General features: G+C 32.3%; 5 protein-coding genes across 5 annotated transcripts in view; 2 read left to right on the top strand and 3 right to left on the bottom strand.

Annotated features, from left to right (window-relative positions):
- Positions 1-1,452: 1,452 nt before the first annotated feature.
- LOC133192676 (ankyrin repeat domain-containing protein 33B-like) lies at positions 1,453-32,791 on the top strand. The gene is made up of 5 exons (XM_061328668.1): positions 1,453-1,662; positions 26,417-26,623; positions 29,690-29,819; positions 31,132-31,272; positions 31,935-32,791. The coding sequence occupies exons 2-5, from the start codon at positions 26,489-26,491 to the stop codon at positions 32,408-32,410; spliced, it is 882 nt and encodes a 293-aa protein (XP_061184652.1). The 5' UTR covers positions 1,453-1,662; positions 26,417-26,488; the 3' UTR covers positions 32,411-32,791.
- Positions 32,792-36,311: 3,520 nt separating this feature from the next.
- Positions 36,312-39,326, bottom strand: LOC133192090 (uncharacterized). Its single transcript, XM_061327939.1, has 5 exons — positions 39,221-39,326; positions 38,977-39,098; positions 38,257-38,378; positions 37,990-38,059; positions 36,312-37,715 (listed from the first exon to the last, which is right to left on the bottom strand). The coding sequence occupies exons 2-5, from the start codon at positions 39,064-39,066 to the stop codon at positions 37,689-37,691; spliced, it is 309 nt and encodes a 102-aa protein (XP_061183923.1). The 5' UTR covers positions 39,067-39,098; positions 39,221-39,326; the 3' UTR covers positions 36,312-37,688.
- Positions 39,327-43,009: 3,683 nt separating this feature from the next.
- LOC133192923 (uncharacterized) lies at positions 43,010-71,032 on the bottom strand. The gene is made up of 19 exons (XM_061328929.1): positions 70,954-71,032; positions 63,111-63,307; positions 59,642-59,731; positions 59,369-59,501; positions 57,534-57,648; positions 57,184-57,277; positions 56,811-56,888; positions 56,425-56,576; positions 56,275-56,312; positions 55,919-56,024; positions 55,612-55,776; positions 55,331-55,478; positions 55,128-55,244; positions 54,633-54,837; positions 49,362-49,660; positions 49,126-49,273; positions 47,011-47,129; positions 44,331-44,481; positions 43,010-44,262 (listed from the first exon to the last, which is right to left on the bottom strand). The coding sequence occupies exons 1-19, from the start codon at positions 71,030-71,032 to the stop codon at positions 43,010-43,012; spliced, it is 3,687 nt and encodes a 1,228-aa protein (XP_061184913.1).
- Positions 71,033-72,432: 1,400 nt separating this feature from the next.
- LOC133192922 (glutamate decarboxylase 1-like) lies at positions 72,433-83,703 on the bottom strand. The gene is made up of 14 exons (XM_061328928.1): positions 83,513-83,703; positions 81,164-81,394; positions 80,342-80,432; positions 79,697-79,806; positions 78,290-78,405; positions 76,580-76,659; positions 75,834-76,005; positions 75,670-75,734; positions 74,212-74,290; positions 73,734-73,883; positions 73,223-73,272; positions 73,044-73,098; positions 72,820-72,912; positions 72,433-72,651 (listed from the first exon to the last, which is right to left on the bottom strand). Exons 1-14 carry the CDS (start codon positions 83,685-83,687, stop codon positions 72,433-72,435), a joined length of 1,686 nt encoding a protein of 561 aa, XP_061184912.1. The 5' UTR covers positions 83,688-83,703.
- Positions 83,704-100,757: 17,054 nt separating this feature from the next.
- Positions 100,758-104,852, top strand: part of LOC133192087 (malignant fibrous histiocytoma-amplified sequence 1 homolog) — a 20,509-nt gene continuing 16,414 nt past the window's right edge. Inside the window, exons 1-2 of the mRNA XM_061327937.1 lie at positions 100,758-100,830; positions 101,600-104,471. Coding sequence (XP_061183921.1) covers positions 100,812-100,830; positions 101,600-104,471 — 2,891 coding nt within the window. The 5' untranslated portion in view covers positions 100,758-100,811. The remainder of the gene's footprint in view (positions 100,831-101,599; positions 104,472-104,852) is intronic.

The raw sequence follows: 104,852 nt of genomic DNA, 5'->3' as shown, positions 1-104,852 counted from the left end.
TTGGTTGAATCCATTCTCTAAGATTAAGGTTGATGGACAAGGGGATAATTAGATGATCATGTCTGGGCCATAACTTTAGAAACCTTGCAATAAATTCAAACCTGTTGCTGTTTATGATCTAAAGGTAATGCTTTTTTAAACTTGATGTCCCGGAGTGAGTTATCTTTTCAATTTTTTTTTTTACATGTAAAAGGCTGGCGATCATCTGACATTCACTAAAAAATTATTTTAGTATTTTTTTTTTGTAGAACCCACTGTAAATATTTCCTAGAAGAATAATTCATTATACATGTAAAATAAACAAATAAAAAAAATCTGATGAAGTTGGGGTGTATATTAGCGGTAGGGGAGGCCGTGTCATTTTCACAAGCATCTATGGATAGTCAATATATATAAATGTTATGTAACGATGAAAATGCTTGTTACACACACCCACACCACACACACTTTTCTATATATGACAAGGTTTGAGGAGGCTAATATGACCTAGCTCTTTTGAATGAATTAATGAAAAACAATTACTTTTTATCATTATTGATAGAACAAGCTTCAAAATAAGATTATCAAATTAAATAGGTAAAAAAAAAATAGTTTTAGATTTTAGGTTTTCATAATTTTCCATAAATGCTGAACAGCACGTACTTATCTTTACTAAATTAACAAACAAATCTGACATCAGATTGATGTACTGAATTACTGAGTAAATAACTGTATTAGTTTTGACATGGACATTACCGAAGGTTTTAAAGTTTCATATATTTTTAATTAATATTAATGCTAGTTTTGAAATACAGCTATCATCTTATTTTTAATTACATACTAATATATAATGCTCTTTTTCAGTACTGACTGTTGGACTGTCAGATGGACTGATATCTGTGAGTAAGGAAAAGGATTTTCAAATGTGTACAAATAAGGTATTTTCAATAAAACCAAGTAGACAGTTTCAGTCTGGGGCCTGAACCTTGAACTCTAGGGTCGTGGTTTACATTTTTGTGGTAGAGGGCTCATTGCCTCAGTACCAAGAGAGCCAGAACTTTATATCAATTACTAATTTCTGTTCCCCTTTACTATATACCAGTTCTCATCAGCAGATTTAAATACAACCAACGAAAAGACGTACGAAAAGGGGCAGCAATAGGTCACCTGAGTGACTTGATATGGACTTAAAAACAACATCCATTTTAAATCTTTTAGCAATTTGTACTAAATACTGTGGGAAACAATTTTTAAGGTTCTCAATTTCTTCTTGCGACATTCTTATAGTGTTCGTGAACTGTGAGACAGTAGATTAAAATCCACTGCGCTACAATATATATCCTCAAATAATCAATACCGACAACCCTTTATTACCCACTAATCATAGCTAAAACAATTAGCTAATATCTCAACACGAACCAGCTCCATAACGTTTACGTTCCATCCAGAAGCTGACTCCTGGCTATAACATTTCCGTATTGGATGCTCCCTGTGGAGACTCCCAGAAATGGCGGAAAGTGGATAGCTGTTGGGCAGACGTTAGTACACAATTAACTCTGATTACAGCGGATAACAGAGACAAGACTAAGATACTTAATGTACACTAGTGCGTATTGTTGTAGAGAGCGGGGATGTTGACTTGTTGTTAGTTTGTGCCTTGGAGCTCTTTACCATGAAGAATTGGTGAGTACGTCAAAGTTTTTATTAAAGTAATTTTGTTTTGAATTGTTAATATATCATGATAGTTTAATTTACTGTTCTTGCGTGTATCGTTACTCTAGAATTGAGAAACATGCCAAATTTACACTTTTTTCTACAAAATGTTTTAGTAAAAAATTATAATTATGCTGCTCTATTATGAAACATGGCAGCTCGGAATGAATTCTTTTATTAGTCTGGGGAAATACACAACCAGATGACGTGAGATTATAAAGATTACCTTATTTAAAATCTTTGCGTATATGAAAAATTTCTTGTTTTGGTTTTATTGAGCAGGTTTCCTGTTTACAAGGCCTAATCAGGATTATTCGTTAAACTCATATTCACATAAAGTTTTTTTTTCATTTAAAATCTAATGTAGGGCTCTTTTTAAAAGCACATTTAAGTATAATCAATAGCAATATTTCTTAATAAGACTAGGATTTTGGAACAGGCAATTGTTGTTTTAGGTCCAAAAAATGGATATCATAGCCCTTGAAAGATCGTATAAGTTCCCCAAAGGGTTTACATCTACTACTTCTATTAACAGATTTTGCAACCAATATGAAATATTCATCATGTTTTGTAAATGCAATGTATTTTCAATATATTTTTATCATTTTGTACTAGCAATACTTTGTTCAGTGAATGCACCCGGGGGAATCTGTTGTTTGTCTTTATTCATGTTCGAAATCTCTTTCAAAATTAAGATTCTGGTGCAAATAAACCTTTACGTATACAGTTACTTCCAAAAACTATTGCAATCATACTGACTTTCGTAATTTACATCCAGAGTTGATTTCATATGAAAAATTACAGGTAGTATCTGTACACTCTCCAAATGACTTTGTATCATTGAATTAAGGAGGGATTCAAATGTTCAAATTATATTTGCCTAAATGTATCAAATATTCAGAAATTTGCCAGACGTATACGTCATTCCGAATTTCCTCTGTTCTTTATACACGTTAGTCTAATTGAGATGTTAGGAATTTGAAAAAAACAATTCTTTTTATCATTCTCGCAAATGTATACCTTGACATAGAAAAGGGAAACTGAATTTAAGATCTAGTAAGCATCACATGATTTGCAACAGTAATTGAAGGAAAGATGATAATGACCTTGACCAGGCCCAAAGACCATAAACTGAGGGAAAAAAACTTAAGTCAAAATGTTGATTTATAATATTTTTAGTTTTAATTTAACATATTTGCTAAAAGTATGCAATTTTGTATAACATTAAAATGCAATTATATGGCGAAAATTTTGTTTCATTATCAAAATTATTTCAAAAGTCATATTGGTTTGAAATATTGACTTAAGTCTGTTCTCGGTTTATGCTCTTGGGGCCTGACCTTGATGCTAAAATCAAACGGCCAAATTTAATCTACCGGTAATAGATACTACGTCTTAATATTATATTGGCTCCTCAAATCCATGAAAATGTGAATAAATTTTAAATACAATAAACATGCAAAGAATCCCTCCTTAAAAGAATCATTCACTTTAAAGATTTGCACTTTTATGTAAGGAATGCGAGCGAGATCAAAGATTTCCTCCATACTTTTATGCAACATAAAATCATATTGAGAAATATTTTCAGGAAATTCAGATTTTATGGATGAATGGGTACCATGGCAACGCGTCTCAAAGTTTGAAAATGCAAATATTTGGACAATTTCGAAATTTTCCTGCAAATTTTTGTGAAAATGTTGATTTAAGACCATTGCTAAAACATGAGGTTTAAAACTTGAAGTTCATGTTTCATATTTACCAAAAACTTCATGGGGAATGTAGCCAATTACTTGTTACTTAGGGAGGGGGTCCACATTTCCACATTTTTCATTGAATGTTCAGATTTTTGCAGCATTTATTATTGATAGTAATTAGTCTATATACAAATTACAGAAAGTCTTTTTAAATTGAAATGATTGTAATAATATCGTTGTTATGGAAATAGAACCATAAAAAGAATAGAAACAAGTAATTTGTTTTGCCTTGTCTTATATAGTGGATAACATCAACTTATGAATCATGATTCATTGAAAATTGTTGTTTCAAAAAGCGAAGTGTCTGTGTAAAAATCTCAGTTTAGAGCGTTGCTATGGAAATAAGATGAAAATGTCTATTAATGTTGGTATGATAACATTTCTTTATTTGGATATTTACCTTTCTAGGAAAAATCTCTATACTTTTTTAAATGGTAATTTATAAAATCAATAAACTAGCTATCCATTCAATCTAGTAATAAGACTCAATCTAAATGCAAGAAGGAATTACAAGATACAAAGAAATACTGAAATTTATTTCATTCTTACCACAAATACTGGTTAGTAACCAAGGAAACCATGTTGTGTTCTTAAATTCAATCAAGTATTGAATTTTTATGATAAAATCTGATAATTGGGCATCATTTCTGAACATTTTAAATAAAAGTCATTGCTGAAAATGGCATGTAAATTTGCAGTTTCTAATAGCAAAATCTGCATGAATCTTGTGAATCATTGAAATATTATCTTTATGACATGAATGCTTATTAGAAAAAATAAAGAACTTTTTCAAACATCCCTTTTCAGTGACACAACTTAATGTAAGTTTAATCATAAAAAATAAGTAGATTCTGATGATCTTTTTGTTTTTTAGAATTTGATAGATAATTTGTACATTTTAATGTAAAATTCCTTGCTTAAAGCCCGGTTACCATGGCAACAGAATACATATAAGCAAATTGCTTATGTGTTGATACATGCACCTCTTCAGGATTGTAAGATGTTTTGTTACTATATGAATAGAATGAGACAAAAAAAAAATTAAATAAGATAGGCCTATTATATCTTAAACAATAAGACACTTCATTCCTACACCTGTGTATGTGGTCATTTACATTCTTTGTTCCCGCGTGAAGCCATATTAAGGAATCAAAATAGATAAATTTTTCTTTTTTTTCAACGATTCCATAGATACTGTAACCAAATTAACATTTAATTTTTGAAGGAGGTAGAAGGCTACATTTGTATGAATTTCATGAAAATCTGTTTATGTGTGTCAGAAAGTTACTGAGAATGGCTCTTGAAATGTGTTGGTCCTTCATCTTGTTCTATTTGTAAAGAAACAGTTAAGATTGTTTGACGGCCTTAGGCCATCATTAAAAATATCTTTGTTTCCCCTAACCCGACCCTAAAATTTCAAGTTGAGTAGGTAGGTAGGTAATTTTTTTTTATGACAGCAGTTTTGAAAATACATTCTGAAAATTGAATAATATATCTATAAATAAGAAAGAACAAAAGAAACCGATTTTAAACCTAATACATGTATCATACAAATGAAATTTAAAAGCAACATGTATGGTAAATTAATTCACAAATATTATTCATTTGAACTTGTGAAATATCTCGGGCCAGCGTAAATTTATTGAAATTGAATTTTTACAAAGAAAAAAAACGTTGGCCCATGCAGTGTCACAGTATACATGTAGATGTTGGCACGATAAAGATCCCTTACTGATGCTTTATGATCAAGGGCCATACGTGCCGAGAAAAAGTCTAAATTAGGAGCCCTCCACCAGGCAGGTGTTCAATTGTCGACCCAGCGATTTTTAAAGGTATTTTAAAGCAAGAAGCAACCTATTTTCAATGGCCCAACTAAAGGAAAGAAAAATACACTGGACGTCTCAGGAAGCCGTACCATAAGCCAACTTTAAAAATTTTAACACTATTTGAAAAGAGAGTACCTGTATAGACAATATTTAATTCAACCAAACCATATCTAAAATGATTAAAGTTATATCTAATGTTATAGTTACGAAGTTTACCCCATAAATAAAAGGAATGAAGAAACGACATCCGAATTATATTTATCAAGAAATAATTATACAAAGATATATTTACAAATCCCATGGTCCTATATAGTAAAAATAGAATCATACATGAAGTGTTTTTTAGATCGAAACGAATGAAATGCAGTGAAATTTATTGATATGCATACACAAAGTGGGCCCCTCATCTGCATGCTCATGAGGCAGGCTTTGTCATGCTTACTACGTACGTTAATTTTAGAAGACACATTTGTAAATGCCATGTTAACACTCCTTAGTCATGGTATATTTAATTCACAAAATGTTTCAAGAGTGTAGGACTCTAATAAGTTAAAGACTGCGATTGATACATCGCCGTTGTTTTATAACACTAAATAACCCTCTGTGGTAACATGTTGTGGGCGCCAAATGAGAGTAAAACAAAAGCCGCCATTCTGATAAAAAACGAATTTTGATGAAATTGTATTTTATAAAGTTGATAAACAATAAAAAATAAATATTTGAATAATCTTATTAAAAAAACTTTTCAGTCGGCACGATTTAAGTGGGTCGGTCGCGTTAGGGGAAACAAACCTATTTTTTATTTTGGCTTATTCAACAGAGAGATACCTGACGCTTCTTACCTGGTATCGTATTTAAAAGTATAACTTATTATACTATTCATTATACCTCTACTGATTTTTCACAATACAAATTACTTTATTCCTATAACTATCTGTTCCACAAAAAAGCAGATGGTCGAGGACAAGCATTAAATACTCTTTTTACTCGATACAGGTATTCTCTTCTGCACTGAGCTGCGATGGATTTCTATTCTATATACATTTGATAAATTTGATACCTTAGAATATACTCAATTTAATGTATATGCTTTTATTCCGTCTGTACTACATGTATCAGTGTTTGTCCGGATTATTATGCTGCAATGTAGCCCTTATTTGTGCTAAAAATATTTACAATTACATGTAACAGATATTTTTGAAATTCAGATCTCAGGCTTTTAAACAGTTGGGCTGCATATCAGTAACTGCACTCCACTGGATTTCATTTATATAATATAATTAATTTAAATAATTTATATAATTTTATATCCTACATTAAAGTTATTTTAAAGTTTTTATTATATCCACGAAAATATGTACAGTTGTATAAAAAAAAAAAAAAGGAAAAAAAAGAAAAACAAAACAACGACAAAAAACAAAACAAAACATTGTATATCCAAGCATGCGGTATGTTGTGCACGGGGTGTGTGCTTTCGAAGCGATAAAAGGCAGTTTGTGCAATTCCTCTGATATTTTGATCATAAACCCAATGTATGTCAATCTTAAAAAATTGCTCTGATCTTCGGAAATGTGTTGAGGTATTTGATTAAACTAGAAAATGTACAATGAATTCATAGGTATCCATATGCTTCTAGAATAATGCTTTCTTCCGTATGCATATGCTTTCCGGCCAAATGTATCCATAAATTGAGAAATTGGACATATAAAACGTATCTCGACCCCATTTTTATCGTTTCGAAAGCATACACCCCGTGCACAACATAGTGCACATGTTGGGATATACACGGTGATAAAAGTACAAGAAAAAGGGAATTAAGACTAGACATTACCAGTTCATTGAAAAGTAAAGAAAATATCAAAATAACATGATGTATCGACAATATCATGCTACGTACTTAATGTCTATAAAAGGGTTCTCCTATATCTACATACTAGGTGCATTGACTAGAACTTAGATGATGTAAGAGAAACGAATTACTACATGCATGTAGCCTGAAGTCATCGATTAGAACGAAAATCGATGACTGAAACCAATCCAGGCCCTAAAGCTTTCTCCTGTTACCATGAAGTCATTCTTTAACTTTGTATCTTTATGATAAAAAATATTTAAGGACTTTTGTGAGATTTTGGATTATATGTTTTAATCCACTGCACATTTCTTCATGTATATATTATTCCTCCCCCCCCCCCAAATGTTATTATATTCGTAATAGCAGAAGTTTAAAATGTACGTAAAAACGTCACAGCTAGGTGGTACATGCATATAAGTATCACCTCGTGTGCATACTGAAATGTAAATGTTAATACTGTGATGTAATTCGATTTACGTAAAACGTACTGCTAAAACAAGTGTATGCATGATTGACATTAAAATAAAAAATTCTACATAAATTGATAGGTCATTTCTTGTGTGCCACAAATACGTTATGTACATGATACAAGGGTATATGTATTTTTTCTCGTACTTCGGGTACCAGTTGACAAAAGCGATAATTGAATAATTTTTTACTTAGTGCACTTAGTGCCATTACCGTTCGAGTGAATTCCGCAAGTTATTATCTTAAACTATTACATAGCTAGTATAGAGTAAGTTTAACGACTGAATTGAAATGTGAACTTTAATATTATGTTTTATAATTATACTAATAAGTACTTCCTGCAAAATATTCAATTACATCTGATTAATAAACGATTGATGTTATGAAGCAAAAAAAATTACTTGTTGTCCACGAGTAATAGAATAAAAATTGTGAAATAAGAAAAAAAAATAAAGTGTTTCACAGTTTTAAGTATTGCGTCATCTGAGCACTGGAAACGAATTGCGATTGATTAAAAACCGTTCGTATCTAGTGCTACGCTAGGGTATGAACAGATGTTTTGAACAATGAATGCAGAAAAAAATGTCGCAATTCTTGAATCACTCCCTGTAGTCAACAATGACTGTATTGAAAAAAAGGAACTGGACTTCCAAATCCTCTGCAAAAATGTTAAAATACGACGTCACCCTCGATTCTTCTTGTTGACAATATGGAAGCTTTATTGTGATAGAGTACGTAGACACTTCCATCGTGTATTAATATCATTATGTACCTTCTAGGAGACAAATTCTCGCTTAATGGACAGAATATTTGAAACGAGTCTCTTCTAAAGGAGATTCTCCATACTGAGCTGTCAAATAAACAGCCAAAGAAGGTTAGCTGTTCTGACACTAAAACAGAATTATGAGATGGTAATGAAAAAAAAAAAATCCATCAAGTGCATCAAATATATGCTCAACTTATCTGTAGATGGCAGACCAGGGCTCCTTATGACATTCTTGTTTTACGTTAAAATGAAAAAATTTGGAGGTGGGGGAGAATGTGGAAGCTGTTGTATTTCGGGGTTCCGTGTTTGAATTAATACTACAATACCGAGTTAAAGGTTGCATAAAAAACAGTCCAAGCAGTTTGATGAGTGTTGACAATAAAAAGAAAAGAGAAAATATAGAACCCCAGTAAGTACATGTATATAAAGGGTACATGTATTAAGTGCAACATTCTCTATTTGTCATTCCAGTCAAAAATCTTCCAAGAAAATAAATAAATAAATGAAATGTAAAAAATTGAATAAAATGCTATCTTTAAAGATGCAGATCCAGGGCTTCTTCTCCACTGACAAATGTCGAAGCGAGGGGGAGGATGCCGGAATGCGTCTCCCCACCTTTGGATGAAAAGGGAGATCTGTCCTTAAAAACATTTTGGGGTAAAAAAAACGTAAAGAAATAAATGAGACGTATATATATTCATGAGGCGTAAAATACGACTGCTTCTCATCTCACGACAATCTGGATGTTAATTTAAAAAAAAATGTGCCTGCACTAATTTCAAATTTGTTTAATCTTCATACCAAAACAGTAAAATCGTAGTACGGAAGCCCTGGAGGGACGTTAATTGACTTACTTCTTATGACTTATTTGTTATAACTTATTTGTTGTAACTTATTTGTTACTACTTTTTTGTTGCTGGTTATAACTAAGTGTAACGTAGCTATGGAGAACGTGTGACTTGGCTTACTTGTATTATTAAAGTAATATGTTTAGTCCTAACTCTGGTTTTTGATTGATTAATTGTGGTTCAACGTCCAATACTGTTGTGGCCACTAAATTCTTATCCGTTTATATCTTGCAACTTTGTTGTTACAATTCAATTTTTATTTGTTAATTATTATTTGTTATTTCTTGTTTTTAATAGTTATTTTTTAATTCTCATTTGTAACTTCCAGTTTGCATATTGATCGAACACATGAACATATTAAACTATTATATTATTTAATAAATTCAAAGGCAAAATATTACTTTCTTCTTTTCTGAAACTAAACGTAGTCTCCATCTTTCTCGCCACGTTTTGGGTTAAGTAAATGTGTGATAACAAATTTAGAATAACAAGAATTAACAATTAAGTCATAAGAACTAAGTCAAAACACCTAAGAAGTAAGTCAGTGTCCCTCCAGGGCTTCCGTAGAAATACAATATTTTTTTATTTGGAAAAAAAAACTTAAACAAAAAAACAGAACAAAAAAATCGGAAAAAAAGTTTTTTGTGATTTTCTTGTTTGATGCCCGAAAAAAAAAAACCCAAGTACATGTACTTACATATTCCTTTATTTCATCATTTCCGAACAAACTAACTAAAGGTATATATCTATCTGACTTTGAAGTGCTCTGTATTATGCAGTCCGTGTAGCCAACGCTGAGAAAAAGAGTGCCTCACATACTAGAAACCTACTGGGCGAACATAGTCTATCACAGAACATGTTCATTTTGCAGAGTTTTATACGTTACACTTGAATTTTCTAATTTTGTATGTGCTGTATACGCAGACAGACTGGAAAAATTGATGAGATTTACACATTGTCAAATTGTGAACCAACCAAGGAAATGGGGGAGATTATGAAGAAAAAAAAAGAGACGAAATCAAAGCCCATCAAACTTAGTGAGGAAGGGTAAGAACTGAAATTCCAGAAGTTGCAAGTGATCTTGGGAAAAATTGCATGGGAAAGGAATGCTCTTGGATGATATTGATAAATATGTCATCAAAATTTTGAGGTTGGACCAAAACTTAAATCCAATCCGGAAGCTGCATGAATAATCAAAATGTAAAAACATTATCGCTTTCAGGTTTCTCAAGAGGGGATATCCATCCATCTAATCTAAAACGAGGTCACAGCACTAATATTTAAAAGGAATCAGGTTATTAAAATTTAATAATGAGATAAATGAGGCGTCAAAATTTCATATTTTAAAAAAATCATAAAGAAATACGTCATTCAGTTGGCGACAGAACTTCATTTCTATTTTGAATTCTGTCGAAGATTATGCAAGATGTTGGGCTAAGTATGAAAGGGAAGACCTGAACACTTTTTCAGAATGGATTATGCGTTTTAGAAATATATTCATGGCTCATTATTAGAACTGTATTTTAGAAGTTGGTTTTAATTCTACGTCTGGAAATCCAATTTATACTCACAAATGACTTTTAAGGATGTTTAATACTTTAGACATTCCAGTTAACTAAGTTCGATCTACCTTTCTTAAACTGGATTCCTAAACTTTATAAAAATCCTTAAAATGCTCTGCCAATCCCCTGTATTTACTCCTTACAAAAATATTAACTGCTGTAAGGAGTATTGTGCTACTATATTCTAGAATTGGTGTAAATCAGATGAATATTCTCAAAATCTCAAAAGAACCTTTAGAAAATTTCAACTCACCCATATTCTAAACTCAATAACATTAAATCGTACGACTTTTCCACACTTTATACTACCATTCCTCGCGACAAATTAAAAAAAAAACTAGGCTTTTCATGCCAAAGACAACTCCTTCTTCAATAAAAATGGAACTTCTAAATGAAAAGAAGAAAACAATTGTTAACACTTGCCTTCATCTCGACATTCAGATATATCGACAACGTTTTGTCAATCAACAACAGTTAATTCCATTCATATGTCTACTCGCTATATCCAAGTGAACTTGAAATAAAAGACATCACAGAGTCTGTCACATCTGTTTCATATTTAGATGTTTTACTGACTATATACGACAAGAGCGAACTAACAACTAAATTGTATGGCAAACGAGATGTCTTCAATTTCCATCGTTAACTTTCCTTATTTTTGTAGTAATATTCAGTTATCACCTGCATATTGTGTATACGTCTCCCAACTTATTCGATACTGAGGAGCATGCTCCGATTACGATCAATTTTTAAACCGAGGCAGTCTACTGACAGATAGGTTAATGTTACAGGGATATCAACAATCTTGCTTAAAGTCATTTCGTAAATTCTATGGTCGTTACAATGACCTTTTAACAAATATAACCCATCACTGGGTCGTATTTTGGCTAATAAGTTTCAAACAAATTTTTATAGGTCTTTGCCTTTATACTAAATTTGACTACGGATTGTTCCATCTACCTGATAAATACATAGGGCTCACGGCAGATGTGACTGGTCAACAGGGAATGCTTACTCCTCTTACGCACCTGATCTTACTTCTAGCATTCCTAGGGTCCGTGTTTTATGCCCTGTTCACACATTTGTATTGCTTGTAAACTTTTTTTTTTTTTAGATCGATCACTGTTATCTTCATCTTTTCATTAAATAACAGATCGAGAGCAACAGATTCGATATGTCAGGATTTATAATGATTTATTAATAGACACACTGTGAGCAATATCAGTTCTTGCAAATGATTTAACATTTTGTTTTGATAAAGATATTTGATCTCTGTCGAACGTTAGATTACATTTGCAGGGAAACATGTTGTTATCATATACCCACCATGGGTCCTCGCCTCTATAACATACACCTATAAGTGATAATATTGAGAAACACTATTGTTCACTGTGAGGTCAGACTAAGTTTTGTTTTGAATCTATTTACACGATGAAGAATTCCTCAGACAGTTCTATCTGATTTTTGTACAAACTCCTATTATTTACGCTGAAGTATCTCATTAGTTGATGCCTGCGTTCTTATTGGCGGGTTTTGTTTGATTACGTATTATTAGAGTGGTGGACGATTCCCATATTTCTCCATAAGCAAGAATCAATGCATTATCGTGGGCGGATGAGGAAATAGCAATGGTGCTGTATTTATGCATTTTCTACGGAGGTTTGCACGACTTTTTTTTTTTTGTAAGTGAGACATTTTCTTGGTATCAAAGGGTGCTATCTGCCATCATTCACCATTGGAGTGTTTTATTACGTTATTGGTGTATTTGACATAATTATTTGTACTCACACTTTAAATGATAAACCATCTCTACAAATTTCATCGACAGCAGTCCGAAAAAGCATAAACTACGGTTCGTATCGGGCAAATCAAACTTGTTCCTACTAAATAATGGCTGCTGTGGAAAACGATTCACGCATTTCTTTTTTTTTTCGCATATGGGGATTTCAGGCTATTATTTGATATAAATGGAAAATTATTACAAATAATTCAAGAGAAACATCTGTCGCGAGTTTTTCATATGTCAGCTTTTTATTACTTTTTGAACTATTTAGTAGAAAAGGAAGTATTGACGATGACAAATAGGTTAAATTCTCTCTCTCTCTTTCTCTCTTTATGTCAAAATAAAATGGGTTGATATGTAGGGGATATCTTATAAATGCTTTTAAGATTAAATAGATATACAATTTTACATGCACTCCAAGTTCTATTGATGAAGACCTAGAAATTGAGAGGAAATTCAATTAATGGTATTGTAAATAACAATACATCATATTCATACACCTCCCAGACAATTTTTTTGTATTCTTCACGCTTCTCCAAGATCAATCACGCGTAAATAACACACAATTAGAACTTTGATGCTGTCACAAGGGTATTAAATTGATATTTTTCGTTGATCAATAGACAGCAAGTTCTACTTCATGAGATGACTTGATTATGGACTAGGTGTTCTAGATTCCAGAAATAGTCCCAAAGGGAGCCATTAATATGCCGATGTCTATTTGATTGAAATGACTGAATATTTTTTTCCTTTCCTATTGTCATATCAACAGACTTCTTTGGGAAAACTGCCAGAGAAACTAGCATATAACTCCCTTTAAAACCGGTGCCATTTAGCAAATCTTCCAGAGTAGTAACCCCCCCTCCTCCCCCTACCCACCCCCGCAACGGAAAATTTACTACATTAGTAAACCTTTCCCCATAGAAGAAGATTAACTATATTGGAAAACTCGGTTAAAAAGAACTCGCTTATAAGAAAATCTCGGTTATTTTTTAAATATATATATATCCTTAAATGGCTAAATATTCATATAAGTAAAAAACTAAAAATACATATTGGGATCCAGTTAACAGTCTACCAAGCCGCTATCTTTAGACTCCTCACGAATTATTGACAGCAATAAAAAAAGACACTTTAGAAGTACTATGCTTTAACATATGGAGAAGTTGTTTAAATGAGATATGGATGCAAACAAAAAATGATAATAATAAAAAAAATTATTTAAAAAATCTTAGAGAACTTGTACCAAATATGAAATCACTAAAAGTTTCTCAAATCCGCCAAATCAAAACATCCGACTTGTCCACACTTTATGCAACCATTCCTCATGATAAATTATAAAAGAGACTTTCTGATGATAAAGATAACTGATTACAGTGTATTCCATTAAAATGGCACTCCGAAATATGTACATCTTTTGATTTACGTCCTGAAAATCATTTTGTTAAAACATTCAAGTTCTTCACTTCGCACATGTATTCTAAAAAAATATGCTTGAAATTCTTATTAATAATGTCTAAAAAGATTTGAGGACAATTTGGAGTCCGGGTCAAAATGGACAAGATCAAATTAGAGGAAAAAAAATCTAAATTGGTAGCTTGGAGGGAGGTAAGAAAAAACCCTAATTTTTTTTTTTTTGTCCGACATTGATAATTACACTAAATGTGCATGTTGTACACGGGTTTTTATATTATTGGTAATTGAAATGTTTCTTCTTATGAATAAGCAAGAGAATTATGTTATTTACATTGTAAAAATACTAGTATTTGAGAATCAAATTGTAAATCAACATTCATCACATTTAGTTATGATGAAAAAGTGAATTTAGCTTTTTTGTAAGACAAACTACTTCCATAAGTTTTGCATATTAAACCAAAAGGAAATGGCAATGCATTACTTTACTTAAGTAATGTGTATGTAATGCATTACTTTAAGATTTTTAAAATGCCCAAATACTAGAAGTAATGGTAATGCAATGTAAGGCATTACTTTACAATGTAAATCGCCCAAGCATCTCTCTCTCCCCATCTCTCTCTCAGACCCGATAGCTAGATCTGACTTGTAGCAGTCAGAGGAGACTTCAAGAACAATGCCGAAATCAAATCTATTAAATCAAAGCCGTCGACAAAAAGATATAAAACTAGATACGATCTCGTTGCGAGCAACGAGAGGTCTTCCGTCCGATTCTAAAAAAAAAAAAAACAACGTAAAATCGAGCTGAAAAAAGTAAAAAAATAATTGGACACAAGGGGGATTGAACTCAAGTCGCCAGCATGAAAATCCAACGCGCTAAATACTACGCTATTGGGACAACTGCTCTAAATCTACTTGTATATACTTCTGCAATAGTGCATCTGTCTTAGAATTAAGAAAGGCGGGTCACCATTCACAATTTGGCGCCAAACGCCACGAGTTAATCTTCGCGCCTTTTCTTTGGAATGTTCTATTAAAAAGGTGTAAAAGCTTGAATGAAATTAATAAAAGAACGTTCCAATTAGTTACTCTTTCATGAAAGGGTTGGAATGCTTCGCCAAAAAACAAACATCGCTTTACGACGGTCAAGGAATCAGACACCATTTATGTTCAATAACTTGCATCAGATCTTTGAGAAAAAAAATGTTTATATAAACTTCATTAAGCGATCTTTTAAAATACGGTTTTCTTACCTTTGTCTTTTCTATTAGTTTAATATGATACAAGTGTGCATGGAAAACAGAGGTCACGTTTTACACTAACTACGACGTGACAATCCATGTATTCTTTAACTTTACTTATAACTATGATTTAAGATCTGTTTTTCCGTGGTGCAAAACAAAAGGTAGTAGGTATACTATCTTATTTCATTTACACATTTAGTCTTTTCTTTTTCTACTTTGAGAACCAGCCCAAAACCAATTTTAGTTTGACTTAGAAATGCAACGTAAATACTACGTGACAATCAAAGCATCCATTTACATTTCATTTATCGTTATGTAACTTTCGTTCAAGCAAACGCTCAGCTGCCTCTTTAACCCCCTACTCGCGAAATGTCGGAGTTGATTGAGACAGCCGCCATTTTGGACCCGCTTCAGATTTTCAAATGTTAATATCTCGAGTTTAGATTTATCAATATTAAAAAAAATTAAATAGTAAGCATTATAAGAAAGGTCTCTATTAACATTCCAAAAAGAAATGAAAAATTTTAGAAAACAAAAAAGTTAGAAAATTCGACTTTTTAAATTCGCATATAGTAACGACAGGAAGTCCTGACAACGAACGAAAGGTCGCGTCCTGGATAGTACTTATCACGATCTATAATCCCTGAAAGTTTCACGTTGATATCTGTTACCGTTCTTGAGATTATCCGTGGACAAAATGTTATTTTAATTTCAGAAAATGGTTCGTAACTTGGCACCGGAAGCGAATTTCCAAAAAATCTCTCGGATAAAATAACTTCAGATAACAACACATTGTTTCCTTAAATTTCATGAAAATCCACCCAGTAGTCTCCGAGAAATCGCGTGCACAAAATTAAGTGGGCGGAAAAATAATAATAATAAGAAACAGTAGAATCACTATAAGGTCTTCCGTGAAGACGGAAGACCTTAACTACAGGGTACATAGTCATGATTTGCAAAGCGAAGAGCTAAACCCAAACTTTTTTATGCCTTCCTTTTATTGCCATTAAAAAGAATATTTCATAATAATTATAGTACCTTATTGATGGATATGTAATTGTCTGTTATTTTTTTAATTAGCAGTTTATCAAAACTATAATACATCTTTGAATGATTGATGTTCCTCATTTTAAAACTGAAAATGAGAAAATGTTTAGGTTGAAAATCAGTTCATCCACGACAGAATTATTGAAAAAAAGACAAATGACAAACAATAGATCGATCTTGATTAAGCACTGAGCTATTTTATCTAAACTTTTATTGTGGGCTTAAGAGGCAAGTTAATTGAAACTGGTTTTGCAGGATTTCACGACGATTTAGGAAGTCTGCAATTACGATGCGGTACTTTCTGCCAAGGCCTCTGGCTTTCTAAAGAAATACATACACCGAGACTTAGAATTTCCCAGCTGCGACGGCGTGATTATAGTATTGCCTTAAACTTCCTAACTAAAGAAGGAAATTGAAAAATCTATCGATATTGTGCCAGCAGCATTAAAAGCACGATTAATTATCATCAATCTAAAAAAGCATTTTCTCCGACAGAGTTACAGAAAATCGCATTGGGGCTCTTGCCGATCAAATCTTCTTATTTCCTAGGAAAAGCTGCTGAATTGATAGAAGTGTACAAGTAACATATTTGAGGAAGGGGAAAACACTAAGGCGAACTTTAAGAAAATTATTAACCTTGAGAAAAGTAAATCAGTAAAAAAAATATTTTGAAAATAAATCTTGACAAATTGTTTCACTGAAACTCAAATCTAAGCATCTTTCCTTTTTGGTTAATTAATTAATTATATTTATTGTTCCGGGACTTACGGCCCAAGGATCATGAAACAGACTTAAACTTAACATACCTATTGACTATAAAATAAAAGAAAATTTTTAATTAACTGCGCTCTGATCATGCAATTATAAAAATTGTATTTATTAAGGACTGTGAATTCTTCACCATTTTATGCTCGGTATTTTATTTCCAGAACATTTAGATGCAAAATGTTTACTGAAAATGGTGATATTGTACATGCAAAGAGGGTTTAGATGAATATCGTATGTCTTTTTGTGTTCTTATGATTTTCTACGTAAAGAAACATCTATTTAAAAACAAAGAAGAAAAAAACCCCCAAATTATTCGGTATTGATTATTCACGAGAACCATAATAGAATAATATCATTAATAACTCTTCAATAAAGTGCATTGTTTAATAATTTATTTTGCTGAGATGAACAGAGGATGAAACATTTTCTAGTTAGTACCTTCGTAATGACCATAAATTCATGGCATAAAAAAGGAAGCGTTTATACTTTATAGTAAAGAAGTTATGTTTAATCTCCGCAGTAAATTGAAACAAGACAAACAAAATAAGATTAGACAGAGTGGGCGTATAACCAAAGATATTCCTGTAAATAAGTAAATTAAATGGGAAATACACTGTACCATTAGAAATATTTTCTGTTTAGCAGCATTGAATTAATAAATACAGGAAAAGAAATAAGCAATTATTCGTTTTGTCAAGGAATAGTAATCTGTCATAATAGCTTGTCCCTGCATCAGTTCTGCTTGCAAAAACGCAAAAGTTTTATGAGATAGTGACACTTTCAATAGGTCCCTGGAAAGAGTGCCGGAAAGTGGATTTCCGAAAAAAAATATACATTTCCCTTGAGAGAAGCTGTGCATGATCAATTAAGAAACTATCACATCAATTCACAATCAACTAGCTTACTCCAAGGAGAAACATGGGAATAGCTACAAATCTGATGTTCTTTTTAAAGGTCTGTAATATTTCATTGTTGCGAAATACAAAAGTCAGTAATGATATTTTATGAGACAGATATTCTTCTCTCTGTCTCTGTTTCTCTTTTTTTAAGGGGTGGGGCAGGTGTATAAAAACCTTTTGTAATGTGTACACTGCAAGAATTCCATACCATCGAAACCAACTTATTTTAACTTGCCTTGATGATCGAGCGGTCTAGTACTCTGTTCCTGTACTGTTATAATACTGCACTGTGCAGATAAAGAACTCAGTAATGGACTATTAATTATTGGGTTTGAACAATTAACAATTTTAAGTAAAGTACTAGTCATGGTACTCTTAATGTATAAATATGAGTGAACACTTTTTTGCCCCGTGGCACTGTGAATTTGGCATATACTTGTCTATTTTCGGTTGTATCTTCATACCGTGATACTTTTGGTCTTTTTCAGCAAGTGATTTAATTTGGTATTTTTCATGCTCGTGCATCGACAACTTAATTCTTAAAAGCTTTGTAAATCCATTTATTTGATTGATTTTGATGAATTTAACATGACTATTTAGGAGAAAAAATACCTAGTTTTCTCCCCCTTAAAGTTTCTTCTAAACAGGAGAATCGTTCATATTAAATATATATTCAATTACCTAAATTCACAAACTTTTCACGATTCTTGCTTGTGTTGAGGAAATTTACAAGCCTTTTTTAATAATACTATGTATATAATAATGGACGATTGTATATAATGAGTAAGTTTTATCTATTTATGGGGATTTCAGAAGAGTCATGTATGATTATAAAAACTTCAGCATGTCCATTATTTTGTAGCTTGATTGTGATTGAGGATAAGGAGTCCAATATCATTTCTAGCATGTTATTAATCAGCAAATTGTTTTATCTTGTTTTATACTAAACCTGACTACGGAATGTTCCGTCTACACAATCAATACAAAGGGTTCACGGCGGGTGTGACCAGTCAACGGGGGATGCTTACTCCTCCTACATATAGGCACCTCTGGAATTTCCGGGGGTTGGTGATTTATGCCTTGTTTACAGATTTGTACCGTTTGGAGATTTGTTTGAGGTCAATCACTGTTCGTTATCTTCACTTTTTTCATTTAGTTTATGCTTTATATGACTTTATATGACTTTATATGACTTTTTAAAGGGAACATTTTATGGAACTTAAATGATTGAATTTGGAGCACAATTTTGTACCTAGGTTTTATATGTCAGAATCTATGAAATTATGAAAATGCTGTTGAGTATAACAGTTAATTAAATTCATCAAATAAAGACTCGAATAGAATTAATTTTCATAGTGCTCTATGCTCTGCTATCGAAAGAAAATGGATTAGAAGCTTAAGGTCAGACGACACGTTCCTCAAAAATATATAACTTTTCCCAAGAATTTGTCATTGAAGTATTGCTACTTAAACAAGTTTCCACACCAAAAATTGAGGTACCTTACCAGGCATTTGGGCAAGATACCAGAGAGTGAGATTTCCTATATAATCCACATAGGTAATCTTTTGAATTATCAATGTTACAATTTCTGGTGTACTTATTTTTAAAACATATTGAAAACAATTAAGAAATCACAAGAGAATGACAATTATGAATAATTTTTTATATAATACCAAGGTATACAAAACATATAATTGAGTAACGTGTCGTCTGACCTTAAACAGTGCTATGAGTTTGGTACTTCCAGCAAGCAATTACATGCGCATATATATATATATATATATATATATATATATATATATATATATATATATATATATATATATATATATATATATATATATATATAATGTATCAAATTCAATGTCTCCATGATAATGTAACTTGAAAATACATGTATGATATAGATATTCACTTTAAAAAAATCTAGAATAAAAAAAATTCATGAATGTCACTAGGTATTTATACTTAGTTCTCAGATGCGGTACCATATATACATGTATTATAAATATCATATATTAGACATTCCCATCTTTTATCAAACAAAAATAGATTCATTGACTTCAGGATGCATATTCTAGATCTTTTACATTTACAAAAAAAAAAAAACTCAACGCAAAATAGTTTATTGTTCAAGAAAAAGCTAATGCTAAAATTTGATTGCAAGTGTAAGTATCTGCCTCTGGAAAAATTAACGAGAAAATGAGTTCTCCGTAAACAAACTTCTTCACAACGCAATACTTTTAATATTTTGACAGGAAAATTAAATGCTATTCATTTGAATATGAATTTATTTCACTCGAGACGGAATAAAAAAAATATTTTCAATCGAAAAATATTTTACAATTCCTACTCTTGTGAGAACAATATTTTTTGAATTTTCAATCTATTTTTACAAGAGCTAATGCGCAAAACAGCAAAATACATGTATCGTACTTTTTTTCCATTTGTCGACTTCGATTATTGTCGACAAAGCAGGGATGTCTTAATCTTTAAACATATTCATGTCTTTCAATTTGATTGAATTTGAAGAGGACATATCTGACTTTAAAATTGTAAATTGTAAAATTTGAAAAAAGGAGAACATCACATCATCAACAAAAAATGTTGTATCTAGAACAGTTTCTTCTGTACTGGAGCTTTGTTCATATTGAATTTATGATCATTCAGTCACCTTCAATAACGATTAACCATGCTTCTTTATGTTAAGGAAATCAACGTTTTAAAAAACATAATATATGTGATAATGAATTGTAAACGATGAGTCAGCTTCAGTTTACATGTCATGTTAATGGGAATTTCATAAAAGTTAGCTGTATTTATAGAAATATCAACATGTTTCATGATCTTGCTGAAATGCATTAGATTGTAGCAAATCTACAGGCATAATCTAGGAAAAAACTAGTGAATGTTTTTATTTCTCGTTATTAAACTTTTTTAATTGAATTTGAAATTTTGAAATTTTGTAATTTTTATACTTTTGACAGATTTTTTTAAAGAAACATTTTAAGTTACACATATAATTGACTTGGAAGCAGGATTTTGTACTAACCTTTTAAATTTGTATATATTTAAAGTTCTGAAAATGAAATGCATATAAATAACTGCTAAATAATTCATTATATAAAGATTCGTCTGGAATTTATTTCGAGAGTAAGTTAAGGTTAAACTCTGTCTATTAATAAAGAAAATGAATTTAAAAAAAATTCTTGAACAGTGCAATGTATTTGTTACTTTCATTAAACGATTTCATGTGCTATAACATCTTATTTTCTCCATGATACAGTGATTTGAAATTTTGAAAATGCAAGTAAAAGAGTTGTACTCGAAAACCTAGAATGAATAAATGCTTGAATGACATTACCTAATTCTGAAATCCCATCTTTTGCAAAAATCGATTCATTTGACTGCAGGATGCATGTAACGTGTCAGGGAGGTTTGTACCCGGTTGATTCCAGGATATGGAGGTTGGGATGTATTTAACAAATAAATAATTTCCCTCTGTTAAATGATTGAATAAAATAATAATTATAGTTTTCCTTTCTAAAATGATTTGACTGTATAGTTATTAGTCTGCAAATATATACAAATATGACCCTATTTAGAGGAAAATCACACTTGGTTGGTCTTATATAAATTAAGAGATGAATTTAATTTTTGAGAATTCATGAGGGCATGAACTACGACGCTTCACGCCGGCATATTTCATGAAGCGCGTTAGCGCTTCATGATAAATATGCAGGCGTGAAGCGTTGTTGTTCATGTACCTCATGAATTCTCAAAAATTAAATTCATATCTTATATTTACATTATTTTTCTGATGACTTGCCACATATTTTTGTCATTTAGCGATCATTTTTGAAAAAAAAGTTCGCAGTATTTTTTGACTTCAGTCACATCACAATGGAAATATTCTTACTCATCCCACGGTTGTTCATGAGAACATGAACTTTTTATAATTTGCAAAGAATCAAAGGAAAAATATTTGGAAATGTAGATATATATGAATTAATACCTCGAGATAAAAGCATGACTTATATAGGTACTTATATAATTTCTATCATAGAAGCAAGCCCTAGCCTATTAAAGATGGTGGAACTTTAGAAGCATTAGTTAGTGTTAACGCCGTATTTGGGGGGGGGGGGTCAGTGAACTGTTACCCTCCCCCTTCTCTCTCTCTCTCTCGCTCTCTTTCTCTCTCTCTCTCTCTCTCTCTCTATATATATATATATTCTGTAGGTCACATAATTAACAATAGTTTCTAGATCACAATTTTCTAGCTAACTGAATCTCAGATTCATTTTTCGCTTTCTAGATCACTGTTACTGTGAGTTTGTTGTATAAGTGGGAAACACAAGAAAATCTTTACATGCATATTATTTCACATTTTTCATACAAATTCAATGCACGGTAGTTAATTTTTCATGGAGAAAGCTAAAACAACGTATATTTAACGGGGAAAATGAGTTCTCGGGAATAAAAACCATCTGCGCCGCGGAATATTGGTTTGAATTTCAATAAAGAGGCAGGTAATTGGACAGTTGAAAAGCTGAAGAACATATAGTAAACAGAAAATTTAATGTTTTGTTGTTGGATGTAAATTTAGTTCACTCGCGATGAAGGATGTTTAAATTTTCTTTGTGCTTCGCACTCTTGAAACATAAAAAACTATATCCTATTTGTTAAGTAAATTTTCAAATTACAAAACAATGAATAAACTCTATTTATCATGAAAAGATGAAATTTTTCTTTCATATTCTTCCATGCATGGATTACATATACAGTTTTATTATTATATGTCTGTCCTTTCTCCATGCAGTGTGGCAACGCACTTTGAAAAAATAAACGCACTTTGAAAAAATTTTTCAAAGTGCGTTAAAATTGGGACAAAATCAACGAATTTGAAAAAATTTTTCAAAGTGCGTTAAATTTTGGACAGAATTAACGCACTTTGAAATTTTTTTTTCAAAGTGCGTTAAGAGTGTACATCAACATTTTTTACCATGGAGACACTTAACGCACTTTGAAAAAATACGTATAAAACAATAATTCTGGACTTAGATTTTAATAATAGACAGCATTTGTCATATTTCTTCCGAAAAACTGATGAATTGATCTACCCTCATCGAGAACGAGGAGAAGACTGGTAGAAAATCCCTCAGCCCAACTCTCTATCTTTCCTACACAAATATATGTATTTACATAACTGGTATGACATTGATATTATTTCTCACAATAAATCTGAGTTAACGTAAAATAGATGAAAAATTGAGATTAGTTTTCCTGAAAAAAAAATTACGCACCCTATTATATAATAGAAGAGAGCCGCATAACCTTTATTCAAAATGTATCCACAATGATTCCTCAGAAAAAATGCATTTACATGGTAATTAAAACATGCTATTTGACATGTCTAGCGTTTTTATGATATCAAATTACAGATTTAGAAGAAATCTGACTGCATAACTTTTTGAGAAATAGTTATTAGTGAACGAGGTAAAAATTTCAGTCGAGTGAGTAATGTGGCTAAGTGCTATTTTCTTACTATCAAATAAATGAGAACCATTGTTTCATATACATGTAATTATGTTCACAATAGATAGACAGATGAATATGATAGAAAAATAGATGAGAGGGAGAGAAGGAGAGAGCGAATCACTTATCGACACCTACATCTACCGAACTTATTAGAACTGGATAAAATTTAAAAAAGAAAAGAAAAAAGGAAACGAACTGTGCTATTAAACAGCCATTTCTCCATTATTTGTAAGACCCATTTCCCCTTTATAACAGTTACGAGAACCTTTGGAAACAAGACAACTCCTTAAAATCTTTAAAACGTCTATATCTCAGATCCTGATGTCATCACCGAAAAGTTATCCAACCAGGTTCAAATAATTATTTATCATTTCTAAAATTTGCAAGAATATTGACCGAGCCATGCACATTTTTTTTCAAAGTGCGTTAATATGGTCGATATTAATGCACTTTGAAAAGAAATATATTTTCAAAGTGCGTTAACGTGGTCCCAAAATTAACGCATTTTGAAAATTTTTTTCAAAGTGCGTAATTTTTCAAAGTGCGTTGTAACAATGCAGTTTTAAAATATTTATTTATGTATATGTTATACCCGTACATGTATGTACCTATGACGATTTAATAAAAATGTTTCTACTTTATGTTCCTCTTGTACCATGTTGTATGGTTTGAGTGAAATAAACTGAACTGGAGGAAGAAAAACAGTTGTCTCCTTGTTCCTGAACAGTTTCTTCTGAACAGGAGAATTGTGTCAATTACCTTTCATTACTCATTCTTCTTTGTGTTTAGGAAATTGACAAGCTTTTTCATAAATACTATATGTGGTAACTAAGAATTGTAAACAGTGAGTCAGCTTCAAATACCCGGCATTTTATAAGTTACCCGTGTTTACATAAAAGTCAAAATGTTTTTGAAATCCATCAGGCTGTACATAGCTTGGTTATAATTTAGGAATATAGGTGTATATGAATGATATTATTTCTTTTTAAGCAAATTGTTTTCGGTTATACTTTGGACAGAATTAAGGAAAATATAAAAACATTTTAGCAATGCAAATGATTGAATCGGACGCACAGTTTCAGACTTATCTTTTACAACCAAAAATGTAATAGATAGTTTGTTGAAAATTGTGGTTCGTTATGAGAACTTTTCATTAAATTCATTACATATAAAGATTCGTTTACAATTTATTTTCAGAGTGCGTATAGTTTAAAACTAGATATCGATGAGAAATCAATGCAAGATAGTTATACGCTTATAACACAAAAATTTAGAGTCATCAAATCATGAATGTAATTTAATTCTCAAATGTTGTTCCGTTTATAAAATATCATACATAATTTTTTCCAATCTTTTACCAAAATCGATTCATTAACTGCAGGAAGCATAAACTTTCACATTGTTCATACAAACTCAAAGCACAATTGTTAATTTTTCATGAGGAAAGCTAGCAGAAAGTACGATTGCAGTGATAGCACTTTGCACTTAACTATTTTAATGCATATTTCATCGAGAAAATGAGTTCTCGTTCATGAAAACTACAGTACTATGTTATGCATAGATCCATTTGAGTCTATCTCTATCTATAACAGTTATTTCTTATTTCCAATATTAGTGAAGGAAACTAATAGTTATATGTTTGAAAATCGATTTTTTTAAGACGAGGAGTGGTTATTATATGTTTGGTTTTCCTTTTCACGGTCATAAACTGAGGCGTTTTAGTTGGATATATTTTACCTCTAAAGAAAACAATTAAAAGAAAGAAATGAAGAAAGGAACACCCTTTGTAAACTCTCCTCCAAATTGATAAATAAAAACAAACACATTAACATTGCCATAAATCAAATCGGTTTGCAAGAAAAAGTTTAAGAGATCAGTTAAATAGTCAAGAAAAATTAATTAATAATAAAAAATAACATAATAAAATTACACAACAATAATTATCATGATAATAAATAATCACAACAAAATAACAAAACAAAATCACACAAACAAAGGCTCCCTGTTTGCAGGGAAAAAAGTTATATTCCATTGTTCTTTTAGTGATATTCATAATGGTTAATAATCGCTGATTTTATTTAACAAAAGAAACTGTTGAAGTGACCTTCTGTTTTTCTAGTTACTGATCGAATGCTCTTTTGGTATTAATGTTAAGTGAAGTGGTTGATTAAATTTGAAACGGAGCCATTGAAATGTATATTCAGGATTGGTATTTTACTTAATGTTAGTCGATAATTTTTAAAGAGCTGTATGAAGTGACATAAAAATTGGAAAATGACGTCATTTTTTCCCTCTTTAGTTGACCATTTCAATTCCATTGCATTAATTTTATTTGAATAAGATCAATAATTGAAAGGTGATCATATACCTAAATGTTCCTGTTTTTCTCGGTGAATGGCAAACACAAAACTTTAACATTTCATGAACTGCTTCGCTTCAGATGAATTGTCAGTAACAGAACACGAGCTGTCTCGCTCCACTTTGGCGAAGAATCCATAAAAATCCCTCTGGCTACCCTTGTTTTTCCATTATTATATTTTACTGGATATGTTATAAACCACAGGCACGCTCACTTTCAGTGATATGTAAGCTGATACTGCCTGTCTAATGAGAGGTGGGATTTTCAATCATGGTCTTGTGCGGCTAATTGGTTATCTTTTATTTGTGCTCACGTAATTTATAAGATACTATACATCGTACAAATCTCCTGGAATTTATCATTGTAGACTTGCGATGGATTATTGTTTGTCATATTCTGCGGGGACTCCCTAATTGAAATTTATTTCAGAAATTTATAGATGACTAAGACATCAGTAAAATGATATTAATTTTCAGATTATTTGGGAAAAAATTATGAGAAATGTTCACTTCCGTTATCATTGAATATGGTAAATATTTTTAGAATTAAAACTGTTCTCAGAAATCACACATTGTGACTTTTTTTCCCTTTTTCAGGTTAATTCTCAATGAAAAAAAGAGCTTGCATGAGTGGATGACGATAAACACCGAAAAGATGATGTCATAATAATGTTTTCGGACGAATTCTATGACGAATACACACTTTTGGAGGCATGTTTGGAATATGATTTTGAAGCAGTGCAAAATATACTGGACGATAGCCCAACAGATGAAGAATTAAACGAGAGAGATAAAAGTGGTAAGGTACGTTAAATTTTTTTTTCATCATAATAAATCTAAGTGTGATTTCTTAATTTACAAGTATCAAAAACGACCTCAAGATTGGCGGAGACAACTAAGGTATGGAAAGAACAGCTTTCCTTATAACAATAATTGGAAACAGAATGTCAAAATGTTGGGTGATCATCCTTTCCTAGCAAGGTGTTACTTTAACAAATCGATTTTTGCTAATGTAGATATTAATGATTTGTGTAAGTGTTTGGGGTCGTAAACATAGCCATTCATACATATAGTAAGATATTTTATTATAAGGTGCGATTTCAGAAGAAACATTTTATTATAGTTAATTTGTCGAAATGGTCAAATTAGTTGGATTTCATCAATATACAACGATTCCAATATGATATCACTTTAAGATAAGACCCACAGATTTAATCTGGTAATTAGTTGAATAAGATATGTACGACAGCATGGTAATAAATAGCTACCAGACATTGTTACCTGACACTAAGAGTGGGCATCAACAATACAACTAGAAATTAATTAGTCAACACTGACCACCATATATTACAGGTGTCTTTTCGGTTACATTTCCAGGTTGGAATAATTAAGTGATATTAAGCCAGACAAGCTGCGTCAATACTTCGTTTAAAGCATTTATGATAAAGATCATTTTCAAAGTTGTTTCTTCAAGTCTTTTTTTTTTTGGATGGGGAGTGGGTTGAGAATAGGAGTGATGAGGTGAAAGAAAATTAATATCCCTTCATTTTGAGGTTGGGGTATATTGGACTCCTCATTTCAGTCCTTCAATGTATTGGAATTCGTTCGTTTATTCTTTAACACAAGTTTGCTGGACCAGTGAATGAATACTGCCTTGATCAACTACAATAGCATAGTCTGTAACTTATAATTAAAAGTAGATGAGGGGGTGGGTGCTCAGTAAATGAGTGTCCTAGTTTGGTGACAAAATCTCTGACGAAGAAAAAAAAATAAAAGATTACTAGATAATCCTAAATCACAAAACTATTTTACTACATTCAACATTCTATATTAACAAACAGTGGGGATGGGGTCACAGTTGGGGACTTGTTGCTTAGTAGCGAAGATTGATTGATTGTATGTCGAGAATTTTCCACTCATACATGTATAGAGATGTCACCATATACCGGTGAAGGGCTTCAAATTTAGACCTTTACTCGGCACTCAGGGCCATTGAGCAGTGACGGTTTTTTATCATGCCAACGCCTACCGTGACAAGGGACCTCGGTTTTTAAGGTCTCATCCGAAAGACCCGCAACTTTCACTTTAAAGTGCCGAGCGCTTGGCGAAGGAACAGTTGCTACCTATTTTTATCGACTTAGGTCAGTCGCGACCATGATTCGAACACACGACCTTCCGATCACGGAGCGAGCGCTCTTCCGATTGAGCTACTGTGACGGTGTTAGTAGCGAAGAAGTCTAGCAAATTGAAAAGAGGACATTTCATACAAATATCCAAAACTTTCAGGATGTTTTACCATTCCGACCAAAAGATTGGGAGGGGTACAATAATACCCTCTCATCTTTCAAATGTAACATAATACACCTATTAAAACTAACATTATTCATGACACAATAACATTAAGTGTAAAAAAAAAATACATAAATAAAATAACAGACGTGAGGGTTTTATCATTTGTATTTTCTATGAATGAATGTGCAGAGATTAATTTTTATCACATTTTCAATAGTGAAATACTGTGATTTATTTATTGAATAAAAGTGATATTCTGTCATAGTGTGAAAAGATATCAAAGTGATATTGTCACAGTGTGAAAAGATATCAAATTTAGTAAAAAATAATTTCTTGCCTGTCACAAGATACGGTAACTAAACCATCTTGATAGAGACTAAAACTGCCAATTTCTTCCAATTATGTTGCTAAAATTCATGTGAACAATGCTTTCAATCTCATAATTGCTAAGCTATGACGTCTCAATTGCTCACCTCTGACCTCACAGCCTATGACACTGTGTTTAGAAAAGACAGAGGCAAAGGGAAATCAATGAAAATGTAATAAACAGTAAATTCGATTTTTAAGCCCCCGTATCGAAGATTCGGGGGTATATAGTTTTTTTCCCTGTCCGTCCGTCTGTCTGTCTGTTTGTCCGCAAAAACTTTAACCTTGCCCATAACTTTTGATTGGTTGGAGTTATGGCTTTCATATTTCACATGTGTATTCCTTGTGGCAAGACCTTTCTTTGGGTACCACCATATTTGACCTTTTGACCTTGGAGTTTGACCCAGTTTTGCAAAATTTACTGAACCTTAACCTTGGCCATAACTTTTGAACAATTGGTGCTAGGGCTTTCATACTTCACAGGTGTAATCCTTATGACAATATCTTCCTTTGGATACCAATAATTTTGACCCTTTGACCTTGACCTTGGAGTTTGACCTACTATTGGAAAACTTTAACCTTGGCCATAACTTTTGAACGGTTGGTGGTAGGGCTTTCATACTTCACATAATAATGTAAACCTTGTGACAAGACCTTCCTTTGAATACCAACAATTGTAATCCATTGACCTTGACTTTGGAGTTTGACCTACCTTTTGAAAAACTTTAACCTTGGTCATAACTTTTGAATGATTGGTGCTTCGGCTTTTATATTTAACCTGCCGGGTGTATTTCTTGGCCTTTCCTTAGCACCATTAATTTTGACCATTTGACCTTGCCCTTGATGTTTGACATACTTTTGAAAAAACTTTATCCTCTTCCATATCTATTCAATGGTTGCTGCTAGGGCTTTCATATTTCACAGGTATATTCCTCGAGACAAAATCTTACTTTGGGTACCAACATATTTGATTTGCATTTTAGAAAGGTTAACCTTTGCTATAAGTTGCCATACGGGGGCATCAGTGTTGCACAAACACATCTTGTTTTAGTTGGATATAGAAATTATTTTCACTCGTAGGAAAGGATTTTTTTATATTAAATTACTCGTGAAAATATCAAAAAATCCTGTCACACTCGTGAAATAACTTCCATATCCAACTACAATACATTGAATATCCTCTATTTATTTTCAATGACATATGTATTGCAGACGGCTCTTTGCCATGCATGTGCATCCGGAATGCTACCGATTGTGCAGCTCCTCTCCGAAGTCCCGGAAGTGGATGTCAATTTAAGTGATAAGGAGGGAAATTCGCCGCTTATATTCGCTGCACAAGCAGGTATTACTGGCAGAACTGACAGTTGTTTTAGTGAAGACTGCAAACTTTGAATTTATAAAACTGAAGATGGTTTGTATAATTCCATGTATAATTTTTCGTGACAGTAATTTAAATATAAATGTTGAACAATCCTATACATGTTTATATCAATTTTGTTTGTATTCTATGCCCCCGTAACCTTGGCCATAACTTTTGATTAGTTGCAGCTATGGCTATCATACTTCACGTATGTATTCCTTGTAACAAGACCTTTCTTTGGGTACCAACATATTTGAACTCTTGACCTTGGAGTTTGGCCCACTTTTGCATAATTTTACCAAACTTTAACCTTGGCCCATAACTTTTGAATGGTTAAAGCTAGGGCTTTCATACTTCACAGATGTATTTCTTGTGATAAGTTCTTTCCTTGGATACAAATATTTTTGACTTCTTGACCTTGACCTTTGAGTTTGATCCACTTTACAAAAACTTTAACCTTAGCCATAACTTTTGAACGGTTGGTACTAGGGCTTTCATATTTCACATGAGTATACCACGTGACAAGACCTTCTTTTGGGTACTTACAATTTTGACCATTTGACCTTGACTTTGAGTTTGAATTACTTTTGAAAAACTTCAGCCTTCCATAACTTCTGAACAGTTGTTACTAGGGCTTTCATATTTCACATATATATTTCTTGTGACAAGACCTTCACTTTGGTACCAACAATTTTGACCCTTTTGACCTTGGAGTTTGACCTCCTTTTGAAAAACTTTAACTTTGGTCATAACTTTTGACCAGTTGGTGCTAAGGCTTTCATATTTCATAGGTGTATTCCTTGTGACAAGTCCTTCCTTTGGGTACCAACAATTTTGACCTTGACCTTGGAGTTTGACCTACTTTTGAAAAACTTAAACCTTGGCCATAGCTTTTGAACGTTTGGTACTATGGCTTTCCGTTTTCACATATGTATTAGTTGAGAAAAGACCTTTCCTTGGGTACCGACAATTTTGACCCTTTGACCTTGACCTTTGAGTCTCATTTACTTTTGAAAAACTTTAACCTTGACCATAGATTTTAAACAGTTGGTGCTAGGGCTTTCATATTTCACACGTGTTTTCCTTATAAATGACAAGACCATTCATTGTGTACCAACAATTTTGATTTGTTTATTGACCCTGGGAGTTTGACTTGCATTTGAGAAACTGTAACCTTTGCCATAAGCTGCCATACGGGGACATCAGTGTTTTACAAACATATCTTGTTTTTCCTTAGCATATACTAGTAGTTTAAAGTTACTTCTAACTACAAGTGTGGATAAAACATTTATAGGTTATCGAGAGATTGTCAGGGTGCTGCTCCATGAATTCAGGAAAATTAGAGTGGACCATAAGAACAAAGCTGGGTTCACAGCACTGATGAAAGCAGCATTACAAGGAAGGACATCTTGTGCTAAGCTGCTACTTTATGCAGGTAAAATGCTTATTAAGGCTTACTATTGTTGATTAATTTCTTACATTGTATTCGTAAGATCGGGTTCTGTTGACCATCTTTGAAAAAGCCTCTTTTTGGTTAAACCTATAGATTGTATATTAATTTTTCATAAAAGATTTTTTTTTAGAAAATGAAAATCTCACAAGAAAGTGAGTGTAAATGTATGTAACCGATCGAGCAGCAATCTGAGTTTTCTAAACTTATTTTGTATTCAAAGAAGGCATTGATCCAAAATAACAAACATAATTCTAGTATATAATCAAATAGAAGTTACATATCCATAAAATGTAGAGGTGTCGATCAAATAGAATTCACCAAAAACGTATTACTGCTCTGACTAACAAAGAGGGTAAAGCAGGGTAGATAGTGAAAGTCTATTATTGAATCACGAAATACAAAATAACCAATGAAATCAAAGAACCAATGAGATTTTACTCAACCACCTTAATCCAGGTGCGGAAAAGAATTTGGATAATCAAATTTTTGAAGAATTTTATTCCACGAAAAGATTGATTGTAATTGATAAAAGGATAAATTGATTGATTTGATTTTACAATAAAAATAATAATCTTTCATATAGCTTTCATCTTTGATTTATTTTTTATCCACTTGAAAATAAACGTGGAGTTCTTTTCATTTAGGGGCTAATCCAAAACTTAGAGACAACGGGAGACAGCTTTGCGCAGAGGAATGGGCTCGATTTACGGGCAGACATGAATGTGCAGACGAAATAGCAAAGTTTACTAAGACCAAAAGATTCTTATTTAACAGGTCCAGCAAAAAAGTGTATTCTAGATCAAGCAGTGTCCCGGATTTAACTGCTACAGACGATAAAGTCAAGGAATACACAGGTCCTACTCGACAAAAGTCCAAGTCATTCCGTAAAAAAATCAAAAGAATGATTCACGGGTCTTCAAATAATAATACTAACCCTAGCTATAGCAATCATTTGACACAGGAAAGCAATCCATTCGCCATTGTTGCGAGGTGTGTGTCAACACCAGCTCTCTCTAGTGCCCTGCCAGGCGGGGATACAATTTTGAAAAGACCCAGAAGTATAGACAATATCCCACGAGTGGAAGTGACGTCACCGGTAGCAACAAAAACAGCATGGTGACTCGTTGCAATTGAGGACCGCAGCTTTTGTTTACTGCAGATTTTGAAATTAATCTTATGAATTTGATGTCCATGTGATTGCATTAGAAACGTCTCTTTCTGCAGGCCTACGTTCCCTCTAACCCACCCTGCTGCCAAAGACTGAATGATTCACCTTCCCTTAAAATTCAAATAATACGGGAATATTGTGCGTCACTTTACCACAGTTCTGACATTTATGAAAAGAATTTTAAAAGTCAGAGAAGAACTTAAGAGTTACCCAGACGGTGCGAAGACTTACGAAAACTTGGCTACGTACTGACAACACTAGTAAAATATTAACTTGCTAATTTTTAACATTCAATTTCATACCTCTTCTTCTCGAAAAACATTCAATAACAATTAGTAGGGGTAAATTTAAGGTATAAAATATAAAATTTTGGTGTTTAAACCATCTTTTACTTTTGTTACTACTGTAAGTGGTGGAACGAACGTCAACTTTTTAAACCTACAATATTGATATAGCATAACCCTATTTTTTTATCCAATAAACTGTTGAATATTTTTTAACTAAGTGGCTTATTTAAGATTTAAGATTTTATTTCTTGCCCCGTTTTCTTTCTCTCTCTCTTTTTTTTTAAAAACCAATCAGCAATTAATTTATTTTCTATTGAGTGGCCCTCTTTTTTGTCCGGCGTTGTCCATCGTTCGTAAACTTGAAACCATTTTCACTTTCACATAAACCGCTATATCAATTTTAACCAATTTTTGTATGTAGCATTAATGGGTAAAGGGGAACATAAATATGTTAAATAATATAAATTTCATCATATCTGCTTCCCCGGGGAGCCGACGGATGGGGCCAAAAACCATCAAAATAAATTCAATCTCCTTTACTTCTTGACGTCAATCAGTTGAACTGTTGGCAAGAATGTAATAAGCATTGAGCCCTCTACCAACATTGTGAAAATCATGGCCGCAGGGTCAAAAGTTCTGGAGTTAGGGTAGGTCTATATTGATCATAAGGTGAAAATGCATACATGAAAACTCTTTAAAAAAGCTTCTTCTCTCCCCCTGTATATTTAGCAGTCAAACTAAGTGCATGGGTATTATAATATTTAGCAAGGGCATCATTGACTTCCAAAATTGTGAAATCCATGGCTCCAGAGTCAGGGGCTCTGGTGTTATGGCAGGGATCTCTTGATTATATAGTGAAAATGCCATTTAATCTGTGAGAACCTTTATTTTCTGCTCCTGGGTAGGTAGCAGACAAACTAAGTGCATGGTTATGATGAGCAAGGGTACCTCCTCTAAAATTGTGAAATTCATAGCCCCCAGATCAGGGGTTCTGTATTAAAGTGGAGTCTATTGATTATATGGTGAATATTCTTTAAAAATCTTTATTCTCTGACCATGGATATATAGCAAAGAAACTAAGTGCATTGCCATGATGAGCAAGGTTGTCTCTTCCAAAATTATAAAATTCATGACCTCTGGGTCAGGCCACTTCTGGTGTGAGGATGTAGCTCTATTGAATATGCATGTACAGTGAAAATAAATTGTTTGAAAATCTTTATTTTCTGACAATGGATATTTAGCAAAGAAACTAAGTGCAAAGTTATGAGGAGGAAGGGTGCCTCTTCCAAAATTTTAAAAATCATGACACCTGGGTGGGGTCAGTTCTAGTGTTGGATATACATGTTTAGATTGATTGTTGTTTAACGTCCCTCTTGAGAAATTTTCACTCATATGGAGACTGCACCACTTACCAGTGGAGAGCTGCAAATTTTGACCTATACTTGGCACTGAGGGCCATTGAGCAGTGAGGGATCTTTTTCGTGCCAGCACCTACTGCGACACGGGACCTCGGTTTATAGCCTCTCATATGAAGGACCAATCTCCACTTCCCACAGTGGGATTCGGACCCGTGATGTAAATGAAAAACCATTAATTAGCCCTTTAGAAATCTTCTCGTCTACTCCAGGGTAAGAAGCAGATGATTTAAGTGAAGGTTATTATGAGTAGGGTTCCTCTTCCAAAATTGTAAAATTCATGGTCCCTGAGTCAGGGGGTTCAGGTGTTACATGTAGGACAGTGCTCTCTAGATTATAAAGTGCTGGGCAGGGCTCTATTGATCTTGTAGGGAAAGTAGTACTCTACATTGAGAGAAGTTGTTCCCCTTTAATTCACCCATCATAATAAATTAGTGTAATAATTAATTGATTTGTCATTCAAATAAAAGAATTAATTGAGAATTTTTCATGTATGATTGTAAGAGTACTGACTTTTATAGTTTTTTATGGTCAAAAATAAGGCAAAAATGTCTTATATTGTACATGCACATTAAATATTATCCAAAGACCAAGAAAGGCCAGCGTACTATATGTATACCATTTTATGTTGGGACAAATGGGTCAGGAGTGTATTAGAACTGGCAAGAACAGGCAAGTTAATACATCTACTTTGAGTTGTTGCTGAGTACTAGACTATGTTGTTGATCTCTCATCATCCTATTTTTCTCACTTTTTTTTGCATCAACAAATCTTCATCTTCCTGTTTATTTTGTTTTATTTTATACTTCTATGGATCCTTTACAAGCTTGTATTATAATAAGGTGACTGTTAAGGCCCTTGGGCCTCTTGTAGTAGTAAAGTATGGAGCTTGGTCACTTCGCTCCTTAACACTAAAATTTTACTTTATAATTATCTATTACTTGAGGAATGAATTAAATAGCTACTCAAGTTAAACTGTATAACCTGGGTTTGGGCAGTTTACACTTTATAAACCACGGAGCAGTTTATAAAAAAAAAATGTAAACTGTTCCAACCCAAGTTATATGAGATAACTTGGGTAGCTATTAAATTCATTCCGTATAATTTAATTTTCTATCATTAAGTGTAGAAAAAAAAGACAATTTCTCCTTTAAAAATGCCTTCAAATTGTACATATTTTAAATGTTATGTTGAGCAGATTGATACGTTTTTGACATTAGTCATTGTGACTTAGGCAACACAGGTTATATGATATAAACTAACATTAGTCATTGTGACTTAGGCAACACAGGTTATATGATATAAACTAATTTTTTTATCCTATCAAATGATGTGTTACAACCAAAATTAAATTATTCAGGATTGTCCCTAAGACCTGGGGGCAAGGGAATTTCTCTGCCTATGATGATGTAATCCCTCGTTTATTCTGGTATTCCCCCTCACCCCCTAAAAAGGGAGGAACCCCAAACCCCCATCTACTTTTTTAAAGTCCACTGATATTTCAATTCTTAGGGACAACCCTGATTACTTATGGAATCTGTTTGATGTATATGTCAGTTGATGTAACATTTCTGCTTCAGTGTTATCAGTGTTATTTTTATCATTATTTATGTATTACATGTAAGTACATGTATAAGTATTTATTGTAATGTAAATACATGTATCTCACATATGTAAATACTTATGGTCCACAAGAGCCAGATATACTGGTCATCCAAACTCTTCACCCTGAGCAATTTGATTTTTAATACAATAACTGAAATAAAACCTTGTTAATGGCATACTTTTAAATTTTTATTATATGAACTGATGACTTTTCCTGTACTCTGAATGCATAGTTTCAAAATCCCTTAAGCACAGAAAAATATAAAATACTTAAAACGAAAATTTATTTAACAGATTCACTACCTGTTTAAAAATCTAAATTCTGTATGTGTATATTATTAATAATTTTTAAAAAAAAGATTGCTTTTTCAATTGCTGACTTCCACAAAGAGTCCTATTTTAAGTGCAAATTTTAAATTAATATTTTCTCATAAGTACCAGAAAATTCATTTATTTTACTCTATTTATTCATTTTAATCAACATATTTACATTATAATTTAGTGACTGTTGCAAGAAAATCTATCAAAATATCCATATTCAATACATGTATTTACAAGTTAATAAAAAAAACTTTAATTATTTATGGTTTATTGAGAGTGTTCCAAATTCATTTGTCATTTCAGTTATCTCATAAAAGTCAATAATGATTAAGTACAGAAGAGGATCTAAGACTTTAACATAAACATGCAAGAGTTTAATTACTCCTAGTTTTTGGTATCTCCGAGAGGTGAGCGTTCTTAACATTAACAAAAACTGGTTACACAGTTAAAGGGGGGAAACTCTTCAATCCAAAAAAAAAAAAATTAAATTCGTTATTTGCAATTTTACTACAGAGTTTTAGTATAATTTGGATAAAAAAAAAATAGGGTAATTAGTAATTTGGTATTCACTGAATGCTACATGTAAATGACAGTTACAGTTTCAAAATTATTTATTGACATTAGATTGTGAAACAGACAATTTTCTTAAATGCAATAAAACAGTAGCATGCATAGCTTTCTTGAAAATCTTCTACAGCTTATATAAGAAGAAATTCATGGTGATAAACTGTAAAATTTGAAACATTCATAACCATATAACAATTGTGATTTAATTTAACTTACATGAAATTCAAACTTAATATGCACACACATATACAAAACACATAAAGTGACAATGATTAATAACTGTATAAGATAGTAAATGAAATAAATAATTGTGTAAAAATATACAAATGATAACAAAGTGTCTGTGTAAAATATTATAATACTGTTGTCATGGCAATATCACAGTGCCTAGTGCACAAATATTGGGGATTCTCTTAGCATGTAATTCAGAAAGAACAGAAAACACACCACCTTCTAGTAAGTTCTACAGTAAAAATAGAAACTAACATACTTATAATAACAAAAACCAATTATTATCTTAATTCTTTTGTACTCACAAATGGTAGATTCTTATTATATATTGAACAGTAGTTCAATTAGTGGGAAAAATTCATTCATATTGTATGATACTCTTAAGTTATTTTTGAGCCTGACTAAATATTTGATATATTTCAAATAATCAGAAAAAAGTACAGATGACTCATGTTCTGATGATATTTCTCTCTTTCCAATAAAAATATTCATTTGTTAAAACATAAAGTTTCTTTTATCCATCTTTAACACAAAAAGCACCAACAATCAATAGTGTGGACAAAAAAAGTTCTCATTTAGTTTGTGTTATTTGTGAAAGAAAATTGAAAAAAAAAAAGATAAAATCATACAAAAAGCTTTTTGAACAACAGCCATTTTCTTGTCAAATGATTATTGATTTTAATTGATAATTTCAATAGATTTTAAAGGGTCTCATAGTTTTCCCAAAATCAAAGGTATATTTAAATTTTCCTTTTGCCAGGTAAAACCAGTGTGAATGAATTGTTTATTAAAACCCTCCACACTTCACCATTGACTGACATAATCTCTGGACTGAAATGGAAAAATAAAATAAAATTTGAAACTTCAAAGGCCCAAGAAAATCCTTTTAAAAAAAACTTGAGTTGTTCTTTAAAAAAAACATTATTTGTGATGAAATTCAAACATACAGTAAATCTTAAAGATAAGAAGTGTGTTTAAGTAACATCAATAATAAATTTCTGAGATAGTGAATTGTACATGAAACTCAAATTATGCATAAAATGGAATTGTCGCATCCATTGTGAATGTTTCCATATAATTCCAGAATACATGATAATTTACTTACACTAAATCGATTGGGGAGCTTTGCAGAATATTCCACTAATTGTTGTTGTCTTACCAACTCCCTTCTTTGCCTGAAATAGATTTTATTTATCTTTAACTTACATGTACCATTATTATTTTATTATCATTCCAAGATTATTTAAAAAGATATTAGTCCAGCAGGTACCTATCCCTACATAGAACAATGACATTTATGAAAGAAGGTAATCAACAAAGTTCGATATTTCAGCATATTTCAGAAACTGACTTATGTTCAATATTTTCTTACTTGTCAACATTTGCAGCACAGTTTGGACTAGTTGTTCCAGCAGGCACTCCAGATTTTCGTAAAATTTCCTCTTCATATGAACCACCGCCATTGACCAACAAATCACTCTCAGTGAATTTATCCTAAAAATGAAGTAATTAGTAAACATTGAGGAACTTGAAACTCCAGTTGCCAAATTAAATTATGAAACAAGTATAACAATCAATTTATTAGTGTATAATTGACATATTATTATCTTGGATGAATGGATTATTACAAAATTGTCTAACATTACAATGATTCTATTAAACAGTTGATTAAATGACATTTTTCTTGCTTGACAAAGCAGACACTAGTTAATAGGTCAGACACAATTAGTGGGTGACCCAATTTTTTCTGGCGAGTTTCAATGTACACTTTTAAAAACCTAATAGGTAGTAACTGTTATGCACATAATGTATAACAGATGGATTAAAAATATATGATCTGTTCAATGTTATATTTTTAAAGATTTTTTTTTTGTTATTGTTAGCACATACATTTTTAATCTTACTTACAAATGTTGAAAACATTTAATTGTAAAATATTTCAGCCATACTAATCTTACATAATTTCAACAAACACTGCAGAGTAAGTTCATATTTTCATGACTAACCAACTGTGTAAAGATACGTCTCGAATCTATTTATTTGTATTTTAAAATTAAAAATCGATTTATTTCTGCTTGTTTTGATACATTACCAGCAATTGCTTTTTCCTGAAAGCCAGCAACTCGGCCCGTCCCGCTCTTCTTCTGGCTTCGTTATGTTCAGCGATTCCAGAGCAAGCCATAGTGTTTGGGAGAAAGTGTTTTGGGAGACCAGCTGAAAATTCAAATATTTCACATTTGTGTGCGAATCGATCTATTTTGCAGCGTTTTAATCAACAATCAGATGAATTGGGAAGATTTGAAAAAATAACAATAGCTGTTATATCTCATTCATACCTGATCTTTTTGATGTGGCACTGATAAAATGTCCCACGGAATGGAAATCGATAAAATACGATTAAGCTGATTGCGTCGCGTTGCCAAGCAGATGGCTATACTTAATTTTCAATACAGAAGAGCTCCGCTATGGGGAGATAAACAGACTCAAGACGATCCATATTGATAAAAAAAGACTACAACTTCAGGCCTATAGAAAGCAATTTCACTTGATAAGTGAAAAAACATCCCAAGAAAAAATATATAAAATAGATAAATAAAAGTCATCAGGCGTATTAAAAAATCGTACCACACCTATATTTTTTTCTTGTCTGAAAGTGTCAGAATCTTTATTGTAACAACTTTTTAAGTGAATTTAAAGTAGATTCAAAATTTTATTTATTTATTTTACATTTAACAATCCGGAAGACAAGCCCCTATGGGGGTGGGGTGGGGGGGGGAGGGATCGGACTCCCCAGGGATTTTCAAAGTTATTAAATAATTATATATAACTATGTTAAATACTAAAAAAAATTACCTTGGACTTCCCTTATCCCTTTCCTCTAGGAAACACAGTATCCTCTCCTCGTAAAATGGTATAGAGAGTCATCTAGAAGAAGATTGACTTTAAAAAGTGGATTGTCCTAACCCCCCCCCCCCCTTCCTTGTCAAAAAATGATGAGTCCGATATTTGTCTGAGTTATTGTGGACCCCCTCCCCCTTTCCCCTGCAGCCGAAAAAAAATGTCTGGATCATTCAGATATCTCTATCTAAAATGAGTCTAAATCTGGTTTTGAAAAATATATATATATATGTACATCTTTTGAATATACAAGAATAAAATAACCCTTTTGATGTTGGCTTTCTACCTTCCTTTTTCTTTTTTTTTTTAAATTGAATTGTATCCTTATCAATGAAGCATGTTTTGTGATCACTATCATAATGGAATTTGGGTTGTTTTGAATGACCAAGTTGTTGAAATAAAATACAGGCTTACGCCTTTTATTTTAGAAGTGTCCATCAGTGGTGTAGCATTGCATAATAATAACATCATGATGACATAATAACACCTAAAATTATAATAAGTCTGCGCACAACTGAAAAATATATAGTGCAACAGATAATAAAAACTTCATTCATGACCCCATTATATTAACAACCTTTTGATTTACATGTGATCATGCAGATATAATACAATTAATAAACAAATGCAAAGGGAGATTTGTTTGAATAATTGAAAGGTGGGAAAAATTATTGATTGATTGATAACAATTATGTTGTTTTACGTCCCGTTCGAGAATTTTTCACTTCAAATTTAGACCTTTACTCGGCACTCAGGGCCATTGAGCAGTGAGGGTTCTTTATCGTGCCAACGCCTACCGTGACTCGGCTTTTAAGGTCTCATCCGAAGGACCCGCAACTTTCACTTCAAAGTGCCGAGCGCTTGGCTAAGGAACAGTTGCTACCTATTTTTTATCGACTTAGGTCAGTCGCGGCCGTGATTCGAACTTGCATGGTAGAGAACTATACTTTAGTTAGCCATGATTAGATACACAAATTATGAAGGAGCAGGCATTTACATAGGGTCTAGTCCGAAATATCTGAGTTTTCCATGCGTTCTCCATGATTTTGATGTTTGACGTACCAGGAAAACGCCAGAATCGACGCCATAATGAAAGGCGGAAATTCTCCGCCTCCGCCTCCAACCAGAGGCGGCATTCTCGGGTCGATTTTCGATACATGCGAACCGAATTAAATGTCTAATTCACATCTTATTAACAGTACAATGATTCTAGTACTTACCAATTTCGCTTTTCTTGTTCCTTTGTAATATAAAGTGTCTGGTGAAAACATTTTTTGAACTGTCGAGGTTTGTTTTGATTTCGTTAAATCTCATGATACTTGTATTGTATCGAAATTGGGAATGATATTATCTTTTAAGCTATACTAATGTTGAGAAGTGGAAGCATTGTGCTATTAAAAAGTTGTGAGTGTCTATCATTTAATTCGATTTGCAAGTATCAAAAATCGAGATCAGTTGAGGACGGCGAAATTTCCTTTTTTTCATAATGGCGCCGGTTCTGACGTATTCATGGCACGTAAAATATCAAAATCGTAAAAAAAAAAAAAAAAAAAAAAAAAGCCTGAAAAACGTCAGATATTTTAGACTAATGTATCTGCTATTTCCTATCATCTTAGAAAGGTAAAACATGTATTCAGAAAAACATTTGGAACATACCCGACTCGTATGTAATGGAACCAGGTATCAGTGTACCTTGCCTCTAATTAATTAATTGAGGCAAAATTTGCAGCGAGAGATCTTTGAGAGGTAAAGGGAGAGGAAAGGGGCGGTTACATCTATGTGAACGCCCTTCACAGCAAAAAAATTCATATTTTGATTTTAAATTAGCAAAATATTTTTTAATAAGTGCAAAAAATGGGTCCTATTATCATAAGGTTTATAAAGCGTAACGATGAAAATCAGACTTTCATTTGACTTTATCTTACAACGTAAGCACACAATGCAGACAGAAAATTACTACTAGATGAACATTTCTGGTAAAACTTAAGATTCAATGACCCTCTAATGTAAATCTCACCAACGAAAAATTTATAATTCCCAACATTGATTTTCATAAACAACGATAGCATTAGATTTAAATAGAAAATAATTTGATTGCATGTTGTTTACCGTCCCATTTCTTCCCACTCATATAAAAATGTCACCGTATGCTGGTGAAGGGCTCCAGACTCGGTACTCATAGCAATTGAGCAGTGAGGGTTCTTTATTATGCAAACTCCTACCGTGATATAGGACTTTGGCTTTTAAGGTCTCATCCGAAAGACCCGTGACTTTTACTTCTAGTGCCAGGCGCTTGGCGAAGGAACAATTACCACCTATGTTTACGTCTTAGGTTTGACGTGGCGCGGCAAAAAGAGAACAGAACCCGGGCCACGAAGCAAACGCGCCCTACCAGTGCTACATGTTTGAAGTATGCTTGTGTAGTGTAACCTTTTTAAACAAATGTCTAAACATGATATGAAGAAAATTTGACATCGTGAATAAAAGATCAATAATTTATTAATAAAAATATGAGGAATACATGTATATAAAAATAATATTTAGTCTTATACATATGAATTTCATACCAGAAACATAATTTAGCATTGCTTTTTAAGTCAGAATATCACATTGTTATCTGTGCTAGTAAAATATAAATTTTAAAATATGCATTGGTCATCAAGAGTTATCTTCATTAAAATCCTTTTAAGGGGAAAAAGTTTTAATAATGAAAATTAATCTATATGATTATGTACATTATAAATTACTGTAGTTATGAATCGTTTATAAAGAGATAGAAATATTCAAATTTATAATTGTTAAAAAAAATTTGGGTGCAAACCTTTTAGGCCAAATCTTTTAATAATTATCAAAAAATATAGGCAAAATAAATTAAAATTAGACTTCTATCTCAACAGTTATAGCCTTTGTAATTTGCGTTTGTATTCTTATTAAGAATTTAAGAGGTTTCAGCTCCCTTTTTCTTGCATAATTATTTCCTCCTCCTATTTTACCGTTGGTATTCACCGACAATAACAGTACTGTAGAATTATTGACTGAAAGCAGGAATATTTTCTCAAGAATAAAAAAAAAATGCCAGAATTGTTTTAAAACTATATATATATTCGAAATACACTCGAAAATTCCAGAAAGTAATTAACAACAAAACAAGATAAATTATTTATCAAAAAATAACAAAAAGCAATACCAAATCTGTTAAGCACAATGTCTGATAAGCAAGAAAAAAATCACTTTCTAAAGATGCATAAAATGAACAACACGCACAATAGTAAATTTTTGTGCGATGAAACAATTTTTGAGGAATGATTATTTCCAAGACCTTTGTTTGGGTCATTTGGAGTTGTTGAAATCGTTGTTGTGACTGGAGAAGGAGTTGTATTTGTTATCGTTGGAGAAGTGGTAGTAGAAGGAAGGGTTGTGGTCGTTGTTGTAGGAGAAGTGGTAGGAGGAGGAAGAGTTGTGGTCGTTGTTGTAGAAGTTGTAGTGGTAGAAGGAAGGGTTGTGGTCGTTGTTGTAGGAGTTGTGGTAGGAGGGGGAAGTGTTGTGGTCGTTGTTGTAGGAGTTGTGGTAGGAGGAGGAAGGGTTGTGGTCGTTGTTGTAGGAGTTGTGGTAGGTGGAGGAAGAGTTGTGGTCGTTGTTGTAGGAGTTGTAGTGGTAGAAGGAAGGGTTGTGGTCGTTGTTGTAGGAGTTGTGGTAGGAGGAGGAAAGGTTGTGGTCGTTGTTGTAGGAGTTGTGGTAGGAGGAGGAAGGGTTGTGGTCGTTGTTGTAGGAGTTGTGGTAGGAGGAGGAAGGATTGTGGTAGTTGTTGTAGGAGGAGGAAGGGTTGTGGTCGTTGTTGTAGGAGTTGTGGTAGGAGGAGGAAGGGCTGTGGTTGTTGTTGTAGGAGTTGTAGTGGTATAAGGAAGGGTTGTGGTCATTGTTGTAGGAGTTGTGGTAGGAGGAGGAAGAGTTGTGGTCGTTGTTGTAGGAGTAGTTGTAGGAGGAGGAAGAGTTGTGGTCGTTGTTGAAGGAGTTGTGGTAGAAGAGGGAAGGGTTGTGGTCGTTGTTGTAGGAGTTGTGGTAGGAGGGGGAAGGCTTGTGGTCGTTGTTGTAGAAGTTGTAGTAGTAGAAGGAAGGGTGGTGGTCGTTGTTGAAGGAGTTGTTGTAGGAGGAGGAAGGGTTGTGGTCGTTGTTGAAGGAGTAGTGGTAGGAGGAGGAAGGGTTGTGGTCGTTGTTGTAGGAGTAGTTGTAGGAGGAGCAAGGGTTGTGGTCGTTGTTGTAGGAGTAGTTGTCGGAGGAGGAAGGGTTGTGGTCGTTGTTGTAGGAGTAGTGGTAGTTGGAGGGAGGGTTGTGGTTGTTGAAAGAGTTGGAGATATAGTGGTAGAAGTAGTCGTTGTTTGTGGATTACATGTTAAACAACACGTCACATCACGGGAAGTTGCATCATAAAACGGACAGTTTGCTACGTCGCAACTGGTGCTCCTATCTCCAAATTCACATCCTATAAAAGAAAAAGAAAAGTCTAGTCTGTTCATTGCAAACGAATTCGACAGAAGGTTATTCATGTACCTGTTATCCCAATGTTAGCCGTTGGACATGATTCACAGCAGTTGTCATGAATAGATGTATCATAGCAAACCCAACTTTGACTCATTGCCGCCGCAGAACAATTCATCCCATTGACTGTATAATACGGGTTATCTCCGTTTGGACACGACCCCTATAAAAAATGAACGATACTTAACTGAATAGCCTATGTAATGCACATACATGTAGGACCTTATAAAAATCATCAGAATAGCTTGTGTAATGCATGCAGGAATTCTCATGCTCTGAAATTTAATATGGAGATGATTTATCTAACGAATTGGCATTTGGGCTCATTTTAAATGCATTTTTTGTAGGGATGTCAAAATTTTTATTTTCCTTAGTAGATTATTCAGTTACATTATTCGAACGATAGTCGAATATTCGGAACATTTTCTGAAAATAAAATTTTATTTTAAACTTCACTGGTACATGACGAATTTGTAACTCAAAAACCCTTTTACATAAATGTATTTAAAAAGTAACCTCAAAATTAATGCAACGTAACGTGTGGATAGCATGATTATATGAAATAAATTTAGACACCTACCGGTAATTCTCCAAAATGTAAAATTTCCCCATCAATCGAATTCATAAACCGGCCTATACAGTCAATTTTTGTTTTAGTAAGCATTATTTAAAAATTGCCAGCCGATATTTTTTCTTTTCAATTTTATTTTTTAGTTTATTATGAAAGAAATAAAAATCAGGTGCTCGTGATATTGTTAAACCAGTTAGATACCGCTTATTAAATTGATTGCCCCGGCTATCAAAATGTCCTTAAAATGTAAGCGGATTGTTTTAATAATTATCGAAGTGTCAAAACAAGTCACGGCTATGGTGTGTTTCTTGGATTTGAGCAGTCCTAAAATAACAAATATACAGGGTATAAGATCAAGCCTAATTAATAGTTTTCCAAACAAAGTCCAGTAATTTGATGGGTAATTTATTACAAAAAACAACACAGGCGGTATCTGACGTATAATTCCCGCGGTAGTGAAGCACTTACGATTAATGTACTTTCTATAAGTGCATGGAAAGTCAATCATTTTTTGTTGAGGAAAATTTTCGACTGTCTCTGAAGAAAGACGGTTCCTCAATTTTAAGATGAGAATTCCATCTCATTAAATCACTCTTTAATTGCATTTATTTAATAATAATAATATTCGAATGTCGTTTCATTATTCGATCGTCGGTCCATTCGACTGATGGTCGAAAAGTCGACTATTCGTTGACATCCCTAATTTTTTGTGAAATTGATGCTGTCTAAAACTCAATAGTTTCTCAGCCTTACACAACAGAACATGTTCTTGCACGTGATGCTGCATAAAAATCAGCATATAAAGAAATACTTTTTTATTATCTAATATTCATAGGTATAAAATGAATATCAAAGTTTCACAAATTTCAGATAAAGATTTTTCGGACATTGGTCAACCTTAACAAAAAAAAGTTTAAGATAACGAACGTTGATCGATCTCAAAAAAATCTACAAACAACAATGGAAATCTGTGAGGAGGGCATAAAACACGGACCCCCGGTTATCCAGAAACGGGATCAGCTGCCTAAGAGTAGTAAGCATCTACTGCAGATCGGTCACACCCACCGAAAGCCCTATGTACGGATCAGGTAGACGGAACATTTTATAGTGAAATATAGTTTAAAAACAAAGGCTTAACAATTGTCATGAAACATTCAAGCCATAATACGACTCAGTGATACGTTATATTTGTTATCCAGGTCATTATAACAACCATAGAATTTACAAAATGCTGACTTCGAACGAGGTTGTTGAAATCTCTGTAACAACAACTTATCTGTCAGAGGCCTGTCTTAGTTTGAATATTGATCGTACTCGAAGCATGCTCTTGAGTTTCGAATAAGTTGGGAGATGTAAACACCATATTAACGGAATATTACTACATAAATAAGAAAAGTTGACGATGGAAAAGTTGAAGTCATCTGGTTTGTCATACACTTCAGTTATTAGTTGGTTCTTATCATCAGTAAAACATCCAAATATGAAACAGATGTGGCAGACTATGTGGTTTCTTTTATTTCAAGTTCACTGGGATCGATTTATCGAGGGAACATATGAATAAAAAATTCAGTCCTGGTAACTGTGTTTCGTTTATTTTACACATTATTTATAAAGAAAGTCTTTGTCACTTCATACCACAGCAAAATTGCGAAAACGGAGTGCTTTGGTATAATAGAAAAGCTAAAAGTTGCGGAAACAACGTACGAATAAAATTCTTCAAACTTTGTGGTAATGTAATAACGAGTGTTTTATATCTCCCAGAGCCCTTGGGCAAGGTAAAAACACCTAAATGATAAAAAATCATACATAATAAAAAATATTTTTTTAAATAAAAAAAATTGTTTTTTCAAATACAGACTCGCTTTACTTTCATGGATTATTTTTGCCTTACAACACAATATCAACTATATTTTTATATTAATCTGCTTAGAAAAGTGCAAAATAAAATAAAATGCTTGTTATAGGAACTTTTTTTTCTTTGATTTATAAAATTTAACAATAACGAGTTCTACCTTAATTTTTTTTAAAGAATCAACTACCTTTTGTAGGTTCACTTGTTAATATGTTTAAGTTTTGAGGAACAAGTATCAACCGATTGTCTGATTTTGGAACAAACCGTACAGGAGAAGCGGTTGTTATGCTCCCGCATGTCTCGCAGCAAACGACTTCTCTGGAATGGTCATCGTAATAAGGACAGTTCACTACATCACAGGAATTTGTTCTGTCTCCATATTCACATCCTGCAGTTATGTAATCATCAAATTAAAAAAAATTCATCTTTTTGAAACTCTTTTCATTCAGCTTGTTATCTGTCTATCTATGCATTTCACTGCATGTATATGATAAAGGTATGGATTTAACCCACCCAAAAATCAGAACCCCTCACCCTGAGGAAAGGGCTCAATGCTTATTACAATCATGCCAACAGTTTGACTGCTTGATGTCCAGGAGTAAAGAAGATTTTTTTTAAAGATTGCATTAATTTTTATTTTTTTAGCCCCACCCATCAGGCCCCAGGGGATCAGAATCCATGATATACATAACTTTTGTTCCGTTCACCCAGAGATGCTATATTGGAAAATTGTCTGAAATTGGTTCAACAGTTTTTAGAGAACAAGCTGAAAATGCACAAATGTTAACGCACGGGGACAGACAAAAACAGATACAGTGTAGCAATAAAAACTCAGTTCACTTGACACAGTAACTGTTATTATTTCCAAGTTTTCATGAGAAATACTCATTTCTGTCATTTTTGTGTCAACCAGTGGAAATGATAATGAGGTTAGAATGCTCTGGTGTTGTTTTCACTGGATGGATTAATTTTATTTTGTCTTTCTTAACAGTTCAGTGATAAAGCTTTGTCGTATATCATCCTGTGTAATTTGTGAAGGGAACATCCTATTATATGCAACAAGCAGACTTGACTGAAGATAGTGAAACTGCAAACACTTTCAAAATGGATGAATGGAAAAATAAAATGCCATAACCGTAGCCTGTAGATAGGTTGCTTACTTGTTACCTATAGAATACTTGCTATCAATACTGCAAGATACGTAACAAACGCCGTGGCGTGGGTACGTTGTTTAAGAAATAATGTATCATTTTTAAACATCTATCGGGATATAAATACGGGTTGGTCACGAGATCAAATTCCATAAAGCGGGGCTTTATGGTAAATTTGATCTCGTACCAACCCGTATTTATATTCCGATAAATGTTTAAAAATGATACATTATTACTTATATTTACATTTATGACTTATTCATATTTTATATTTTCCTGATTATAATCTTTAACACGTGAAATGTTTTATTTTTCAAACTCAACGGCACGTATTTGATCCATTGATTGCGCGTCGACCCTTTATGCCGTCACTGAGAAATTACGTCGAACGTTAATGACGCGAGGAACCCGTGTTTATACGGATATAGACACACATTGCTTTCAATAGTGTTATACAAAGGAAAGCATTTGCAAATGTAAATATATAAAATTAAGAAGAAAGTATTACCTACAATAAACAGGCCCTACTCATTGAAGAGATACTTCGTATTTTTTTCCCAAAAAGTAAAATTTAATTCGAAGAAACAGCTAGTAATCAAAGAGTTAGCTAAATAATTAAGACTTAAAAAATTCATAATGTTAAATTTCAACATCGGACAAATTAACCCTCACTACTGGTCATTAAATTGGTCCATAATGTATATAGGATGGAAAAAATCGGCACAATACGTATTCCTGATTCTCTTTGATATGGTTTGGAAAATTGTGCATTGAGGCATCATACTATATAGGCCATAAAATACTAGTACAATCTCCAGTCAATGAACTTGATGAATTTTTCTGATAGGAGAAACAGATCTTTCCTCTGTTTATTGCTGACCTACATGTACATGCATCAGTATGCTTCCAAAAATTAATGACAAATTAAGTCTACATTAAAAGAGGGGGGGGGGGGGGGCTTAAAGAAGTCTTAATATTTATCTACAAACATCTAAAACAACTCTGTTTTAAGATGTAATTGCTCTAGTTATTCGACAGGATGTGAAATGTATTAAACAAGTTAGTTGTCAATTATTTTACATTTAAGGTGTTAAAACAGCATCATGTCTGGTATCCAGAAAGAGGATTCTTAAAATTTATGTTCAACAAATATTTCCAAGAAATGAAATGACTAGAAACTGGAATTACATCGGAAAATGAATAGCAAAGAGAGGATACCTAGTATGGATTTACCTGAAACTCCCGTGTAAACCGATGAACACGATTCACAACAGTACGTATTAATTGACGATGAATAACAGTTGTGATTTGAAACCGCAATTGCAACTGAACAGTTGTTGCCACTTATTGTAATGTGTGGATTGTCTCCGGGACAAGATGCCTACAGAAAAATTTAAAAAGTAAAACAAAATAATACAGTCATTAAAGACGTCGTGGTATTTACAATTTATACTTCGTTCTTTACTGACCGTAGTCGGTATTGTGGATGTTGTTGATGACGTTGGGTAAGAAGAGAATGATGACGTCATGGGAGCTGTGGTAGATGACATCAGAGAGGTACTGGATAAAGTGGTTGTTGTTGTTGTTGAAGATTGATTTTGTGTAGTCGTCAGTCCAGCAGTTGTAGTAGGTCCTGTTGTTGTTGTTGTCGTTTCTGGAGTTGTACCTGTATAACAAGTGCCACAACAACCAGCGCTCAGTGTTCCTGCGCTGTAAGATGAACACGAAGAAGCAACACAACCAGTACTGTGATCTCCATATTCGCATCCTGAAATTTTCGACATTGATTTAGAAAATGACTCACTTTATTATATATCTGCTAGCCTGAGTGGCTATGCTCTATCAAGTGGAAAACTTTAAAACAACTTTCCTTCATGTTAGGCTGGCAAATGACCTAATCTTTATTTTAGCATCGAAGCGGTATTGAATTCTTATGCCATTTTCGAGAATTTGTCAATATCATTTATTATATCAAATATTTTTCATCTGATAAAACGTTTCCATTACATTTTATTGGGAAAGATCCGGTTTTATTATATCATCTATATAAATTTTTATTATGCCCACGTATCGAAGATTCGGGGGTATATAGTTTTTGCCCTGTCTGTCCGTCTGTCTGTTTGTCTGTTTGTCCGCAAAAACTTTAACATTGCCCATAACTTTTGATTGATTGGAGCTATGGCTTTCATATTTCACATGTGTATTCCTTGTGACAAGATCTTTCTTTGAGTTCCACCATATTTAACCTTTTGACCTTGACCTTGGAGTTTGACTTACTTTTGAAAAACTTTAACATTGGCCATAACTTTTGTACGATTAGTGCTAAGGCTTTCATACTTAGCATACGTTATTCTTGTGACAATACCTTTTTTTGGATACCAACAACTTTGACCCATTGACCTTGGAGTTTGACCTACTTTTGTAAAACGTTAACATTAGCCATAACTTTTGAACGGCTGAAGCTAGGGCTTTCATACTTCACATATGTAATCCTTGTGACAAGACCATTCTTTGAATTCCAACAATTTGGACCCTTTGACCTTAACCTTGGAGTTTGACCTACTTTTGAAAAACTTTAACCTTGGCCATAACTTTTGAATCGCTGATGCTAGGGCTCTAATACTTTACATATGTAATCCTTAAGACAAGACCTTCCTTTGGATACCAACAACTTTGACCCTTTGACCTTGACCTTGGAGTTTGACTTACTTTTGGAAAACTTTAACCTTGGCCATTACTTTTGAACCGTTGGTGCTAGGACTTTCATACTTCACATATATAATCCTTGTGAGAATACCTTCCTTTGGATACCAACAACTTTGACCCTTTGACCTTGGACCTTGACCTACTTTTCGAAAACTTTAACCTTGGACACAACTTTTGAAAAGTTGTTGCTAGGGTTTTCATATTTAAGGATATCCGATCCTCAGCCAGGAAGGATAACTCTTAAATTTATTGATTTATTTAAAAAGTCTCAAAATGAAGCTTGAAATTGAGATCTTTTTGTGCAACAATTTTCATTTTATGCATCTTAATATGATTCAAGGTTCTTTGAAGTCTTAGAAACGGTCTTGTAAAAAGTTGACATTTGTACCCCATAAAAGAAAAAAAATTAATTCATTTTTAGAGAAATAGAATTTCCTTTAGTCTAGCATTAGATACCACTGCTTATTAGCATGATATGAAATTAGATGTGATATGTGATGTCCAGCAATGATAGCACAAGCTTTTTACACTATGTTTTATATGAAAATTGAAGTAAAAAGAAGAAACAAAATACTGTATAAGCATATAAAAGATCCAATTTTCTCTAAATGCCTGGATACCTATATTTTTCTATCCTAAATTATGTTTGTTGATCAATTTTCAATTAGAAAATGCATAGCTGGTGTTTTTATTCGCATTTCCTGAAAATATATTTGAGATTTGATAATTTTCCCTATATAATATGATTAACTCTAATGATGAACTTTGAAGAAATTCCATGGGTAAATTCACGTTACTATGTGAAATCAAAGACATTTTTGTGAGCATTTTCAATTACTTAAAAGCTGATTTTCAGAATCTGAGGATCGGACTACCTTAACATGTTTTTTCCTTGTGACAAGACCTTCCTTTGGATACCAACAATTGTAATCAATTGACCTTGACCTTTGAGTTTGACCTACTTTTGAAACATTTTAACCTTGGTCATAACTTTTGAAGGATTGGTGCTTCAGCTTTCATATTTCACCTGTATATTTCTTATGAGAAGGCCTTTCCTTAGGCACCATTAATTTTGACCATTTGACCTTGATGTTTGAATTACTTTTGAAAAACTTTAACCTTTTCCATATCTATTCAATGGTTGCTGCTAGAGCTTTCATATTTCACAGACATATTCCTCGAGACAATATAAAATAAGATGTGTTTGTGAAACACTGATGCCCCCGTATGGCAACTTATAGCAAAGGTTTAACTTTCTCAAATGCAAATCAAATATGTTGGTACCCAAAGTAAGGTCTTGTCCCGAGGAATATACCTCTGAAATAAGAAAGTCAGAGCAGCAACCATCGAAAAGATATGGAAAAGGTTAAAGTTTTTCAAAAGTAAGTCAAACATCAAGTTCAAGGTCAAATGGTCAAAACATGGTGCCCAAGGAAAGGCCTTCTCACAAGAAATACACATGTGAAATATGCATCAACCGTTCAAAAGATATGACCAAGGTTGAAGTTTTTCAAAAGTAGGTCAAACTCCAAAGTCAGGGTCAAAGTATCAAATTTGCTGGTACCCAAATGAAGGTCTTGTGACAAGAATTACATATGTGAAGTATGAAAGCCCTAGCACCAACTGCTCAAAAGTAATGGCCAAGGTTAAAGTTTTCCAAAAGTAGGTCAAACTCCTAGGTCAAGGTCAAAGGGTCAAAGTTGTTGGTATCTGAAAGAAGGTTTTGTCACAAGGATTACACATATGAAGTATGAAAGCCCTAGCACCAACTGTTCAAAAGTTATGGCCAAGGTTAAAGTTGGGTAAAATTTTGTTAAACTGGGTCAAACTCCAAGGTCAAGGTCAAAAGGTCAAATATGATGGTACCCAAACAGGGGCTGACAAATCCCATTGCCCGACGCCCGGGGCTAGTGAATTTTAAGGGTGGGCAAGTGGAATTTAATCAATTACTTGCCCGTGGGCAAGTGACTTGAAAAAATAAAATCCATATGCAAGTCATAGATCTTAAGGAAGAGAAGGACCTTGAGCTGAAAAAATACTTGTCATTCAATTTTTTTCATATTTTGTATATTTCTAATTAAGTATGTTCCACATATCTTAAAGCAGTTATTTCATTAGGTTTCTTACCTTATTTTGGAGATATTGATTGACAAATAATATGCCCTACAGTATCTAAGTGGAGTTTTAATTCTCCGTGTTTCCGGGCTCATTACTCTGTCCATAATGAGATTTTTTAAGCACATATAAAAAATATCAAAGTGGACATGTATCTTTCAAAATATTTCAGAGTATAACGAGGATTTAAAATTCGAAAAAGGAAGTTTTGTCTATCACACTGCATCTGGATAGGGAAAATTACGCACTTTTTAAGACAACTTAAACAATAAAAAACGTAATTTACAAAAAATCTATCATTCAATATTTTTTTAATTTACGTTGAAATGCAAATCCTTCAAATTATTGATTAACTGTAAAAGTTTCGAAAGATGAAGCTGACCTCATTATTTCACAGGACATCGTTAAAGAGGACATAAGCATGACAAAAACGTGTCATGTTACATTTCTCGAGTACGGGAAAAAACCAACTATGACGTCACATGTAAGCTAAATAAGCGAAATAAGATATACCTACATATTTCCGTCATCAGTCATGCAAAAATAATTTTTGTGTTCCCCTTTTCTCAAAATATTTCATCATATACTGATTATGACCTGTTCTTACATAATAATACCGCCCCTGTGTTCACCGAGTATGATCTTGCTGTACTAACAGATCGTGTATGACGTCACCGAGTTGTTGGACGCGCAGTTCAGGGAAACAGAGGAGTGGATCAATCTTTTTCATAATTTGTTAATGTTTACAAGAATGTTAAAACTTTTTTTTATTTTTTTTTTATATAAGATGGTAATTAAAGTTAAAAAATTGTCAAAAATTTATACAAGAACTGATGCTTTACACGCTTTGCACTTATATAAACGGAGACTATAACGTAGCTAAACAAAGTCATGTGACCATAAGTCCTTCATCCCCTTAAGGTATCCGATCCATAATAGCCTCAGATTCAATGAATCTGAATGCATAACAGATATATATTGGCTGAATACTCAGTATATGTGGACATAATCTTCATGTTTTAGTATCAATATGTAAGAGCGGAATGTGTCCTAATTTTTTACCTTGTCCTGTCCTTGAAGAGTTATCCCCCTTTGCTTTTAATCAATAAAAATCAATTCTAAAATAATCTATCCTGTAAAAAATTAGTTTTCAATCGTTTTTCTATTCCTAATAATTAAATACATCTTTCCACCAAAGCATTTTTTGATATTCTTAGTATTTAAATTTTTATTTTAAAAAATTTGCTTGTCCCCATAGACCTCAATGCATTCTTCATTAATTACTTTCTGCTTAGGTAATTATATTTTTGAAAATTTCTCCTGGTAAATCCTTTTCTACTCTAAAATGCTTTGATTCAATTTCCGAGTATTTAATACAGGATGGATAGTTAAGGTTAGAAAATTATCTCCTTTTATGGATCGGATACCTTAAGCTTTGTGCAGGGGTTTGCATGATCTACTCAGTATTTGTATTCCATTTTTAAATATATATATATATATATATATATATATATATATATATATATATATATATATATATATATATATATATATATATATATATATATATATATATGATAATAGTTTATGCATGGTGGGACAAGCAAATATTCAGGTAGGGCAAAGTGAATTTTGACCATGCACTTGCCCTTGGACAAGTGCCTAATAAATCTATTTGTCAGCCCCTGCCCAAAGAAAGGTCCTGTCCCAAGAAATACACATGTGAAATATGAAGCTACAACTCTAACCAATCAAAAGTTATGAGCAAGGTTAAAGTTTTTGCGGACAAACAGACAAACAGACGGACGGACAGGGCAAAAACTATATACCCCCGAATCTTCGATACGGGGGCATAAAAATCAAGTCAACATGGCCACAATATAGGAATGGACATCAAAAATAGTCAAAAAACAATTTACCTGGGATGTAGGAAATGTATGCAGCTGCACAGGATCCACAGCATTTCCCTAGATAAAATGATTGATAGCAATATCCCGGGAAAGTAGATATTAAAGTTGTGCAGTCCATGCCACTAGCAATTACCCCTGGGGTATCCCCGAATACACAAGTGTCGGGAACAGATGCTGCGCGCGAGTCTGAAACACATTGTCCAGCAACACACCACTGCACAGAGAAAATCTTAGTTAAAACAAGAAGTGTAAAATGCCCAATTAGCTACTGTATGTGTACTTATATAGGCGGGCTTCATATTTTAGCGGCGTTGGCGCAGACAACGATGCGCTAATTCATGAATACCGCTAAGAAATCATCTATAAATACAATATACGGCACGGACATGTATAGCGCTAATTCATGATTTCGCCAACTTCATACACAGCGATTGCGCTAAATGTTGAATACGCCAATTTAAGTACACGTACAGTATCTCCGTCAAATTAAGGTCAAGATGTTACCTTTTTGTTTCCACATGGGGTTCCTTCCCATGGTACTGCAGTAGAACAGTACCCACTTCCGTCAGGAATAGAGCAGTACATAAACGCACATACAGCTGAGGGATCCGAAAAGAAATTCTGAAATTCAGAATAGCCCATGCTTCATTTTGAAATGTGTACACTTAAATATTTAACATTTTCATTTTGAAAAAAATAAACCACACCCTGCAGAAAAATGAGCTGGAATTGTCTTTCTTGATTCTGCACTGTTCGTCAATCGAATAAACCTGGCCAGCCAGAGTTGTCAGATAGCTGTCCATGGCTGTTGGGTTGTGACTAGCGGTAAGGAATGACATACAATTGTTACCACTCCTGAAAAATTATATTAAACCAATTTTTTGAAAATAGCATTTTTCTGGCATATAAAATGTGTCATAACTATTTTATTTATTTGTATTTTTAAAAAATTGTAATTATTTTTGGGATTATTGAACATTTAACTTACGTATCAAGATCTGCGATATACTGTTCAAAGTAACTGACGGAACAAGAAGAAAACGACCAATGGTTAATGGCACGTGAATCAGTGACACCACCACTGCTAGGAGACATAGTGTACTTGTCGTCTGCTGAACAAGAATTCCCATCACCATCATGAGGGGCCCCCAAACTTCAAACCCAAAAAAATTCACTGAACATTGAAAATGTTAATCGCCCGTTCAAAGAAGAACTGGTATCCTTATTGTTACAGCAAGGGGATCAATTCTCACATAAACTCTTTTATATGGAACTGAATGCAGCATTTTACTTACTTGTGGCCTAGTTCGTGTGCTGCGACAGTTGCAATAATTGCGTCAAAATGGTCCTCTACGATTGAGTTGCTACTAGATGTACACATAGCACTAACCCAAGCTAAACCTTGATGACATGTACAAAGTTGTAAACCAAATAAGAAATGTAAAATAATAAAGTTTAAATTTCTTATTTCTGGAGTAAATGCTAAACATACTATATCGGAGACTCTAAAAATAATTTCAATTAAATAGCATTGAAAAGATATAATATAGACTGTGCATTGTACATCTAAATATAAAGAGTAAATATGTTTATATATAGTAAACACATTCATTATTCGTTGAAACTTCTTGAACACTGAAAAATATCATACCAGCATTACTGGTGCTTCCCCCACTTGTCAGGTCATACCTGTTTCAATGGTGAAAGATGAGAACATTATGGTAAAGAAACTGTATAAAACTTAAAGAAATTCAGAAAGTGTCAATTAAACGTGGTGAAAAGAATATAATGGTAAGGATACCCTGTGAAAAGCATAGCATGGTCGTATCCTGGAAGGCCGGAAGCACTTGAAATCCAGGTCCGGAAGTTGTTGAGGGCGCTGTTTGAGTTTACCTGGTCTCGACCCGGAGCGCTGATCTTAACCGACTCTGTCCATGTAGAAGAACTTGGATCCTACAGATTAAAGTCGCCCTTATTTGCATTTGAGTAATTTTATGATTTAAACATGGTTTGGTATAATCTGGAATCTGCATGACTGTCAGATTTCGATGAATTTACGATTTGCAAGATAATTTTTAATATTTACAGCTGTTTCATGTTCATGTACTTACTTGTACAATCCAAAGGCGGCAGTAATTTACAACCTGTAAGCTTGTAACATATTCATATTAAGTTAATTATACTCACATCTGCAATCAAAATACCGGCGTACACTACTTTAATGGTAAACGTCACGCCTGTTATAGATTGGTACCTCAGATCAATCTATTGGAAAAAAAATCTTCATTTATTTACTTTATGTTTCTGGACATTCATACATGCAGTTACATGACTCTCTATATCAGTACTGCGTTCATGAGGAAGGGAGGGGGGGGGTTAAATTTCCTTGATTGCTAAAAATTCAAAGGTTCGTGGGGATGAAAGAAAACGGAACGTCTATGTTACGATAATTGAGGTTGCCAATTCACATGGGTATGGGGTGCCCACAAAATCCATAAAAATTCGAAAATAATGATTCCACCACAGTATATTTTTTAACAGTATATTTTTCTAAACTCACAGCATTGATTGTAAAGGCATAAAATTCGCGGATGTTTTCTTTGGCTTCGGTGTCCTTTCCAGCAGCTGTTGTCTGTGTGCTTCTTTGATACCAGCTGCAAAATGCATCAACATTTACAATTTTTTTTCTTAGTTTCTCTCCCCCCCCCCCCCTCAAAACACATTCCGTCATTTATCTCGTTTGAAAAAGTTCGAGGTGTAAACAGAACACTTTATAAAGGTTTATAAAATTTTGAATTATTTTTCTAGTTTTCATTTTATGTATCATATAATTGCATACTCCATTATATTTCTCGCACCATTACATTGTATCATGAAAATATATACTGAATTCTGTCATATATGACTTACAAATTGTATATAGGAAAGTCTGTCACAACGAAGAGCTCGACCTTCAAGTCGCCAACGTAACGCTTAGAGCGCTGATTTTCAGTGTGATTATACAATTTTGGCCGTTTTCCTCCCTCTATCAAAATAATTAAAAACAACCTGTATCTTAAAAAAATATAAACATGAATATTTGTCGACTTAGGTGGTATATAGAGTTAATTGTGAACTTGGTGAAAGATTTAATCAACAAACAATCTGTAAGATTTTTTAATTACATAGTATAAAACTTTTCACTATTGCCAGAGCAGTTGCATATTATTTAGCAAACATTAAGTGCTTAAAGGTATTAAAAAGTATTTTATTATTCCATTATCAAATGAAAATATATGATTCAGGAGAAAGAACCTTGCTCATTCATAGAAATAAACATGTATACAGTCGAATTATAACTATTTCATAGAATGATTCTTCTTGGGGTTCCCTTCCAGATTTTCTTACAGGATTCCATTGAACATTCTGGTTAGAAATCACTTTTTAAATGGTCTAATTGTTCTGGACAATTGTACACGTGTTCAGAAACAGGAAGGGGTATTTTTGTAAGTTAGAAGACCACACTTTCATGTCTGATATTCTCCTGTAATCGATTCCTTGCCTTTTCCTTTATCGTTGCTTCGACATTTATTACTAAAACCTGCATTATGGTGAATGTTACTTTTCCACTTTTCCTATAAAATCCCAGGGTAATAAATTTTGCAAATATCGAATGCCACTTTCCCAAAAAGTCCATGTCAGGTCTATTCCTCCCTACCGACTTCCTACATCCATTAACTTTCCTTTTCTTTGCCCTTTCATCCCTATATCCTTGCACATTATCGTTGATCCAAGTCGGAGAGTTTTGAACGTGTATCATTTTTACAGTGTGGAATTCTCTACTTCAGGTCTGCTTGGATCTGTCGTGCAATGCCTTGCAATATCTTCCAATATGAAACGATCAACATAAATTGTATGCAAGTATATGTTTTCCGGGTCCCTTGGAGAGGTGAGAATTTTTAAAAATACACTTTTGACTGTCCTTCGTTCGAACACAAAACAGTCTTATTTTCTGTTATAACCTTTGCACTTGCTTTGGGTAAATCCTGCAATTATGATTTCTATCTTACGATAGAATCCAGGTTTTTCTAAAATCGCCTCCATTAATACCTGTACATTATGATTGTTTCGTAATTTGTTTCTAAGGCATGTTACAATTAAGAAACTGTCGTTTGATTTCGTTTTCTTGTGTGCAGCAGTCGTACATGTGTACAGTGTATGAATTAACTGCAAACGTCATGTCATATAGAAACATTCTTAAATTTGAATCCGACATGCTCTTTTCCAGCTCCAAACAATTCCTTGCATTATAGCCGCTCTAATATATATATATATATATATATATATATATATATATATATATATATATATATATATATATATATATATATATATATATATATATATATATATATATATATATATATATATAGTGTATGTGCAAGGGGTTTAAATAATCATCACATTGTCCAGGCAAAAACATAAATTTGTATATCGGATGTATGCTCAGAGTATACAGTGTAATATACTAAGTCACTTTAATGATATTTAGCAGGTATATTTGATTTCCAAAAAGATACATAATAGATAATAAAGATGTGTAATATATCCATCATAGAGGCCTTATCTCGACGAAAAAGTGCAGCAACATCCAACGGTAGTTTTGGTTACATGGTTTCATATTTATATTGACATTGGTACTTGTACAAACTAGCATTCACATGAAATTGTAATACATGTAATAAGTATCATAACTCAGATACTACCTGTATAAATGAAATCAGATTTAAAATCTACTCTTTCAGGTGGTTGATAAATTCTGTGTAGAATATTTCTACGACGGGGCACTTCTAGAGGTTCTATTGCATGGTAGGTACCATTAATAATCAGAGTTCCTTTCTGAAAAGCACAAATAGCAATGCAACTTCAAAGTCAGTCCCTTGTTTGTAAGTCATTTACTTTCCTGTGTGATTGTCAAGAGATATAACATAATATAGATATAATAATTAAAAAAAATTACATGCATATCAAGTTCTTACGAAGGAGTGCTGGCATTTTCCCATCGTTTTCCTTCTGCAGGTTAATGCGATCGCCGCCTTCTTTACTTTGTCTTGGTAAAATACGGTGATCTTATTTATATAGATAGAAAAGAAAGTAAAAGTTATCGAAATCAGTTCTGTATGACAAGTAATTGCATATTAAAGATTTTAAAAAGGCATATAAATATAACTTTGAAATGACAGTTATGAAAACAACGAACAGATCTAGAAATAAATAGATAAATAAATAGATAAATTGAAATAAACAATTACTTGAACCAATTTCACAGTACTACAGATAAATAGAATTAGAGAAAGATTTATCAAAAGAAAGAAGTCAAAGATAAAGTTATTTATATAATTACAGATAAATAGAATTAGAGAAAGATTTATCAAAAGAAAAAAGTCAAAGATAAAGTTATTTATATAAAATCAAAATGAATCAGTTTTTTTAAATGTAAGTTTCGATTAGAAATATGTTGAATTCATTTGAAGTAAAAAACAATCAAACATGTCAATCAATATAAAGTTCTAAGTCAACAGAATACAGTAAATTTTAAATAAGGAATAAGAATGGCCGTGCTACTCAATTTTTCTGCATTCCGAAGAAACATTCCTGTTTGAAATCTTAATGAGCATTTAAGGACACTTAAAACTAATTATCTAGTAGCATATGGCTAATTTATATATTCTATAGAAGATAACTTTTGTAATTCAGTTACAAATGGGTAAATTTTGTACCTAATCGTTCAAATTGGCGCTAATCGTTTAAACTGAAGGTCTCTCTGTAAGGAATATGAGTGCCTTAATACGTGTCAATATTTTAAGTAGAAATCAACCAAACGAAACATTTAACATTTTAACACCATAAATTGTCCAAGCTACATGTATGGTCTAAATATGGTCACATATAAGTTTTTCTACCGTTTTTTTTTAACGTGCTGTATCATACATAAATATGTATGAATTACATTTAAAGAAACATATAAAAACCTTAAATTTGAGGATAGTCATTCATTAATGCCGTTTTTGGCAAATAAGTACATTAAAGTTGTTTCTAGCACACACATGCATATTTCTTGGGTGTCACCAGGTCTATTTACAGGTACCTTTACACCGCATTATAATTATGTAAAAATAATCCATATCAACAATTAAAAAAACCCTCATGCAATAAAGGTGAAAGGTTTTAAATTTAATATTATGGCATAAAAAATGAAATGTTTGACTCGAATTAGAAAAATATTTCATGTAAAAAATTTCAGATAGATTTTCTTCTTCCAAATATTTAAATCAGGAATCAGAATAATAAAGACACTAGTGAAAAGGATACAATGGGTTTTTAGCAACAAACTGAATGATGTGGATTTTGCGGATGATGTCGCCTTATTATCGTCATCATAACAACACATATAAAGGAAAACAAATTTGGTGGAAGAAGCAGAGAGAATGAGACTCAAAGTTAACGTTGGAAAAACAAAATTGATGAAAATTAATGCCAGAAACGAGAAAATATACATTAAAGGGGAAGAAGTACAGGAAAAAGACTCAATTACATACTTAGGAGTAAAATCTCTAAAGCAAGGAACATCTTTATCAGATCGAGACATAAGAAGATATGGAGCAGTAATAACATCAAAAGGGCACCTAATTTAAAACTGCTTAACGATTGTACTACCACTACTTTTATATGGAATCGAAACATGGAAATGAACAAACGACATAACAAATACTTAAGATTTTATGATAAAAAATACTTTAGAAGAATAATGAAGATAAAATGGGGAGATCGAGTGAAAAGTGAAGACCTGTTAGGGAGAGCAAGGATGAGACGGATATAAGAGGAAGTAAGCAGGAGAAGATGGAAGGTCTTGTTGGACATGTCTAACCAGTGACTGTATCATCGCATTAATATGGGAGCTCAAAAGAATAAGAAAGCGTGGACGACCAAAAACAACATGGCGCCACAGAGAAGAAAGGAAGCACAGGACAGATGTTGGCAGGGATAGACATTAACTTTCAGATTCTCTGTAAGGAATATGAGTGCTTTAATACGTGTCAATATTTTAAGTAGAAATCAACCAAACGAAACATTTAACATTTTAACACCATAAATTGTCCAAGCTATGGTCTAAATATGGTCACATAAAAGTTTTTCTACCGTTTTTTTTAACGTGCTGTATCATACATAAATATGTAAATTTATAAATATCTCAAACTTTGACTTGTCCGAATGCAAAACTTGGTTGCCCAAAATTAGGATGGAACTGAAGACGAAAATTATTAGTTACGGCAAACGTTATGAAAAGAAAAAATGTGACGAAATACACTACTGTCAATTTGGCAAGTTGAGCTACCGAATACATGAAAAAATTTCGATCCTGCATTTGTACATAAATGTATACCGCTGTACTTCTAAATTTAACCTGTTAACACACACTGCCATGCAGCAATAACCCTCCGTTTCCTTTTAAAAAACATATTTTTGAAAATTATTCGCGATAGGATCATTTTGTGATTCGTGATTTTCAGCGATAACTTTGAAGCAACGCTTAAGGAAGATACCGTTGCTACGAAAAACATACATCTTACCTTGATCAGGATACAACGTGTTCAATGTAATTATATTCTGTGCGTGAATACTAATTTCCTAATAAGAAGTTAACAAAATTTTGTTAGACGTAGAGTGTATTTCCTACGAAAGCCGGAAAACAACAAACTCGATTTTTAAATGAACGGTATAATCCAGAAACGCTACCAAGGAATTTCGAATACAAAACATTGTCAGTCAGGTGCGTGGCGGAAATCAAGTGTTCATTTTATTGTTTTATTTATAAATTTATAAATATGTACATTTGTATGAGAAAAATTCACTTGCCCGATCGGGCAAGGATGTCGACAATTTTACTTGCCCGAACTGAGAATTAACTTGTCCCGGGCAATCGGACAACCGTTAATGTCGATCCCTGGTTGGCTGGCGGTCTTGGAGTGAAACGGGAACAACAGCAGCCAACAGGTTGAATGAAGACGCTCTGTGTAGACACTATGCCGCCAGACACGAGAAGTGCATGAGGTAAGGAAATGGCTGTCGTAAAGTGTTAGATAGAATAAAAATATGAAACATTGATTGAACTTTACTTTCTTTAAGCACTACAATATACATTATTATACATCACTTTTTAAAGATGAACAATGATAAAATGTATATTCCTTTCTTTGAAACTTCTTGAAAGGTACACACTTTTAGTCTCTATTCTTTTTGATATCAAAATATGCAATGCATTTTTGAAACTTATGATCAGACGTAAAAGTCCTTTCCAGATCAAATCGATAAATCAAATGCCACACAGGAGCTAGGTGTATTCCTGTACGCCCACAGAGAGAGAGAGAGAGAGAGAGAGAGAGAGAGAGAGAGAGAGATTCACAAATCTAACGATCCCTATGTAGCTATATACTCCTTACAGAGTACCTTTCTGTTTGGAACCGTCTGCTGTTCTACTTTGCCATTTCTCAAGACATACACAGGTCTTTTTATATCTACGTTCAAGTTCCTTTTTAACCGTAAATGGTGTTTTTGGTGTTTGAAAGTAAAACGGACTTCTTTTTCGACTGGAAACTGATCCATGTCTCGTCGAAATCGTCTGATATCATAGATTTCTACTTGTTCTGAAAATGAAAATTGGTATATTTCTTGATAAATATACATGTATTTTGATTGGTTTTTTAGCAAAATTGTATTAAGTGCTGCTGGACCATATTACTGAGAATCATTAAGAGTAATTCTCTGTAACTACTTTTTTTTGGCAAGCATGATTACCAGTTTTGAAGAAACTTTGTTCATTATTATGGCTTGACATCAAAATCAAATACCGGTACCAAACAAAATTTCGTTCCTAAGTATCTTGGTTGCTATGGTACCAGACAGAAAATATTGAATAATTGAGATAATCAGCTACTTCGAATCTATATAAAGCCTTGAGTAAAATATGCTAGAAAATCATGTTGACCACTTACACATTAAGCCTTATTGCCACTTCTGATGAAAAGGAACTAGTTAGAAAATATCTCTAAAGCCTAAATATATGATAACCATGGTGACCAAGGCTAAATTTTGCATGTATTCTACATGTATATCAGGGATGGGGTCAATTACTTTATAAAGTAATTAATTAAATTACAATTACTTTAACTTTTTCTTCAATTAAATTACAATTAAATTACAGGCTTTTTAAGACATGTAATTAATTAAATTACAATTACTTTGCAAAAGTAATTAATTAAATTACAAATTACATTTTTAATTTTTTGGAAAATTTTCATAATCCTTGTCAATGAATATACAGAACATCATTTATTTGTATATAAGCTCACCCTCTGCACAAACAATACAAGAAATAATATGCTATAGGCATTGTGTATCATTCTGGTTTAATTTATAACATTTATTTACAAAACATTAAAGAAACTCTTAAAGAACTATCCGAGATCAGTTTGATGCAGTTTCCACCACACAAAACTTACATCTACACAAATTGCATAGCTTATGATATTTGATTAAAAGTGAGTATTTTAATAGAGTGAAATGAGTCGCAACTGTAACCCCTCAAATTAAATATTTCCTTTGAAGGTAACCTGAACATCCAAAATTGCTATTTATGTTGTACAATTTTACTTCATAAATCAGAATTATACAGATAGAAAATTCATTCATAAAAATCTGTTTAGATGTTTAAATAATTATCAAATTGAAAGTTTTTCTTTTCTAAAGCTAGCGGAGCATTTTAAATTGAAATAATTATCTCCATTGGCTTTGTCTTCTAAATCATGGAATGAATATCTCTTTAGAGGAGTTGATTTGTTTTGATTGCAATTTAAAGCTGTGATCTGAAGGACAATTATCTCTTCCCAGTAAGAGAGAACTTAATTAATGACACACACCTTCTTTTTCTTTATTATTGATCAAACAACGAAGATTGAAATATAATAAATGTGTGTTTCATAGCTGAATAGACCTAAGAAGGGTGGTTCAAAATTCATATTTATAAACATAGATAAAAAATTCAAAATGTACATAATGATTAGAAAGAAACTAATTTATTATTATCAAGCCAATCATTTAATTATTTTTTTGTAAGCATTAACCTAAGATTGAAGGATTGAGGATATGTTTAACAATAAAATAAAAACCAGTAAAATGGGGAGATAGTGGTGACGATATATCATGAATATATCATGAATGTGTATTATATAAAGTAATTGAATGTAATTGAAAAAGTAATTGAAATTACATGGTATTTTTTTCAGTGTAATTAATTAAATTACAATTACAAGTAATTGAAAAAATGTTCAATTACAAATTACTTCCAATTACTTCAAAAAATGTAATTAATTACAGTCAATTACAATTACTTTTTTCAATTACCCCATCCCTGATGAATATGCACAAAAATGCTCAGTATTCACAAATGTTTACGTAAGAATTTATACACGTATGACCAAACTCAAAAAACAGAGAAAAATAATAATACTAGTATTTGACCTTACTTAAATAGATCGCAGCAATATTATTCCAAAATTAATCATTGTTGCCATGGTAACAACATTGTTAAACACAATTTGTGACTTAGTCTTGATAAATACTGCCATCTTATTAAAAGACATTGAGAATAAATTCTGTCAAATACAGATGAAGTTTGACACAGATAGCATAAAGAATGTTCGGAAGTAATTGCCACATTATATTAATCATGGAGACAGTACAGCAGTGGTTTAAACTAATCATGTATTACATGTACTTTATGGAATAGGTACCTTCTAATAAAAAATGTATTGTCTTATTCGCCTAAGAGTTGATTATATTGTATTGATGAACTTTGTTGAAAAAAATATTTAATACTTTTAACATTTTATATAGTCCGTGTATCTGTATAAAACGCTGTTGCTTTTCAATTCTTTTTTCCCATGGTAAAATTAGTTAGGGTCATTTTCCCAATATTTTTCATTCCAAAATTACACCAGGTACAAGTATGTAACTCTGCAATTGTAATGAAGGTTAGTTATTGGACGTGTCAGAAAATGCTATTTTTTCCGACTTAAGGGCCATTTTTAGTCATGTCACATAGCAACCACTTTTTGCCTGTTATACATTTTATAGTATAAAATGTTTTTATCATAAGAAGTTTGAAGAAATTCTGTGACTCTGCGAACCATAGCTCCCAAGTAAAAGGTAAGGTCATATTACAGAAAATGGTTCTTAATTTATTTAATTTCTATCACACATGTGTATTTCAAGTGTTCAATAAATGATTGTTTAGAATATACAAAAGGATTTCTATTTATGTATTTCACACACCCTCACACACACACACACACACACCCACACACACACACTTTGCAAGTGATATGTTTTATGTGAAATCAGATGTATGAACATCATAGAATTTGCCTATGTCTACGTTTATGTCTGACCTTTTTTTTTAGTTAGATGTACATTGTATAGCAAGCAATTACAAAGTGTTAATTTGGGGTATTGAAAATTCTGCGAATTGATATTGCAACGTTCCAAAAACCATTCCACAATAAATTTAAAAGTAAAAATTGTTTAAATATATCCATGACCACTAAAATCACTTACAAAATACGTTATAAAACGTATATTTTGGTGGGCCTTCAGTGAAATAAATCATGATCGTGCATTATAAAAGTTAACATTTATGTTTTTATTAAAGCATAATCACATATTCATTCAAATTTTGAAAATGTTGAAAATATTGCCATTCAAAAACCAGTATTTAAAAAAAAATTTCATCGTCAAAATACCGGTTATCCGGTTTACATTACAGGGAAATTGATGAGAAGTTCTGTATATGGTATAACATTTTTTGGCAAGGGAAAAACGTATGATTTATCTAAAACAATTTGTACTTAATTCTGTGAAGTGTAAACCCGAGGGAATCATTGCAACCTAGAAAACGTTAATGGGGGCTTCGAAATTCTGCATATAAGCATGAGATGAAAGTAGCCCGGGCGTTAAGAGAGAACTCTTAAAAATGTATATACAATGCTGAAAGGTTAGTAATTTTAATGAAATGACCTTTAAGGACACAGAAATTTACTTATGTAAATGGTCTTCTTACGTACTAAGTACACATTGAGCATATGCTTTCAAAATTGAATAATTTGACAAAAAATAATGAAATGCAATTACAAATGTAATCAATATTTTTCTCTTCAGAAATTGAAAGGCTGTACTCGAATTTGGCAATAAACGTTTATAACTTTTATTTCTCATGATGAAGCGAAAATCACAAAAGTTAGATATAAAGAGCTTTAAAAAATATTACTCTATTTCTCACTCTATTAGAAATTCTTAAGAATTTATCAAGGCCAACCCTGATATTTGTTCATCTAAGTGAAAGAATAATATCGTGTGATATTGTAACTATTTAATTATCTGTAAAATAAATCATCCTTGATGTAAATATTTTCTTTTTTATAAATTAGATTTGAAAATGAAAAATCCCTTAAGTACATCTTTCGTTTATTACAGATGTACTATAAATTTCCAAAAGGATGAATATCATATTATGATAGTTACATGTACACTACATTTTATCATTAATATGCTTCTAGTCATTCAGTTCACCATGCAAACTATGTCCCCTTTCAAAAAAATTAATTAAGCACAAATGATGACCCGAATAAAATTGATCATAGTACAATACATATTCACAATTATGAATTGTAAAAGTTAAACATCACAAATAATTTCTGCTCTTGATCAATTAGAATCACATTCTGTCTGTCGTCCATCAATCGATATTCAACCATCTAAATACACAAACTTACAGTCGGAATTAACAGTAATTACATACATTTTAACCGTCTATTGTCATTTATTATTTACTTATGAAATATTAAAACATTTACTCAAGAAAAGTCTCAATCTAGATATGAGAAACTACTTTAAAAGTCAGCCCCTTCTCGTCATTATGAAAAAAATCTTACACTAATCTAGGCCAAGATATGACAATGTACAATGTATTTGCTCAGTTTGAAGGTTTGAAGGTTTTCATTGAACTTTTATGTAAGAATTTCATTTTCCAATGTAAACATAAACTCTATTGAATTCGGTACACACGTTTGACTTTATTGTTTAGGAAAGCTTGGAGAAATGTATGTATATAATTGAAAAAAATCTTAAAATGTGTGAAAGTGAAACTATATTGTCTCAGAGTCGGACATTTAATCATTGCTTAAAGCATGGCTGAGAGATTTGTTTGGAGAATTTGTCAAAAACTTAAATGTTACATTCACCATCAATGTTATTATTTCTTTGATAAAATTATTCAACGATTTTAGTGTGTATTTGACTTCTTTGAATGAAACATTTAAAGTTTTAAAAATGTGTAGTAAGTAGTCTTAGAGTAAGTGTTATTTTCAACAACAAAAAATATGACGCAAACTCAAATATCACATTTGAAGAGATACATGAAGGATCTTATTGAAGCACCCCCCTCTCTCTCTCTCCTAAAATTTATTTAAATGGTTCTAAAATGTATTTGTTAAATTATTTTATTTGCTAGGTATACAAGTTATAATCAGAATCAAATCTATGGACAAGTACAAATTTATCTTCATTACATTTAACATATCAAATATGAGTATTGCAATTATGATAAAAACATTTATATATACAATGTACAATATATTATAATTTCCCTAATTACGAGTATATACATTGTACAAGGTGTTCATCTGGTTATTATAGCATCAGATTTATTTGTGTACAAAGACCCTCTCTTGTTCTATATATCAAACTTAATTTTCTTGAGGTCTGACGACACGTTCCTCAAATCTCTTTGTAATATATCAAATTATTTTATAATTATAAATTTCTAAACCGTTTTTTTAAATGTCTGGAAAAATACACCAACCAAAAATCGTGATATGAACAATTCAAGTAATATTCTGTAGGATTATATAGGAAACACCATCCTCTGGAATCTTGCATAATGTACCTCAATTTTTTTTGTGAGGAAGTTTCTTAAGGAATTAGAACTTTAATATCAAATTCTTGTGAAAAATTACATATTTTTGAGGAACGTTTCGTCAGACCTTATTATTCCTTCCTAAACATAAAAGAGAATATAAAATGTTAAAGAGAATAATTAGTATCTATCTTTCTATCGATCGATCGATCGAGAGAGAAGCAATTTGTAACCGCTTAACCGATTACTCGCTCGGAACGATGGGAATCGTTAGGAAATCTGCAATCTTTAAGTCGAAAATACACATGTAATTAAACTATTATAAAGTTGAGCACAATTCTAAATTTTTTTCAAAATCAATTTTTATATATAAAAAAATCCGCAGAGTAAGCGTTTTAAATAAAGATTGCGGTGGCTGGGTATTTAGTCAGTTTGCGAAGTGTTAATAAGTGTTTCAATATCCTGTTTCTACCCAGTCCGTCATGTAATTCATTAATGATGTTAATTTAATCACTGTTGAGTACTGTGAATTGAGAGGCGTATCTTACCACGTCTATCCTTTGTGTTGTATTTCACTTTTAGAATTTTTGTATAAGGACGATGGACCTAATTCGAAATTTCGAGCCACTGCGCAGAAAACCGCGCATATGCCTTGAATAAAATTGACTTAATTATGTATTGCAAAAGATAAAAAATATGCATTTTTAATTCTTTTATAGATATTCAAACGTTTCCCCTCAATTCAAAAATATTGTAAATATTTCGATTTATTTTCATTGTTAATTTTATAAATAAATGATTTATTTGGCCAAGGTATTTTCATTGAAAATTTCCCCCAAAATGTGCCCTACACCTGCCTTTGACATGCCCTTCTGAAAAATCTAAACCGATGACCCATTTATTTTTTGGCATAATTTTTTTTTTAAATTATTATTATTTCCGCTCTTTAACATTCATATAACAGTATATTTATACATATAAACATTGCGGATTTTTATTAAACATTCACTCTCTGATTCATTTTTTTTTTTTTGCATAAATTGCTGGTAAATTGTCTAGTTAACATTGTACTTTAATATGAATAAAAATTCTATTGCAGAATTTTTTTCAATGATCAATCATACCCTACACTAGTAATTTCCCATTATTTCCTCTAGTAATTATCGATTTCCATCGCCAACTTTTGAAACCCTCCCCATTAAAAATCTATATCGATGACCATATGTTTTTTTTTATTGATTTTAACTCACCAAAAGTCACTTTGCCTCATATTAGAATTTGAATAAAAAATCTATTGCAGAAATGAATTAGGTCCGTCGTCGTTAAATATTCTACTTTATATTTCCGACATTTTATAGTTGTCATATCCGACACTTTTGAAATAATAACTTTCCGACGATAGAAAAAACTGAAGACTTTCCTAATAAAAATTCTTAAAAGAATAAATTATTGATATCGAAATAATAAGTTTTGCTTAACTTTTACAGAAAATGATGTAGATTCTGATCGGAGTACCTGTGAGTGTTGTGACCTTTCGCTCATCTGGTTTCAAATCAAGATATTCAGTTTAAAAACTACAGGTCATCGTAGGAAAGTGTTAGTAATATTGCGTAGAAAATTTCGATAATACTATTTCAAGTGTTTTGGACATAAAATTGTTGCAGTCACCGACATACAATGCAAGCGTACATTGAATTTGCCGTTTTAAATCAGTTATAAATTAGCTTGGACATAAAATGCGTATATTTGTGATAATGAATGCACTGATTACATATTAAATTATGCAAAACTTTGCAAGCATAGATTACATTTTAAATCATGAAATTAAAATGATAAATTACGAGATAGTTCAGACAGTGACTTAGTTTTAATTATGGTGACAATTCAGAATAAACTTGTGTGACATTTACTGTGAAAAAATCATCAATGTCTCTGGTTTCTAAGACACGTTTCATAGTTTTCTTTAATTTTTTTTCTTGTGTATTAAAAATTGAAATAAAATATAAAGTATCTCTGATCAAGCATAAACAGAATGATTCTACCTACTCCCTTTTAAGTCTTCTTGGGTATAAGAATAAAACTTGAAAAAAATATGTCAAGAAAATGGGTTATTTTTTGATACGAATAACAACTAATTAAACGGTTGCAACATCTTACGGTTAACCGATTAGCAATTCTGCATTCTATAGCCATCCCTTATATATATATATATATATATATATATATATATATATATATATATATATATATATATATATATATATATATATATATATATATATTCTTTTAACAGATCTGCAAAAATTCATGAAACATTCTTACCTTCATACACGTAACCATTTTCTAATGATATAGCAGAAACTATGCAGACACAAAAAAGACAATATACTATCGGATACATTGTTATCCGTCAGGAATACCCCGTCGTCGGTTTAAAGTGACGAAACGATCCCAATGCCGGGATATTTAAACCTTTGTTAATTAGTACAACGTACATTTTAAAGACAGTTATCCTGAATATCAATATCTTGAAAGACTCTTAACAGAAAGCTTTATTCATGATTGCCAGTTCTTATACTGGTACATGTAATTCAATTGCTAGGTTATTTTTAATTCAATTTGACCTTACTTTTGATCAAGTACATGAACCTGCTACACTGGATAGATACACAATCATAAAATTCCAATCTACAGACTACATGTTGAATGCAAGCATTGATTACATTTTACATTATGCAAAACTTTTAATTGCTGAAATGCTAGATAAACTTAACACGGTTTAGTGTGAAAGCGATAGAAAATAGAATCTAGATAGACACAACTGAAAATAGGACATTTGTAAATATGCTTACTTCCAGAAGTCAAATTTCATTAGACATCAATTAATGACAAGGATCAGGATTCATCATTGGTTGTCTTAATCCAAACATAAAGAAAACAGATTTAAGTTTAAAAAAAAATTGTATTCTACCATCACTTTTTATATGAACATATTAAAAGAATCACACTGAATCTAATCTAAAAGAATATCAGAAAAAAAGTTATCAATAAAAAGGTGGCTGCATTAACAGTCAATTGAGCCTTCAATTTCAAATTTAATAGAAATATCTTTCTTTTTTATTTTTCAAGCATCTTGAGAAAATATTTTATAAATACTAGTATATCATGATTAAGTTGTACAGATAGATTAGTGCAAAGCTTATTAATTTGATTATGATTCTGACATGTAATATATTTTCTAAATAAGAGATAGATACTTTTTATCAGTGGGTCAAGAAATTTATAATTTATGCAATTTAATATCTAAAAAAACACATTGGTTTACAATGAATATTCATATTTTTTTTTCATTGCATATACGACTTATATGAAAAATGAAAAATTTGGTGTTGTCAGATGTGATTATTTTAGCATCAGATTTATTTGTATACGAAGATCATTTAAATCCCTCTCTTGTTCTTTATATCAAAATTTCTCTTAATGTCCCTTCCTTAACATAAAAGAGAATTTAAAATGTTAGAAAGAATAATCAATATTTTTATAGGAAAATACAGAAATTGTATTATATATAAGCATTCTATTTTAAAAGGCTTCGTAAATTTTTTTTTCAATCTAGAAACAGAAGCATTTTCCTTCCCTATTTCACAATATGTACAATCATATTTCAAAAAATAAAGAGAAACAATACACTATAATTTGTACAATATGGAAACAAGTAAAAAAAAGTTTCACAATTTAAAGAATGATATAATATGCATTGTTACTTTCTAACAAAAAAACACATATATTTGGAATCTTATTTTAGCGGGACACTTCATCACAACCGAAACTTTTTTCCTCTGGCCACAATATATCATTCGCCAATCGTTCGATTTCATTTAATATCCAGTCTAATGTTGCTTCTGTTAGCTTTGGATTCGATATTGCTATTCTGAAGAAATTTGGCAGTTCACCAAGAGGTTGGTAAGCTAACATCATGCTTCCCTTTAAAGTCATCGATTCCTTGAGTTTAGGAGCCACCTTATGAATATAATAACGCATTATGTAATGATTTTAAGTGGTCAATTAACTTCACTGTTTACATAGTTTGAAGAAAAATTCCACTGTTATTTAGATACAGGCTCAAGAACTAATTTAAAATTTTAAAATATTAGTTTACATGTACACATAATTTTAGATTAACCAAACCTTGCTAAGAAGATTTCTTTGTTCTGTCGAGGTAAGATTTGGTGTAAAGAGTTGAGGCGGCTCATACCAGAAACAAACACAGGGACCCTCAATCTGGAAAGTTGTGTGATTGTTAATATATTGTTCATATAGGTATTTACATAGAAAATAAGGGGTTCTTTATGATCTTTCGTATTCTCTTTGTTTTTCTCTCTTTTTTTTTTGTTTTTCTGTATTATCCTCACCTCATCTGTAACAGTTGTAAAATGTGCCCTTTCTTTCACTTTTTGCTCAAGACACCTTTAAAAATTACAATAGAAAAGTCAAAGGAGACATTGATTAATAACAATAAATCTTAAGCTATAACAGTTGACAAATTTGACAAAATTATAAATTTTAACTAAAAGCATAATTCATAACAAACCGAGATAATTGAAAGTTCTTGTTAATGACATCTTCAAAACCACTGTCTCCCTGTAATTATAAATTCAAACTTAAAAAGTTGTTTTAGTAAACCAAAACGGATGTCTCCTATTCATATTAATTCAAAACTATTTCTAAGAGCAGAACAAATGACACAACATTATATCATGACATTCACATGTAGGAATTTTGTCTAGACTCAAATATAAAGAAGGCAATTTTCAATCACTTTAATCTGAGATCCAAAACCAGGGTCACACGTAGACCTTGTTGGTTGTTCTTATTATGATGTATCGTACGCGTGCATCTAGCATCATAAGTTTACATACATTAAATACTAGGACTAGTAATACTAGAGTTTTGTTTGAAAGTAATATTATACAGAATACTGCCAAATTGATAAATGTTCTTGAATTATAATGACGAAAAATATGCCCCGATTATGTCAATCATAAAAAGGTCAAGGCATAGTTATATTACCGTTAATTTATATTCTGTTTTCTAGTACTTACCTTCGACCTCCACATCAGCCATAACTTAAAGACATCATTATGTCGTCCACACTGAATGGCCTTGTCACCAGTGTCGTAGGTGACGTCATAGAACTTGTCTGATTGATAAAGATAGTCTGCGCACAACTCATTAGCTCTTTGTAGTTCGCCCTAAAACAAAGCAAATAGGCATGATTTATGTTGACATTTAAAAAAGTATTCGTTAAAAATAAACTTTAAGTTATCCTTATTGCAATAAAATACATATAAGACCAACCCTGTACATTATTTGACTTTAGCTACATGTTGTAACCATTACAAACGTTCAATAAAATATAAGAACAGTACTTTGTACACGTCGAACTTGAATTTCTAAATGTTGTTCAAAAAGAAAAAAAAATGTTTATTGGATTTATTTTCAAATTTCTGAGTCACTGTTTTTCTTTAGAGAAAAAATATTAATACAGATAAAACAGAAAAACATTTTGTAATTGATTACCGAATTGCGGACCAAGATGGCTGAACATTGCAAAGGTACTCCCATCATTTTATGAGGATTCCAGGTCATCGAATCACATCTAGAACAAAAAGTAGTAATCTTTAACTATGGAATTGACAGCTTATGATGATTTGTCAATAATATTAATGAATATTTTGTTGTTGTTTTAAAATGGTATCAACATTACATAGATAACTGATATTGAAAAAAGTATGGTCAATTATATGATACATTTTTAAATGCAGGTCATCCTTTTTTCATAAGTAAAACACAACAATTTGATGCGTTTATTATGGTGGCATATTTCTGCCCCCTACATGCAAGATAAATTATGTTGAAATGCAAGAAAAGTATGTCAGCATGCAAGATAATTATGTCAACATGCAAAATAATTATGTTGACATGCAAGTTATCAATCTTTTTTGAGAATCTAATTTTAATGTTGGCGTATTTCTGCCCCTACATGCAAGTTAAATTATGTTAACATGCAACATAATTATGTAGACATGCGACTTATTTATGTCAACATGCAAAATAATTATGTTGGCATGCAAGTTACCAATCTCTTTAGTATGATGGCATATTTCTGTCCCCTACATGCAAGATAAATTATGTTAACATGCGAGAAAAGTATGTCAACATGCAAGACAATTATGCTGACATGCAAGTTACCGATCTGTTTAGAGAATTTAATTCTAATTTTGGTAAACATACTCACTAACGCCGGTATACGACAACATACATGCAAGATGAAACAGAATTATGTTAACATGCGACTAATGTATGCTAACATGCAACATAATTATGCTTACATGCAACTTATTTATGTCAACATGGAACTTATTTATGTCAACATGCGAGTTTTATTTTAACATGTAAGATATTTATGTCAACATGAAAGAAAATAAGTTGCATGTCTACATGATTATCTTGAATGTTAACATAAATAAGTCGCATGTCAACCTAATTCTCTTGCATCTTGCTTGTATGATGTCATATAATGGCGTTAGTAAATAAGTTTACCAACATTAAAAGATTCTCTAAAGAGATTGGTAACTTGCATTTCAACATAATTATTTTTGGTAACATGCATGTCAACATAATTATTTTGCATGTTGGCATAATGTATCTTGCATGTATGGATCAGAAATATGCCACCATAATTACAATATTTGAATTTTAATGCGACGGTACATATATCAGTATCGATGTTTGTACGTCTGAGAGCTAGAGTGGTTTGAATTGTTAATATATTCCAGAGTACTTTTATTTTTGGAAGTAGAATTCTAAATCCATTTGTTTTATTCAGGTATCATTGATTATAATGCAGACAAATTGACTTTGTCTGACATCATTAACCAAGCTGTATACATGCGCTACAAAGCTTTAAAATTCTATATATTGTGTATTTACACATTAGAATTCATTAGATACTTCATAGCTAACTCTGTTATTTACCTGTTAACACCTTGCAGTAAGTGTTTGTATTTCCTTGATAATAACGCCGAACCTCCCCATGCACCCTAAATTGATAAGAAGAAAAGTACTGAATCAAAATTCAAATGAAAAGCTGAAAATTTGGGTAGTAAGATATGCATATTGAATTATCCAGAAACCCTTACGTCAACATGAAGCCAGATGCCGTATTTGTGACAAATGTCAGCTATTTTATCTACAGGATCATAAGCCCCTATTACAGTTGTGCCACAGGTTGCATTCACCATTAGAGGAATGCCGTTCTCAGCGATGGTCTTTTTAACTTCACGTTCAAGGTCACTCGGTTTCATTTTGCCTCTAAAGTATATCGATTCATTATAATCATGACATCATAAATTTAGAATTAACGCATATATTTTTGAGTTTCTTTCCTTTCTCTGATTTTCTGTTCTTTCCTTGATTTTAAGCTACAATAAGCAATGCATTAATTAAACATCACTTTTGTTAGTTTCAGAAGCAGCAATTCAAAAGGCCGATACTTGTTCATTCGGTAGTCAATTTTATGGGCTTATTTTAACAATGAAAGTGTACAGCTATTAATACAATGTGAGAAGTAACTTTTTTCTGTGGTTTATTCCTTTGTATACATGTATAAACGTATGATATAATAGTCCTCTGTATTTCTTCTGATTATTTACCGAATTTTATATGGCACTGGATATTCAGTATATGAAACTGAATGATATTGTTTTCATTATCGTATCTTTATTCTGGAATCGAGAAATAAGGTTTCTGATATGCAAATCAATGTTTTAATCATATCTTTGAAACTGGAAAGCAATAATTTTTTGCTTGCCAATCAAAAATGGTACTTTTCTTGATCAGATATTAGCCAGCTGTCGAAATGATAAAAATATATTATTTTACAAACCTCTCATCACAAGGGATAGCGCAAACATTTTTCATTCCAATGCCCAGCAAAATTGCTGCTTTCTTGATTGAGAAATGGCTCTAAAATGTAAATCAATGGAAATACAGATATTAAATTATATTGACTATACACTGAACTTTGTCAAAAAAAGGTTAAAATTACAACAAAAATATTACCATATTTATAATAATCAAATTCCTTAAAGCACAGTGTAACATTTAAAATAAACTTATTATCACCCTAATGGTCCTATTTGACCTGGTGAATGACTACATGTTACATGTATGGACAATGTTGAGTAACATTTGAATATGCATTCTTCAAGGAAAGTCCTAAGGAATAAAAAGAATATTCACTGTCTACATCCAACATTACAGCTTTTTTTACTTCTATGTTAGAATACTGTGTTGAGATGCATAAATTAAATATTATAGCTACATTTTCTAATATATGAAAAGAAAATTGTTTGATTCCAGAAAAAAAAAAAATATATTTTTTAATTCTGTTAGGTATATAGCTTGTTTACTTATGAATAGAAAACCTCCAAATGATCGTATTGTGAATAATGTTGGTTATTTTCATGCGTTAATGGAATCTTGATATCACTAAAAGAGGGATATTACTGGAGCTACATGTAATAATCTTGTTAAAAGGGGAATTTGATCAATAGATAACGTAAAAGAGCCCAAATTTCTTTGATCTCACTTCATTCAAACACGAATATCATGATCCAGAAATGATTAAATGCACATTAAAATCTAGGAGGACATCCATGTAACAATAAGCAGGATAATGTAGACATGATGTTCTATAAAATTACTCATTATTTTATCTCTTTTCTGCATCAAACCATTTTCAACTACTACATAAACAAAAATATTTTTATTCTTGTAGTTTTATTTTCCCATTTGGAATTTCATATATGACAGCCAGCTGCTTACTGCCAACTGTTCACTGCTTACTGCCAACTGTTCACTGCTTACTGCCATCTGCTACTTCTTATAGATGATATTGCCTATATATTGATATCTTCATATCTTTCATACACATGCTTGAATAAATTCTATGAACATATTTGAATGATTTTTTTTTTAATATTTACATGTAAGCAGACATTTTTGTGAATTTTCAAAAAAAAAAAACTTATTTGGAAAAGGGAAAATTATTATACAAATCAACGTAAAACGGATATTTATTTTCAACCCCCCCCCTCCCGTGAAACAACAATCACGGGGTTAATATAAATATCCGTTTTCCGTTGATTTGAATAATGATAAACACGAGTTTTACCAAAATTATAGACTTAACCCTCTTCGCTTTTCCAAATAAGTTATGTTTTTTGAAAATTCACATAAATGTCTGCATAAATATAAAAAAAATCATTTTAATTTCAAATATGTTCATAGGATTTATTCAAGCATGTCTATAAAAGATATGAAGATATCAATATATAGGCAATATCATCTATAAGCAGTAGCAGTTGGCAGTAAGCAGTGAACAGTTGGCAGTAAGCAGGTGTCTGTGATAAGGAATTTGAAAGATATTAAGGCTAGAAATCTCAAAAAGGTTTTAGAGTAGGGATTCAAGTTAAGTCAAATTATAGTTAAAGTATGTACTACATGAATAGTAAATACTTGTTTATTGTAAACTATAGTTAACTATATTTAAGTCATTCGGAAGTTCAGACATAACTCAGAACCTTTACAATACCTGTGCTGATGTGTAAACGACGAGTTTTTGTCCGATGTACATTCCATTTTCCTTCATTTCCGGAAATTTCCTGTGTCTCGCTAACATCATTGCGTATAGATTGGAAATCGTGCCACCTACAAAGTCAAACTCACCTCTTACGTTATGCTTTGAGATATAAACTTACTTCATCAGAACTAACAGTCAAAACACATCTGAGTTCTAAAGCAATTTACTGTCTGTTGGCAGATTCAGAAATTTAGATCCCATGCATATTTTTTTTGTCCTTAAATAGATCCATATTTTATCAAAGATAAAGTAATAAAATCTTTATCTTTTTAAAGGTGCTAGGGTACTAGAAAACTGAGATTCTTATCATCTGAATGTACTATATAGTACGAGTCATTTGCTAATTCACAAGATAATTTAAATCTATAAACACTGGAGTAGCTCATTTGTGAGTACAAGAGACGTTTCATAATCTTACTTTTAGTTAATGATGCTTATTAACTTATCTCCATAAAATATTTTGTAGGTTGGGGAAGATGCCATGAAGCCATGGAGGGGGAATCAGTGTGACTAATACTGCGATACTGATATGTGCCACCTTGTACATATATGTTAGTCTGGCTTGCATCGCGAAGCCACCTTCATTTGAATAATAAAAAAATCTGTTCTTTATCTGAATTGTCTTAAAATACATTGAAATGATATATGCATATGTAACTCTGGTATATTTTATTCTAATCTTGAATTGGTGGCAAAATTTATGCACATGTAATAGTACCTTGAATGTCTGATTAAGCTAAAAGTCATTATCCCCCAGAAGATAATGTATAGTTTTATAGTTCTTCATAGTTTTTATAGCCAGCAAGTTCTATAATATATGACTTAAATATTTTCATATGTTTTCATACTTATACATGTATATATATTTTATTAGTGTGCTGGATTTGTTCTATAGAAAAAGAGTTGGATTTATTTAGTTTTTGATATATGTTTAAGTCATTACTTATATATACTGTGATGATTAATGTATTTATTTATTTACGATTTTTGTTCTGTCGTATCTGAACAAGCTAGTTTTTAATACAGATTCGATGTTTAACCCCGAAGTAGTGTACAATTTATCATTTAAAGCAAAAGTTTTCAATGATCTATATACATAAATTATCTGTCTTAGACGTTCTTTGGTAGTTTACTGCCTCCAAGTAAATGTTAATCTTAGGAGTATCGCTCGACTAACGAAAGCTTCCAAAAAGTATAACTTAAGACAACGGTGTGGTTAGATGCTCCTGATTTAAACTAGTGAAATAAGTAAAATCTGTTCTTTGCAGGAGAAATGGAATTCTGTTAGAATTTAAATTTTAAAGGTTTTAAAACCCTTCAACAGACTCAGAACTAACATATTACTGTTGCCAGACGTACCTGGGGTGAAGATCCCATCCCCTCCCTCCTTCCAACCTATATAGGATCGCATCCTACGTAGTATGATCTCCTCCATCAGTACAAATACTGGACCAACTTCAAATGTAAACCTATGACAAAGCATCTGATACCTTTCAATTTCATATTTTACAGGAAGGGACTAAGTGGATATAGCAGTCAGAAAATACGATGTGGTCATTTTAAAAAATCTGTATCATTTTTCTTTCAATCCTTCTAAAATAACTTTGAAAATTATGTAGTAATTTTTCCAGGTAATGCAATACATTAGGGGTTGAGTGGTTGAAAACTTAAATGTGAAATATATGAACTTCATTTTGTTTACAGCGCAGTGCTTACATTACATTTAATAATAATAATTTTATAATACTCATGATGATTTTTTCTTTATTTCCAAAGAAATCTTAAATTTCACCGGCAACTTGGACTTTCTCTCAAGTATTTACTTTCAGTTTTGGCTTAGAAATGATCAGTATCTATTTTTTTTAAACAGAGAATTCTTATTTCATATTTCTTGAAGAAAAGTTTATAACTTACATATTAGTAATGACCAGAGTTATAACTTACATATTAGCATTGACCCGGGTTATAACTTAAATATTAGCATTGACTCGGGTTATAACTTACATATTAGCGTTGACAGTCGCCGTCAACCACTCCCCAGCCACGCCAACTGCATCCAGTCCCGTAGACAACTGGTTTAAAAAATGAGGATGACCTGAATGGACAGTGTATATTGAGTAAGATATATATGCATATCAGACAGGGACATTTTTCTAAGCTATAAGTAATTCAAAATCTTGTGGTTAAAAAATCATAAGTATACCCGACAATCAAACCTAACCGAATTGAAGATGTTTGCAGTACATCTTTCTTTGGGGTTCGGTCGGAATTGGATGGGAGATAGATGAATATCCCCCCTTGGAATCGTTATCTAATGCCCTTTTCATACGGAGAGATTAATTCTAATTAAACGTAAGTTACTGCAAATTCAATTTGAAACGCGTTCACACGGAGAATTTTAATGCGAATCAGTTAAATTCGAATTAATTTACTGCGCTAAAATTACTGCTTATTAGCTCCGTGTGAACGCTAAGCGAAGCTTATTCGAATTCAATTCTGACGCATGCGTAATAGCAAAATTAAGCCACCTGCCACATGTCGGTGGTCAGATATCAGTTACTGTACTTATGCTATTTTTGAGTGAAAAAAAAAAAAACAATGAAAAATTAAGTTTATCACATAACATGTGTACAGACACAATGGTAATGTCAAATGTAATCTGCTCTGCATAAGGTGACGTGATTTGCAAATGACGTCATAATAACCTCACTATTTTAAAATTAATTTACTTCGCATTATTTTATTTCGAATTAATCTTAATGCGAATTAAATATTTAATGCGCATTCATGTGAACAGGGCATAAGTATTCAACATTATGGAATTACCTGATTTGACACAGTACTTCAGAGTTTCCTTACAATCACTCAGAATCTGATGTAAATCCTGGGGGTCGGCATCCACAGCGAGACAATCACTCATCGTCTCCTGAAGCTGGTGGGGGTGGTGAAAATCCACCACTTTTACCTTCCCACTGAATTGATCAGCCATGTATGTATTCAGAAGTTTCGCCATTTCAAGCATGAAATCCCTTTGTAGCTTACTATCTGTCTGCAAGTCTAAAAACAAGTTAATATTATTTATTAGAAATGTTTAATCTGGAATGATTGTGGGTCTTTTTTTTCTTTTATTAATTTGTTATTTTAGTCACTTGTGCATTAATAGCGTAAAATATACATGACTCAGCACCTTATCATTTGGAAAGGTGCGACAGGAAGTCTAGAAAAGACCTTACAAGTAAACAAGTCGCAATGTGAGATTACACAGTAAGGATTATTTGTTCGCCCTTTCCTAAAAAGTACATTTTGGAACAGGTTATTTATACATGTATATGTTTCTTTTTCTCTCAGCTGGATTTGAATCTTTTAGGGGGGATATATGTCTTTGCTCGAATATTCCCTATCGAAGCATCAGAAAAAGCGGTTTGTTTGCAATTATTACAGATGCACAATTAAAACTGAGGAAATCTTAAACAGAAAGGATGTTATTAATCGCAATTGAAGTTTTATTCAAAATCTTACAAATTCATTTTCAGATAAAAGTGCTAAAAGTAGACTTCCTTTGATTTGGGGGTTACAAGTACATTTGAAATCATTAAATGAGTTTTGGTGCATATACTTTTAATATATATGTTTTCCCATGGTATTTCTATATCGCTCGTAAGCGCTTTCTAGAAATGTGTCTTTTATAGACCTCAAATAACCAATGATGATATGATGTTGAAACCAAATGCTCATCATTACATTCCTTTACCAGCATTTCTATTTTTTCTCACTTTATCATTCTTTGTAACAGCAATTCATAGACATTATTTTTTTTTTTTTGGGGGGGGGGGGTTAATACAGTCGGTCTGTAAAGAATTTTTATACGATAGCTGTTGAGAGTAAGTATTCTCAAATAAATCTTAATTTATTACAACGTTAAAATAAAACTCTTAAAGGTGCTTGGACACAGATTTGAAGTTAATATTTTCTCAAATTTTCTGTATAATTTCATGACTTATATGTTGCTATAGCATTTCATACTAAAATGTAATAAAAATCTTATTTCATCTCGAAGTTATCAAAACTTCGAATTTCTTGACGCGTTGGATTGACACATCCTTGCGCTTTCACATACTTTAATTTTATTCTTAATACTTAAGAAAAGTGGCAATTTTGTTGTGCATTAATGAAAAATATTAAAACTATAACCCAAAAAATTCAGAGTAGAAATGTTCGAAAGCAAAACCCACTCACAGTATTGTTAAGTCCGTGCTCAGTGGTGTGTGCAGAGTTTAACAATTGAACACACCCGGTGAATCGTAAACATTAACAATAACAGAGCTCGTGCCCTGTTTACAAAAACAGTTTACGTTTCACGGGTGTGTTCAATTTGTTAAGCTCTGTACACATCACAGAGCACGGACTGACAATACTGGTGAGCTGGTTTTGCTTTCAAACATTTCTACTCTGATCTTTCTGGATTATAGATGTACTATTTTTCATTAATACATAACAGAATCGCCTCTTTTCTTAAATATTAAGGTTAAAGTTAAAATTTGTGTACCAGGGTAAGTGCAAAGATGTGTTAATCAAACACGTCCCGGAATTCGTAGTTCCAATAATTTCCAGATAAAATAAGTTTTTAATTATATTTTCGTGTGAAATGCTATTGCAATATATAAGTCGTGATATCATACAGAAAATTTGAGAAAATATTAACTTCAAATCTGTGTCCAAGCACCTTTAACACTTTTTGACAGCTCTCTGTACGTATTCTACCAAAGGTTTTTCTCTACAGTGTATTATTTGAAAAATCAAGTTGTATTAAATGACATGAATAATGATGCTTCCAATTAAACTCGCTTTATATAAATGAAATGAAGAATCATTTTCTAGAAAATATGGAAATTACATTTTTATCTGAAGAATGATCAAGGGGTTGTTTTAAAATCATTCGTTCTAATGTTATAAAAAAATCATTTAAAACATGTGCATGTATATTTTGTTCAGAGTTGTATGTTTTGTAGTGTCTGCCTCGATATCAATAAGATATAATTACCTTCAAATATTTAGTGTGGCCCACAAAAACAGTACAGGTATAGATCTAGGTTTCGGAATAAAATAACTTAACTTAAAAAAATATTGCTTTGGTTTGTCTCTTTACGTTACAATGATTTAGGGTATATTCTATACCTTTGTAAAATAAACCTTCATATTTCTGCCACTCTTGCTTGTTGGGGCGATATCTCACCCCCTTGTTCTCTGCCACATCTTTGCCTTTATTTCTACTCTCGACTTTTGAATTTCCAAGTTCTACAGAGCTAGACGTTCTACGCGATGAAATACCACTCTGTTGTTTCTTCATCATGTTTCTTCTTCTAGGTCAGAAGTTCTGTCTTCACTGTAAACAATTGCACATTTATCCATTTACATGCATGATATCTTAAAAATAATTCAAATAAATAACTAAACTTTATTCTGAAATGCAAAACTCTAAGAGGCAATAGGAATCGACGAGAAAAAAAATATTATTGCTTATGAAGAGATAGTCAAAAGTTATGGCCAATGTCAAGTAGCTAAAGGTGTGTTTCGAAAGTTTCGGCTTGGCTGGATGTTTGGATGGGCGCCTTCACCCTATCTCGGGACAGTCCTTCATAATTCACGTCTGGGAATTAGTGCATGTTTCGGTATGTTTCACACCTCGAACAAAGGGTTTTTGCTGCTACCAAATCACTTGGGATACTCCAAGCCTAAGCTTCATGGTTGAATGACTCTGTCATGGTGTGCATAATTATTAAACTTATAATTATCAAAGATAGGTTACAATTATGGACACAGGGCAAGGTCACTACACAATGAATGTAGTACCTGATGTGTATGGCATGTCAAGGTTGCAATATTCGATCTTTTCCATTTGTATTGTATGATTTTTCATTTGTATTGTATAATTTTCCATTTGCATTGTAAAAATTTATATTTGTTTTCTATAATTTTTCATTTGCATTGTAAAATTTTTATTTTTATTCTACAATTTTTCATTTGGATTGTAAATTTTGTAATTTGTATTCTATAGTTTTCCATTTGTATTGTAACTATGATGGTTCATTTCTACTGTATGATTTTCCATTTATATTCTATAATTTTTCATTTGTATTGTATAATTTTTAGTTGTATTCTATAATATTCCATTTGTATTGCATTTTTTTTTTATTTGTATTGTATAATTTTTATTTTTTATAATTTTCCATTTGTATTACATTGTTTTTAACCTTGTATTGTATAATTTTCCAATTGTATTGTATAACTTCTCATTTGTATTGTATAATTTTCCTTTTGTATTCTATAAATTTCCATTTGTTCTGTATAATTTTACAATACAAATACTTTTCCATTTGTATTGTAAAATTATACAGAACAGATGGAAATTTATAGAATACAAATGGAAAATTATACAATATAGATGGGAAATTAAACAATACAAATGGAAAATAAACAATACAAATGCAAAATTATAGAATACAAATAAAAATGATACAATACAAATGAAAAAAAGATACAATACAAATGAAAAAAGTATACAATACAAATGAAAAATTATACAATACAAATGAACAATTATAGAATAAAAATGGAAAATCAGAGAATACAAATAAACATTATACAATATAAATGAAAAATTATATCTGAGGGCTCCAATATAAAGCCGCTGACTTGGTCACTGTTCGGTGTAGTCAGTCGTCACCGGTGTAGACGGACGTATGCTATTCAGCACTTAGTAGCGACAAAATATACTAGTAACTGTGTACTTCTAATGCAGGAGAGAAAGATACCAAAGAAACTTACATTTGCATAGGTCAGTGCAGTATACAAACAAACACTTGTAAATACACAAATATACAATATAACTGCAATAAAATGTAAACAAAGGTAATGCAAGATAACCAGCACGAACACGGGTCGCCATTCCACGCCGATACCTGTGACAATAAAGCAGTCAGGTGTAACGAATGCGAAGAGTATACCCCGCGCTGATATCGTAGATAGTAATATCGAAAATGGCGTGTGCCTATTTACGAGTCGTGTTCAGCTTTAATGATTTTGTCAAGCATGAATACTCCGCAAGTGTAGCTTTCATAGCGTAACCCTTGAAGTCATTAAAGAATGGGGTTATTTTCATAAAGACCAAGAGACCTGAATAGGTGACCTGAATTCCTGACACACACACACAGTTACAAATGCGGCACGAGAGGTGTTGAAACATCCTTTTGTGAGTTTTACAACTGACTGATTTCACAATTTGTTTTGAAAGTTAAAATTTTGGGTTGGAAATGTTTTTAGAATTTGTTCTAAAATTGAAAATGTTACAGAGGGTCGAAAACACTCATTTTCCCAATGAAAATCAGTTTACTTTCTAGGGGTAATCATTCTCTTGGAAAGAAACAAAGGGAAATTTAATTTTAGTAGTAGATTTCTCCCGAAGGAAAATCCTCTTCCTCCTTCTGTGTACAAATTACAGATTCCTTGGGAGGGGTAACTAATGGGGAAATGCAGCTCTTCAATACCAGTATTTATGCTCAAATATTCGAACCAAAATTACAATATATGGACCTTGTAATAAACATATTTCATACCTGTCAAGGGTTTTCATGCTTATAGGTCTAAAATGAGATCTTTACTAAATAAGTTTTTGTTATCTAAATAAAATGACTACATGCAGATCGTCATATTCTAGTTTTCATCATATTTATATATATATATATATATATATATATATATATATATATATATATATATATATATATATATATATATATATATATATATATATATATATATATATATATATATAAAAGATCTCCCATGAGTTGTGTGGTAAAAATACACAAAGAATTGTATAAAAAATCATATCTAACCACAAACCACGGGAGTTCTACACATACGTTTTACACATAACTATTTCATGTTTTACAACTGTTTTATAGATGTAGATCCATAATATTTGACTCGATCAATTTCACGCAAATTCCATTGTGACGTCACAACCGTGGATATGAAAACGATATCCTATGAGCTATACTGTTATAAAGAAATATTTACATTTGCAAATGCTTTCCTTTATATAACACTGTTGAAAGCAATGTGTATCTATATCCGTATAAACACGGGTTCCTTGCGTCATAAACGTTCGACGTAATTTCTCAGTGACGTCATAAAGGGTCGACGCGCAATCAATGGATCAAATACGTGCCGTTGAGTTTGAAAAATAAAACATTTCACGCGTTAAAGATTATAATTATGAAAATATAAAATATAAATAAGACATAAATGTAAATATAAGTAATAATGTATCATTTTTAAACATCTATCGGGTTGGTACGGGTTGGTACGAGATCAAATTCCATAAAGCCCGAAGGGCTTTATGGTAAATTTGATCTCGTACCAACCCGTATTTATATCCCGATAGATGTTTAAAAATGATACACTATTTCTTAAGTAAACATGTGATATTTTTTTTAACGTCACCAAATTTATTTTACATGTTTCTGACTAAAAAGTATTCTGAAACATTCAAAAAGCTTTTCTAAGCACAAATTTCTATTAATCATTTATTTATTTAAATATACATATATTAACTTTTATAATCAAATACATGTATATAATCAATTTGCTTTTATAATGAATACATGTACATCTTGGAGCGTAAGCTACTTACAAAAATTTTGATAATAATGTTACTTCCAAATTTCTTTCTACACAAGTGACACCTTGCCTCTGCAACTGTCAAAATAACACTGTGATAGCAACTTCGCACTTCCATAAGTTCATCGACTTAATCTAAGACGCAGTATAAGTCTATACCGGAAGTTAGAAGGAGATGGGTGAAGAAGGCATGCTGAATGCCTATAGCTTCAGATATGTTAAAATCATATTCAATTCATGAATTTAGTATTTAGAGTAAAGTTCTCATTATTGAAATGTATGAAATTATGACATACAAAACTTTTTTTAGGAATTTTTTTTCGGCAAAAATTATGTGGTATTTGTGGGGTTCGAACCCTATAAGCAATAAAAGTCCTGAGCACATTTTCCTTTGAGACTAACGCGCTAACCACTACGCTCAATGTTCAATGTTCTAGGTCATATAGTACTTCGGTGAAATGGAATGCACAAAATGTAAATTATGTTATTAACGATTTAGATGAAAATATTGGTAAACTGTCTGAAATAGCAAATAAGAACTTAGAAAGTCAAGGTGATGTAGATGTGTGTGTCAATGAATTTTGTAACGTTGTAAATAATATTGTCCTACCCAGATGTAATGTAAAATATAGTTCATACCAAAAGGCAATGAATGGTCAAAAATGTAATAAGGAAGATAAACCATGGTTTAATGAAAACTGTAGAAAACTTTATTTAGAGTATAAATCAGCATTGCGTGATTTCAACTTTTGTAAAACTGTGGAGAATCATAGAATGTTGGTAAATAAGAAACATCTGTACAAAAAGTATGAGTATAGGCTTAAAAGAGAATACAAACGCTCGAAGGTAATATGTTAGATTTTTTAAAGAAATGTAATCCCAAACAATTTTTTAGATCTTTTTCCAAATGCAAAACTAAAAACAGTGCAAGTGATATAACGCTAGATCAGTTTTTTGATCATTTTAAAAACTTGAACAACTATGAGAATGACATAAACACATCAAATGAAAATGTCGAGTCTGATGTAAACGATACTATTTTTGAGGAATTAGAGGTAGAAATTTCCGAAAATGAAATTATAAAAGCAATTGGTAAACTAAAACGAAATAAGAGCTGTGGTGAGGACCTTATCCTTAACGAGTTACTGATAGAATGTAAAAATTCATTATTACCCATCATAACAAAACTGTTCAACTCAATATTTAATTCAGGGTTTTTTCCTAGTGAATGGTCTAAGGGTTGTATAATACCAGTTTTTAAAAAGGGTGATCGTAATGATGCAAATAATTATAGAGGCATTACTTTAATTAGTTGTTTAGGTAAGCTATTCACTTCCATTTTAAATGCTAGGCTGCTAGAATGGGATAGTTTGAATAATGTCATTACAGACGCGCAGTTTGGATTTAAACCCGGAAATAGTACGGTTGATGCAATATTTGTACTACAAACATTAGTTAATAAATTTTTGCAGAAAAAGGGTGGCCGACTATATTGCTGTTTTATAGATTATCGAAAAGCATTTGATCTAATTGATAGAGCTAAAATGTGGTGTAAATTAGTTAAACAAGGTATAACAGGCAAAATGTTCAATATTATTAAATCATTATATGCTAGTGTGAAATCATGTGTGAAGTTCAATGGTATGCTGTCGGAGTATTTTGAAAATAATGTGGGCTTACTGCAGGGGGAGGTTTTATCACCTCTATTGTTTTCATTATATGTTAATGATTGTGAGATGCATTTTTTAGAAAACAATTGTCCTTATGTTGAACTGCAGTTAATTTCCATTTTTCTATTGATGTATGCAGATGAAATGGTACTTATTGCAGACTCACCAATGTCACTTCAATCATTATTGAATGAATTAAGTACTTATAATAAGAAATGGGGTCTCGAAGTTAATACAGATAAAACCAAAATTTTAGTTTTTAGAAATGGTAGAAGTTTACGAAATGAAGAAAAATGGGTTTACAATGGAAAAGAACTTGAAATAGTAGATAGATTCAGTTATCTAGGAATGTGTTTTAATTATAATGGTAAATTTAATATAACTCAAAAGCACGTAGCTGAAAAGGGAAGAAAAGCATTTTATGCGTTGAACAAAAAATTCTGCAACTTTGATTTTAATGTCGAAACTCAAATATCACTTTTTGAAATGTATGTATGTAGTATTCTTAATTATGGAGCAGAGGTGTGGGGATTTCATAAAGCTCCAGATGTAGAAAAAATACAAAGTCTCTTTTGTAAAAAGTTACTTCGTTTAAAAAAAGTGCCTGTAACAATCTTGTGTATTTCGAACTTGGAAGAATACCTATGAGGGAATCTAGAAAATTGAAAATTATAAAATATTTTTTGAAACTAAAGGGGACACAAAATATTCTACTAAAGTCATGCTTGGAAGAAAGATTAAGGAATAATGATAGTTGGATCAGAGATATTCAAAATGAACTTAATAAACTGGGACTTGGCTATATATTTGATGCAGATTCCAATGATAATACTTACCTGTTAGTAAAACAAAGATTCCTTGAGGTGAATAACCATACTATGATTTCTAATATTTGTAGCAATGCCCGTAGCCCGCTATACCAACATTTGGTTGATAATTTTGGTATACAATATTACTTGCGTAATTAAACCTATTAATTATATGTACAAAATACAAATTGCTAGAATTAGATTATCTGCACATAATCTAAATGTTGAAACTGGTAGATATGTTAATGAAATTAGAAAAAAACAGATTATGTAAAATGTGCTCTTTGAATGTTATCGAAGACGAATTTCATTTTATTTTACAATGTCCTTTTTATCATGACCTTAAATCTAAGTATTTGAAAAAGTATTATTATAAGAAATCCAGTGTTTGGAAATTAATTCAACTTCTAAGTGTACAAAATATAAAGGAACTTTGTAACCTTGGAAAATATTTATATCAAGCTTCCACTAGAAGAATGAAACAATTGTAAATTTTTAAGTGTTTTATAATCACAGTTGCCTGTTAGAAAACACGTCCTACATAGTTTACTTGCTATTTATTGATTATGCTCACTCTCATATTGTTATGTTTTACAATATTGTATATATGTTTAGTTATTAATATATGTAATCTGATGTGTCGTATGACGCAAAGAAATAAAGAACTTGAACTTGAACGCTGCACAGCTCCTGACGAATAGTGGCATTTAAATCATGTTTGTGATGATATGATCCTTTAATAAATGGACTTCGCATAGTTCTCTGAAATATGCGAATGTTTTGTCATAAAAGTGTATTTTTAACCTATAGTGGGTCATTGCTCCACGCTTTTGTTAAGCAATAAATGTATATTTTTACGCAAACTTTGAGGATAAACTTTCAAAAAATGTAGCAAAGACCCACTCATACAGAAAAATTGTGTTATAGTGTGAGAAAATGATCCTTTTTGCTATCTTAAGTGTGTGTATGTTATTTCGTAGGCAAATAATTTCTATCTTTGAGAGATTTTTGCAAATTGTGGAGATTTTACATAAAGTATACTTTAATGTTAGATGAAATATCAAAGAAAATTTAGCTATAATTGAGATTAATTTTTAACCTTCATGTTTGTCGCACTATAGGTGCTTCGCTCGCCTTGTTCGCCCATCTTCTTTTGGGTTGCGAATATTGTTAGAATTCGTACTAAAATTGAAACTGTTACAGTGGGTTGAAAACACTCATTTTCCCATTGAAAATCAGTTTACTGTCTGGGGGTAATCATTCTCTCGGAAAGAAATAGAAATTTAATAGTAGATTTCCCCCGTAGGAAAATCCTCCTGTTCAGTAAAAATTGCAGATTCCTAGGGAGGGATAACGACTGGGGAAATGCTACTCTTCAATACCAGTATTTATGCACAAATATTCGAACCATATTTACAGATATGGGTCTTGTATATACATATTTCATGCTTATTAAGGGTAATCATGCTTGTAGGCCTAAAATAAGATTTTTTTGAAATCGTTAAAAAAATGACTACATGTAGATCTTCATATTCTAGTTTTCATCCATATATATATATATATATATATATATATATATATATATATATATATATATATATATATATATATATATATATATATATATATATATATATGCTTGTGTGTTCTGAGACCTTTCTACACAATCGTTCCGAGTCACAGGTTATAAGCCGCTCCTGCTTCTAAGAAGCGAGTGTGAATCAAAATTAAACTCGATGCTTGAGACGCTAATTTAATTTATAATTTCTTTTTTAACGTCAAATTTTTTTTTTTTTTTTTTTTTTTTTTACATTTTTCTGAATAAAAAGTATTCTGAAGCATTCAGAACCTCTTCTAAGCACACATTTCTATTATTTGTTTAATTATTAATTGAAATACATTTATTTTTATAATCAAATATCTAATCAATTTGATTTTATAATGAATACATGTACATCTTGGAGTGGTAAGATACTTACAAAAATTGTGATAATAATGTTGTTTCCAAATTTCTTTCTACACAAGTGACACCTTGCCTCTACAACTGTCAAAATAACACTGTGACAGCAACTTCGCACTTCCGTAACCCTTCCTGCAGAAGTTCATCGACACAATTTAAGACGCAGTATAACAAGTCTATACCGGAACAAATCGGTTAAGATGGATGGATAGATTAATTTCATATATCCTAACATTGGTATTGGTAGCTTTCGTTTCCTTGAGTGTGTGTAAATAATGATGGCCTCGAAATTGATTGAAAAACAAAAAACGAACATACAAACAGCACGCGTTAAACTGCGATCTTGCAAACTGTGCAGACAAAATGCCACAAATAAAGTGAAATAAATTTTTTGACAAGAAGTATCGCCAAACTCTTGGTATTCACACAATTCCCTGAATTTGTTATCGCTTTTATCCTCATTTTTTTTTAGCTCACCTAGACCAAAGGCTCAAGTGAGCTTTTCTGATCGAAGCCTTGAGTAAAGGTGATTCAAGTTTGCTGAAATGAAGAGACACGCCCTCTTTCAGGAAGAGAAACATATAATAAAGAAATTTTATGGCTTTATTTGAAAAACATCTTCTCAAAAACAGGAAGGCAACATTAAGTCATACTGATATACATGTACAAACATCCCCATATAGTTCGTTCATATCGTGGTTCCTTGAAGTAGTGTGTAGCCACAAAAGGAGATCAAAGTTTTACATAGGAAATATAGGGAATATTTTTTTTAAAAACCTTTGTCCAAAACAAAAAACAAACAAACAAACAAACATAGCTTCGAGTAATGATATTAATAAGTTAGCAACCTTAAGTAGTGCAGATTCAATTATTGTTTATACCATGGCCTTTAGGTAGAGGAGATCAAAGGAATAGGAATATACAACTTACAGGGAAAAATCATTTTAAAATCTTTTTAAGATCGACGTGACCATGAACAGTTATATCTATGAGGGGCCGTTTTGGTATTCATTGCCATTAAGTTATATTACCTATTCGAATATAGGTGATATCACCAATTCAATTGGTGATAACATCAATTCGAATTTGTGATATCACCTATGCAGCTTTTGAATTGGTGATATCACCTATTCAAATAGGTGATATCACTTATTAAAAAAGATGATATTACCTATTTGATTTTAATTGGTGATACCACCTATTCGAATAGGGGATATCACCTTTTCGAATAGATGATATTTGATTTTTGATTTATTTTGATTTTGAATTGGTGATATCACCTATTCAAAGTGTGTATGAACTCGTTCTGTTCCCAAGACTATACATGTACTGCATACAGTTTACTCTATACAGGAAGTAAACATTTCAGTTTTTTTATCCATAAATAATGGTAACAGGGAGAAAATGTCAATAAATATAACAAAACTGACTGTAAGTAAAATATATATACAACTTCACAGCGATCGATAACATATGGTGCTTTAAATTGTGTTAGAGTATAACACAGGGAAAAAGGACAGCCTGAATTTGCTTAGGATCAGTCGAAATCTAGTTTTTCATATGAAAATTGAATTGTTCTATGGACCTTTTTTTGTGTACTTATAACTTACGAACAGTGCCCCCCCCCCCCCCCATTCCATGGCCCCCTTTGTGCCCAAAAATGTGATCTTACAGCGAATCCGCAGTTTATTTGATCCTATACTTCGCACTGAAGCTAAGATTGCCTTGAGAAGGGACCATTTATTATTTAATGTTGTAGGAATGCAAATAGGTGATATCACCAATTCGAATAGGTGATAACACCTATTCGATTAGGTGATATTACCTTTTCAATTTGAAAAGGCGATATCACTTATTCGAATAGAGGATACCACTATTCGATTAGGTGATTTCATCTATTTATTTCAAATAGGTAATATCACCAATTTGAATAGGCGATATCTGAATTTGAATAGGTGATATCACCTATTCGAATGGTGAAAGAGAGCCTTTTTATTTATCAGTCGAAAACAATATACATGTATTTAAAAACAGCTTATAGAAACAAAAGAGTTACATTATTGATAACATATAGTGCATATTAGAATACAAAAATAGGAAAAAGGTGACTCGATCCCAGATTTAAAAAGGAAAAAAATGGAAAAAGGGGGGGTCCATACCCCAAGTGCCTGTGAGTTAGGGTAGTGACGGAGTTAGGAGGTTTGGCGATATACACTACGTTTTCACATATATATATGTACATGTATATATTTTTTTGAGTACCATCCCCGCTGAAGTATCTTCATCTTTTTTAGCCGTTGACATGTTTTACCAAATTCCTCACGTTTCTTACTAAAATTCCCCTGAATTGCTTTAGATTGAGTTTCAATAGGGATTGTTTTCCCAGCTGCATTTGAGACATCAAAAAATACTGAAAGATGTTTATGCCATGTGCGCTCGTTTAGTATCCCCACAAAACGATTTACATGTATTATGTAGCAGCATGCCATAGTATCAAAGTGTCTTTGTGAGAACAATTTAATTGGGAATGCGTCATTGTCGTGTATAGGTGCTTTCTCTACCTTTGTAAATAATAATAATAATAAAAACAGTTTCCAGGGTATTCTTCAGTTTTCTCCCCTATATATGTGAATAATAAGAATATTTAGCAGCAATTAATTGACAGTAGTCAATCAAACAATCTATCCAGAACAGTTTGGAATCAGAGACTGTTTGAAGAAGGACGGCTTAATTGGCTGCTGTGATTGACATTGAATATTTGCATTTTCATATCAGTTCAGCGCTAGTGGTGGCTTTTAAACAGAACATACAATATATATCCAAAATGAATTTGCATGTCAACCAAATATTGTACGATTAGCTGCTTCACTCAAATCTCTCTCTCTCTCTCTCTCTCTCTCTCTCTCTGAAATATACGAATAATAACCATAACCCAAATGGTCCTATAGATCTTCTTTTAGAGATTGGATAGAATTCTTTTATAACCCAGTAATTGTATTCAATGTTTACTAGGGGGCGGATTCAGATATTTCCTCAGTGGGTGGGGAACAATGGGCTTGACACCGTTAGTTTGGCCCCCAGCAGGACACGGGTTCATGAGCCCATATAAAGGACGAAATCCAAATGTACCCTTATGATTAGCCGCCAAAGCCGTGGTCATAGGGAGCAAGTGCATTTGGTGCCATGTCATGCCCTGAAAGTGATAAGTATAAAATACCTGCCACGGAAGAACCTGGGTTGGTGTCTTCGGGGGGCCGAAGACCTTAATTTTGAGGAGGGAAGAATGTGGCGATCAGACGAATTCGATCGCCGGTGGCCAGATAGGTCCGTTAGCAGAGCACCTGACAGGAGATTCAGGGGGCGAAGGTTTGAATCCCGGTATGGTCCGTCGCATTTTTCTCCTCTCCTGTCAAAAAAGTATTACAAATTTATCAAATAAGTGTATCACTAGATCGTTTTGGATGCATCAAAAACCTTCTCCATAGTACACAAGCATAGAACATTAGCGATTTGTTATAACAAACTGCTATAACCCACACGTGCAAAAAGAGGGTGCTGCAGTTCTTTGGTTATTTTCCCTAAATGTGTTGCAGATTAAAAGAAGAATTTTAAGTCACTGAAAACGATGTTAATTTTTTTTCAGATACGACGGTATATACAGCAAAATGTAGAACAATATCATCAAATCTGGTATTTAATCAGAAAGTGTACATATCGAACAGAATAAATTTGATATACAATGTATGCACAAAGAGGCAGGAATTTTCTTCAAAACTGCCTTTTCCGATTTTTGTTTCAAATAGGCATATTTCTGAAAAACACAAAAAATGAATAAAAATTATTATCCATACGAAATGCAAAATGTGTACATTAAATAACGCGTAGATAAATAGTGTCTGAAATGGTCTAGTGGTTATGCTGGTGGACCCACCCCTTACCTTCTGATACTCACGTTCAAGATTCCTCACATTCATGAGATCTAGAGTGTTTCTTTTTTATTTATTCACGTATCATAATCTTGGAAATGAAGTGAACTCTTTTAATTATGCATTTATACTCCATATTAAAAAATTCTTAGGGCTATAGATCTACATGTATACTGGTGTCTCATAATATCGCGGTACTTATTTCTTTTGCGTAAAAAAGTTATTCCAAATTCTTACATTAACTTTTCACCAAATATCTTTTCATAAACCTATCAATGGCCTAATTTGTTAGTGGCTAATTATTTTCTAACTAAGCTTTGTTCGTCTACTTTGTAGTCTATTTTCAAAACAGGAAGTCTTATTTATCTCCTAAAGTGAACAGTCTCATTGTATCGCGGTTATTGTATAAACATGGAGGCTTGGCACTGAAACCATGCAGGGACCTATATACTAATATACGTCCCTGCTGTAACAAAGTACAATTTTCATTTTTTTTAAATTTATGATGTAAATCTACATACAAAATTAATAGTAATACAAACTTAAAGCTTTCAAAATATGAACATTATTATGTATTTAACTTCGTTATATATATTCATTGGTCTAAATAAAATCAAAACGGGAATGGAAATCTATAAATTTCGTTTTATTTGAATAAATACTTTTTCCAACGGGTGTTCCATACTTTTTAGCCATCACAAAAGTCAACATTCAGACGACAGACAGATAGTCCATCAACAAAAAAGATATGAGCTATGTATCCTAATTTTTGGAAAATACCGCGATACAATGGAACCCTCGATAAAACGATATAACGTTTTATCGTCGGGTTCGTAATTCCGGAACAACCGGAAGTTTCTTTAAAATGCTGAATACATTCATTGGAGGTCAAAATTCTACAAAATGAAAAGAAAATGTTAGTAAGAGGTATTTGAATAGATTGTGCTGTATTTGAAGATTTTGCCATTGTCTATATGGAGACTTTCATTGGATAGCTAAATTTATTTTGTGTATTTCATACGTTATCTCTATCAGAAATGCACAGGTTTGTTAAAAAAAAATTGATAAGTGATGAATTGAAGTGGTTTGTAAGCAATATGTCATGCCAAATGCGTTGACAGGCGAATTTCAAGACACTACTAATCTAGACAATTTCTAGTCACTGTCGAATGTCAGACTGTCATCGGCTCAGACTGGTCGGCCCAAGATTTAAGACAGGTCCATATACAAGACGCCTCGAGCCAAGCAAAATTTCATTAAAGAAATTATACATTTCCAATTTGCGACTTGAATAAAATATTGGCCAAAAAAGTATATGAATAAATGATCGAGATTTTTTATAATTATAAAAAGACAGTCCAAGAGCATATTGACAATAATCAAGGAAAGAGGTGACAATTAATTAAAGTGCTAAATGATAAACAAACAAGACACCGCATTGCATCCTTTGGAGTTTCAAGTGTGTGTCATATTGGTGACAATCAGGGGTTAATCACTGTTAATTATGAGCAGGCTTAGTTGTGAGACAGTAATTAAGAACATTTTTTTCTTCTTTATTTCTAACGAAAACCATGATTCCATTCAGAAATTCATTAATATCGCTAAATTAGTTAGAGCCTGTTTTTCCAGGATACCTGAAACAAAGTGTGCTATCCAATTAATGAAACATACAATGATGTACAGATCAATAATACAATCATTATCTTATATCAATATATGCAAGTTACGTATTTTTCCTGCAATATAACTGCAGCCATTAATTCCCACATAAACATGCAATCATGACAATAAAAAAAAAAAAAAACGATGTTGTTTAAATGTAGTCCTTATATATCTTTTCATGGATTATCAACCCATCTCAAATGTTTCAGATCAACAGAGAGTCAGACAATGCAAAATTTCAATTCTTTTAAAAGAAATATAAGATCATTGGAAAGAATTGCTGGTATGTTGAAATTAAGTTTTACTTAAGTGTATATATGTAACAGTAAGATAACTGATCTGATTAAGTTAGAGAAAAACAATCATTTATCATAGACCCCCCCCCCCTTTGTATCGAGAGAAAGAATTATATATTTATGATTTAATTATTATTTAAAATGCTGGGAATAATTAATTGATTGGGCTAATGTGTCTGTTATGTGGGCTGACGTATCAATAATCTTGGGCGACAATCCAAGTTTTACACTGAAGTATTAAGGAAAAACTTTCAAAACTTTCTCCTCAAGAACCACTGGGCCAGAAAAGTTGAAACTTATTTGGAAGCATTTTGAGGTAGTGTAGATTCTAAATTGTTCAAATTATGACCCCCAGGGGTAGGGCGGGTCACAATAGAGAATCCACGTTTTGCACTGAAATATATAGGAAAATTTTTAAAAATCTTCTCAAGAACCACTTGGCCAGAAAACTGAAACTTATGTGGAAGCATCCTGGGATAGTGTAGATCCTAAATCATTCAAATCATGGCCCCCAGGGGTAGGGTTGGGCTACAATAGGGAATTAAAGTTTTACAAGGGGGAAAGTCTAGTGAAGAACAGCAGGGCCAAAAATACTCAGGTGAACGTTATGACCCATGGGCCTCTTGTTTTTTAAATTAGAATTTTCATTTTCTTTAAACATTTTTCATTCAATTTGTCACTTGTTATTCATTAACATACATTCCTTATCAATTTATAACTGATTTTCCAAATTATTCATGCACAGATTAAAAAGAAAATCTCTTTAATTCTTTTTTGGAGAAAAGTATTTTTTCTAATAAAAATAATTATATTCAATATAATATATTAAATATCTTTGAAGTACTTTAACAATTTTTTTTCAGGAGTGAAATTTTAAAAAAAGCTGTGATTTTTAGTCACACAATCCCAACAGATGTAACAGTATTGCAGTAATTATATTGAAAAACTTTACCTCAAGAAAATACACATTTTTAGCTCTATTGGTCACAGACCAGAAGATCTTGTGCGATAGTAAGGTGTCCATCGTCTGTCTGTCTGTCTGTAACAATTTTTCAAAATGCTACAGTACTCCTATGATTTCAATGTAACTTGGCATATAAGTATACTACACCAAGATACATAATTCTGATTATCGGTTTTTGAGTGATGAAAGGTGTTGCCATGGTTACTAAAAATAGAAATTTCTGTGAAATACTTTCAAAATGCTACTCCTTCTTCAGTTTTGGTCTGATTTCAATATAACTGGGCACACAAGTAGACTACATTAAGATACATTATTTTATACATTAGGGGTGTACAATATTATCGATGTATCGGTATATATACTGAAACGCAAAAGAAACGCAACAAGCAGTAATCTACAAATATTTGAATTTTTTATCTAATGATTTTAAAAAACGAATACACTTTGGTAAAACTTGACTTGAAAACAACAAAGATTTGATAAAAATGTTAAATGATTATTTTTAAACTTTAGAAAGTAACTCATGACTGTTAAAACACCCCCACCCAGGCCATTCAATTACAGCGTGCAAGTCTGCCATGCACAACAATTGCAGCTTGATTTATACGATGCAATAGGTTCATCAATCTCGAGCGAAAAAAATATTCTCTGCCATTTTTAAATGCCTGTTTTTCAGATGATGAGGTCGAATTTTCTCTAGCCAAGCGTAGTGTAGTAACCCTTGAACTTCCGGTCCAAGGACTGTCATTCATGCTAATGATAGGTAAGAGACTGTTGGGGCGTGATGTAGGTCATATGTGCATCTGCAACTCTCCATCATCTTTATTTTGAGATTGAAGCGTCGAGTTTGATCTGATGATCCGCGCCTGTCAATGAGACGTGATACAGCTCTTCGGATCCAGTTACTGTTATAATGATAAATTTATTATATAACCCCTTACAACTAGCAAGATATAGTTTTAAAAAAAATTTTGAGATCAATTATTTGATATTTTTCCATTAAACAAAGCATTGTGTCAAGGGACTTTTTGATGCGCAAGAAAAATAACGTCATGTTTCTGTGTACTACGTCATCAATTTCAGAGAGGGGTGATATGGATTCAGAAAACCACAGTGTGGTGATCCGGAAAGTTGGATCAAACCGTCACGTGATTGTACAAAATCTACAGTAAAATTGAGCGATACACTGTTGGGTATATAATAAAAAATTATATCCTGTATGTAATATTTCCCCCTAAAATATGATGTTGCGTTTCTTTTGCGTTTCAGTATATATTGCAATATTAAAGCCAACAATAATATATCACAATATTTTTTTATAATACCGGTATTGACGATATGTTAACCAGAAGTATTACATAAATGTTAAATGTGGTGTATCTGCATTCCAAACTCAGTTGAATGGTTGCTTTAAAGTTATTTTTTTATCGACATTGCTACAGTGTGTAAAAGTTAAGAATGGAATAATAAGGATTAATATATAACATTGTAAATTTAATTTAACAGCAATTTTATTTTTTCAGAATACTTACTCTAAACAAAATTTACAGTTTTGTACATTTGTTTATCAAAATGGCGGACAAAAAACATTGTGAACAATCTTTTAGATTTTGATTCTTTAATTCTGAGTCCTGTGTCATAGTATAAATACAATTAAAAAATAAAAGGAAAGCTGAGTTATATGAAGTTGAAATAATCTGGCAGTTTTATAATTTTTTACGCAGATATCATGAAGAAAGAACCTGTCGACGGTCTTTGCAAAAATTACATATAAAGACGTTGATCTCTGATGTAAAAACACATTGATCTCTGATGAAATAACTATGACTACTTGTTCAGTAGGGAACTATGAATCCAGAGGACAGCAAACAGTCGATAATCATGATAATGTTAAATGATCAGAACCAAGATGAGGTATTTCGGTTTAGTTTGAGTGAATAAAAATACATGTCTATCCAGTTTACTTCATACTTTTAGTGAAATGGACAGCAAAACAATAAACCAAGGATCATTATTCTATTTATTGCTGTTGCATAGTTTCAAGTTCAAGAGCTACTTTTTTCTTCCTTTGTTATAAGTATAAACCAGTAGAGTTACAGTCTCATCATACAGTATATCATGGCTTCATGATATACTCTACGGCAATAATATGTAACAAATAGAAAATATTTCGTTTGTGTCAATAAAAAGAGAAATTCCACTTGTCCCATGGGTGTTATTATCAAAACAGTGGTATTTTTTATGAGACAAATTGAGTCTGTCAAATTTATAGAGATAAATTAATGAGTTTAGTGTAAGAAGATTTCTGGTAGAGTATCTCTGATCAAGCAGGTGCTATCTATATCACTTGGGAATTGGGCAGAGGAACCTCCAAACTATAGGCACTAAATGCTGTAATAAGGTTAATTTGATATTTTTCACACAAATAGAATGATTTTTATTTTACATTGTAGAGCAGGATGCCGATAATGAGATTCAGCACAAGGAGTTCAAACTTAAAAATTTATGTACAATGAATGCATAGGTATGTAAATAAAAAAAAAGATACACTGTACTAATACTTTACAAGTGGTCTCATGATTAAATTCCCTATTTTAAATAATTACAATGAAACAAACCAGTAAACAATTTGTTTTTATTTCAACTTTAAATAATTTATATTTGAATTTGTAACTGTACTAACAGTACTATTTAGATACGTAAGTTCTTGGGAATGTGCAAAGTGTTATCTTTAAGTATTCTTTTTTTTATTATGCCCCCCACCCCTCCCCTTCAAAGAAGGGAAGGCATATTGCTTTGCTGCTGCTGTCTGTGGGTTGGTTGGTCGGACTGTCTGTCTGTCGGTCCACCAACAGTTTCAGTTCATTTTCTTCGCAGAGGTTGCACATATTGAAATGAAATTTGGTATGCAGATCTATCATAAGAATATCTAGGTCAAGTTTTGTTTTGGGTACGATCGAACAATTTTTGACAGAGTTATGTCCTTTGGACTTAGAAAAATTCCAATTATTTGCTTTCCATTCATTATCTCTGCAAAGGTAACGAACAAATTAATTACCGATATATCATGAGAAACGTGTTTTTGCCAAAGATGTGATGTAGAAGACTATTTCTGGTTGATGCATCACAGATAGTACCGGTAGATGACCCCTATTGATTTTAAGTTCAAAAGGTCAATTTCATTTCCATGTACACTGCCCATAATGTATACTGCCCATAACAAAGGCTTGTGCACCGTATAATGTATGTTCAAGGGGGGCATAAGTGTTTCACAAACATCTCTTGTTTTGTAGGAATTCCTTCAGCTGTAATGATGGCAACAAACAGCCATGCTTCTGAGGCATTCAAACAGTATGTGCAGAAGGACCCAAAAGGGAGAACAATCTTGATTGTCCCAGAGGGAAAGTACAAAGGATGGGTGCCCCGTATTATTTACAGCATGCACCTGGAGGATGTCTCACTACCATTCTTAAGGCTAATGTCATTTCCTGTAGGTGGAACCTCCATTGGAAATTTGGTGGACATGAAGAATTTCAGTGCAGTTGGAAATTATTTGTGCTTGTTACCAAAATCATTTGGTACTTGCAAATCCATGGAAACACTCAATTTGAGTTTCAATCACTTCCAGCAAATTCCTGCAGCAGTTTTTAATCTGCAGTCACTGACTTGGTTAGATTGTAGTGACAATGAGCTTGAGGTCCTCTCACCAGATATTGGAAAATTAAAAAATTTACGCACATTAAAACTAGGAGGTAACTTTTTGTCTGAAATTCCAAGTGAAATTAGTCAGTGTAAGAAGATTGAGTACCTGGTACTGTCGAGAAAATGGTATCCAAGAGAAGGAGGGATGAAAGAGTTGCCAAAGGCTGCTTGTGGGCTAAAGGAACTGCGTTACCTGGATGTCAGCTGGCACCAGATCCATACAATTCCAGACGAAGTTGGCAATTTGACAAAACTGGAGTCTTTGAATATGAAAGGAAATTTCCTCAAATATGTTTCTACAGATATTGCTAAATGCACAAGTTTGAGGGAATTAAATTTGACAGGGGCATTGAAGCTTAATTCATACATTCCAGAGGAATTACTGCAGCTGTCCGAGCTAAGGACATTAAATTTGAATAACAATTATTTTTCTGAGATTTCACCAAAGATAAATGGACTTAAAAAGCTCAGACATTTCATCATGAGGAGGAATGCCTTGGTGAGTCTGCCAGACACTTTGTTTGACTTGAAACATTTAGAAAGTATTGAAATTGGAGATAATTACCTTGAGGAACTTTCCCCCTCTATAAAGAAATTGAAAAAGTTAAAAACGTTAGAAATGCGGGGTAACAAACTTACCAAACTCCCCGATGAGCTCTGTGACTGTGGTAGTCTTGAATCATTATTGCTTTCATTAAATGAACTTGTGAGTCTACCAGAAAATATTTATCGCCTAGCAAATCTGAAGGAACTGGATGTTTCTCGTAATCAGTTGACCTCCATACCACTGCTGTTGGACAAATTAGAGATGCTTGCAAAAACAGGATTGATAGATTTGAGCGAAAACAGTATTAAGGTCCCTCCTCAAGAAATTTGTGATCAAGGTTCTGATACTCTGTTTATCTTTTTGAGGGAATACAGAATCAGTCAGGCCAAACACAGAAGGAAGATGATTTTGATTGGTGCAGCCAAAGCAGGAAAAACTAGTCTTCGAAATGCGTTGATTCTAGGTCGTTCCAAATTAACAGCAGAGCATGAGAGGACATGGGTACTGGAGCGCCACCTATGGGAACCAGAGCCAGATTTGAGAGTCCAGGTGTTGGACTTTGGTGGTCATCATATTTATTCTGCTGCACACCATATGTTCTTGACCTCAGAGGCTCTACATGTTTTAGTATTTGATTTAAGTAAATACAAACCAGAGCTTTATGATGCTATGGTGGGAAATTGGCTTGATGCCATAATGGACAGATCTCCTGGAGCAGTTATTGTTATGGTTGGAACCCATGTTGATCTTTGTAAGGAAGATGAAATTGATGAAATCCTGGAAGATATATCTGATAGAATGAAAAGAATAGAGGACAAAAAGATACAAGAAATAAAAATTCATTTGGTTCGAACGGATGATGCTCTCAACTCGTTGACCAATAGAGATACCGGTACAAAATTTGAGGACATTGAAATTCAAAGACTTAGAGAAAAAAGAAATGGCATCTATAAAATGTTGAAAACGAGATCAAAATTGCCCCAGAATATACATGTTGTTAGTTGTGCTGATGAACTGACAGGTGTTTGTGAGTTTAGGAACATGTTGATAGAAAAATTGAAAGAGGCAGGAGAAAGACCATTACCAACTCCATGGTGGAGATACCTGCAGAAGATTGCAGAATATCCAGAGAAAATCTTGTCTTTTACAGAAGCCTTACGAATATTTAAGGATTTGATGAATGAAATGAATCAGAGCATGATTTCACTGGAAGGATCAGCTGTATCAAGTTTGGAGATGGTGCTTAAGTATCTCCATGCAACAGGAGAGATTATGTGGTATTCTGATAACCCCAAACTGCAAGGCATCGTGTTTCATCATCCAGAAACCCTTGTGGAGATGCTTCGTGCAATATTTAAACATGATTTTGACAAAGTTGTTGTTTATGATGAAATATTTGGAAAGATTGCTGGCTTGACTGAGAAGAAATTTGATGCAATGAAGGAAGATTTTCTGTCGAAGGGGATTATGACACTGGAGTTGCTCCACTTCTGTCTCTACCATTTCAAAATTCCTGCAGAAGCTAGGGATATTTTTGTTGATCTCATGTTAAAATTTGATCTGTGTTATGAAATACCTAGTAGCTTACAAACAAATTACACATCTAGTCGAATTTTGAGATTTCCATGGTTCCTCAGAATAGAGGCATCAAATGAAGTGTTTGTGAAGTGGCCTACCCGAACTCCTAGGAACATTGTGGAACTATCTTTTCAGTTTGTGTTCCCATCCAAATCTCCACCAAATTTCTTTGAAAAGCTCTCCTCTAGACTGCAGGCTCATGTGTCAAAACGAGAGGATTGGTCAAATGGTGTGCTGGCATTTAAGAATAAATCTAAAATTCTGGTGACCCGTGAGCAGAAGGATGGAGGGACAGAGATTCTGGTGGCAGTCAGGGGCAGTGATCTACAGGAACTCTGGTAAGGAGTAATAAAAAATATGTTTGTTTACGGTTACCCGACTGACCCTATATTTAATAGCCGACCCAAATTTTTTTTCATCGTAAAAACCCGGAAGTCACTCTCCAGTCAGTTTAACTTTTACATGCATCTTAATCAGTCAAGCGTTTGAAATCGAAAGTACTAGAAACAAAATGGTGTGTTTATATTAACGTGTTCGTGTCTATCGCCCATATGACAAGCCCAAACAAAAGTAAAGCACCACACAATGGTAAAAACTCATGTGAATTTGTGTATAAAAAATTCAATAATTTTTTTTTTAAAAATCCTACCTACCAACCCTATTTTATTTCAGAATGTAACCGTAAACAAACATATTTTTTATTACGCCTAAATAAAAAA

Source organism: Saccostrea echinata, unplaced genomic scaffold (assembly GCF_033153115.1).
Source record: "Saccostrea echinata isolate AGI-Se365-2 ecotype Australia unplaced genomic scaffold, CSIRO_AGI_Sech_v1 ptg000025l, whole genome shotgun sequence".
Classification (NCBI taxonomy): domain Eukaryota; kingdom Metazoa; phylum Mollusca; class Bivalvia; order Ostreida; family Ostreidae; genus Saccostrea; species Saccostrea echinata.
Note: the sequence above shows the minus strand (reverse complement) of the source record. Positions and strands in the feature narration are given on the sequence as shown.

Excerpts from the sequence above, each read along its gene's own strand:
- LOC133192676 (XM_061328668.1), top strand. The coding sequence starts at position 26,489 with ATGTTTTCGGACGAATTCTATGACGAATACACACTTTTGGAGGCATGT. Across the intron at positions 26,624-29,689 it reads AGAGAGATAAAAGTGGTAAG|ACGGCTCTTTGCCATGCATG; the intron begins GTACGTTAAATT and ends TATGTATTGCAG. Across the intron at positions 31,273-31,934 it reads TAAGCTGCTACTTTATGCAG|GGGCTAATCCAAAACTTAGA; the intron begins GTAAAATGCTTA and ends CTTTTCATTTAG.
- LOC133192090 (XM_061327939.1), bottom strand. The coding sequence starts at position 39,066 with ATGGCTTGCTCTGGAATCGCTGAACATAACGAAGCCAGAAGAAGAGCG. Across the intron at positions 38,379-38,976 it reads TCAGGAAAAAGCAATTGCTG|GATAAATTCACTGAGAGTGA; the intron begins GTAATGTATCAA and ends CTTCATTTTTAG. Across the intron at positions 37,716-37,989 it reads AGCTCCCCAATCGATTTAGT|TCCAGAGATTATGTCAGTCA; the intron begins GTAAGTAAATTA and ends TTTCCATTTCAG.
- LOC133192923 (XM_061328929.1), bottom strand. The coding sequence starts at position 71,032 with ATGTATCCGATAGTATATTGTCTTTTTTGTGTCTGCATAGTTTCTGCT. Across the intron at positions 56,889-57,183 it reads ATGCCTTTACAATCAATGCT|ATTGATCTGAGGTACCAATC; the intron begins GTGAGTTTAGAA and ends TTTTTCCAATAG. Across the intron at positions 44,263-44,330 it reads GGCTAACATTGGGATAACAG|GATGTGAATTTGGAGATAGG; the intron begins GTACATGAATAA and ends TTTCTTTTATAG.
- LOC133192922 (XM_061328928.1), bottom strand. The coding sequence starts at position 83,687 with ATGATGAAGAAACAACAGAGTGGTATTTCATCGCGTAGAACGTCTAGC. Across the intron at positions 76,660-78,289 it reads TCGTTTACACATCAGCACAG|AGCCATTTCTCAATCAAGAA; the intron begins GTATTGTAAAGG and ends TTTACATTTTAG. Across the intron at positions 74,291-75,669 it reads TTACTGCAAGGTGTTAACAG|ATGTGATTCGATGACCTGGA; the intron begins GTAAATAACAGA and ends TTTTTGTTCTAG.